At 40.3% G+C, this 144,179-nt stretch overlaps 2 protein-coding genes across 6 annotated transcripts; both read right to left on the minus strand.

The window, feature by feature from the left end:
- Nucleotides 1–373: 373 nt before the first annotated feature.
- rel (v-rel avian reticuloendotheliosis viral oncogene homolog) lies at nucleotides 374–56,610 on the minus strand. Of its 3 annotated transcripts, none has more exons than XM_048535467.1 (11): nucleotides 56,441–56,610; nucleotides 53,485–53,526; nucleotides 53,212–53,348; nucleotides 51,749–51,897; nucleotides 35,981–36,072; nucleotides 20,618–20,758; nucleotides 15,365–15,469; nucleotides 11,190–11,405; nucleotides 8,490–8,564; nucleotides 3,142–3,249; nucleotides 374–2,571 (listed from the first exon to the last, which is right to left on the minus strand). In XM_048535467.1, the coding sequence occupies exons 1-11, from the start codon at nucleotides 56,445–56,447 to the stop codon at nucleotides 1,727–1,729; spliced, it is 1,917 nt and encodes a 638-aa protein (XP_048391424.1). In that variant the 5' UTR covers nucleotides 56,448–56,610; the 3' UTR covers nucleotides 374–1,726. The 3 variants fall into 3 exon arrangements, with proteins under 3 accessions (XP_048391424.1, XP_048391425.1, XP_048391427.1); XM_048535468.1 differs by lacking the exon at nucleotides 56,441–56,610 and adding an exon at nucleotides 55,993–56,061; XM_048535470.2 differs by lacking the exon at nucleotides 56,441–56,610 and adding an exon at nucleotides 55,948–56,027.
- Nucleotides 56,611–100,687: 44,077 nt separating this feature from the next.
- On the minus strand, nucleotides 100,688–143,357 carry LOC125454760 (poly(A) polymerase gamma-like). Of its 3 annotated transcripts, XM_048535924.1 has the most exons (23): nucleotides 143,186–143,357; nucleotides 141,665–141,788; nucleotides 137,332–137,502; nucleotides 137,170–137,236; nucleotides 134,819–134,900; nucleotides 134,593–134,702; nucleotides 132,184–132,237; nucleotides 130,973–131,084; nucleotides 130,305–130,394; nucleotides 130,079–130,217; nucleotides 128,684–128,756; nucleotides 128,487–128,607; nucleotides 127,849–127,933; nucleotides 124,876–124,929; nucleotides 124,275–124,394; nucleotides 117,383–117,492; nucleotides 106,775–106,896; nucleotides 106,508–106,689; nucleotides 106,310–106,428; nucleotides 106,005–106,225; nucleotides 102,830–102,919; nucleotides 101,921–101,977; nucleotides 100,688–101,714 (listed from the first exon to the last, which is right to left on the minus strand). In XM_048535924.1, the coding sequence occupies exons 3-23, from the start codon at nucleotides 137,490–137,492 to the stop codon at nucleotides 101,616–101,618; spliced, it is 2,268 nt and encodes a 755-aa protein (XP_048391881.1). In that variant the 5' UTR covers nucleotides 137,493–137,502; nucleotides 141,665–141,788; nucleotides 143,186–143,357; the 3' UTR covers nucleotides 100,688–101,615. The 3 variants fall into 3 exon arrangements, with proteins under 3 accessions (XP_048391881.1, XP_048391880.1, XP_048391883.1); XM_048535923.1 differs by lacking the exon at nucleotides 141,665–141,788; XM_048535926.1 differs by lacking the exons at nucleotides 132,184–132,237; nucleotides 141,665–141,788.
- Nucleotides 143,358–144,179: the final 822 nt, after the last annotated feature.

A 144,179-nucleotide genomic window follows, 5' to 3' on the forward strand; every position in this document is an offset into this window, starting at 1 on the left:
ACTTCTGGGGAGAGGCTGTCAGCTAATATCCACCATTGACTATGCTTCCTCACAAAGGTCTCTATTCTATTCACCCAGTTTTTCCATCTTTGCCACATCTTTTTTAACCAATGAAAACTTTCAAACCAGCACTTCCAAAATGGCTTGTTCCTCTATCCAGAATTAACCCCCATAACATTCAATTCCCGCACTTTTCCTCTCACCATCCATCCCAGATTTAAGAGTTCCTCATGTGCCAGACCATCATTAATAGAAATACACAAAGTCAGGGGAATATTGAAACTTTTTTTATTTAAAAGATACAAAATTATAAAATTAAACAACATCAACAGTAATTGTAAACATAAAAAAAATCATAATAGCAAGTGCCATTGAGAAAATATCCTGAAAACTATTTATAAAACCCTTCTGGTGGCAATTACTTTGAAAACCATATAACAAAAAATTCAAATTCCACAAAATGACCATACAATATACATTCAATTTCCCTAATAAATCTGATTTATAAATTGAGAACTTATCTTGCAAAGTTTATATGCTAAGTACAGTTAAATTGACACAGTCATTACAAAAATCAAGGGAAGTCCCTTTCTATATAAAAGTAAATTTATAACTTTACAGTGTAAAATGCACCAAGATGAGCTAATTTCCTAATTTAAGACTTTCTCACTTGGTTTGAGAACTTAAATCAAATAGTAAAAATTAAAAATGCATTACCATTAGATAATTAGGAAAATACAGTATTTGCTGCACAGATTATGTTAAAAATCTGAAGATACAAGGAAACAGAGTGAGGAATATTATTGAACATTTCTTTTGAATACTGCTTCCAATTCATTTCTTTTAATGTGTAACACTATTCTGAGCTTCATTTTTAATGTTTCTAACCAACTTCCATCTAAAAGCAACATCTTCCCAAAGTGATCCATAGCAAATGGGTGAACATCTTCCTAGTTCCACAGACATGGACTTCAAGGTTGACTTGTAGCTTTACTGGGAAGAAATTCAAACGTCAAGTAAAAGGTTGCCATGATCCTACCTCCAGGCAGTCTTGATGGAAAAGGGTCATTGCTGGTAATGCTTATCCACCTCGCCAGAGTAGTATTAGTTACCCAGTTGTGGGTTAACTGGGAATGCTATCAGGATCCTCCTGGCAGTGAATGGACTGGGCGTTTGCCAGAGGCCAAAGCCTGGAAGATGCCTCCTGCTGATGGCCACCACCAGAGTAATATGGCTGCCTCAGGGTGCCTAGTCTCTGTGATCAGAATTTGTATCTTTTGAAGTCAAACATTTTAGTATCATGGGATCAGAGTCTCATGACATATTTATTGCCCTCCAGAGCAAATGATGAGCTGCCCTCTTGAATCACTGTAGTCCATGTGGTGTAGATTCATCAAACTGTGAGTAGGGAGGGAGTAACAGGATTTTAATCTGGTGACAATGAAGGATCAGGGAAATATTTTCAAGTCAGAATGAGATGCGAGTTAGATGGGAGCTGTTCAGAGTGTACTTCAAGGCAATAAATCCTCACAGACACCCATGCTGCAGCTTCAGCACTCACCTTAGCTAGTGAGCTGCCATCTTTCCATGGCTGCAGGCCCAACCATAGGCATTGGCCCAGTCCTTAGTTGGGCAGCTGGTTTGGAGATTGCCTCTGGAATATCACCAGAGTTTAGGGCCCTCTTTTGAATGGGGCAAGACATCAAACATATTCACCATCTTTTTACTAACAAAAAGACTGAAATAATTCACTGAAATCACCAGAATCGGTCTGAAATTCATTCATGAAATCTAGGTCTACATGCTTTGAGGCTATTTGATTCCTATAATCATTAGCTTCAATATCACCAACACTGAACACATCACTTGCCATGCCATCTGCCATCTGCATGCCTCCATTAAAAGGTAAGTCGCTGTTCAGGTGTCCAAGGACACCCTCTACACGAATGTCATTGGGTAATTGTGTATTTGCTTGAGCAGTTTTGACAGCAGCAGTGTTTTGAGGCAATTGGATACCTTGAATAGATGGTGTGTGTTGCTGACTCGTTAGCTCCCATAGATCTGAAATGGGTACAGCTTGTTCATGGTTTGTACCTACCAAATGTACATCATTATTCCTGGCAAGTATATGCATATGAGGGTTGTGATTTACCAAAGTATCAGAAGTGCTTAAAACCGCAGGTTGTTGAACGTGTTGAGCTCCAATGCCATTATTGCTGATGTCATGTCGAAACCCTATTGAATCTACTGGACTGTTCCGCGTAGGAGGTTGCAAACATTTCAGCACATCTTCGTTAAGTACTGGCAGTGAATTATGATTTGCAGGAGTATGTAAATGTAAATTCCCTTTTAGAGTATTAAAAGAAGGATTTGGATTCCAGCTTGGAGGGGTACCTGCTGTTGTGGTTGTAGATAGCAATGTTTGTTGGCCAGAAGTGAAAATCTGGTTTGGATTGCTGATAACTGCATTACTAAAGTTATGATTATTCTGGTTCATTGCCACACTTTTGGTATGCTGCTGACTTGACATTACTTGTGCCTGTTGTAGTCCAGTAAAAGCATCCCGAGGCTCTGTGAAACAAGGAGTGAAAACAGTGACTTCACTGACAATAGCATTTTTTTTTTAAATAAACAAGTTAATGCTTAGAATCAACAAATTACAAGAAATAAAAGTTGCACTAATCTCTGATAGTCTGGAGTTTTGCCATAACTATCCAGGAAACATACACTGGTTTTGTAAAATAAAAAAAAAGCAGATTCATCTAAATTGTATGTTAATCTGTGTACAAATGTCTTTAAGCAATTCAATGTAGATTTGAATTTGGAAGATACAATAATATACTAGTTAAAGTTACATAGTGCAAGGGATATTGCAGTTGCGATTTGCATATGACAACACTGCTGTGATGTTCCTTATCATAGACTCTAGCGAAGAATTTCATATTTAATCAGAGAAAATATATTTAATATCTGCAACTTGTTAATCACCAGAATTTATGAAGTTAGATAAAATTGATTTTGCTACACTACAGAAAAAAAGATTTTTAATGTTTACTCATACTAAAATAGTTCTGAAGCTGTTTTAATGCAATCTATAGCGTAGTCAGATCAGTCTGTGTTTGTGATGCCATTCTTTCTTACCTTGCTTAATGGTTTTTGAAACAGCATAGGGTCTTCTTGCAGTGGGCACACCAACTGTGATCTTATCCGGTTGGTTTTGCATACATTGTATATCTGTGGTATCTGAAACTACACATCAAGATCCAGTTGGATTTTTTGAAAAATCTACAAACAAAAGCACCACTGCCACATGTTTGAAAATATTAATCTAAACAGACGCAATATTCTAATATGCATTCAAACATCTTTTCCACAAAAACACACTCATAGCTCAGGAGGATGACATTAAGTAATATCTAAATTATCAGATTAATATCTCCTGCATCACTACATTTATGGACTTTAAATCACATTAATCTATTTTTATAATGCATGGAGACTCCATAGAGAATTCTGTCAAAGACCGAAGTCTAAAATTTATGTTGCGTTAGCTTTCCAGATTGTTCATGCATGTGTACCTCTTATCCAAGACATAATATTGGGAGGCAAGATGCCAAGAAACCATCATATTCAGTTTCATTGGTATGCAGGTCCCTCAAGACATCTCTATCAGCACAGCAGAGAGCCATAACAAATTAACCACCTCTTCTAGCTGGGGAGATTGAAAATAAAAGTGCTAAATGCAAAATAATAGCTCAATGGTGCTTCAGTAGCAAATCATTCTTAGAAAGAATGGCAAAACAAATTTGAAGCAATATTTATTACATCCAATCCCATTTAAAGAAGGAAATAGTGCTAAGAGAAGGGTACTTCATTAACCGTTTATGTATCAGAATCTATATCAGAAGAATAGTATTCGAGACTGTAAGAACTAATGTCATACTTAAGAACCAAAGTGGCACTGCCAACAGACTGGACTGATCTATGTCTGTGTTAGTCCTGCTGGACAGCAAAATGCACTGATTCATATTTAATAGCAAAGTGCTGTAAATATTCAGCAGACAGGGAAATATCTGTAGAGAAACAACATCTATGCATAGGATAATGACCTTCCCCTAGAACTGGGAACAATCTGAATGTACTAGTTTAAAGCAAGTAAGGGTGACAAAAGGACATACGATTCAGAACAGAAGTGAGCTCCCAGCCTCTGGGCATGCTGTGACATTCAATAGGATCATGGGTGATGGGATTACTGCACATTTCTGCCTACCCTCAAACTTACACACCTTTTCTTATGCATCTATCTCTGCCTTAAATAAAATTCAAAGACTACATCCATTGCCCTTTTGATGGCGAGCATTCCAAAGATTCATGAGCTTTTATGAGAAAGGAATGATCTAATCTCTCTCTTTAAAGGCTGTTCTCCTTATTTTTAAACAATGGCCCCTATTCCCAGACTTTCTCTAAGAGGAATCATCCTTCTAACATGCACTCTGTCAACAGCCCTCAGGATCTTTTATTAGTAATCAAACCACCTGGCACTCCTGTAAATTCCAATGAAAACAAACCTAGCCTGTCCAACCGTTCCTCATTGGACAAGGTGCTCATTTTAGGTATTAACCTAGTAAATGTTCTCTGAACTGCTTCAAACACATTTATATTCCTTCCTTAAATAAATGCCCAATACTACACATAGTACTTAAATTGCTTATTAACTGAAGCATAACCTCCCTAATTTGGTATTCAAATCCCCTAACAATAACACCTCATCTTCACTATGGACATCCAATCCCTGTACACTTGCATTCCCCACGCAGTTGGCCTAAAAGCCTTCGGCTTCTTCCTCTCCCACAGCCCAATGAGTCCCCTTCCACCGACACCCTCTTCCGCTTCATCAAATTCTTCCTTACCCTTAAAAACTTCTCCTTTAACTCCTCCCACTTCAGACAGACTAAGGGGGTGGCCATGGGAACCCACTCGGGCTCAAGCTATGCCTGCCTCTTCGTAGGATATGTGGAACAGTCCCTCTTCCGCTGCTACGCTGGCACTATCCCCCACCTCTTTCGCCGCTACATCTCTAAGTGATAACATTGTTAGTTTTCCTACTTGCTGTACCTACGTATCAGTCTTTTGCAATTCAAGCATGGGGATACCCAGATCTCTCTGCATCTCAAAGCTCTGTAATCTCTCACCATTTGGATAAAATGCCTTTTCATGCTTTCCAGCAAAACGGATAATTTCACATTTCCCAACATTGTACTCCATTTGCCAGATCTTTGGCCACCACTTAACCTTTTCAATCACTTTATAAGCCTCGTTATAATCTTCCTCAGGACATTCTTATTTTACTATTTCACTTTGTGTCATCAGCAAACTGAGCAACCATACCTTCAGTCCCTTTGACCAAATTATCTGAATATATTTTAAAACATTGAGCACCCAGCACTGATTCCTGTGGCACATATACTGCCAAACAGAAAGTGAACCATTCACACCAATGCGGTTTCCTGTTAAATGAGAAAAGGGTTGCCGTACAAGGCCAAAGGGAGTGGTAATGGGACAAATGAAGTGTCCGGAAGAAGTGTGAACGCGAGACTAATGTACAGCTGTCATCCAATGGTGAAGCAAGGAGATGATGAGACTGCTGGTTTTTCTGTTTGGAAGCTTCAGTTTCAAAGTGGGAGTACAAATTTATAGCTGGAGATCACTGAACTGAAGGCAGTAAGGTGCTCAATTGAAAGGCGAGCCGCTATTCTTCAAGCTTATATTGAATTTCATTTGAACATTCCAGAAGGCCAAAGTCAGTCAGATCACCATAAAAGCAGAAAGCATAAGAACAAGAAGCAGGAGTAGGCTGTTTGGCCCTTCGAGCCTGTTCCGCCATTCAATAAGATCATAGCTGATCTTTTTGTGGGCTCAGATCCAGTTACCTGCATTCTCACTGTATCCCTTAATTCCTTTTTTGTTCAAAAATAAATCTATCTTAGCTTTAAAACGTTTACTGGGCAAGGAATTCCATAGATTAACAACCCTCTAAGTGAAGAAGTTTCTTCTCAATTCAGTCCTAAATCTGCTCCCTCTAATCTTGAGCCTATGCCCTCTTGTCCTAGCTTCACCTGCCAGCGGGAACATCCTCTCTACTTCTATCTTATCTATTCCCTTCATAATTTTATACATTACTCTAAGATCCCCCTCAATTTAAATGGAAAATTAAAATGACAGTTGATCAGAAGCTAGGGTCATGAACAGAGATGTCTCATAAAGTGGTCACCCAATTGGTATCTGGACTCCCCAGTATAGAGCTGACAAATTTGTGACGATCAAATAGAGTATACTAAATTGAAAGAAGTACACATAACTCATACACAAACAGAAATTGCTACAAAAGCTCAGGTGTGCTAGCATCTGTGAAGAAACATCAGAGTTAACGTTTCGGGTCTGGTGACTGTTCTGAGGAAGGGTCACCAGACCTGAAACGTTAACTCTGATGTTTCTTCACAGATGCTAGCACACCTGCTGAGCTTTCCTAGCAATTTCAACTTACGTTCCTGACTTACAGCGTCCGCAGTTCTTCTGGTTTTTATTTCACCTAAATCATACCTGAATGGAATCATTCAGGCTTTGAATGTTGAGGAGGGAGGTAAAGGGCAGGCTACTCTTGTGCTTAGATACAAAGCTGCCATAGATGGGGACAGACATATTAGGAATGGCTGAAGAATGGATTGGGAGGGAGTGTTCTCTTCAGAATGCTGGAAGTTAAAGAATCTTGCTCACCACTGAATTCTCAAGAACAATGAGGGCTAGGCAACAAATGCTGGAAATTTGTCTGCAAACCATGCTCACATTGTATGAAGGAACAGGAAAAGAAGGACAAGTGAAAATACAGTTTGTAGTGGCATCACGCTGGACGATGTGGAAATGACAGAGCACGGGCTATTGAATAGCGAGGAGTTGAGAGGCAGAGGTGAGGACAAGGGAAACTCTTATGGTTCTGGACAGGAATGGAAGGTATGAGAACAGAAGTGTGGGAAATAATTTGGGCATGTTTGAGGATCCTGTCAAGCATGACTGGAGTAATCTTCAGTTGAAAAAAAAGACATATCAGAAGTGCTGGTATAGATGTTTGCACTATCATAAGATGCAATATTGCCTGAAAAATCAGGAGAATGGAATGGAATTCTTACAGGAAACAGGATGTAAGGAAGTGTAGTCAAGGTGGCTGTGGGTTTATAGTGAATATTTTTCATTGGCCTATCTACTGTGATGAAGACAGTGAAAGTGAGGAAGAATGAGTTGGAAATGGACCACCAGAAACTAACAGCAGGGTGGAAATTAGAAGTAAAATTGATGAAATTTCTCAGTTGAAGGTGACAGCAGAAAATGGCAGTGCAGAGTAGAGTAGGTCTAGAACAAAAAATGTTCTACACATCTCACAAATATCTAGGTCTCACGCAGATGACCATTGCAACACTTTAATTTGGAGGCAGTAAATACAGTTACAGGAACCATTGTTCAACATGAGAAAATATGCAGGATCAAGGAGGGTTTAATTGGACGAAGTCTGATGGTCTTCTTTCAAGGAAGAAAGGAGCAGAAAACTCTCAGACTATCCTGGTGCAGAATGAAGGTGCACAGAGATCAGACACCTATGGCAAAGAGCAGATATTCAGGGCCAAGAAATTAAAAATTGCTAAAATGAAGGAGGTCATCGGATGAGTCATGAACATGGGTGGGAAAACGTTGGACAAGGAGAGGAAACAAAAATCAAGACAGAGGGAAAAAATTGTCAGCAGGAACTGACAATGGATCAATTAGGACAGTCCTATAGGTGGAGTTTGGGAAGGAGAAAGAAACATGCTATATAGAGGTGGGGACGTATGAGCTTGGAGGTTCTGAAGGGATGATCACCAGTGGTGCCCAGTGACAGGCATGTAGACAATGGTTTCATGTTCACTGATGAGGTCACCATCAAGAAGGAAGTAGGATGAGTTGTAGTTGAGTTGGCTGTGATTCAGACATTGGCATTTACACTTTATTTACACTTTATATTTGAAGTCTTCAAAGCTTGAAATCATGATTCTGAACCTATATTTAAGCCTAACATTCAAACAAATTTAACATGTTGTATTTTAGCTGATTTGCAAGTTATTACAAGAAAAATGTATACATCATGCCCACTGATTTATAATTTCAGTCATAATTATCCTACAATAAAAGCTGTAACAAAGTTACCCTGAATTGTCTAGGCTACTGTGGCCTTGTTTCAGAAATTGGTGCTGGAAACCAAAAGATAGAAATAATATGCCCAGAGTTCATGTAAAATGTCCACAGAACTGTTAATGTGTCAGTGAATATTGATTTATAACTGACATGCTAGGAAAGGCTTGTGACCTGCGGTTCTATTATGATGCTGTAGTCTCAAACTGGCAAATGCAATTCTGAAAACAAAAAAAAATACAAGACTCCAGTGTTTTGATTGTATTCCTTACCTGATGGTGCCCAATCTTGCAGCAACTTATGGAAAACATCTGCTGTCCTTTTTCTTTTCTCGTAAAAGCAGTTATCTATACAAGGAGACAGAATACAAAATAATTATTTAAAAATATCATAGTCAAGAGAATGATTGGCAATAAGAAATGATTGGCAATAAGAAATGATTGGCAATAAGAAATGATTGGCAATAAGAAATGATTGGCAATAAGAAATGATTGGCAATAAGCACATTTCCAGCTTTGTTTTCTGGAATCAATGTTAATTTTTTTTAAAATCGCACCTTTAGCAGAAAATGTCTCAAGACTTGCCACAAAGGATTTGACAAGGAGACACACAAGATCATTATAGGAGAGAGAACGAAAAGCTTAGTTAAAGGGGTAAGTTTAAAAGGAGCATCTAAAGCTGAAAGAGATAGAAAGGTAGCAAGGTTGTGAGAGGAAAGCTCTAGTTTAACACCTGAGCAACTCCAATAGGAGGGTGTTATTAAAATAGGAGAGACCACAAGTCTCAGAAGGACTACAGGACATTGCGGAGATAGGAAGGGGCACAGCCAAGGAGAGAATAGAAAATAACGAGTGCACTTTAACAGTTAGTCACTTCTGATCCACAAGCCACTGCAAGTCAGTGTAAGATACAGCGACCAGAATTTTGGATGATCTCAAGGTAACAGAGGAGAGAAACTGGGAGGCTAGCCAGGAAATTGCTGAATTAGTCATCTAGAAGTAACAATGAGGGTCTTTGCAGCAGATGAGCTGAGGGAGGGACAAAATTGGGTGGACCTAATGACAGCACAAATGTTTGACTGAAAGCTCACCTCACAACCCGACACCAAGATTGTGAATGATCTGATTTAGCCAGGCTAAATGACAATGGTTTTAGTCATTTCAATAGTTACTTAAAGGAAAATACTGCTCATTTGGTACCAGAATTCTGATGAGCAGTCTGACAACTTAGCTCAGGGGATTGAGTTGTCATGAGAAGGTAGAGCTGGGAGCCACCCGTACACATTGAGGAGCGTATCAGGTTGCACAAGATATTGAGCATACAAATATCACTTCCTAACTTAAGATTTCTGATGATTAATCTTATATGACCCTCTATGAGCTGATTAACTTGATAGGTAAATTAAAGCCTTGCAGGGGGAAAAAAAGGTGAAAATAACAACTCATCTCAAAACTTTCCATTTAACAATTCTGGAAAACAGTTCAACTAACCTAATTCTAACTTGGTCATGAGAAACTCAATTCCTGAGACCTGGACATTTTGCAGAACTATCCGGTCAACAAGATCAGCCAAACCTTCATTTGTGGCACAAAGCCTTGCTCAAACTTTGCTTTAACTTAGTCACAAGAAGGCATTGTCCAACAGTAATTAATTTAACTTCCATCCAATAAACAGTGTTGAAATGGGTCCAAAAGAAACATCTTAAATTGAACAAATGAGATTTTAATATTTGTCTGCAAATGGAACACCAAAGAATCAATTTCTTTAGGCTTTAGCTCCGCCTTCTGACTGCTTCAACGCAAAAGAAGAATGCAAACTAGTAACATTTATCAAAAGCCCTGTCAACACACTGATGCCACAAGCTCACTGCTCTGACTAGATAGACAAAAGAACTGTGTTACTATAAACTTGTTAACAGTCAAATAATAAGTGGTTATCCAGAAGACTAGGAAAGTCCCAGGTCTTTGCAAAGTTAGTTGATTAGAGACAAAATTGGCCTCAGCAATATAGAGAAGAGATAAAGTAGTCAATACTCCCATATTAATTATTCTTGCTTGACAGTGCAAAACAGACAAGATCAGACTAAGATTCAGCTTCAATGGCAAGTCTAGACTAAAATGAAGAATTTTCATCCGACCCTAAACACAATTCAGATTATTCAGGATCAAGATGCAAAATGTTGACAAATCTAGATATTTTATACAGATACAATTTAATAGGCACACCCAAAATGCAGTGTTATGGAAATCCTACATCGGAGGCAGATGCCCCACCTCCAGTTTAAAAGCCTTCCTGTCTTCCCTTTGCTGAATTCAACCCAAACATCAGATGTGAAGTCCTGCCTCCAAGAGTTGCTGGACAATCATGAGAGCTATAATCACTGCTGGGATTATAGGGACTCCCAAAGAGGAGTCAAGGTGCCAAGTGCCCTTGCGAGATTGGAGTTTGAGGAGATCAAAACTGTCAGGCTTCTGTGAGGAGGTTGCAGAAGTCAGGTTCTACAGGACATATGGTAAAGGACAGTTGCAAGGGGAAGGCTCAGATATCTGTGTTTGGGTATGGGGACATTCACACAAGTTGACAAGGGTGCTAGATACCACATGGCCCAGGCAAGCACCAAGACCTTGGGTGGTTAACTAAGGTTTTAAGTGACCAGTAACTGGTCATAAGGACCCCAACTGTCCAATGGATAAGTGGGCTTGTCTCCAAGTTCTGGTAAAACAGTAACTGTGGGTAGATGATGGGCTCAATGTCATCAACACAGCAGTCGATTTTATGCTTCCCTCATAAGTCACCCACTCCTGGGGAAATTGCAAAATTCTTTACCATAGTTAAAAGCTTTGGGTATGAAACATTGCTTATAAAATCTTAAAAGTTTTCTTAATAAAGAAAACATCACAACTGAATACCACAGAATAAGCCGATTAAATATAAAAGCAATGCTATCCTACACCAATCATTATGAACAATACCTCTGTCATCTGGGAGGTATCTGAATTCCATTGATTCACTGACTTGTTGGTCTGAAGGTCTTCGAAGCTGCATTTTCACAGATACAGGCTCAGTAATGTTTGTATTGCAGTATGCAGGTGTGCGAAAGACAATGGCAACTTGTCGATGGACATCAGCTTGTGAAAACGAACCTTTGGCCTCCCAGTTATGAGTGAAAAAACGAACTTCAATATCATCTAAGGACACAAATATTAAGAATTTGTTCAACACAATGTGTAAAAGGATTCTTAAATCCGTGTTATGTTTAACTGTGGTCTATACTTCATGACTAACGTAGAGTTGACCTCATTTGTTTGTTTTAAAATAGATTTTAAGTTTGGCACCCTGTCTCTACATTTTCCCACTACTGATTTCAGGATAAGCTGGTAATGACCCCATTTGTGACTTTGTCTAAGGGCAAATATAATCCAGGGTAAAAGTACTCATCATACATCAAAAAAAAATGTAGCTTCAAGTAAAATTGAAACAATTAAATATTCTAAAGACGTCAGATAAATTATAAAATCTTTAAAAATATATTTCTTGTGCATCTCAGCATTTAGCAATACACAAACATTTCTAGTAAGGTAGCGGCAGAGTAGGATGCTCTAGCTGCTCTTCTGCTCTGCCCGTTCTTTTTCTTTTCATTTAATTTCCCTCTCCCTCTCTCCTGCTGTTTCTTGGCCTCAGACACCTGGCCTCGGCCTCCAAAGCGAGGTTGGTGGAGACACCAGCTCATCAGCGACCAGCAGCAGGAACATCAGCAGCCTGAAGTGGTAACACCAGTGTACAGCAGCTGGACCAGGATTGCCAGTGGCCCAGTGCGGTGTATGGCAGCAGCGGCTTCGTACAAAGCACGGTAGCAGCTAGACTCAGACGATGTGGAGGCCCCCTGCACTGGTCTGCTGTGGATAGCCTCTGGAGAGAGACCATGATGTTTGTCTTTTTAACTTCACTTCTTATTTTTCTGACTTATGATTATACAGCGTGTAGCTGCAATGCAACTTGTTTTTTCTTTATTTCCCCATTCTGTAAATAAGGATTGTACCTAGGCACCTTTGTACCCAAGATGTCACTAATGTGGTGACATAAACTTTTCATTTCAGTACATGTGACAATAAAGTTAATTTAATAATTCTATTCAATTCAGTTCAGATGTTGTTCCTATTATGGACTCTGCAAGCCATGCAGAAGTGTACAATATCCACACGATCGTGGTCTGAGATGAAAGAACCTCATGATTGCCTGTCTTTTCATCCCCCATTCTACAAATTAACAATTTATTTTCTGTAATATCCTTGAATGGAGGTTGATGGTTGGGATTTCAGTCTCCAGAGAGATCGTTGAAACACAAAATGTCATGAGCATCATCATCACGTGTTTTGCCTGAAGGCAAGTCCTTGGCTTAGAGTCTTCCCTGTATCTTGCTATCCTATTCCAATCTTTTCATGTCCTAGAACTTCAATTAATTTTTACACCAATGTCCATTTCCTCATGATGTTCTTGTGCAAGGTCTATCCTTTCCTAACTAAGTTTAGCAAATTGCAAGGGTCACGTGGCCAGAAACATTAACTCTTACTTCTCTCTCTCTCTCTTTCTCTGAGAGTTTTTCCGGCAGTTCTGTTTTTGTAGCAAATGGCTTTCATTTGTTCACTCTCAACACATCATCATTTGCTACTTTTTTATCCACTTGGCCATTAACCTGGTGAAATCTCCTTTAAACCTACATTTCAAAACTATTTGATAAGTTCCATGAAGTTCAACTCTCCCTGCCATATGAAGCACCAATCCATGTCAAGCTCTTTTTACTAGCTTGAGTTGTTCAAGAGGCGATCATGATAGTCAAAGTAGCCTTTAACAAAATATTAGCCTTGTTTATTATATCAACCAACATTACTATCCGGTACCATCAGTGACATTATTTTCAGCAGGAAGGGACCTTCTTGGACACAAAAATTTCAAGCACCGTTAAGCAGAAGTACTACCTAAAAACACAAGGGATTAAATTCGGTTCATTTCGAAAAGGCAAATACCACTGTAGCCTCCTTTTCTTGTCCCTACACCATAACTAGTGGTCGCAGGCTTGCGTCTTTCCAATTTCTCATCTATATACAATCCCCAGTGACTTCATTTGAAAACACAGCATTTGTATCTACATGTTCACTGTTGGCATCAGGAATTTGGATAGCCAATAGCTTGGCCAATCAGATTTGAACTGTCAACCAATCAGCATCCTTTTCTCCTACAGCAGAAATAACTGAACATTTAAAATTTGGCATTCTTGTGTTTGTCCTGATGAATGAAGGATAAAAAGCATCATCAATATATCTCTTTGTTCAGCAATAATCTTTTCACTCTTAAAAATGGTTTGGACTTTGCAATCACATCAGTACTGACCCTGAAGAATGAACAAGATCTGTGACACTTCCCCTATCACGATATTGATTTAATTTAGTTCTGATGATAGCTATCAGGGATCTCTGGTATGCAGAAAGTGAAGCCATGAACAGGCTGAGCAGCCATGCAGGTAGCAAACCCAGAAATTTAAAATAATCAAATTTTAATCATTTTATAGAGAATGAACTAGGTTGGGATTTACACCAACTTAATGCAGGAGCTAACATATAAACAAAACAACTAAAAATATCCAAGATAACAAGGTGTAGAGCTGGATGAACACAGCATGCCAAGCAGCAGAGGGGCAGGAAAGCTGACGTTTCGGGTCAGGACCCTTTTTCAGAAATGAAAACAAAACTCAAAACATCAGATTTCCTGCTCCTCTGATGCTGCTTGGCTTGCTGTGTTCATCCAGCTCTACACCTTGTTATCTCAGATTCTCCAGCATCAACAGTTCCTATTGTCTCTGAAAATATCCAATTTTAATTGTAATCAGTTATAGAATTTGTTATCATGGAGTGATAGAAATGGCACTCCAGACTTGTGAAATTTGCTTTACAGGATCAGAGAGGCAATTCAGCAGTAATAACGGTTTAGTGCTATTAAAAGCTAAACTGCACCTCATTTAACAAGGTACAGCATTTTTAAACAGTAAGAGTAATGCATAAAAAGTTAAAGTTCATACCAAATGGCTGATTTTACACCGATTGCATCAATTAAAACTGTGCAGAAGGGATATACTTTCAAGCACATTTCACACGTTTTACACTTAGCTTTCAATTTCACAAGTAACAACAGCAATAGTTTTCACTGTGATTACAAATACAAGATCTCAGCCATTAATCAGAACCATGTACATTGTCCTTCTCAATGATCTTTTTACGTTAACTATTTCCAAAACTTTATTACTCCAAGTTTAAAATAAAAATCCCCTAACATTTCTCTAACCCTATGGTAAGTTGTTTGAATGCCAAATGTTTAACATATCCTGATCAGATGTTAAATTCAATTAGGTTGTTCAGGAACTTCCTTTCCAAAATCTTTCTTGGAAACTTCAATCTCTTGACAGTCTACAGGTTTCATTGCACATTTTTTTAGCCTTTTGAATCTACAAACAGCCTCAATCCGAATATCACTGGAAGGATTTGTCTGTATTTATGTTCTCAAGTACCCTGGTGACAGAAATACAGGAAAGGTGTGATGCTAGAATTAAAATTAGTGTGCATTAATGCTCACAGGCATCTAAATGCCAGCACTGAGGTGATGTAGACATGAAAGATAACACATCAACATCCACATCCAAATTTTATTCTTAGTTAATACAATTTCAGATATTCATGGTCCAGAGTTGTGTAAATCTAATGGAACAATCCCTCGAAATTCACTCTGGATCCTAGTAGCACTGCATACCAAAAATGATGGAAGTCCATTTAGTAAGACCAATTTAGTAATATTCTCTATCAAGTTGCACTGAAATCATGTGATACAACAAAAAAAAGTACCATTTCAACTTTCCACAAACATGTGAAATAACCATACAGTTAAAAAAATCTGATCCCAGTCAATATTTCTGATTATGGGCCATTTAACCTCCCAAGAGAAATGAAAAGATATATCAACAACTCAGGGCAACTGGAGAAGGAAGGATGTTAAATATAGTCACCAGTCCTTTTAGATGACTGAATAAATTCACAGTTTTCTTCATCTTCATAATAAATTAAAGCAACACAATTTTAAAAACCTGAAAACGATGGATTACCTTTTTGAACTTTGTCACACAGTAGAAAGATTTCATCTCCTCCCTTAACTGTTCCTGTGTTCTTGTTTACACGACAAATCTTCAGTTCTGCTGTGTTTGGTGCCCCTGCAAACCCAAAATGCATTGAAAATACTGATTGCTCTAAACAAAACTTTACAGAATTCTTAGCTTTCATCTTACTACATCTGTACTATTTGTTTCCTTTCTTACTTCCCTTCCTTCCAAATAAAATGCAAATCACTCACTGGATAGTATATATTTTCAGTTAAATCCTGGTAGCTCAGCTCTGGAAGGCACTGACTCCTTTTGTGAAATGGGGTTCACTGGTGCTCTCTAATAATTTATCTAAACAGCCATTATTCATGTATGGCCATTGACATTCGAAAATGCAGACAGCATTGACATTTAACCTCAATTTTTATTTACTTTACACAAAAATGCTTTTTGACAAGACAACCAGGCTAACACAGTGTCACTACATAATGAAAAGAAGATTAATTTGTATTCTCTAATTCAGTCTACTTGTAGCGCCTGTTAGGCAACCCAGCTGAAGTTTTGCGTTCAATAGCAAATAAACCTTGAGCGTTTTCTCGTCTGTATGGCTCAGAGTTCTTAGAGGATTGTGGCTACAAACTGTGGATATATGGAGATCCTTACTTTCTCCTACTGTGAATTATACCTTTAGACTATAGAATTTAAAGTAATTTTGCAGAAAAAAAATTTTTCTTGTCTTACTAGATTTGTCATTTTCAACATACTCACAATTCAATTAGTCCTATCTTTGTTTATTGAAAGATCAACTAGAGATCATGTAGTCTTTTCCCATTCTATACACCCCACATATCACGGACTACTGCCTCCTTCAGTTTTAATACAGCACTCAGAGTCCCATTTTTGGTTTCATGCTTTTTGGCTTCATAAAGTCTTAATTGCACATGAGGCCAGTTGACCCATCATGTCCAAAAAAAGCACAGGACAACTTCAGTTCCTGTCCATATTCTCAACAGTCATGCAAGATGTCAATGGTGCTATCAGGTTGCACTTATTTAACAATAACTTACTCGCTGGCCATTAGTTTGGGTTCCATCAGGCCCACTTAACACTTCACCCAGAACTCAAAAAGGGGAAACAAGGGTGACTCATTTGACTCATGACACACAATCACCTTCAGAAGCTTCATAGAGTCATTCAGCATGGAAGAACATAGAACATTACAGCACAGTACAGGCCCTTCGGCCCTCGATGTTGTGCCGACCTGTCAGACCGATCTCAAGCCCATCTAACCTACACTATTCCATGTACGTCCATATGCTTATCCAATGATGACTTAAATTTATCTAAAGTTGGCGAATCTACTACCGTTGCAAGCAAAGCATTCCATTCCCTTACTACTCTCTGAGTAAAGAAACTACCTCTGACATCTGTCCTATATCTTTCACGCCTCAATTTAAAGCTATGCCCCCTCGTGCTTGCCGTCACCATCCTAGGAAAAAGGCTCTTCCTATCCACCCTATCTAACCCTCTGATTATTTTATATGTTTCAATTAAGTCACCTCTCAACCTTCTTCTCTCTAATGAAAACAGCCTCAAGTCCCTCAGCCTTTCCTCATAAGACCTTCCCTCTATACCTGGTAACATCCTAGTAAATCTCCTCTGCACCCTTTCCAAAGCTTCCACATCCTTCTTATAATGCGGTGACCAGAACTATACACAATACTCCAAGTGCGGCCGCACCAGAGTTTTGTACAGCTTCACCGTAACTTCCTGGTTCCGGAACTCGATCCCTCTATTAATAAAAGCTCAAACACTCTATGCCTTCTTAACAGCCCTGTCAACCTGGGTGGAAACTTTCAAGGATCTGTGTACATGGACACCAAGATCTCTCTGCTCATCTACACTACTAAGAATCTTACCATTAGCCCTGTACTTTGCCTTCTGGTTACTCGTACCAAAGTGCATCACCTCACACTTGTCTGCATTAAACTCCATTTGCCACCGCTCAGCCCAGCTCTGCAGCTTATCTATGTCTCTCTGCAACCTACAACATCCTTCGTCACTATCCACAACTCCACCGATCTTAGTGTTGTCTGCAAATTTACTAACCCATCCTTCTACGCCCTCATCCAGGTCATTTATAAAAACGACAAACAGCAGTGGACCCAACACCGACCCTTGCGGTACACCACTAGTAACTGGTCTCCAGGATGAACATTTCCCATCAACTACCACCCTCTGTCTTATTTCAGCAAGCCAATTTCCGATCCAAACTGCTATATCTCCCACAATTCCATTCCTCCGCATTTTGTACAATAGCCTATTGTGGGGAACCTTATTGAATGCCTTGCTGAAATCCATATACACCACATCAACCGGTTGACTCTCATCTACCTGTTTGGTCACCTTCACAAAGAACTCAATAAGATTTGTGAGGCACAACCTTCCCTTCACAAAACCGTGCTGACTATCCCTAATCAATTTATTCTTTTCTAGATGATTATAAATCCTATCCGTTATAACCTTTTCCAACACTTTACCAACAACAACCACCAACAACGGAAGCCGACACTTCAGTCCAATCAGTCCGCACCGAACATAAACTAAACTAGTCCCACCTGCATAATCCTAGCCCATATCCCGCCAAACGTTTCCTATTCATTATTCCATCCAAAAGTCTTTTAAACATTGTAATGATATCCACATTCACTACTTCATCAGGAAGTTCAATCCATTGGCACACCACCCTCCATCTAAAAAAAAAGTCTCATATTTCTTAAAACTCTCTCCTCTCACCTTAAAAAAGTGCCCTCTAGTCTTGAAAATCCCCACCTTAGGGAAAACTCACTAACATCAACTCTTTCTATACCTCTTACAGTTGTATAAACTTCTATCAGGTTACCTCTCAGCCTCTTACATTCCAGTGATAAAAGTTCCACCTCATCCAACCGTCCCTTAGAATTCAAACCTTCCACGCCTGGCAACATCCTAGTAAATCTCTTCTGAACCCTCTCCAACTTAATAATATCCTTCCTATAACTGGAAGAACTAGAGACAGTATTCCAGAGGAGGCCTCACCAATGTCCTGTGCAACTTCAAAATAACGTCCCAACTCCTTCATCCAAACGACTGAGCAATGAAGGCAAGTTTGCAAACGTCTTTTTAACCAACCATTTTGCCTACATGTGATGCAAACTTTAAAGAATTACGCACCTGCACCCCTAGGTCCCTCTGTTCTACAACACTACCCAAGGCCCTACCATAAAATGTATAAGCCTTGTTCTTCTCTGTTATACCAAACTGCAACACCTTGCATTTTTCCAAAGTGAACCCATCTGCCAAATTTCAGCCTATTGACCCATTTGATCAAGATCCCTTTGTAATCTTAGAAAGCTTTCTTCATTGTTCACAATACCACCAATCTTGGTGTCATCTGCAACATGCTAACCATGCCTTCTAGATTGTCATCCAAATCATTTAAGTAAATGACAAACAAAACAGGATACAGAACTGATCCCTGTGGAACACCGCTGGTCACTGGCCTCCAGCCTGAAAAGCAACCCACCACCATTTAGACAATAGATGCAGGAGTAGGCCATTCGGCCCTTGATTTGTCTGTCTCCTGCTGTTAAGCCAATTATGTATCCAATTAGCAAGCTCACCTTGAATCCCACATGACATAACTTACTAATTAGTCTACCATGCAGAATCTTGGCAAAGGCTTTACTAATATCCAAATAAACAATGTCTATGGCTTTGCTATCAATGACCTTTTTGGCATCTTCCTGAAAACACTCAATCAAATTTGTGAGACATGATTTTCCTCGCACAAAGCCATGCTGACTATTCCAAATGAATCTTTGCCTCTCTAAATGTCCATAAATCCATACTTTTATAATTACCTCCAACAATTTATCTATATACAAAGTCAGACTCAAGGTCCACAGATCCCCAGTTTCTCCTTACAACCTTTCTGATACAAAAGGTCCAACATTGGCCACACTCCAGTCAGCAGGCACCTCACCCTTAATTATAGATGATGCAAGTATTTCTGCAAGGCCTCTTGTAATTTTCTCCCTTACTTCCCACAACATTCTGGGATACATTAAATTAGATCCTGGAGATTTACCACCTTGATATTCTCTAAGACTTCCTGAACTTCCTCTTCTAAAATGTGAACTGTTTTTAAAACATCAAAGTTTATTTCTCTGCATTCTCTTGGCTCCATTTCTTTCTCCACAGTAAAACCTGATGCAAAATATTCATTTAGTTTCTCTCCTATCTCCAGGGGTTCAACACAGAGATGACATTCTTGAGCTTTAAGAGACCCTACCGTCCTTCTAATCATCCAGTTGCTCTTAATGTATTTGTAGAATTTCTCAGTATTGGCAGATAAGGTCAAGGGTAATCCAATCTCATTTCCCCTCTTTGTCTTCCTGATTTCTCTCTTAAGAATGCCCCTACATTCTTTATATTGATTAAGACAGATTCAATTGAAGCAAACTGTCTGTATCTAAAAAAAAACCCCTTTTATTCTTGACGATAACCTCAATACCTTTATTTATCCATTGTTCTTTAATCTTACCAGCTGTACTCTTCACTCTAACAGGAACAATATGCCTCTGAATTCTTATCATCACACGCTTGAACGTCTCCCAAAAGTGGATATGTTTAGCAACATTAGTGATTTTTCAGCTATCATGTCTGAATGCAGCAAGACCTGGACAAGACTCAGGTTTACGTTGGTAAATGGCAAGTAACACTTGCACCACTCAAATTCCAGGCAATGACCATCTTCTACAAGGCAAAATTCAACCATTATCCCTCAACATTCAATGGCATTACCATTGCTCAACCCTGCACTATCAATATTCTGGCAGTCACAGCTGGTCAGAAAACGAAAAAGTTATATAGAAATCTGTTGCTGCAAAAGCATGTTGTTAGAGGATGGGAATTCTATGACGAACAACTCACCGACTGACATCTCAAAACTTGTCCACCATCTACAAGGCACAAGTCAGGACTGAGGTCAAATATTCACCACTTGCCTCTATAAGTGTAACTTTAACACATACTCAAGAAGCATAACATCATCTAGGTTATCGTATTCCATTTGACTGACACCCTATCTAGCACCTTAAAAATTCACTGCCTCCACCACAGACACAGTGGCAGCAGTGTATAGCATCTACTGCCCATATTTATGATATAGTCAATGCACTAGGATAGGTGATCAGCAATATAGTTTTTGAAACTCACTGTTATCATATATCGGATTTGAGACAACCGGTGGAAGAGCTCTTGAGAAGCTGCCATGCTCATCAGGAAGAAACACCTGGAAACACAATCTCACCACATTCAGGTCAATGTCTTCTATCTGAAGCAACTGCTCCTGTGTAACTGAAATAAAACAAATAGCACTAAAATATATCAAATCAGGAAACAGAAGAATTTTTAGAAAATAGTGGAAAGTTGGCACATTGATATTCTGACACATTATTCCATGGTCTGGTTATGACACGGCTTTACAGCTATTTCTTAGAGAGGATCTGAACTGCATTTCAATGTTCTTCTTTTCACATAAAAATAAGACCTCTTTTCTGCTTGTTAAGGGATGTGTCTTCATTGCAGGCAGCAATAATTGCAACAGGCTAAGATTGGTATATTTTCTGCATACAAAGGTGCCTCCTCTTGCACCATACATGCTGAATCTAAGGATACACTAGAGTATTACTTGCTGTAGGAAAGTGAGAATGGACAGCAGCTGAAACTGTTGTGGTGGGGGTAGAGGGGGGAGAGATGGGTTTCATTGAAATCTTTTAAATGTACAAGGATAGTAAGTACTCCTACCTCAATTTTTGTTTAAAAAAAAGAATAATGCAATTAATTAATTTCATCCAGTTTAATTCTGATTTGAATTAATATTGCAAAATAAATATAGTTTCATCAGTGAAATAAAAGTTAACATTCTGTTCAATGACAAGCTACTTTGGAAGGCCAACAACCCATTTGCAAAGTGTCAAGCATTTACAAACCACTAAGAACAAAAACAATATATAGTCTTTCTTTGTGAGTTTAATCTGAATACATACATTGCAACGTACCACTCAATATATACTACATTTATATAAACCATAACAATATGAATACGTACATTATAATATAGCTAAATAAGCGGCTAATATCAGACAATACTAAGCTACACAACTGAATAATGATCACCACCTCAAGACTGACATATAACAGCACCAAACTCAAACAATCTTCAACTATGCCTCACAACAAAGTCGCAGAGCCTGTTAAGGTCAAACCATAAATGAGGTTACACTTCCTTTTGAATAACGTTGCAGCTAAACGTAAAAATTGTTGTCACAGCCGAGTCATTCCACCTTCAGTTGTGAGTAGGCAATGTTGATACCCACTCAATGTATTTTTTCGTGGCTAATTTCAAACGAATCTACACAAAAAGAGGAACACCTTCTGCTAATGTCAACAGATTTTTTTCAAATCCAAAAAAAGGTCAGCTGCACAGAATTTCACATTCAGGTTTGAAAAGAACATTTTCATAAACTCTGCTTGTATAACCAAAATTTCTCATGCAATGTAGTGAACTATGTTGACATTTACAGGTCTTATTATTTGCATCACCAATTATAAAATACAGATTAATGATGTATTTCTGTGATGTCAATGCAAATAAAATGAACCAGTGCAGGTTTTAAGTTTACAAAGTTCAGCCATTGAACTTCACAACGATTCTTATCAAGCCTACTAAAGAAACAAAACAATACTGTAAGTGATAGGTTACATTCTCGCAACTTTGCACTAACTAAAACATACAGAACATTTTAGGACACCAGTGGAAAAATAAACCAGAGGATTTAACATACAAATTAAAATAAGGAGCAGGCCATTCAGCCCCTTGAGCCTGCTCCATTCAGTAAGATTATGGCTGATTCATTCCTAAATGTGGTAACTCCACATTTTTGCAGGCACCTAATAAGCTTTCAGGCTTTGTTTAATCAAGAATCTACATAACTTTGCCCTAAAAATAAGCAAGTATTTTGTTCCCACCATCTTTCGATGACAAGAATTTCAAGGCTCAAGGTCCTTTGAGACAGAAAAGAAAAAAAATCACTCGTCTTGGGTATGCTTTAAATTTGGAATAGGGATTCCTACTTCTATATTCTTCTACAAGAGGAAATATCCTTCCGACATGGCCCCTTTAAGACCTCTCAGGATCTTGCATGTTTCAATCAAATCCACTGTTGCTCTTCTGAAACTCCAGTAAATACAAGCCTAGCCTGTCCAACCTTTCCTCATCACACAACCTGCCCATTCAATGTTTTAGTTAAGTGAACCTTCACTGAACTGTTTCCAATGCATTTGCATTCTTCCTTAAGACGACTAATACCATACACAGTACTCCAGATAACTGAAGCATACTTTCACCAACATTTGTACTGAATTCCCCTTGCAATGAATGACAACTTTCTATTAACTTTCCTAATTGTTTACTGTATCTGTATGCTAACCTTTTGAAAGTCATGCATTAGGACAATAAGATGCCTCTGCAATCTCTTACAATTTTAGATAATATGCATTACTATCTTTGCTGCCAAAATAGACATTATTATGTTTCCAATATTATACATCATTTGCTAGATCTCTGACTACTCACTTAACACAACTATATTCTTTAATAGCCAGTCATTTCCACAACTTAGTTTCCTATCTACTTTAATACCATTAGCAAATTTAGCAAATATATCTTTGGCCTCTTCATCTAAGCCCTTTTTACAACTTGTAAAAAGTTGAGTCCTGAGCACTGACCCCTCTGACACACCAATCCTTACATCTTGATAACCAGAAAATGAGTCATTTATGCCTACTCTCTTCTTCCTGTTGGCTGATCAAACTTCCATTCATTCCAATGTTACCCATAACGCCATCTGCCTCTGTTTTCCTCAATAACTTTTGGTGTGGAACCTGATCAAATGTCTTCTGGAAGTCTAAGTCCATTGGTTCACCTTTATCCACAACACGTTATTTCATCAAAGATCAATAAAGTTGATTAAACATGATTAAAACGTGTAGAGCTGGATAAACATAGCAGGCCAAGCAGCATCTTAGGAGCAGGAGGGTGACGTTTCGGGTCGGGACCCTTCTTCAAAAAAATGGGGGAGAGGAAGGGGGCTCTGAAATAAATAGGCAGAGAGTGGGAGGTGGATAGAAGATGTATAGAGAAGATAGGTGGAGAGCAGACAGACGGGTCAAAGAGGCGGGGATAGAACCAGTAAAGGTGAGTGTAGGTGTGGAGGCAGGGAAGAGATAGGTCAGTCCAGGGAGGACGGACAGGTCAAGGGGGCGGGATGAGGTTAGTAGGTAGGAGATGGGCGTGGGTTTTGAGGTGGGAGGAGGGAGTAGGTGGGATGAAGGACAGGTTAGGAGGCAGGTGCAAGCTGAGCTGGTTTTGGGATGCGGTAGGGGGAGGGGAGATTTTGAAGCTTGTGAAGTCCACATTGATACCATTGGGCTGCTGGGTTCCCAAACGAAATGAGGTGCTGTTTCTGCAACCTACGGGTGGCAACGTTGTAGCACCTGAGGTGGCCCAGGATGGACATGTCGTCCAAGGTGTGGGAGGGGAGAGTTGAAATGGTTCGTGACTGGGAGGTGCAATTGTTTAGTGCGAACCGAGTGTAGGTGTTCTGCAAAGCGGTCCTCAAGCCTACGCTTGGTTTCCCCAATGCAGAGGTGGCCACAACAGGAACAGCAGATGCAGTATACCAAATTAGCAGATGTGCAGGTGAACATCAGAGTCACAGGCAGCGTGGTCACTCCTGAAAGCAGATAAGGGTGGGGAGGGAAAAAAATGTCTTTGGTGGTGGGGTCGGATTGCAGGTGGCAGAAGTGTCGAAGATTAATGCGTTTGATCCGGATGTTGGTGGGATGGACAAGGGGGATTCTGTTTTGGCTGTTATTGCGGGGAGGGGTTGTGAGGGATGAATTGCGGGAAATGTGGGAGACACGGTCGAGGGCATTCTTGAACACTGAGGGGGTGGGGGGAGGTTCGGTCCTTGAAAAACGAGGACATTGGAGATGTATGAGAGTGAAATGACTCCCTTGTCCGCTCCCACACTCCCCTCCGGCCCCACCACACCTGGCACTTTTTCCGTGCAGCAAGTGCTACAACTGCCCCTTCACCTCCCCCCTCACCCCCATCCCAGGCCCCAAAAAGACTTTCCACATCAAGCAGATGTTCACGTGCAATTCTGCTGATGTGGTATACTGCATCTGCTGTTCCCGTTGTGGCCTCCTCTACATCAGAGAAACCATTCGGAAGCTTGGGGACTGCTTTGCAGAACACCTCCGCTCGGTTCACACTAAACAACTGCACCTTCCAGTCGCGAACCATTTCAACTCCCCCTCCCATTCCTCAGATGACATGTCCATCCTGGGCATTCTGCAATGCCACAACGATGCTAACCGAAGGTTGCAGGAACAGCAACTCATATTCCACTTGGGAACACTGCAGCCCAATAGTATCAATGTGGACTTCACAGGCTTCAAAATCTTCCCTCCCCCTACCGCATCCCAAAACCAATCCAGCTCATCCCCGCCTCCCTAACCTGTCCTTCTTCCCACCTACACCCTCCTCCCACCTCAAGCCCCAACCCCATCTCCTACCTACTAACCTCATCCCATTCCCCCCCCTGGACTGACCAAACTACACTCACCTTTACTGGCTCCATCCCCGCCCCTTGGACTTGTCTGTCTCCTCTCCAACTATCTTCTCCTCTACCCATCTCCTATCCACCTCCCCTTCTCTCCCTATTTATTTCAGAGCCCTCTTCCCCTCCCCCATTTCTGAAGGGTCTCGGCCCAAAACATCTGCCTTCCCGCTCCTAAGATGCTGTTTGGCCTGCTGTGTTCATCCAGCTCTACACCTTGTTATCTCAGATTCTCCAGCATCTGCAGTTCCTACTATCTCTGATTAAACATGATGTTGCTTTCTCACAACCATGCTTATTCTGCCTAATTACTTTGAATATTTCTAAGTGTCCTGATATACCAACATTCATAATAGATTCTAAATTTTTCCTAACAGCAAATGTTAAGCTGACTTTTTCTATTTTTTGACTTCCTTTTTGAATTAAAGAAATTACACTCACTATTTTCCAATCTAATGGAACCTCCTTGTACCTAGGGAATTTCAGAAAAACACATCACCCATTTTGTTAGCCATTAGTTTCCTAGCATGAAGTTCATCAGGACCCTGGAAGCTTGTCAGCCCCCAGCTGGAATCCTTTGTTTAGTATATATCCCAAGTGATTATAATTTTCTTGAGATACTCCCTTCCATTTACTCTTTTGCCACTAATTTTACGTTTTATCTTAATTAATTCTCAGCTACAGTAATATAGCAATTTAGAGACATGAATGCAAGAATATACTTAAATTGGCTTGGTGGCTCAGTGGTTAGCCCTGTTGCCTCACAGCGCCAGGAAACAGGGTTCAATTCCACCCTCTGGCAACTGTCCATGTGGAGTTTGCACATTCTCCGTGTCTGCGTGGGTTTCCTCTGGGTGCTCTGGTGTCCTTCCATAGTCCAAAGATGTGCAGACTAGGTGGATTGACCATGCTGAAGTGCCCAAAATGTTCAGGGATGTGTAGATTAGCGGGGTTATGCAGGATGGGTCTGGGTGGGATGCTTTGAGGTTCAGTGCGGATTTCTTGGGCCAAAGGGCCTGTTTCTACACTGAAGGGATTCTGTGATGTAGATCTAATCAAAAACTGGTATATTGTATAAATGCAAAATGATAGCAATTCATAAAACTCAGTGTAACAAAACATTTGTCCTACGTATTTGCAGCCAAGTATATTTTCTTGGAGGGAAGAACTATTTTAAGAAAGAAACAAACTAATGAATGAATAGGAACTTTTAAAAATATTTCTGCATGCTAAGTGAAAACTGCAAAAGTTTAGTTACGCAATTGTGAATACACAAAATAATGCTTAAAACAGACCGTTAGCACTTTTATTTTCATTAGCCCCTCACCCTTTTATTTCCGAGTCACACAATAATTTGTAGGCAAATGTCACACTGGTAGTGGATGAGCCATGTTTTTGTTTCAATTGCTGCATTTCTCAAATTAGATAACTTATACCAGAAAGCTCATCCTGTCCATGCAAACTCAATATCCCTCTCAGCCCACAGCATCCCTACCCCCTTCCAAGTCTACAACGATTAACTTCAAACTCAAACTTTTGTTACCCCATTGCTTGAAGTTGAAAGAAAGTGGTCAAAGTTAATAATCCTCTGACTGCTTTGAATTTGCTGTGGGGAAAGTACCAAGCCCCTCCATTCAGCATCATCCATAAATGACAAGAGCTGAAAACTGAACATCTGCATAGGAAACAGTGGGGGCAAATTCATGTCCCTGTGTGACAGAGTCATGCATGTCCTGTTTTTATAATGGAGGTCTAAACAAGCTTCCCAGTAATATAATAAGGGAGTTGTGCTGGACTGTCTCATGAAATTGATTCTTAAAAATTAAAATTTAAAATAAATCCTGCAAGGAAGATGTCACTAACGGTTTTGGTCAAAAGGTGAAGTACAGAATCAAGTGACCTATTCCTGAGCTATATCTGGAAATAAATTTTAAAAAAATCCAAAAAATTCTCTAATGTGGACATTAGATTTTCTGAACAGTAACTGATGCAGTCTGGGATTTTAAACTATTGGCATGCAACAGCTAATTGTTCTATATTAAACGCCAACATTAATGAGAGTGTTCTCTATAATGTCCTTACTAAGCACATCATTAAGTACAACTTTCCACTTGTAAGATCTAGCTATTGTTCACACAAATGAGGTGAATAACTTCTGCCTGAAATAGCTGAGGGTTTCATCTGAATGGAACTTTCCAGTGTTCCCACCAAAATTCTCAATTACAAAATGGACTTCTAGGGTCACTGGCTTCCAATTTATGCCAATGAGTGTTTCAGCAGCTGGACCTGAAAATTAAGACCTCAGGTCAATCATTTTTCAATGAAGTTCCTCCTGTTTTCTTCCAATTACTGACTATCTCTGGGCAAGTGCACAATATTTTTTTTTTCTGTACATTTGTATAAACTCACAAAATTAGTGGACTTTTAAAAATGATGGGTTCCTGATTGGAGGTGAGGGGAACATTATCTTTCCCTTGTGCCAATTCCATTCCACAATCCTGATCCGGAACCATTTTTTAAAGAAGCCAGTTTGGGAGCAGCTTTATGACAGCAGTCAATTTCTATTAAGAAGGCTATTAAAGCAATATTCCTACATTAACATGGCGTTTCAGCTGGCAATGCAAATTACCCTTGTTTGTCCAGGCCAACATGGTGAAAGCATGGGATGATTGGCTGAAACTTTACAAATCATGATGCACAGGTCTAGAGCAAATCCTGCGAGATCCAAACTTGAATCTAGCTCATCTGTCTGATTAGCAACCTCTTTTTAAAAGTTCAAACCAATGCGATCGGTGTTTTTTTAAAAAAATAGCAGCATTATATTTTGTAGGAATATTAGGAACTGCAGATGCTGGAGAATCTAAGATAGCAAGGTGTAGAGCTGGATGAACACAGCAGGCCAAGCTGCATCAGAGGAGCAGGAAAGCTGACATTTCAGGCCTAGACCCTTCTTCAGAAATAATATTTTACAGTAGTTCTATTGGTCAATAGCACAAATGCAATCAATTTAGCCTAACAGTAGTCAAGTCTGCAGGATGGATAAGCATGAAGAACAATCTCATTTTCAGAAACTGAGATTCGGGGAGTCATTAAAGTCTGGGCTATGTTTTCGTATGTGGGATTCTAAATGAAGGAAATACAGGACTTTTACAGCAATAAGTGGTTAGAGTATCAATACTCAGTTGTTTGGATAATACTAATCTTCTAGTGGAACGTGCTGAGTAACCAAAAAGAATATACAATAGAACAGCCAGGAAAACATATGCAAGTAAAAGATCCCATTTTCAGACATATACCTTGAGTAGAAAGAAGAAATAGAAGAATGATATTAGTCTCATCTAGAAGTTTCTTAAGACTTGTTTGGTGCGCATTATAGGTTAAGATAATATGTTGGTTGCACCTTAAATCGGGGATGGGACAAAGATATGGTGATTTATTTTATACGACAGCCTTCATATTTAAAGTAGTAAGTTTTTTGGAAATCTGTATCAAAATATTTGCTTTTAATTACATTTTTAAATAATTTTACATTCTTATAGTAAAGTACAAATTAAAATAGTACTCATTGCAGCACTCCCAAAATGTTATATTCAAAGTGATTTTGGAATCTACTGAGCGTGAAATGTCATTCATCAATTCCCCTTCAAAATTTCATGTCAAATGCAAAATATTTATAAACCAACTGCACATCAATTTTTAAAATGCTGAAAACTCGAACTTCCACAAAAGTGGTTTTAATTACAATCTGTGCCATTTTAGGAGGAAACCAGATAGAAGCTACACTTCCTCTTCTATTATTTTTGAGTAATAGATCCTTTATGCCTTTATTAAAATGTCAATTGCAAACAATTTAAAAAGTAAATGCCATAGAATTACAGAGAATTAACCTGCTAACAAACCTAATATGATAATGAAACAGATTCCCTTTAGATCATTACAGTTCACATTTAGTTTTACTATAGACAGTAAAATAAATTTCAGACCTGTGGCTCATTTCCTGTACTCAGTTCCCTTTTAGACACCGCAGTTTCACAGAAATAAGCTTCCGAATATGCACTTGCTGCATAATTACAATCAAAAAGGTTCATGCAGCAAAACCCTCAGTTCATGCAGTTCAAATTCAGGAACTGTTCATTGTGCTGTTCTAGCAACTCCATCCGATTTTCAAAATGCACATATTTTAGAGTAAAACTGATCCCTCCAACTAACATTATAACATTTACCACAAAGTTTAACAGTCATACATGATGTGATAAGAAACTAGATTCTTCTTCACAATATTCACACTGGATGTCTCTTCATATGATTATTTTAAGACATGTTCTTTAGTTGTATGAACAAAGGAACAAGTCATCAGACCACACACAGATACTAATTGATCTACTGTAGCAATGCATATAGTTGGAGAATGAAATGAATTTCATCTCATTGAATGAGCAGTAAATCTGGTGAAATGAATTACCCGCTCATTACAGAACATGACATATCAATATCAGTGAAATGGAAAGTGGTAGGGAGATTAAACTCAGCCAGAATACTGCCTATGTGATAAAGGTGAAAACACATTTCAGACTGTAAACAGAAGTGTCACTTAAAAGCAGGGTAATTGGGTTGACCATTTTTCTTACGCCCCTACTAAATGGTGCAAAATTATGGGTCTGCTACAGGTGTGCCGTAACAAAGCTCTGGAATTCTTCCAAAAGATGTCCAAGGTTTAGTGAAGAAAATTTGACAGTAAAGGAAAAATGACAAACAATGAAGCCTTTCATCGTATATGGCTGAACTGCTTAGAGATAACCCTTTGAAAAATTAGAATAGCACAGACATGCCATGTCCCCCACATGAATATTCAGAGAATGCAAAAATTGATTTCAATATGGAACTGTTTCAGGGAAAATGACAAAGTAGTCAGTACAAATGATAGAAAGGTCAACCTAAAAATTAAGGCTTACAACTTCTGCAATGTAGATTCAGATCTCTTTGGAAAACATGGCAAACAAGTGGCCTATATGGAGGCAAGCCCTGAAATTAGGATCACCATATTTAGAAAATCATCAATGACAAACCCACTGTATCCAATTTACCCACAGGAAGGCCAGAAATAGTGCAGCTGCAGAGGCTATTCCAAACACAACACTGATGGCACTCCTCTACATTGGGAAACGAAGCGTAAACACGGTGTCCACTTCGCAGAACATCTATACTCTGCTCGCAAAAAAGACCAAGCTACCTGTTGCCTGCCACTTTAACACACCACCCTGCTCCCTGGCCAACATCTCAGTCTCTGGCTTGTTGCAGTGTTGCAGCAAAGCTCAATGCAAGCTGGAAGAACACCTCATTTTTCACTTGGGGTCCCTACAGCTCTCGGTCTCAATATCGAGTTCAATAATTTTAGGGCCTAAACTCACCCATGTCCTATGCCCCTACCCCACACACTAGGCCTCGTTATCACACAGCGTGCCATTACAAACTACCTACTGTTAGTCACTAACAGTCCCCATTACCAACTATTCACCCTTCTAGCTAGATTGTTATCAACTCCTTTGTCTATCCAAGTGGCCTTCTCTCTCTTTGGGCTCTATCCTATCATTTACTCTCTACCCCATTCCTCTCCCTATTTCTGTATCTAAACCAACATTTTCCCAGCTACCATCAGTTCTAAGGAAGGGTCACTGGGCCCAAATCCTTAACTCTGATTTTTTTTCTTCAGACGTGCTGCCAGACCTACTGAGCTTTTCCAGCAACTTCTGTTTTTGTTCCCGTGGCTATTTGTGCTAATTCCACATCAGACTCTATTGTCATGCAGGATTTACAGAAGATAACAAACTTGAACAATGAGGAAACTACACATAATCCCAAGAATGTCGGCACTTGGATCAGGCCACATCGACATATTGAGTATCCACTTTATAGTATCTTCTTCAATATGACATTTCCATTTTAAATTCCTGCATCCACATATAAAAAAAGGAGTCTGCCTAATTATATGTATCCTGGGTGAGTGATAATGGGAACTGCAGATGCTGGAGAATCCAAGATAATAAAATGTGAGGCTGGATGAACACAGCAGGCCCAGCAGCATCTCAGGAGCACAAAAGCTGACGTTTCGGGCCTAGACCCTTCATCAGATGAAAGGTCTGGGCCCGAAACATCAGCTTTTGTGCTCCTGAGATGCTGCTGGGCCTGCTGTGTTCATCCAGCCTCACATTTTATTATATGTATCCTGGCGCCATTACATTTGTTCTTCATGCCCATTGTAATTAAACCAGCTCACATGGGTATTTCCTGAATTAAACAAGAAAATTGGAACTTCTAATAGAGAAGAAAAAAAGACATTTCACCAATTTATTAACTGGGTTTCTGAAATCCACACACTCGGAAGTCTGAAGAGGGTGACTGACAAGACTCAGAAATATCTTTTGGGCAATCTGTCACACCCTCTGAATTTAAATCTTCTACAAGTTTCATCTAGGGGGTTAACTTAACCCAAGCTGTCCTAAGCATCTTCACTTTCCAAACTTGTGCAAACAATGTTACTTTGTGAACAGTACAACATTCCTGTTTAGGGAAGGAAATAAATATGTTTCACTTATTGATAGGGCTGTATAGCATGGAAACAGACCCAACTCATCCATGCAGACCAGATTCCCAAATTAATCTAGTCTCATCTTTCAACTTCAATGCCAACTGAGATGGTAAGTAAGAAAGCTGACCTAGATGCATTTGTGGGTGGCAATATTTTTCCGCTAAGTTAAAACAAGGGTGATATTTTGGGCAAGTACCAAGCAACTCTCAACAATGTGGGAGTGTATGAACTCAGCAGATTTCTGTAGGAAACCCATGCAACTGTCGGAGGGAATAAGTAAGAAACTAATAAAAAAAGTAACTGTAGGCTGACTTCGCTCACCTCCGAGTGGAGTATCTCATCGACTTACCCTTTAGTTGGGACACAGCCTGAGGAAAACAGACAAAAAGCAACTTGGGAATGAAAAGGCAGGGGCATGTTGAATATTCCTACTGGGAAAATGTAATTAAAATGTTTATAACTTTTTGAAGACAGTTTGATAATTTTGTCTTGGATTATTCACAAAATAACTATCAAATATAGCAAGTTTCACCAATTTAGTAGGGCGCCATTTGAAAGCCACAGGATGGTTCCAATTATTCCATCATCTTGCTTAGTTTCAAATTGTGCCTTTCTTTGACTTAACCAAAATATGTTTATTTAGTTGTTAGAGTCAATTTCAGTTTGGGTTTCATTGTTGCTTACAGGTGATTTAAACTTGCATTTGCACACTTGCATCTACTGCTGATTTCTAAAAAAAACGATGGGCAGAGTACATGTTTTTCTTTATTCTGGATATCAGATTTGAAAAATTCTTGCATCTGGTGAACCCTTGATACTACCCAAGTTAAATGTCTCACTAGGCATTTGTCCTGAACAAGTTGTTCAGTGGGGTATTTTTTCCCCCAACTCATTCACTGGGTGTGGGTATTGCTGACTAGGCCAGCATTTGTTACCTATCCCAAGTTACCATCAAGAACATGATGGTGAGCTGCCTTCCTAAACCACTGAAGTCTATGTGGTGGAAGTAGACCACAGTGCCATGACAGGGTGGGGGCGGGCAGGATGCTTTTCCAGAATTTTGACCTGGCAGCATTGCAGGAATGATGATAAGTTTTCAGGTCAGGATGGTAAGTAGTTTGGAGGGGCATTTGTGGGTGGCATTCCAGGTATCTGTCACCTTTGTCCTTCTAGAAAGTGGTGGTCATGGGCTTGGAAGGTGCTATCAAAGAATCTTTGGTGAATTTCTGCATTGTAGCTTATGGATGGTTCATACTGCTGCTACTAAACTTTGGTGGTAGAGGGACTAAATATTTGTGGATGATGTGCCAAGCAAACTTTGCCCTGGATAGAAACAAGGTTCTTCAGCGCTGTCGTTGCTGTACTCATCCAGGCAAGTCTGAAGTATTCCTGCACACTCTGATTTCTGCCTTGTAGATGGAGGACAGGTTTTGGGGAGTCAGGAAGTGATTTACCCAGTGCAGAATTTCTAGGCTCATGCCTGCTCTCGCAGCCAAAATATTTGTATTCAAGTTCACTTCAGTTTTTGGTCAATGGTACTCCTAGGATGTTGATAGTGGGCAACGCAGTGATATTAACACCACCAAACGTCAAGAGACGGTGATTATATGCTTTTTTTGTAGGAGACAGTCATTGCATGACACTTCTGTGTTGTGAAGATGGTTCGTCACTTGTGAGGCCAATCTGGACACCGTCCAGGTCTTGCCGCAATTGGACATGAACGTCTTCAGTATCTGAGGCGTTGTGCATGGTGTGGAACATTGTGCAATGAGCAAATATCCGCACTTCTTATAAATGGAGGCGATGTCATTAATGATGCAGCTGAAAATGGTTGGCCCTAGGACACTACTCTGGCAAATGCCTGCAGAAATGTCCTGGAACTGAGATGGCTGATCTCTAATAGGTACATCCATCTTCATTTTTGTCACATATGACTCCAAATCAATGGAAGTTTGCCCCTCCCAATTCCCACTGTTGCATTTTGCTCAGGCACCTTAGCACCACACTCAATGAAATGTGGCCTCGGTGTCAAAGGCAGTAGCTCTCACTTCACCTCTGCAATTCAATTCTTTCATCTATAGTTTGAACCAAAGCTGTAATGAGGTCAGGAGCTGAACGGTATTGGTGGAACCCAAACTAAGCATGAGTGAGCTGGTTATTGCTAAACAAGTACTGCTTGATCGCACTTTGTTGACAACTTCCCTCACTTTGCTGTTGACTGAGAGTAGACTGATGAGACAGTAATTAGCCAGGATGGATTTTTCCTGTTTTGACTCTTCAGGACATATGTGGGCAATTTTCTACATTGTTGCGTATAAGCCCGTGTTATACCTATACTGGAGTAGCTCAGCTAGGGACATGGCAAATTCTGGACCATACGTTGTCAGAACTATTGCCAGAATGTTGTCAGGGAACATGACCCTTGAAGTATCCAGTGCCTCCAATCCTGGTGGATGCCACACAGCGCACACTGAATTGGCTGCAGACTGGCATCAGTGATGCAGGGTTCCTGAACGAAGGTGAAGTAAGTCACTCTGGGTGAAGATTGATGCAAATGCTTCAGCTTTATCTTTTGCACTGATGTGCCCATACGCACCTGGGGATATTTGTGGAGCTTCCTCCTTCAGTGAGTTGTTTAATTGTTTACCACATCTCATGGATGAATGTGGCAGGACTATGGAGTCTAAATCTGTTGATTGTGGAATTACTTAGCTCTATCACTTGCTGCTTATATTGTTCAGCACATAAGTAGTCCTCTTTTATAGTTTCACCGGGTTGACACCCCACTTTTTGGTTGTGCCTTGGGCTGTCCCTAGCATGGTCTCTTGCAATCTTCACTGAACCGGAATTGGTCTCCCTGGCTTGTTGGTTATATTTGAGTGAAAGACATTCTGGGCCATGAGTTTGCAGATTATGTTGAAATACAATTCTGTTGCCGATGACCAACAGCACCTTACGGACTGCCTGTCTTGAGTTGCTATCACTGCTCAATAAGTATCCCATTTTGCGTACTAATAGTGGTACACAACACGATGGAGCATATTCTCAACGTGAAGGCAAAACTTCATTACTACAATGTCTGTGCAGTGGTCACTCTTACTGATATGGTCATGGACAAATGCCTCTGTGACAGGCAGATTGGTGGGATTGAAGTCTATTATGTTTTTCCCACTTCGGCAGACCCAGTCTAGCAAACGGTGCTCTTTAGGGCTTGGTCGGCTTTGTTAGTAGCGGTGCTGCCGAGCCACCCTTGGTGATAGACTTTAAGGTCACCTATTAGTACAGTCAGTGCCCTTGCAATCCTCAGTGCTTCCTCCAAGTCATGGTCAATATGGATGAGTACTGATTCATCTGTTGTCTAGAGGGAGATGGGTAGTTGGGTTGGGTTGCGTCTTTGGTAACCAGCAGGGTGGTTTTCCTTGCCCATGTTTGACCTGATGCAATGATACTTCATGGGTCCAAGAGTCAACATCAAGGTTTTTCAGGGCAACTCCTCCTAGCTATATACCACTGTGCCACCACCTCTTTTGGGTCTACTGGTGTCTGCCTGTGGGACAGGGCATACTCTGGGGTGGTGACACTATTGCCTGAAACATTGTCCATCACATACAATTCCTTGAATAAGACTACATCAGGGTTTTTATTGCTCAAGTAGTCTGCAAGATAGATCTCCCAATTTGGGTACTAGACCCCAGATGTTAATAATGAAAGTTAAAGGGTCTGTGTTTGCTGTTGTCCTTTCTGGTGTCTCAGTTGGTGTAAAATGTCCCATCAGTGACATTCCTTTTTGGAGAGCTTTTAGCACTGACATAAATGAATGATTTGCACGGCCATTTCAGAGGGCAGTTAACAGTCAGCCACATTGTTGTGTGTCTGGATTTATACATAAAAGATGGCAGTTTTCTATTCTAAAGAATATTTGTGAACTAGTTGGACTTTTATAACAATTTAAAATGGCTTCGTGGTCAGACATTTTACTTCAGATTTTTTTGACGATTTAAAACTCTACCATCTGCTGTGGTTCAGCTCGAATCCAAGATTTCAGAACAAACCAATACACCACTGCTTCTTCATATTGATTGAGCATTCAAGGAATGACACAAATGGAGTTTAGGCCAGAGATGATGGGCCATTAACTGACTTCAGCTAGTTGCAAGCGAACAATGTACAATCCTGGAAAATGTCCTGATCTACAAGGACTTGAAACAGCAACAAACTATTTGGAAGTAACGATGCTAACAACTTTGTTGTTTTCCCCCTCAAAATTACATTTGGCTGCAGGGCAGAGAGGAGAAAATTCCTTACCATTAAAGGGGTTCAGGCATCGCTGAATTCTTTGCAGAATTGCCTCTTTTACCTCTTTCTTCTTTGCACACTGAATTCCCAAGTTCTGAAAACTAAAAATTGTGAAGCAATTTAACAAATGCAATGAGAAATAATAAAATTAATTTTTGTTTACACCTAGGAGATAACTTACAAAATAATTTCACTGCATCATTTTTTGGTATATTGCCTGAAATGGTCAGAAGCAAACTTAGCAGAGATCACTGTGGCATATAAATGAGTTTTCAATGGAAACAATAACACTTATTAAAGAAAACGTTTAGCTAAAACAAAACTCCATTTAACTTTCTCTTCTTGAAATATAAATGCTATTTATGCTTCTATATCAAGCAGAGGTACAAGCTGTGGAAAATTGTGCGGGAGTCCATTTCTTGACTGATTTGCATAACACAGTAGTTCAATGTTTGGGACTTCCCCATTACATTTCCCAGATGGAAAAACCATGACATCATCACAGCATAATGGACGACACCTAGGAAGTACATATTTTCAAAATGCTGGGTGGGAATAACAGTTTGTGATAAAGGGAATTAACACTATAGTCTTAATACAGTAATTGTCCATACTATGGCCTGCTTTTTGTTACCAAACCTAAAATAATCTGCTAATCAAAGTATAAACCATTTAAGAATAAACGGTCTCAATTAAACTGCATAGAGAGAATGCTAGAATGTTTTATTTCATTAAAATACGATCACTAATTACATTAACTTTAAATCAACATTACAAAGCACAAGTCTTGGAAAATGAAAAGTCAACATTTTCACACTAAAAGAGAGTGTATTCTAGTCTTCAAGTTGAGCTGTTTCGCTTTCACCATTGTGTTAGTGCTTCCAATAGAGACTACAAGAATTATCAGTCATCTTCACTATTCTAAATTGTATTAGTACACTTTCAAATGATTAATCTAATAACCAAACACTGAATCCTACTGGATTTCTGTACCATATGTAACCTTAAAATATGTAGCTGACATGCAACTTTGAAGTATTGGGAACTATGGAGAGTATAATGTTAGACATCAAGACAACATGGAAAGGCTGTAGAATGGTGGGACAAGTGGCAGATTTAGCTAAATGGATAAAAGGGTAAAGTGTTCCTCTGGTAGGAAGGAAGAGAGGCAATATAAATTAAAGGGTACAATTCTAAAACAGTTAGATGAACAGAAAAATCAAGGGACATTGAAGGTAGCAAGAAAAGGTTAAAAATGTAGCTAAAAGGTATACTGGATTCTGCACTTTATAAAGGGAGACAAAAAGGTACAAAAGAAGTTATGATGATCAGCCTAAATTGGAGTATTATGGCCCCAGATTTCAGGAAGGATAAGGTGGTGCTGGAGATGGTAAAGAAAAAGATTCACAAGATGAGGAACTTTGGTGAAGTTGGGGGTTATTCTCCTTAAAGAAGGTTGAGAGGAAATTTGACAGACTGTTCAAAGTCATGAGGCCTTTAGACAGAATAGCTGAAGAGAAATTGCTCACATTGGTAGAAGCATCAGGAACCAGACAGGACACATTTAAAGCTAAAGAACCAAAACCAATATGAGGAAAAAGTTCCGTTGCAAGTGGGTTAAGATCTGGAACTTACGACTTGAGTGTGTAGTGGAGGCAGTTTTAATCGTGACTTTCAAACAAAAATTGAATAAGCATCTGAAGAAAAAATATTTGCAGGGATACAAAGAATAACCAAGATAACAGCACTAGCTATGTTGCTCTTGTGGAGAGCCAGCACAGATTCACTAGGAATAGGTGGTCTTCTTCTGTGTTATAACCATTTTATGATTCCATGATTTTCACATACTATTATTTAGACAACATGTCCCTAAATGGGTAAAGACTGCAGCAAATGCAAACATGAAACATACAGTGGCAATTCCACATTTGAATCAAGCTAATGAGGAACAGCTCCGTTAACACTGTATCAAGCAATAAAGCTATATATAAAATTCACCATAACTAACCATATTCTGTGTATTGTTCTGTAAGTCTAGGAAAGAATCCATTGGCCTATCATGAGAATGCGTGCTCTTCGGTAGAGCTAACTAACGAATCCCACTCCGTACTTTTTCTTCACAGTCTTTTTTTTGTCTTAAGTACTTATTCTATTCTCTTTTGAAAGTCATTATTGAATCTGTTCCTACTATTCTGTTAGTTACTGCATTCCAGATCACAATGAATGGCTGTGAAGAAAAGATTCCATCTCATGCATTTCATTCTATTCCAAATCAGCTAAATCTATATCCTTTGGAATTTGATCCTTCTACCACTGGAAACAGTTTATTCTTTAAGATTTGTAGCTCAGGTTGTGGGTGAGGTTGTTGACTTGTTTGACGAGCTGGCTTGTTTTTGTACAGGCATTTTGTCACCATGTTAGGTAACAGCATCAGTGAGGACTCCGATGATGCGACGTTGTTCTGCTCAGCTTAGCATTTATACTGTCCGATCTGTTATGGCGAGTACTGTCACTTCCGGTTCTGTTCTGTATAGGTTTGTAGATGGGGTCCAATTCTATATGGTTGCTGATTGCATTACGAGGTGAGAACCATGCCTCTAGGAATTCCTGTGCTTGTACATGTTTGGCTTGGGCTATCTTGGTTATGTTGTCCAAGTGCACTGATATTAGGGAAGGTTTGTCATGTCGTGTTGCTGCTAATTGACGTTCGTGTATTCTGATAGTTAGTTTCCTTCCTGTCTGTCTGATGTAATGCTTGTGGCAGTCATTGTATGGTACTTAGTCTACAAAATACCATGCAACGACTGTCATAAGCATTACATCAGTCAGACAGGAAGGAAATTAGCCATCAGAATACACAGACATCAGCTAGCAGCAACACGACATGACAAACCTTCCCTAATATCAGTACATTAGGACAATGAAGGCCATCGGTTTAACTGGGACAACATACTCACAATAGCCCAAGCCAAACGCAGGAATTCCTAGAGGCATGGCTCTCACTCATCAACAAACATATAGAATTGGACCCCATCTACAAATGCATCCAGAACTGAACTGGAAATGACACTACTCACCATAACAGACCGAACAGTATAAATTCCAAGCAGGGTAGAACAACGTTGCTTCATCGGAGTCCTCACTGATGATGTTACCTAGCATGGTGACGAAACGTCTCAACAAAAACAAGCCAGTTCGCCGAGCAAGTCAACAACCTTACAGTTTATTCTTATTTATACTAACAACCTGTTATGATTTTTAAACACACTCATTAAAATCTCCAAGCCTTCCTGATTAGAGGAAAGCAACCATATCTTATTTGGTGATGTGCTTTTTGAGCTTCAGTTAATTTTGGATTCACACTACTACTACCCCTTTAATTCCACGGATTTTACTTTACTAACATAACTAACCTGTCAAACACATTTTTAGAAGTTCAGCAACACTCCCCATTACTTAAAAGAACTCACTCAGTCAACACAACTTGCCTTTAACAGATCCATTCAGACTTTGATTTAGTAGCCCATATTTTTCCCAATTGCCAATTTATTTTGAACTGGTTTCTCCAAGTTTAGACCTATTTGGTCTGAAAGTGCCTTGTTTATCCCATTCCCCTATCTAAAGTAGGAATGTAACATTTGCAATCTTCCAGTTCTTTGGCACCAGCCCTACTTTCAAGGAGGACTAGAAGATTTTAGTCAGAACTTCAGCAAATTTTCACCAGTTATCACTATTAATAGTCTTGAATGAATCCCATTCATATTAGGTGACATTTTATTTTGAGAATTGCCAATTCATATGTATCCATTTTCGTATGATCCAATATCTCCTATACCACTTCCTCTCCAGTTACATTGGCAGCATTTTTTGCTCTCATGTAGGCAGGCGCACAGTATTAAATTAGTTACTTGGTTATGATTCACCATCTACACAAGGAGGTCTTCCTGTTTTACCCAATCTGCCCTACACTTTACTTGACTACACAATTGGGATTTTTTTTTCCTGTATGCATTGAACAAACACAGCATGGGTCACAAAGTCCTCTACTCATTTATTTGTTCATATTTCAATGCTTTTTCAGACAGAAACACCATCCACAGTGTAGTCGTAATCAAGTCTGCCTCACATGCGAAAGGTCCCCAGCTCGATCCTGGGTGGAAATATTATAGGGGCGGCACAGTGGCTCAGTGATTAGCACTGCTGCCTCACAGCACCAGGGGCTCGAGTTTGATTCCAGCCTCGAGCAACTGTCTGTGTGGAGTTTGCACATTCTCCCTGTGTCTGTGTGGATTTCCTCCAGGTGCTCCCTTCCTCCCACAGTCCAAAGATGTGCAGAGTAGGTGGATTGGCCACGCTAAATTGCCCACTGCGTCCAGGGATCTTTAGATTAAGTGGATTAGCCATGGGAAATGAGTCTGGGTGGGATGCTGTTCGGAGGGGAGGTGTGGACTTGTTGGGCCGAATGGCCTGTTTTCACGCTGTAAGGATTCTACGATTTTATGCACTATTAGGTCTATTCCACTCTCATTTTTAACTGGGACAGGACACATATGCTATATCATTTAGAATCAAGTACCATTAGTCAAAATTATTATTTCTGATTGGACAGTCGATTTTTAAATTACGTGCATGATTATACTTATATAATACTTAAAGTTCAGGTTTGTAAACTGCCCCAACCAATTGTATGAAATTCCTATTTACACAAGTGTAGGAGCTGCAAGTATATTTATCTGTTATACAGAGCAGCTTCAGGTATTTCCACAATTTTATGAAGTAGCAATTTCACATTTGGAAAACAAAAAAGTTTAGAAAAATTTGTCGTGAATTTCAAATACATTTTCCATTAGAAGACATAATATTAATCATTGCAAAAGAGCGGTTATTAATTTCTACAAAGGAAAACAAAAAGAATTCCCTTTGTAACTAACGAGGTATAAATTGGAAATTTAAAAATCTTACATTAAAGAAATCCAACACTGTATTGAGTGGAGCTCTGAATCATTTCAGAAGCAAAATTTATAAAACAGCAATGATTAGTTGTAGTGTAAACAAACCCAGCTGCCTAGTAATATTGAGTGAAAATCTTTTTATTTAAAGAAATAAATTGTTAATATTACTGTGTGTTATTTTTCATGCAATTTCAATTCACTTACACCAAATTTATGCATACACTTTTAATGTCATGAAGAAATAGAACACAAGATTTTGACATGAAGATGTTCACCGATGCACTAAAAAACAACACATGCTCCATAATGACTTTGAAAATAAACAATGTAGCCAGAGACACAACAGAAACAGAAAACGTAAGGAACATACAGCAGGTTAGACAGCATTGCAAATATTAATGTTTAGAACAAAAAGTTATCTCTGCATCCCTCATCCTCAAAAGAAACTAACAAAACATTTAATTATAAAGTAGATATAAACAAATGATAGAACTAGACTGGAAATATATTCAAAAACTAGGCATTAAGAATAAATAGCATGAATCTCAAAGATGGGGGGAGGCAGCGTGGATCTTGAGCTACCCCTGGGATTGTAGGCTTTTTTAAAAGATTTTTTTTGAACAGTTAAAAGATATTTGAATAGATACATGAATAGGAAAGGTTTGGAGAGATATGGACCAGGAGCAGGGCAGGTGGAATTAGTTTAGTTTCAGATTGGACTGGTTGGACTGAAGGGTCTGTTTCAATGCTGTATGATTCCAGGTGTACATACACATATCTTTAAGTTGACAGAAGATTACAGCAAAGAATACAAGAGAAAGGAAAGTCCAGTAAAGCCGTGCATTGTGCATTTATGAAGGGCACTCTCCTTGAAAGCTTCAAGAGGTTATTTCAAAAGAGGACAAAATGAAAAACTGCACGTTTGCAGTATAAGCAAATATTGGACTCTCATTGGGGGTAAAGGTCACACAACATATTTTGCACATGAAGTTGGCAAAATGTGGTCACACAAACAATGAGACTTAACTATACATATGCTAATACAGATTTTCATGTTTTTATACTTTCCATTTTAGGTAGAAAGGGCAAAAGAGACAATTAGCATGGACATAATGCGAACTGCAGATGCTGGAGAATCCAAGATAACAAAGTGTGGGGCTGGATGAACACAGCAGGCCAAGCAGCATCTTAGGAGCACAAAAGCTGACGTTTTGGACCTAGACCCTTCATCAGAAACAGCTGAGGTTCAGTATCCTGCTAACAGTCATGATGCTTTCTTTCTGATGACGGTCTGATTCTGCATTTCAGTGGAGAAACCAAGCTACTGGATGATAAGGATAATCCATTGATCATCCGTCCCAGCGTGTAACACATACACATTTGGGCAGAAGGTTATGTAAATAAAAGCCACGCTGAAATGTGAGCACACAACCAGGATAATGAAATAATACTTCAGCTGCCTGCACTGCTCTACAGGAGTGCTGCAGTACTCAGTACAGCACAAGCCAAAGCTGGCGTGGTCTTGTTGCTGCTTGCTATGTTGACAACTTAAGAAAAGCCCCTTGCCACCAGCTATGTGACAACCAACTGCAAATAGTTGTGGAAGAGGACAAAGAGCCAAACAACTCCCTCCAATGCCATGTTATCCATGATGAAGTTATTCAATTACAATACCAGAAAATGCAACCCAATTCACAATGACCCCACACCTTACCTATAGATCTTCTATTAATGGTCTTCACAGCATTTAAATCCACAATGCTAAAATACGAGCCAACATAAAATAAACATTCCCAACAAAATTTATAAATCAAACCATGCCATTATGCATACAAAGTGTATGTAGACAGTATGTTGTAATTATCATGGATACCTTAAAGAAGGACAGGACTGGCTATTAAGTATTCCTGAATATGGCAGAATTAGAGACCCGATCCAAATATAGAGTCAGATAATATACATGAAAAGGACAGTGAGGGGCAAGACTTGTATTTAGGAATATCTTCTACACTGTATGTCAAGTCCAATGAGAATGGAGGCAGCGCCAGACGTAGTGCTTAGGAATTAGGTGAACCAAGTGGATCAACTGTGAGCAGAGGAACGTTCAACAGGGTAAGAATGGATCATACTCAATAAACTGGAATCAAAGACTGGCAGGCAAAACTGTAGCTAAACAATGGGATACTTTTTAAAAGATGTTTCTGACACAGTCAAGGTCCAAACTGAATATAAATAAAACAAACAAACAGTACTGCGAATGGAAAAACAGATTGAGATTAAGACAAAGAAAATATTTGCTCAACAGGGAATTGATTTATTATGAAAAAGAATGTGCAGAGTTCTGAAGGAGGTGGGAAGTGGGGCTCAGTAAAATTGCTCATTTGGAGAGCTGCCACAAACACATGCTGCTTGACTTCTTTTTCTGCTGTAACCATTCTTGATTCTATAATTATACACGTGCATTCCCTTAGTGCCCAACTTCTGGGTCCCATTCCCTGCTCTCATATTCTTATGCAATACTGTCCAGTGGTTGTAGAATGACTGTTAAAGGCTGTTGATTGTCAATAAGGGAGGCTGCTCATGGTCTTTCAGGATTATCTGAAGTCTATCTCACCCTAAAAAGGCCTAGCTTTGCACTTCAGTGTAGGTGGCAAGAGTCTGGACTGCCAGGTGTGGCACTGGCAGAGTAGCAGTGATGGAATTATGAACATTGCCATCGCAAAAGAGCACAGCAAGTTTGTGCTCCACAGAACCACTATGTGGGCCTGCACAAAAATAGCACTGGGTAACACCTCAGCAATTTGAGCTGTGCATTCACATGGAATGCTCCAATGCCTTGTAGATCCTTTTGAGTACTGGTAGCTATGATATGTAGCATTCTATGATTTCATGGTAGCAATTGAGACAGCATGTCTACGAAGTACAGACATTGATCTTATCATGGTTCACAGTTCCGTCCATGTGTGTTCTCGATTTCCAAACTGTAAAAGGACGACATCCAAGCTCTGCACAAAGCTCCATGCTATGTTTTTGTCAGATTCCTCCATGCTCCTTTATACGTGTATGCAGGAATAGGCCTACCAATGTCTCATGCATCTTAGCAGGTACATCCATTAGCCCCCTTTAGCAGACCAGCCCAAAGTCCTAAGGTGAATCCTCAGTAGCAGAGGTTGTGTGTAGCCCTGGCCTCCAGCATGCTGCATCTGTACTACCCTGACTGCAGTCTAATCTTACTCTGCGCATCAACTTATATAATTCTTGCCTTTAAGCCACCCTTCAAAAGTAGACAAAATATCTGTATCTAGTGTTCTCACCGTCACTACCAGTTTCCCATGCAAGACCTTTTATAAGGCTTGGTGAAGTACACTACATCAAACGCATTGCCCTCAATTACATATCTGGACACTTTTTTAAAAAATTCAAATCATATTGGTCAGACATGACCTTGCCGTAACAAAACCATGCTAACTGTTCTTGATTAGTCCCTGCCTCTCCAGATGCAGATTAATTTTGTCCCTCAGAATTGTTTCCAATAGTTTCTACACCACAGAGGTTAGACTGATTGGCCTGAAGTTTCTTTGTTTATCCTTTGCTGTCCTTGAATAGCGGTGCCACATCAGCTGTCCGCCAGGCCTTCAGCATCTCTCCAGTGGCCAGAGAGGAACTAAAAATTTTTTGCAAGTATCCCTGCTATTTCTTCCTTTGCCTCACTAAGCAACCTGGGATACATTTCATTCAGCCCTGGATATTCATCTACTTTTAAGCCTTCCAGACTACTCAGAACTATTTGTTTTAAAAAAGTGAACTGTGCAGAAACTATGATGGTGAGGAAATTCAAAATAGTTGAAAAGGCCATAGAACATAGGAGCAGAAATTAGGCCATTCAACCCATCATATCTGCTCTGCCATTCAATCTTAGCTGAAAAGCTTCTCAATCCCATTTCCCGCTTTCTCCTCATTACCTTTGGCCCCCTTGACATTCAAGAACCTATCTTTCGCGGTCTTAAGTATAGGCAATGACCCAGCCTCCACAACCTTCTGTGGCAATGAATTCCATAGATTCACCACTCTCTGGCTGTAGAAGTTTCTCCTCCCCTCTGTTCTACAGGGTCTTCCCTTCACTCCAAGGCTGTGCTCTCGGGTTCTAGTCTCTCCTGCTAAAGGAATCATCTTCCCAAATGACTACTCTGTCCGGTATTCTGAAAGTTTCAATTAGATCCCCCTCTCACCCTTCTAAATTCCATCAACTATAGACCCAGAGACTTCAAATGTTCCACATAAGTTAAACCTTTCCAGTCTAAGATTATTTTCGTGAACCTCCTCCAGGGTCAGTATATTTTTCTTGAGGTATGGGGCCCAAAATTGCTCACAATACTCTATATGTGCTCTGACTACAGCTTTATAAAGTCTCACAAGTAAATCCCCGCTTTTATATTCACGTCCTCGCAAAATAAATGCCAACAATGTATTTATCTTCCTTACGACCGACTCAGCTGCAAGTTTGCAGTAAGAAGATCCAGGGCTAGGACTTCCAAGCCCCTTTGCACTTCAGAAAAACATCCGAGACACCTACTTTTCAAAACAGTTAGTATTGAGCCAGGAAAGGGAAGAATTTATAAATAAGCCTATTATAAAAGTTTTGGAGATAGTATTGGCTTGATGTACAAGTTACAATAGCATTTCAAATCTGCAATTGATTGGTTAAAACAAGGCAATACAGAATGGAAGGAAAGTTTCAGCAGTAAGTAATCATAAAGATTAGGAGTAGTTTCAAATAAGATATACTTAGGTATTACATTTGTGTAGAACCTTAGTGAAACACCAAAACCAACATATTCTGCCAGTAACAATTACAAAATAATTAATAGCTTCAAATGTATAAGATAAGACCATAACATACTGGAGCAGAATTAGGCCAATGGACCCAATGAATCTGTTTTGCCATTCAATCATGGCTGATTTGTTTCTCAACCCCATTCCCCTCATAACCCTTGCCCTCCTTACTGTTCAAGGGCCTAAATACATTCAATACATGACTCAGCCTCCACAGCCATAATGTCATTACAAATTAGTATAATGATGCATCAAAGTATTTTTTTTACAACCATGTTTGCAAGGTTAAAAATCGCTGTCTTGTCAATTAGATCAATCATGAAAAGTTAATTTTCGTGATGAAGCCCTTTTCTTCCATAAGACAAACAGCATTTGCAGTTTCAGGAAGAAAAGGCCCTCCAAAATTCTCTCATCTCAACAATGAAAATGATTCTTATTGAAACTAGCACTTTTGAAAGTTTGCCTGCTAGAAAAAACAAGCTCTTGCAGTTTTGGTCTCCTTTTCTGAGGAAGGATGCTCTTGCTCTCAAGAGAGTGCAGCGAAGGTTTACCAGGCTGATTGTAGGGATGGCAGGATCTCAGAGTACTTCATGAGCCATGTGTTAAATTGGGTATTTGGTTCAACTAAGATCTTTGTGCTATGTATTCCTCAAACTGTAATTTAGATTAACAGTTAAGAGCTCAGGATCAGATCTTCAAAAACTCCTACTTGGTCAAGATACTTGTTAACAGAAACAGAGAGCAAACTGTATATCAACTGAAAAAAGTTTCCAGTATAAGTGTTAATTATTGTTAAAGGGAACAACGGGTGATTTAGCAGGTATGGCTTAAGCATATTTCCTATATACACTCTCTACACAAGTAGACAGAGCATAATACTGCGGAGTGATCCAGGATCAGATTGCTTTTTGAATAGAGTCTGAGTGAGAATTTGGTGCATAACAGGAAGGAGGTCCTGCTTTTTGGTAACTTTTTAACCCTGTTCAGATATATCTTGAAACACCTTTGGAGCAGGTGGGACTTGAACTCTGGTCTATTGGCCCAAAAGATAGGGGCACTACCACTGTACCACTTGAACACTTTGCCTTCCCCGCCGTGCATTTTATTCTATTTGTTTTAGCTTTAGCTGACAAGTTTTTTTTGTCTTAAGTTAGGAGAGTGTAACTTGTACCTTAATATTAAGTGAATTAACAAATCAAATAAAGAAGGTTAGACTCTAATGGCAGAACAGGTAATATGTCATTAGTGCAATACGTGGGAGTTTATGGAACATTTTGCCAGGCAACCATACCAGCATTAAATGTGTGGAGTTTCAGCACTTTTGGCTCAGAGTTGCTGAGGTGGCTTCTGATCTGCAGACAGACATTGTGGGCTGTTTGGGTGAGTGCGTTTTGTTCTGGGAGGCACTTAGATCCCTTATGGGGACATGACCTTTAGAAGTGGTCAGTGGTCAAAGATAGGAGATCTTATTAAAAAAAATTCTTACGTGGGATGTGAGCGATGTTGTCCTTAAAAAGTAGCTTACAAAGCCATTTCCTACAGCAATTAAGAGTCAACACTGCTGTTGTGGGTATGGAGTCTCTTACAGGCCAGACTAGGTCCAAAGACAAGCGAGTTAGGTGGATTGACTATGCTAATGTGCCCTGTAGTGTCTAGGGACATGCAAGCAAGGTGCATTAGCATGGAAAACGCAAGGCTATGGTGATAGGGCTGGTGGTGGCCGGCGGGGGTGGTGTTGTAATATGGCTTAGGTGTGGGTGTTGTGCTCTTTTTAGGGTCAGTGCAGACTTGATGAGCTGAATAGGCTCTTTCCACACTGACAGGATTCTATGTGAATTGCTGGGGGGGGGGGGGGGGGGGGGGGGGAGTGTCAATTTTCTTTTCTAAAGGACATTAAAAACCATCTGCTTCACTCTCGACAGTTGACAGCGGTTCATTGGTCACCGTTAGATTCGGTAATAAAACAAAATCTATGAAATTCAAATTTTAACTCTGCTATTATGGGATTCCCCAGGGGAAATGCCAGTCCAGTGACAATACCACACACCACTGACTCCCTGTTGCACATCAGGCAGTTATAGAAATCCAGCATATATAGTGATGGAGGAAAGTTTGCTCTTGACATTTACCAGGAGAAAAAGAACAAGGACTGAATAAGCAAATTGACAATGCCATCATGATGTAGAATATCATTCAACTAAGGCATACATAAAGGAATGTGACAGTGATATGGGACAGTTTGATCGCGATGATAGGTACTGTCCTCAGCTGCCAAAGGACGTGCTGCATGCCTGTTGCCAAGGTGTAGTACATCTCCTTCAGCAGGCACTTTACTTGGATTGGGAGGAGGGGTATCCAGTTGCTTTAACCCATGTGAGACAGATTACATGGGTAGATATAGAATCGAAATGCTGCTTAGTGTGTTTAAGGAATGAGGTTACAAATTCAAATGCAGAACCTGAAAAGGAAATAATCTCTGGATTGTTAGCCGAGGCAGATACCAAGTGCCATATGGTTAAACATCATAGAAATTAAAGCTAAAAGTGGTGGTGGTGAGTAGTTTACAGACCGTAACTGCAGTTATATCACTGGAGACAGAATTAGGCAAAAAATGACCAGAGTTTATTATCAATTCAATATATTACTTTGGGGACTATAATATTCACAGGATCATAATTTAGGGTGGACCAACCAAATTGGAAACGGTTACCTGGATAATGGGTTTACAGAATGTTTTAGTGGTCATTTCCTGGAGCAACATATTGTGGAACCAAGTAGGAACAAAGGTTTTTGCCTAACAAAAGTACAAATAATTAGTAATATCACAGTAAAAGATGCACTAGAAACCAATGATATAATAATGAGTTCCATGCTATATCAACCATGTGATTGTTCAAAGCAACAAACTCCACAAAATTTCTTACAAAGTTTGAAACTAACATAATCAAGTCCCTAAATAAGAATCCTAATATTATGTAGCTATGAGAAGAAAGCTAACTAAATTGGGTCAATTGATTAAAGAGTACTGTGATAAATATACTATGTGAATATTTTACAAAAATATTTCTAAGGATGTTACAGTGTACTCCTGTTCCTATTTCTTATGGCTTTGACCCCCATAATTCCTGTTGTATGGAGTAAGCAAGTTGAGCCTAAATATTCATACTAACAGTGAAAGTAGCTTGTCCCTAGATATGAAATGTCCCAGTAGATTTATTGTTCAATTTTGCCCCTTCATTTGATTGTAACTGTGGTCTAAATCCTTCGTTTTTCTTTCCCCTCAACTTCTTTGACCACATCACCCTTCCTCCATAGCTCAGTAGGATTATGGTTTACCTTTACTGATCTAATTATCAGAATATTTCCATCTCTGCAACACCCTCCCACTTCTTGAACTTACCCAGCCTGATTCTGAACTTACGTGTGTCTCCCTTCATTTTCCCCACCAACGAGTTCTCCTTCTTAAAATAGCTCCATCTCTCTCCTCCTTTAAGAAAGGCATTCCTTAAAGCACTTTGACTGAAGTTTCGGCTACCCTTCCTTCTGTGCTTTAACTTTCAAATTGTCTCACTGCAACTCTTTGAAATGTCTTGGGGCAATTTTACATTCAGCATCTCATATAAATGCAAATATTTGCATTATTTTGTTACAGCGATAAGGGAGTATAAAATTAGAACTAGACTTGACATGGATATTTTCCACAGATCAATGCCCTGTGATATTCATTTCCTAGGTTTCCCTTGAAGAATAGCACTATCGAAAAATCACTGTGTTCTTAAATTTAGTACATCTATTTGAATAAATTGGCCGTATTAAATTTTCCAGAGCTCTCATTCTTAATGGTTATCCATCCAGACATGTACAGGTGATGCTATAAACAGAACTGAAGTCAGCTACGGTAGCTCATGGTCAAGTAGTTCGCTAATGGTTACTTAGTTAGATACCAAAGTGTGCCAAGTTTCCAAGGAATCAAGATAGACAAATAGGAGGCTGGAAGAATACAACAAGCCAGGCAGCATCTGAAGGAAAGAAACAGTTAATGTTTCAGGTAGTACCCTTCTTCCTTTCCTCCAGATGCTGCCTGCTTTGCTGCGCTTTTCCAGCCTCCTGTTTATCTACCTGGATTCCAGCATTTGCAGTTTCTTTTGTCTCCTTCCAAGAAATCATATTTGATGGCATTAGAGAAGTGGGGAAAAAAATTGTTAAGAAAAGGGGGGCAAAGCTCTGAATCAACACTTCACTACAGCATATCACACAACACCACAAAATGCTGCAAGCTCCCATATTAGCCATTTTTATGTCATCTTGTGTCAACTTAAGGAACAGAAATAAAGACAATTTACAGTGCTTTTCACAAACTTAAGATTGTCCCAAAACACTAATCGCCAATGAAGCACACTTGAAAAATTGTGACCATTAGAATGTGGAAAACATGAAAGCCAGTTTGAATATAGAAAATCTTAGAAAAACAGCAATGCAATTAATGAGCAGATTATTTGTTTTAGGTGTGTATTCAAGGATAAATGTTGATTGGGATGCCAAGACAATTCCACTTTTGTAAAAAAATAACATCCATTAACAGGCAAGACTTTCACAATAAGCATTCATCTAAAAGATGACACTATATCACTACAACACACTCCAAATATGATACTGATAACAGTTTAGCATTAAGTGCTGAATTCTTGGAGTGAAGTTTGAACCTAGAACCTACTGACCCAGTAAGGAGCATGCTACTACTAATTCATAGTTTACAAACTGGAACCCATGAATAATGCTGAGAAGTGGGTTGTGATTGCCCGAAATAGTTTTCTAAAAAGAATTCCAAATGTCCAGAAAGAAGCCTTCTAATCAATTAGTTTAGGAGGTTCCAAATCAAGGAACTAGATGCAAAAGGGCAATGTGCTAAACCTCTCCCCTCGAATTATAAAATATAAACATCAATGTTGGTTCTCATTAAGTCTCCAAAGGATAATGTGCAAAGTACTTAAAATTAAATCCAGACAACCCAATCACAGATAGAAATTGCTGAAGTTAACTCACACTCATGTTTCATATTTTAAAATCTCACACTATTTAATTCACACCCATGTTATATTTGCACTCATATTTCAAAAGCTTTGACTATCAAGCTGTAACAAATAATTAGGTTAACTATTCACCATAACCACATTAAGAGTAAAACAATTTGTAAGATTGCAAGTATTGTTAGATTTTGCTTCATTTTATAATAAATACTATTAAATAGATATGGTACATAGATATTTGACAAATATATTAGGTTGACTAATATGTAATCCCATCAATGCCTTTAATATCTTCAGGTTTGGTTTGTGGCCTCTAATTTTCCATTCTCCATCTCCATGAACTTAACAGTCAAAACCGCACTAACCTACATCCCATTCATTTAGACTAACAACTACTTGCTTTTAAAACTCTCACCTTTGAGTTCAAATCCTTCATTGACCTCATTCTTTTTAATTCTGTAACTCCCTCCAGGAACATGAGAAATTTTCATTCTTCAAACTCTGGCCTCTTAATGTATCTCCACTTCGTCCACCCCATTATTGATGGCCATAACTTCAACTGTTTAGATGCTAAGCTCTGGAATACCCTCCCCAAACCTCTGTTTTTTCACCATTAAAACACTCATTAACACCCATCTTTTTCACTGAACTTTTTAATCATCTGTCCAAATTCTCCTTTATTTGGCTTGCTGTTAATTCTTGTTTGGTTACGCATCGTGTTGCATCTAGGAGATTTTACTACATCAAGTGTGCTATCTAAATGCAAGCCATTTTGCTGCTGATGGCAACCTAAAATGTGTGCAAAACTTTTAATGAAAAAAAGCCAAGTTAACTGAACTGGTGCCCCAATTCATCAAGAAGAGTAAACAGCTGTGAAGCAAAATCAAACCAATGTCTTACATTTCACTTATAAAATAGAAAGATACACAGAAGTAAAAAGTATTAGTTTGAACTTGAATACCTACCAAATAATTCTACGATCTGGGCCAAAATCAGCTTCATAGAACCCATCTTTACAGTCTTTCCCAACCAAGTCATGTGGGTGGGGCTTGAAAGGTTCCATTTTTGTAACTAAAGTGACTAAAACTCTCCCTCTTCCAAAATAGTTAGCAATCTGCATGGATAAAAGAACACAGATCAGGACTGAAAAGTTATAAAAAGGAAGGAAACATTAAAAATGCATAAAGGAATTTAATAAGTGTACAGCCTTTTGTTTAAATATTGTTTTCTCGTTACTCAAGTTTGCTAAATCTAATTCAGACCCATTTATACAAATAATACTATATTAGGGTCAACATGGTACAAAGTTAGTCACATAAACATGGGTGATATAATGGAACGCTGTCCGTATTCTCTACTCATAGATTTTGGTCTGATTCTACAGTACTTCTTTCTTCTCTGAATACTGACAGAGCTCCAAAGTAAAAGTCAATATACCCTGCTTCCTTGAAATTCAATGTTAATTTTGATGGATTTGTTGCAAAGTTTAACAGCACGATTTAACAGTAAAATTTTGTAAAGTACAAATGTTTGCATATACATCGCCTTACCGCGAATATAACATTCAGGAGGTCAAGCTCCATGATGATTATGGCTCGTCAAATACAGATCATTTCATTTTTAATATAACAGCAACACATCAGTTATCTACAAATCAACTCATACCCCGTATCGAAGAGATATATTTTTCAAAACCAACCTTGAGGAGAAGCACTCTAAATCAATTACTAAAAACACTGAGAAACTGAGCAAGGCATCAAGAAGAGTGAGAGATTTCAGAGCATACTGAATGTACTGAAAAACACCTGCAAACTTGGTTAAACTCATTGGGAACAAGAACACCAAGTGATGATAATTTTGGCATCTTAGTTGTTTTATTATGCTTTTCTTTAAAATTCATAGTCATAAATGATTTAATAATTATGATAAGCTCATTTATTTCCCCAACATATTAAACAGATGAATTACTGTAAAGGTGGTGTGAATATATAGTACATCATAATTACAATATGTATCATGTGCAAACTGAGTCAACCTGCCTGTATAAGGAGTTCCTAATCCTATTCCCAACTGAATCAGGGAGAAACATTCAGTAAGATGTTGGTTACAAATTATTATGACTTACAGGTTATTCTATGTAAACACAAATTACGCAACAGTAAATTACCATGTTCTGCATCACAGAGTAAAAGATACTTTCTAGAGAGCTACTTTGTTCATTCTTTTTGATGAAAAATTGATTAACACGCAACTGTTCACAACATTTTGAAATCTTGTGACATAGAAACAGGATTTTCTTTTGCATTAAGAGAGCTTTTATTCCCATAGATATTTTTGTTCCGTTTTTGAATCACTTCAAAAAGGATTTTACAAGAAACACAACATACGTTTACAGAAAGCTTAAAGCCTCCATGTATTTATATTATACCTGGATTGAAGGATATGTTCTATTGTTATCTGTGCTGTGTTCCCCAGGAATGCTACCAGCTGATCGTCCTTCACACTTATATCGGAAACGCATACCACGTTGCTTGGGCTGCTCAACAATTTCAACGTAAGGTTCCCCTAAAATTTAAATAAAACAACTAAAGCAACACACAATTGCAGTAAAGTACACAGTAGCACAATCATACAAATTGAAGGTCAACTTAGAGATAAAGTTATCACGTTTTTTAGATGAAAATGTACAGAAATCCCTTACCTTGAAGGGCAAGCCTTGACATAGCGGGCAGGTGACCTCGCACTGCAAAAGTAGGATTCCATTAGTAAGTATTGCTTATTATCTTTTTTTTAAAAAACATCCACCTGCCTACTTAAGAAAAGCAAGAAGTTCCCAATATGCTTCGATTAAGATTAGATTTTCTAAAGGATAAAATTGTTTCTATGCAAGCAAATTAAAATGTGAGGTTAGATGAAAGCATTGAAGACCCAAACTGAGAGTTGGTGTTGCCCTCTGATGATGTCACTAGGAAATCATACATGTTTAAAAGAAAAGGTCACTTGAGTTACACCCACAACTTAATCGTGGGTGTGCACTGAACCACATATGATGCAGGTCCTGCTAACTGCACCCACTAAAAACAAAAGTAATTTTCCTCACGTCCTTTTTTAATGAAAATCATTTTACACAGACCAGAAATATAACTTTGCAGATTTTTTGTTACACTGTATATTATACCTGGATTGAAGGATATGTTCTATTGTTATCTGTGCTGTGTTCCCCAGGAATGCTACCAGCTGATCGTCCTTCACACTTATATCGGAAACGCATACCACGTGTGTGTCAATACATTTACATTCAACCCATTTAACAAGTTCATCATATTGTAGTCATGTAATATATTTCAATATTCAGTAATTGATAAAGTTAGGAAAAATTTACTTCATTAAAATAGCTGGTTGGGTCAGCCATACTTATATCTGGCCTCTACAAAATGTCATCTTTTTAAAAAAAAAATCATATGACTACTTAGTCACAGTTAGAGAACATTAATTTGTGCAGACCAGTCAAGTAAACAGAGTGACTTGCTCTTTTATTCTGGACTGTAGCTGTCCATTCAGATAGATTTGCAACATATCTTAAGGAGTAGAATAGCAAAATGTTAAAAGTTAAGTAGTTGGACCAAATATTAAATTACACAGTGGGATGTAGTATCTTAAAAAGAAGTCAGCAGGTAATGCAAGATTCACTATTGACATGACTCCCTCAGAAGTATATTGTTTTCAGACTACATGAGTTGCTATGAGCATTGTTATAGTAAGCTTTACTTTTAAAAAGTGACGTGCAGATTTGGTTTCACTTGATATGTTTCACAATTTTACTTCAGGAACTACTGATGGAGTCAGATTTACTGGGTATGAGTCACTATCCATTGGTAACTGCACAAATATTTTGAAAATAAATTACCAGTTATCCAATGTCAAATTGTACAAATATTTAACTTAAAGTAAATTACTCTCAATACTGGTTTCCAAAAAAGGACTATTCACTAAATTATTTGTAGAGCTATCAGTAGATTAACCTTGCGATCTGAGGAAAATTTTGTCTGTTTTTATAGATTAGTATTCCATGCCCAGCAAATCTAGGAAACAGACATCAGTTCAAACAACAGAAACAAAACCTAATTGATGTATGATATTAACAGTCAGCAGTCTAGAGCTACGTATCATTTTAACTGCGGGTTGTCTTACTGCGCATATTTCAGATAAGCAGTAACGTTAGAAATCAGTGGGTGTACTGGAATGTCAAATGTAGCGCTTGAGGCACTGCTATCATCACTGTCATCCCACTACTTTGACAGTGGAAAGTAGAACATCAAATCCCCTGTACTTCAGCGCCGACTAATGGTTACCACTGATAAAGCCAGGGAAGTGGCTGGGAAGCCGATCACACTTCCTCATTAGATGTAAACAGACGAGTTCCAATATAGTTAACATCATGAATTGTCAATGGCTATCTTCCGATTTCCACCCTCACTCATGTGGCACTGTCAATATAGTCCGAACAGGCTAGTACGGCCCGCAAACACAGTGGAACGTCTACAAAACTCCATTTGTGGAGCAAACTAAAAAATAATTCCCCTTTACTTTGATGAGACTGTGCAGCAAACAGGTCTTTACTGACCCATCAGCTAGAATTCTGTAACTTTAAAATGTTAGGCACTAGGGATCAATGCCAATTCAACTAATATATTCTGTCACAACATTAACTTCGTTAGCAATGTCCCATTACAGAGAACCAGTCCGTGAATAAATGACACAGATAACCACCGTGTCGACTGGGTAGTCCTTCACGCTTCAGAATGAGGCTACACCCACTTTCCCCAGATTTAAACTGGTGGATTTAAGGGAAGTTTTTTGGTCGTTCTGTTCTCAATACCGCCCACGACAGTTTCACCAAATATCTCATCAATAGTTTCAGACATTTTTATGGTGGCAACATAGGTGTATCTTTCAACACACGTTTTAACTTTCATTCGAAACAATTCGAGTTAGGAAACAATGTAATGACTTGACGACCAATACCACCCAGCTACACGCTTAGTGAACTGCCAAAGAAAAATGGAGTAGGTATCGATTCGTGGGGTCAGAATGATAATTAACGTTCTCAAACAACTCGTTGGTCATTGTAAAATATATCGGAAAACATCAACTTTCTACCTACTGTTTGCAATATTAAAAGGCACCAATGGTATTAATGGCGGCTCACTTTTGAGACAAGACTCCTAAGAGTTGCCTGGCCTCCGGCCGCTTCACAACGTTCACTGAAAGTTTCTACAAAGACTCGCTCCCTCCACCAAAAACAGACGCCAGAGCGGAAGTCAAAACAAGTCAAACGCAATGAATCGGTGTCATCCCGGAAAATGTTTTATTTGAATGACAATTTCAGAATTAAAAATGAATAAATAGTTCATTTTTTAAAAAACTTCACAAGCAACGTAACTCTTGGTTTTTAAAAAATGTTTACAAGCAGGTTCAGTAATAAAATCACTCTCAAATACCGAGACGTGGCTCCGCCACCAATACAAAAACAACATTTTGCGGACGCTGGAAATCCGAAAATAATCTGGATTCATCGCGCCAATAATTAAACGCATTTCAGTTTATTTCCGTCAGTTAAAAAATATATCTGTCTTAATATTTGATTAACAACTCACCATCCATGGCTGTTTACCTCGCTTTCCTTTTATAACCCACAGAATTATTCCGACATATAACTATGATGTCCTCCTCACTCTTAATCGTACTGGTGACAAAACTGGAAAAGTCAGTGTCAGATTGTGATAAATTTTAGCAGGGAATTTCCCCCCACCTCCGCAGAAACTCGCTGACGTTTCTACTGCAATGCAAATCGCAGTTTTTACTGGTTATCAGGTTAGGGCCAATAAAGAATCAGAACGTTTGTTCGGCTCGTGGTTGTGTACAGTTCACAAATAAAGAACTACTAAGTTTCACAAAGAAACACAAAGCTGAAGTATATGTCATTTTCCATTGTAATTGGAATTAAAAGAAAGCGATTCAAATTAAGACAACTCTCAGCTGGACGGAGGACATCATTGTAGGTAAAAATTGAAAGTTCTGGAAATATTCAAAGTGTCAGTTCCATGAACTTTCTGGCTAGCCCACTGGGATTCCCAATAGTATGTAATTTTATTTCAGATTAGCATTCACAGTATTTTGCTCTTGTGGTAATGGTGCATGGAGACTGGTAATAAGAATGATGGCACAGTCCTGCTGAGGAATGGATGTGCATAGTGATTCTGTGTTCATATTGAAAAGAAGACAATTATGACTGTAGAAGTCTGCATTCTCAAAGAGGAAGAAGGCAAGGGGTTCAGAAGTAAGGCCAAGGTAAAAGGAGATAATGGGAACTGCAGATGCTGGAGAATCCAAGATGACAAAGTGTGCAGCTGGATGAACACAGCAGGCCAAGCAGAATCTCAGGAGCACAAAAGCTGATGTTTCGGGCCTAGACCCTTCTTCAGAGAGGGGGGTGGGGTGAGGGTTCTGGGATAAATAGGGAGAGAGGGGGAGGCGGACCGAAGATGGATAGAGGAGAAGATAGGTGGAGAGGAGAGGATAGGTGGGGAGGTGGGATAGGTCAGTCAAGGGAGAACAGACTGATCAAGGAGGCGGGATGAGGTTAGTAGGTGGGAAATGGAGGTGCAACTTGAGGTGGGAGGAGGGGATAGGTGAGAGGAGGAACAGGTTAGGGAGGCGGGGACGAGCTGGGCTGGTTTTGTGATGCAGTGGTGGAGGGTGAGATTTTGATGCTTGTGAAGTTCACATTGATACCATTGGGCTGCAGGGTTGCCAAGTGGAATATGAGTTGCTGTTCCTTCAACTTTTGGGTGGCTTCATTGTGGCACTGCAGGAGGTCCATGATGGACATGTCATCTAAGGAATGGGAGGGGGAGTTAAAATGGTTCATGACTGGGAGGTGCAGTTGTTTATTGCAAACCAGCGGAGGTGTTCTGCAAAGCGATCCCCAAGCCTCCGCTTGGTTTCCCCAATGTGAGGACGCCACACCGGGTACAGGGCAATTTCCCCCCCGCAGTGGTCGAGAACGCCCTTGACCGTGTCTCCCGCATTTCCCGCAACACATTCCTCACACCCCGCCTCCACCATAACCACCCGAAGAGAATCCCCCTCATCCTCACCTACCACTCCACCAACCTCCAGATACAACGCATCATCCTCCGACACTTCCACCATCGACAATCCAACCCCACAACCCAAGACATTTTTCCGTCCCCACCCTTGTCTGCCTTCCGGAGAGACCACTCTCTCCATGACTCCCTTGTCAACTCCACACTCCCCTCCAACCCCACCACACCCGGCACCTTCCCCTGCAATTGCAGGAAGTGCTACACTTGCCCCCACACCTCTTCCCTCACCCCCATCCCAGGCCCCTAGATGACTTTCCATATTAAGCAGATGTTCACCTGCACATCTGCCAATGTAGTATACTGTATCCACTGTACCCGGTGTGGCTTCCTCTACATTGGGGAAACCAAGCGGGGGCTTGGGGACTGCTTTGCAGAACACCTCCGCTCGGTTCGCAATAAACAACTACACCTCCCAGTCGCGAACCTTTTTAACTCCCCCTCCCATTCCTTAGATGACATGTCCATCATGGGCCTCCTGCACTGCCACAATGATGCCACCCAAAGGTTGCAGGAACAGCAACTCATATTCCGCTTGGCAATCCTGCAGCCCAATGGTATCAATGTGGACTTCACAAGCTTCAAAATCTCCCCCTCCCCCACTGCATCCCAAAACCAGCCCAGCTCGTCCCCTCCCCACAATGCATCACAAAACCAGCCCAGCTTGTCCCTGCCTCCCTAACCTGTTCCTCCTCTCACCTATCCCCTCCTTCCACCTCAAGCCGCACCTCCATTTCCCACCTACCAACCTCATCCTGCCTCCTTGACCTGTCCGTCCTCCCCTGACTGACCTATCCCCTCCCCACCTATACTCTCCTCTCCACCTATCTTCTCCTCTATCCATCTTCAGTCCGCCTCCCCCTCTCTCCCTATTTATTTCAGAACCCTCTGCCCATCCCCCTCTCTGATGAAGGGTCTAGGCCCAAAACGTCAGCTTTTGTGCTCCTGAGATGCTGCTTGGCCTGCTGTGTTCATCCAGCTTCACACTTTGTTACCAAGGTAAAAGGAGACCAGTTTATTAAGACAGGACAAGGCTAGTATTCCATGGGGTGGTGGGAGGTAAAGATGTGGCTGAGAAACTTTAGGGTTAAAGACAATGGACAGGTAAAATCTGTGGGAGAGTCAAGATTAGTGACAGGCTAGGAAATAGGATCCTGTTGTTCTATAGTGGTGTGTGTGTATATATAGAGAGAATAGGAGAGTAATCACAGAGTAGCCATTCTGCCTGAGTTAGACATCACTGCCAAATAAAAGACCATCCTTGATCCTCAGATACAATGGTGATTAGTTAGAAACATGAGCAATTGTTAATTTAAATCATTAAACAATTCTAACAGGTCTGTTTGAGCTAATATTCTCTCTTGGACCAAACTGTTAGCATTTTTCTCTCTGTTCTCTTCACGTTACATTGGTGTTTCTGTGTATTGATGATGAGACATGTGGCAATGCAAGAGACAAGGAAATAAATGAAATGAAGAGAAAATTTGTCAGATGAAGTTGTTGACAATTGGAAGTATTCGATTATGAGATACTTGGGGTATTTTGACAAGAAGTAGAAGGATTGTATCAAAAACAGAAATTCTTTGGACGCAGAGAGACTTGACAAATCAAAGACTAAAACAACATAAAATTAAACAGGCCATACAAAATATTGATGCAAAGCAAAACTTATTAAAGTGACTGAGACAAAATATGAAGAAAGAATGGAAGGGAAATAGCAAAGAGGATTCTAAACAAATTAGAAATAAACTGGTGGAAAAGACAAACTTCGTATTTATTCTGGGGTGGAGGAATTTGTGGACGTCGTAAATAAATACTTTGCTTTGGTCCTACAGGAATGTGTCAGTAGGAATGCAAGTCACAAAAGGAGAAAATATAGCAGTTACACAGACTTATTGCCTTGGCAATAGTTAACACAGAAAGAAATGGTGGAACCAAAAGTTAAAAACACATTAAATCTTGGTAGTAGTACATACTGTAGAATACTGGGCTAACATTGGAGAATAAATAACCCAAGAGTTTAATCTTTCAACATCCTGGGGTATTAATGTTGGCACAGGATTGCAAATGTAACATCTCCATTCTAAAATAGAAGGCGGTCAATCAGGTAACTATAGATTAACCTACAATGAGTAGTGATCAAGCTTCTTAAGGATACAAAAAAGAATAACGTTAGTGCTCACATTAAAAAACAGCTTGATTAAGGACAGCCAGCATGGATTTCTAAAAAGCCAAGTTCCTGAGAGGAAAAAACCTCCATTTCACCGGTAAACAAAACATCCCATGGAAAACTAAGGAGAGATGAGTCAGCAAAAAAGTAAAAGAAAGGGCTTGAAAAATGTAAAATACAGATCAGATGAATGGCAAAGATACAAATACCAGTAAACAGCCACAAAGCAGTTTCTAAGCGCTGCTAAAGGGGATTATGAAAGGAAACTTGCCGGGGTTATCAAAATTGCGAAGAAGAAATCTTATAGTTATATAAAGGGAAAACAGGTGGTTAGGAGCAATGCTGGCTCACTAAAGACTGACAATAGGGATAGCGTCAATGACTGTTGGGAAATGAAGTCACGTTGAATAACAGTTGAAAAAGGAATTATCTAATTATATCCATTTATCTATCTATTTCAAAGATACATGTTTGGTTTCCTAATTCCCTGATTATGTATATTGCAGATTACACATGAAAGCTACAAGAAGTATTAATATCAAGTTTTGACTGACCACTAAACATAAAGCAAACATCCCCTCAACCATGGGATCTGACCGATGCATTATGCCAGGACACATCAGATGCACTCTCCCAGCCTTTGAATTTCTTGCTGTCTTTTCAACCAGGCCATTCATCCCTTTGAGCCTCCACCATTAAATCTAACTGTGACCGATCATCCAATCAAGACTGATTTATCCCCATACCTTTATCCTTCTTAAATTTTTACTGCTTTGGCTCTAATTGTTCTCCATGACAGAGAATTCCTTTAGCTCACCACTTTCTGAGTGATAAAATTTCTCCTCATCTCTGTCCTAAATGTCTGACGTCATATCCTTAAACTGTGACCCCTGGTCCTCGACTTCTCAGTTATCGGAAACATCATTCCTACATTTATCCTACTTAGTCGTATTTGAATTTTATAAGTTTCTAGGAGAACCCTATCATTCGTGTAAACCCCAGTGAATACAGTGCTAATCAATCAATCCAGACTCTCTTCATTCATCAGTCCTGCAACCCTGGGTTTTAAAGTTTTTAATAAATCATTGTCATTTTTGACTTTGCTCAAACATGCTATTTGTCCTAAAATCTTTTTAGTAGTTTTTAAAATTCCAAACCTCAAAAAAGAACCAATGCGTGCATACATAACGAGATACTTCTCTTACCTCTTTTTGTCCTTAAAATGATTTGCAAATTTTGAGTTCAAACTTAACGTCTGCCAACTTCAGCTTTACCTGCATGCTTTGGTAATCAAACTTTCACAGTACAGAACTCGTTTTAAGATCAAATTGAAAAGTGAAGTTGGAATGGCTGGATGACTGGGGAAACTTCTTTTTGCCACACTGTTCCAGTAAAGTTCAAGGTCACCTGGCCTCTTTTTTTGAGATAGCAGTCACAACAGCCTACTGTTTGCAAATTTTCGTTTGACTCTTTCTTTTACCCAGCAATCCTATCTATGTTCAGCTAGATGGCAACGGACTCCTGTATTGAACCGTGTCATGATTTGTGGTGGGCTTCTCATTGAGTCAGGACAGAGGCCCTAGATAATAGTAGTGGGGCAGCCAGACTTGACTAGCATTAATTGCTGAAGGCCTCTACTATCAATAGTATGGACTAATGGTCTTCCACAGCCTTTGCATGGACAGGGGTCATTGTCTCTTCATGGGAGGCTGGAAGCAGTCATAACAGACAAGGTTTGTTATCTCACAATTTTGCATCACTGCGACAATGACCACATCCTCATGACCTCTATTGCTACCTCTATTACCTCAAAACATAGATATTATGGGTCAGAAGTATACTGGAGGGGGAGGAGATAGGAAGCAAAACCTATTCTCTTGTCAGGCTCTTTCATCCTGTATGCTATGGCAATCATGGGCATTGCGGCCCAGCTTACTGCAGTGGAAACAGCAAATTTACATTCCCCTTTTTTGTCCATCTTCTGGCTGTGCAAGGGGCTGTAGATGCCTCCTACCTTCTCTTTTCCCGAACACTTGAAAAGACTATTATGGACCTATCTCCAGGCTGTGTTAGCTCGATGGACCAACTCGTCCCAGTCTCGTGTTTTATTATTCTAAATTGCCAATGCACTACTTACTGATGGCTGAAGTCTTTCAGAAAGAGGCTCTCCAAACTTATGGAATCAGAGTATTTATCTCCAATGGGTCATTCTATCCTGTGACCAGATCTTTCAGTTGCAGCCATGATGCCTCTCTGCAAATACACTGGGACTTTCAGTGAGGGACTGTTTGATATTAACTAATACCTGGTGGAAATTAATAGCTACTTCTCCCAGTGCCCTTCTTAGGTCTTTGTCTGTTCCCTGAGCAAACCTTTTGCCAAAATATCCCAGTTCAGTTTTAAGTGTAAGAGGTGGCAGAGAGGAGGATCTGTTTAAAATCATCTCTCAGGGTATGAAATTTTAAACAATTTCCATTTTATCATGAGGAGAAGGATGTCAGAACTCATATCTGTCATAATGCCCAGTTCTTCCCTTGCTTCAGCTGGTGACAGGGAGCTGTGTGCAGTTATGAACTCCTCTTTAACCACAGTAGGATTCCCTTCTCACCTCCCTCTTATTTTCCTTTCACCATAATCCTTGTGAATATACACACTGGCTTTGCTTTGCTGCACAAAAGTAGTAGGGTAGGAAGGGTTCAGGCTTGCTTTCAACTATACTATCCCAACAAACCGCCAAATCACCTCGGAAACTATTCTTGCACTTGCTGTCGCAACATATTCAAGGTTACTCATCCTACTAGAGAGACTGCAGCTATAAATGCTTGTTGTTGGCTAATTTATATGAGGAGTTGTTTAGTTTTTGCTCTACATTAGGTGTATTCAATTTGGGGAATGCAAAGCTTTTTGCAAATTAATTCTCTCGGTGCACCCTTTGCATCCTTTCATTCTCCCCTGATTCTTGCAGGCTGTGCTCATAACTCAGTGTTACTTTCTAATATTTTCTCAATCTGTTTCTCTTTATAACATGCCTTGTTACATGCTTTAGCTCCACTCCTCATTTAGTGTGCAGGCTGTCACTTTCCATTTGTAACATTTGCCTAGACCCCTTGCACTTTATTTACAGCTGTAAGATATGCACATGGGTGCCACAGTTCTGCTTATTTTGGACTTTTTAAAATTCTTTGTCTTACCTTTCTGAACCTCCCTAGAGAATCTATAAAAGAACAGACTCATATTCCCATCACAGTCCTGTACCACTCCTAATACATATTTCCCTCTAGCTCCCACAGCTACCTAGAATACACCTTCTCACACCCACGCCCCTGCAAAAATTCCATCCCCTATTCCCAATTCCTTTGCCTCCGCCACAGCTGCTCCCAGGATGAGGCATTCCACTCCCACACATCCCAGATGGCCACATTCTTCAAGGACCACAACATCCCCCCCGCAGTGGTCGAGAACGCCCTTGACCATGTCTCCCGCATTTCCCGCAACACATCCCTCATTACCCCCCCCCCCCCCCACCACCGCAATAACCGCCCTCAGAGAATCCCCTTTGTCCTCACATACCACTCCACCAACCTCCGGATACAACGCATCATCCTCCGACACTTCCACCATCTACAATCCGACCCCACCACCCAAGACATTTTTCCACCCCCACCCTTGTCTGTCTTCTGGAGAGTCCACTCTCTCCGTGACTCCCTTGTTCACTCCACACTGCCCTCCAACCCCACCATACCCGGCACCTTCCCCTGCAACCACAGGAAATGCTACACTTGTTCCCACACCTCCTCCCTCACCCCTATCCCAGGCCCCAAGATGACTTTCCATATTAAGCAGATGTTCACCTGCACATCTGCCAATGTGGTATACTGTATCCACTGTACCCAGTGTGGCTTCCTCTACATTGGGGAAACCAAACGGAGGCTTGGGGACTGCTTTGCAGAACACCTCCGCTCGGTTCGCAATAAACAACTACACCTCCCAGTCGCGAACCTTTTTAACTCCCCCTCCCATTCCTCAGATGACATGTCCATCATGGGCCTCCTGCAGTGCCGCAATGATGCCACCCGAAGGTTGCAGTAACAGCAACCCATATTCCGCTTGGCAATCCTGCAGCCCAATGGTATCAATGTGGACTTCACAAGCTTCAAGATCTCCCCTCCCCCCACTGCATCCCAAAACCAGCCCAGCTCATCCCCACCTCCCTAACCTGTTCTTCATCTCCAGCTATACCCTCCTTCCACCTCAAGCTGCACCTCCATTTCCCAACTACCAACCTCATCCCACCTCCTTGACCTGTCTGTCCTCCCCTGACTGACCTATCCCCTCCCCACCTATACTCTCCTCTCCACCTATCTTCTCCTCTCTCCATCTTCGGTCCACCTCCCCCCTCTCGCCCTATTTATTCCAGAACCCTCTCCCCATTCCCCTCTCTGATGAAGGGTCTAGGCCGGAAACATCAGCTTTTATGTTCCTGAGGTGTTCATCCAGCTTCGCACTTTGTTATCTTGGATTCTCCAGCATCTGCAGTTCCCATTATCTCTGATCACAACTTTTCCCTCTAGCTGTACCGGTTTTCACCAGTCTCAACTTTCAATGATAGCCCATACCCCTGGATCCGCGCTCTCTTTCTCTCACTTCCGCCACTCCTCGTTGATAAATTCTGATTATATGACCTCTTCAAAGCCATCAGTCACGCAATGAGGCAATACCGGACCAGGCAGGAAAACACACCGACGCTTCATCGGAGGCTGCACTGAGGATGTTACCCAACATGGTACCAAAATGTCTGCGAAACAACAAATCAGCTCGGCGAGCCAACCAACCTCAACACCCACAACCCAAGCTACCGATCTACTCCAAAACCTTAAATACCAGACCAAGTTAGAGGCCCAAACCTATCAAACAGACTCCTGCTGCCTCTGGCAAGGCCATACAAAACGAAGCAGAGCAGGATAGCGGACAAAGACACATCCCTCCCTGATGCACTCAACTCTCGTGGTGCAGTGCCCCCTGCCCTGACAGCCCCAGACACATCTGTTCCCTCCGGCACCACTTCAGACATCAAATTGGTCTTCCTGGAAGCCAACCCAAAGAAAGTGACAGGCCCAGACAGGGTCCCCAGCCGAGCACTCAGATCCTTGCAGATCAACTGGTGGAGGTATTCAGTGATATCTTCAATCTCTTCCCCCCTACAAGCCAAAGTCCCCACCTATTTCAAGGAGACTACCATCATCCTCATACCTAAGAAAGCAGACACAATGTGCCTTAATGACTATTGCACAATGGCCTCAATAATTATGAAGTGCTTTGAGAAGCTGGTCAAGGCCCATATCAAATCCAGTCTCCCAACCTGCCTTTGCCAAACCTATAGTTTGCCTACCGACAAAATGGATCCACAGCAGATGTTATATCCCTAGCCACGTACTTATCCCCGTAACATCTGGACATCAAAGACACCTAAGTCAGACTCCTGCTCGTTGACTAAAGCTCTGCATTCAACATCATTATCCCCTTCAGACTGATCTCAAAACTCCATGACCTGGATCTCGGCTCCACCTTCTGCAACTAGATTCTCAGCTTTCTGACCCATAGGCAGTGAGGATAGGTAACTGCGCCTTCTCACAATAAACTCAACATTGGAGCCCCCCGCCCCTAGCCAGCGAATGCATCCTCAGCCTCCTACTGTACTCCCTGTACACCAACTAATATGTTGCCAAATTCTGAATGAAAGGCATCTACAGGTTCATTGACGACACCAACGTAGAGGGATGCATGTCTAAAAATGACGAGTCAAAATACAGAAGGGAGATAGAGGGGTTGGTGATGTGGTGCAATGAAAACAATCTGTCTCTCAACATCAGCAAAACAAAAGAACTAATCATTGACTTCAGAAATAAAGGAAGAGAACATTGCCCCATCTATATCAAGTTCCTTGGAGTGACAATAACTGACAATCTGTTCTGGACTTCCCACATAAATACGACACTCAAGTAGGCACAACAACACCTCTTCTTCCTCAGGCAGCTCAGGAAATTTGGCATGTCAATAAGGTCCCTCACCAACTTCCACTGATGCACCATTGAAAGCATACTGTCCGGGTGCATAATGGCCTGGTATGGCAACTGCTCTGCCCAGGACCATAAGAAACTACAGAAGGTTGTGTGCCCGCTCAGACCATCAAGACAACCTTCCATCCATGGACTCCATTTATGTGGCTCACAGCCGTGGAAAGACTGCTACCATCATTAATGGCCTATCACACCCCAGTAATCATCTCCTACAACCTCTTCTGTCAGGCAGAAGATACAGAAGCTTGAACACATGCACAAGCAAGTTCAGGAGCAGCTTCTACCTGGCTGTTATCAGACTGATGAATAGACTCTCTAGCCTCAAATAATGATCAATCCAGCTAATGTTGATCTCACTTAGTGCACACCCTGTGCAATGTAGCCTGTATGCCTCTAAGTGTTTGTTGATCTGTACATCCTTTGGAGGTTGTTGACTTGCTTGCTGAGCTGGCTTGTTTTTGTTCAGATGTTTTGTCACCATGCTAGGTGACATCATCAGTGGAGCCTCCAATGAAGTGATGTTATTCTACTCCGCTTGGATCTGGTACAACGATGACACATTTGTCATTATTAAACACAATAAATTAAAAGAGACCCACCACCTCATTGACAGCGTATTCACATTAAATTCAAATGGGAAGAAGAAACCAACAATCAATTTCTGTTTCTGGATGTTAAAGTAGAACAATTGACAAACGGGGAGTTCCAAACCTCAGTGTTCAGAAAAGCAACCCATACAGATCAAATCCTCAACTTCCACAGCAACCATCCCAATGTCCACGAACAAAGCTGCATTAGGACACTATTTAAATGGGCCAGGACACACGGCAACACTCTAGAATTAGGCTGGGAAGAGGAAGAACACTTGGACAAGATCCTCGCCTTGTGAATATCCCTGCACTTCATCCACAAATGCCTACATAACAGACGACAACAGGAAGACACAATAAGCCCTAACGCACTGACCACACTGCCCTATATCAAGAACATATCAAAAGTGACAACAAGATTCCTAAGATCACTAGGAATCATGGTGGCCCAAAGGCCCACAACCACTCAACGACAAACACTTAGAACGATTAGACACCGTTCCCACAACATGCAGAATGAACTGGGACAAAGTAACCATAGTGGCTCAAGCCAAACATAGACACATACAGGAATTCCTAAAGGCATGGTTCTCCACCCGTAATGCAATCAACAAACATACAGAATTGGACTCCATATGTAAACCCATACAGATCACACCTGGAAATGACAGTTCTCACCATAACAGAGCAGGCAGCATAAATTCCAAACACAGTAGCATTACACTGCTTCATCGGAGGCTCCACTGATGATGCCACCTAGCATGAAACAAAAACAAGCCAGCTTGGTGAGCATGTCAACAACCTCATTCACAACCCGAGCTACAGATCTTTGCCAATACTTTGTACATCTTTTGCTTACTATATTCTGCCTGTACCCCTCGTAATCAAAGCTTTTCACTATATCTCGGTACACGTGACAATAAATAAATGAATTAATCAATCATTTTTGGGTGAATCACAGACAACTTACAACCATCAGCAAAACAATCTAAATACATTTGACTTTCCATTATTTATGTCAAGCACCTGTAAGAACCCTCGCAGCTATTGACTGCAGGCAGCTACTCCCAATGCTAGGATGGCCATTGTTCCCTTGTCCACCTCCATTTGAAGGTCAGTTGATACTCCTTCTAACAGCAAAACATCCTATTCTCCCAAAATCTGCAAAGGTATTGTCGTCCAGATAAACCTTTGACATCAGTTCAGTGGAACCTTGTGTACTTGGTGCTAATAGTGACCTTTCCTTTGTTTTCATACATTAGAGATTTGTTACAATTTTGTAGAAGGCTAGTTACCAATGTGTCACAGTTCAATTAAGTCTCATACTACACATGAAATACTACAAATGGAACACTAAAAGAATTTAAAGAGGATCCCAATTTACAAACAAACTAAACAGATCCTTAGACTCAAAAATTCCCCAGTTATCATCTTTGGTTGACTTACTGAACCGGCGTTAAATAACATGCTGAATGTTAGGACAGTGAATTGTGAGGCTGGATGAACACAGCAGGCCCAGCAGCATCTCAGGAGCACAAAAGCTGACGTTTCGGGCCTAGACCCTTCATCAGAGAGGGGGATGGGGTGAGGGTTCTGGAATAAATAGGGAGAGAGAGGGGGGCAGACCGAAGATGGAGGGAAAAGAAGATAAGTGGAGAGGAGAGTATAGGTGGGGAGATAGGGAGGGGATAGGTCAGTCCAGGGAAGATGGACAGGTCAAGGAGGTGGGATGAGGTTAGTAGGTAGGAGATGGAGGTGCGGCTTGGGGTGGGAGGAAGGGATGGGTGAGAGGAAGAACAGGTTAGGGAGGCAGAGACAGGTTGGACTGGTTTTGGGATGCAGTGGGTGGAGGGGAAGAGCTGGGCTGGTTGTGTGGTGCAGTGGGGGGAGGGGACGAACTGGGCTGGTTCGATTGGTTCAGTGTGGAGCGAACAAGGGTGGTCTCTCCGGAAAGCAGACAGGGGTGGGGATGGAAAAATGTATTGGGTGGTGGAGTCAGATTGTAGATGGCGGAAGTGTCGGAGGATGATGCGTTGTATCTGGAGGTTGGTGGGGTGGTGTGTGAGAACGAGGGGGTCCTCTTTAGGTGGTTGTGGCGGGGGCGGGGTGTGAGGGATGTGTTGCGGGAAATACGGGAGATGCGGTCAAGGGCGTTCTCGACCACTGTAGGGGGAAAGTTGCGGTCTCGACCACTGTGGGGGGGAAAGTTGCGGTAAGTGGGAAAGTTCCCACTTCCTACAGACTAAGGGGGTTGCCATGGGCACCCCCATGGGCCCCAGCTATGCCTGCCTCTTTGTAGGTTACGTGGAACAGTCCCTCTTCCGCACCTACACAGGCCCCATACCCCACCTCTTCCTCCGTTACATTGATGACTGTATCGGCGCCACCTCTTGCTCCCCAGAGGAGCTCGAACAGTTCATCCACTTCACCAACACCTTCCACCCCAACCTTCAGTTCACCTGGGCCATCTCCAGCACATCCCTCACCTTCCTGGACCTCTCAGTCTCCATCTCAGGCAACAGCTTGTAACTGATGTCCATTTCAAGCCCACCAACTCCCACAGCTACCTAGAATACACCTCCTCCCACCGACCCTCCTACAAAAATTCCATCTCCTATTCCCAATTCCTCCGCCGCATCTGCTCCTACGATGAGGCACTCCACTCCCACACATCCCAGATGTCCAAATTCTTCAAGGACCGCAACTGCCCCCCCCCCCGCCAAGTGGTTGAGAACGCCCTTGACCACGTCTCCCGCATTTCCCGCAACACATCCCTCACACCCTGCCCCCGCCACAACTGCCCAAAGAGGATCCCCCTCGTTCTCACACACCACCCCACCAACCTCCGGATACAACGCATCATCCTCCGACACTTCCGCCATCTACAATCTGACCCCACCATCCAAGACATTTTTCCATCCCCACCCCTGTCTGCTTTCCGGAGAGACCACTCTCTCCGTGACTCCCTTGTTCGTTCTACACTGCCCTCCAACCCCACCACACCCGGCACCTTCCCCTGCAACCACAGTAAATGCTACACTTGCCCCCACACCTCCTCCCTCACCCCTATCCCAGGCCCCAAGATGACTTTCCACATTAAGCAGAGGTTCACCTGCACATTTGCCAATGTGGTATACTGCATCCACTGTACCCGGTGTGGCTTCCTCTACACTGGGGAAACCAAGCTGAGGCTTGGAGACCGCTTTGCACAACACCTCCGCTCAGTTCGCAATAAACAACTGCACCTCCCAGTCGCAAACCATTTCCACTCCCCCTCCCATTCTTTAGATGACATGTCCATCATGGGCCTCCTGCGGTGCCACAATGATGCCACCCGAAGGTTGCAGGAACAGCAACTCATATTCCACTTGGGAACCCTGTAGCCCAATGGTATCAATGTGGACTTCACCAGCTTCAAAATCTCCCCTTCCCCCACCACAACCCAAAACCAGCCCAGTTCGTCCCCTCCCCCCACTGCACCACACAACCAGCCCAGCTCTTCCCCTCCACCCACTGCATCCCAAAACCAGTCCAACCTGTCTCTGCCTCCCTAACCTGTTCTTCCTCTCACCCATCCCTTCCTCCCACCCCATGCCGCACCTCCATCTCCTACCTACTAGCCTCATCCCACCTCCTTGACCTGTCTGTCTTCCCTGGACTGACCTATCCCCTCCCTACCTCCCCAGCTATACTCTCCTCTCCACCTATCTTCTTTTCTCTCCATCTTCGGTCTGCCTCCCCCTCTCTCCCTATTTATTCCAGAACCCTCACCCCATCCCCCTCTCTGATGAAGGGTCTAGGCCCGAAACGTCAGCTTTTGTGCTCCTGAGATGCTGCTTGGCCTGCTGTGTTCATCCAGCTTCACGCTTTGTTATCTTGGATTCTCCCGCATCTGCAGTTCCCATTATCACGAATGTTAGGACAGAGTTGCTTGTTTATAAACATTGTGTTCTAAGCACCCTGTTTTGTGACTGTGAATCACAGACAACTTACAACCATCAACAATACAATCTAAACACATTTGACTTTCATTATTTATGACACACTCTTGGCATTTTATGAAAGAACAAAATCTCAGGTGCAGCAGCCTCCTCAGAGATAAATCTCCCAGTATGTTGGCACTCCTCAGAGGTGACTGTGCTGGCTATGTCACAACAAGGTGAATCAGCTTCCCTCTGCTTAAAGACATTGGTAAGCTGCAGCCAGTACTTTTTATCCTTTTTAGTATGTAGCTACTGTTCACAATTAAGGAGCCAATTGCAAGATTTTCTTGAGTCAAAATAGAGGAACTTTATTACTTACTGACTCTAAGAAAATTATTAAAACACAACATCAAACACAGGTATAAACTTTTAAAAAAAAGTCTTCCCATTACAAAATAGACGACAGAGAATAAGCAGTTTAAAGAATGACAAAAATAATAGTTACCTTTGACTTCACAGTGAATGAATATTTTTCTGATTTGCCTTCTGCCAGATGTTGTCTTCCAAAACGCTAAAAGAAAATCAGAAATCTATCATTCTTCTCCCTCTTCCACCAAAAAGCTATTGCCTGAATAAAGTTCTTTTGTGTGTTCCCTTGTCTGGTTTCATTGTTGTTTTCTTTCCAGGCTGGAGAATCCACAGACTACTTTCATCCTAATTTGTGAAACTTCAAGAAAAATGTAAACCAAACAGGAATTACAGGTCTGAGTAAAGGAAAATGTCCCAAAAAAAAAAGGAAACATCTGTCGGGTATATGGAGCAAAAATCAAATGATTCCCTAGAAGAGTGTGAAAGCAGAAGGAGTTTACTGAAGAGGAAAATCCGGAGGGCAAAAAGTGGGCATTGCTTTGGCAAACAGGTTAAAGCAAAATCCAAAGGGATTCTACAAATACATTAAGGACAAAAGGGGAACTAGAGAGAGAATAGGGCCCCTTAAAAATCAACAAGGCCACCAATCTGTAGAAGCACAGGAGATGGTGGAGATACTAAATGAGTGTTTTGCATCAGTGTTTACTGTGAAGCAGCACATGGAAGTAGAGAATGTGGGGAAATAAATAGCGATATCTTGAAAAATGTCCATATTACAGAGGAGGATGTGCTGGAAATTTTAAAACACATAAAGATGGGTAAACCCGAGGACCTGATCAGGTGTACCCTAGAACTTTGTGGGAAGCAAGGGAAGTGATTGCTGGGCCCCTTGCTGAGACATTTGTATCATCGATAGCCACAGTTGAGGTGGTAGAAGACTGGCAGTTGGCTAACGTGGTGCCATTATTTAAAGGCCAGGGAACTATAGGCCAGTTAGCCTGACATTGATGATGGGCAAGTTGTTGGAGGGAATTCTGAGGGACAGGATTTACATGTATTTGGAAAGGCAAGGACTGATTAGGAATAGTCAACATCACTTTGTGGGAAATTGAGTCTCACTAACTTGATTGAGTTTTTTGAAGAAGTAACAAAGCAGATTGATGAGGGTAGAGTGGTGGATGTGATCCAAATGGACTTCAGTTAAGGTGTTCAACAAGGTTCTTCATGGTGGACTTGTTAGCAAGGGTAGATCACACGGAATAGAGAGGGAAAACTAGTTATTTGGATATAGAACTGGATCGAAGGTAGAAGACAGAGGTGGAGGGTTGCTTTTCAGACTGGAAGCCTGTGACCAGCTGTGTACCACAAGGATAGGTGCTGAGTCCACTGTTTTTTGTCATTTATATAAATGATTTGGATGTGAATGTGGGTGGTATGGTTAATAAGTTTGCAGATGACACCAAAATAGGTGGTGTATTGGACAGCAAAGAAGGCTAGCTCAGAGTACAATGGGATCTTGATCAGATGGGCCAATGAGCTGAGGAGTGGTGGATGGAGTTTAGTTTAGATAAATGTGAGGTGCTGAATTTTGGAAAGGCAAATCAGGGCAGGACTTATACACCTAATGGTAGGGTCTTGGGGAGTGTTGCTGAACAAAGAGATCTTGGAGTGAAGGTTCATAGTTCCTTGAAAGTGCATTTGCAGATAGAGAGAATAGTGAAAAAAGCATTCGGTTTGCTTGCCTTTATTGGTCAGTGCATTGAGCATAGGAGTTGGGAGGTTATGTTGCGGCTGTACAGGGCATTGGTTAGGTCACTATTGGAATATTGCATGCAATTCTGGTCTCTCTGTTATAGGAAGGATGTTGTGAAACTAGAAAGGGTTCAGAAAAGATTTATAAGGATGTAACCAGGGTTGGAGAGTTTGAGCTATAGGGAGAGGCTGAATAAACGTAAGTCTGATGATTTCAGCCATTAACCAGGTGGCATTTTTAAGTTTTATTGCTGAGAAGTCCCATCTTCACAGTGAGAATACCCCCCATTGTGTTGTGTAGCACAATTACCATGCGAAGTGGGGCAGACTCTGACCATATGTCACATCTCTTGGCTGGGCGTCCAGGAAGCGCTGTGGACCACCAAGTGCAGCAAAATTGTTCTTCAGCACAATCTGCAACCTCATGTTCTGGCATATCCTCCACTCAACCATTACCATCAAGCCATAGGATCAACTCTGGTGTAGTGGAGAGTTCAGGAGGGCAAGGCAGGAACAGCACCAGTCGTACCTAAAAATGAAGTGTCAACCTGGTGAAGTAACCAAACAGGATTCCTTGCATATCAGACAGCAGAAACAGCAAATGATACATAGAGCTAAGTGATCTCACAGCCATTGAATAAGATCTGACCTTAACAGTCTTATCACATTCAATTGTGAATGGACAATTAAACAACTCACTGGAGGAGGGGGCTCCACAAATATCACCATCCTTAAAGATGGAACAGCCCACCTCATCAGGGCAAAAGATAAGGCTGAAGCATTCTCAATGAGTTTCAGCCAGAAGTGCCGAGTGAATGATCTATCTCAACCTCCTCCAGTGGTCCCCAGCAAAACAGATACCAGTTTTTAACCAATTCAATTTATACCATATGATATCGAGAAACAGCTGGAGGCACTGGATACTGCACAGGCTATAGACCCTGACAACATTCCGGCAATTGCTAAGTAAGTTAAAACACTGACATCTACCTGCCAATTTGGACAACTTACCAGGTATGTCCTGTACACAAAAAAGGGGCAAATCCAACCTGGCTAATTACCACCCCATCAGTCTGCTCTCGATTATCAGTAAAGTGAAGAAAGGTGTCATCAACAGTGCTATCAAGCAGCACCTGCTCAGCAATAACCTGCTCAGTGATGCCCAGTTTGGGTTCTGCCAGGGTCACTCAGCTCCTGATCTCATTACAGCTTTGGTTCAAACATGGACAAAAGAGCTGAATTCCAGAGGTGAGGTGAAAGTAACAGCCAAGGCCACATTTGACAGAGTGTGTCACCAGAAACTCCAAGCAAAACTGGAATCAATGGGCTTTGGGGTCAAATTCTCCGGTGGTTTGAGTCACACCTGGTACATAGGAAGATGATTGTGGTTGCTGGAGGTCAGTCATTGCGGCTCTTGGACATCTCTGCAGGAGTTCCTCAGGGTAATGTCCTCGGCCCAACCATTTTCGGATGTTTTGTCGATGATCTTCCTCCATCACAATGTCAGTGGTTGGGATGTTCACTGATGATTGCACAATATTCAGCACTATTCGTGACTCCTCAGATACAGACAGAGTCCGTGTTTAAATGCAACAGGTTCTGGACAATATCCAGGCTTGGGCTGACAAGTGGCAAGTGCCATTTACACCTCACAAATGCCAGGCAATGACCATCTCCAGTAAGATATTACATAACTACTGTCCCATGATTTTCAATGCTATTACCATCCCTGAATACACCACTATCAACATTCTGGGGGCTTACCGCTGACCAGAAACTAAACTGGACTCACCACATAAATACAGTGACTGTAAGATCAGGTCAGAGGCTAGAAGTGTGTAACTCACTGACTCCCCAAAGCCTGTCCACCATCTATAAAGATACAAGGAGCGTGATGGAGCCCTCTCTACTTGCTTGAATAGGTGCAACTCCAACAACACTCAAAAAGCTTGACACCATCCACCAAAACAAAGCAGCCAGCTTGATTGGCACCCCATCCACAAGCATTTACTCTCTCCACCACTGCCACTCAGTAACAGCAGCTTGTACCATGTACAAGATGCACTGGAGAAACTCACCAAAGATTCACAAACAGTACCTTCCAAACCCATAACCACTTCCGTCTAGAAAGACAGATGCAGCAGATACGTGGGAATGTCACTACTTGCAAGTTCCCCTCCAAACCATTCACCATCCTGACTTAGAAATATATCACCATTGCCGGTGGATCAAAATCCTGTAATTCGTCCCCAAGGGAATTGTGGGTTAATTTATAGCACTTGGTTTGCAGAGCTTCAAGGAGATAGCTCACCACCACCTTCTCACGGGAAAAGAGGGACAGGCAATTAATGCTGGCCGGCTACTGACACCCATGTACCATGACTGAATTTTTATAAGATGAGCACTGTACTGTTTTATCATCAGCTGCAGATATTTTAATTTAATAAGAGGAGGTGATGACCCAGTGGCATTATCACTGGACTGTTAATCTTCTGGGGATCTGGGTTTGAATCCCGCCACGGCAGACAGTGTAATTTGGACTCAATAAATATCTGGAATTAAGAGTCTAATGATGACTGTGAATCCATTGTTGATTATTGGAAAACCCTATCTGGTTCACTAATCTCCTTTAGGGAAGGAATCTGCCATCCTTACCTGGTCTGGCCTAAATGTGACTCCAGACCCACAGCAGCGTGGTTGACTCTGAACTTCCCTCTGGGCAATTAGGGATGAACAATAAATGCTGCTTGGTCAGTGACGCCCTCATCTTGTGAATGAATTTTAAAAAAATTATAAGACTTAGCCTGATCTAAAGAGGCGAATCTTTCAGCTGATATTGCAGTGTGGAGCTGGAGGGACACAGCAGGCCAGGCAGCATCAGAAGAGCCGAGAAGTTGACATTTCAGGTTGGGAACCTTCTTCAGAAATGGGGAGGGGGAAGGGAGCTGGGAAGTAAAAAGAGAGAGGAGAGGTGGGGCTGGGGAAGGCAGGTGGGATGGTGATAGGTGAATGCGAGTAGGGAGTGGTTGGGGTTGGTTCTTGAGTTGGGAGGGGCAGATAGCTGGGACAGAAGATGAACAGGTTGTATCAGGTCAAGGAGATAGGGATGAGAGGGAAGGTTGGACATGGGATGACGCTGAGAGTGAAGAGATTTTGAAACAATTACAATCCATGTTTAGGCCATTGGGCTGTAGGCTCCCAAGGTGGAATATGAGATGCTGTTCCTCCAGTTTGTGGGTGATGTCATTGTGACACTGGAGGCAGCCCAGGATGAACATATCATCCACAGAATGGGAGGGGAGCTAAAGTGATTGGTGACCGGAAGGTTTTGTCGTTTGTTGCGAATAGAGTGCAGGTGCTCCAAAAAATGGTCTCTAAGCCTCTGCTTTGTCTCACTGATGTAGCTGATATAGGTTTCTTGCCTGTCTGATAAAAATGGATGCATTTTCTACTTTCAATTATTCCAGTCTCTTTTCAGTTCCTTTGCTCTCAGTCACCACTCACTGAACTAAACGTGGAACAATCCCAAAGAATCTGTTTGTCATTATAACTCATCTATTTTTATTTACAGGTCAGTGATGTTCAGCATATTTATTCTGTTTATTTAGACTGCTGTTGAATCTCTCAGGTTCTTGCTAAGTAGCTTGTCTAGGCACTACTATTGGAAGTTTTCCCTTTGCCTTGTATCCCAAAGACAGATTAACTTTTTGTGAAAGAAACTTTACTGTCCTGCCATGACTTACTGTAACCAGCATCATGCCTCACACACAGAACATTTGCATTTGTATTCTCCAAAGAAGCAACTAAACCAAAAGGAAACTTGTTCCTCTACTGCCATTTTCCTTCTGTGATGAGACAATATAGCAAAGAAAAATCGCATGGAGTGACCTGTGGGTCAATCCTGGAAACTAATAACAAAGTGCCTGAATGTATAAAATGCAGTCTCTCATCTATGTGGCTGGTATTGAGATTCCTTGACCTGTACATCCTTGATTAACATTTAGAACTCTGTTGATTGATTTCTAAGCAATTGATTAAACATCATTTTAAGTTTTCTCAACAATCTTCTGTCTGCAGGAGATTGTTACCTGTCACTGTTCTGTACATAGCTGAATATGCACCCTGCTAAATATTTTTTATTGCAACAAATATAAACTGAACACTTTTCATCATTTTAACAAATTGCCAGGCTCTAAATATATTACTTTCCACTGGCATAACCATGACTTTAGACAAAGAAAACATTTCTGTCCAAGAGCCTCAACAATGGGCAGCGCGGTGGCTCCATGGTTAGGACTGTTGCCTCACAGTGCCAGGAAGTTGGATTTGATTCCATTCTCAGGTAACTGTGTGAAGTTTGCACATTCTCCCCACGACTGCATGGGTTTTTGCCAGATGTTCTAGTTTACTCCCACAGACCAAAGATGTGCAAGTTAGGTGGACTGGCCATACTAAAATGCCCATAGCGTTCAGGGATGTGTAGGTTAAATGGGTTACAGCGAAAAGGTAGGGGGATGGATCTGGTGGGATGCTCTGAGGCTCAGTGTGGAATTGATGGTCTGACGATCATGTCTCCACACTGTAAGGATTCTAATCGAACATTTTACAAAGATATAATGACTTATTCTATCTTTAATTCACATTTACTGCAGTGCTTTATTCAACTGTATGCCAAAACCAGGATTACTACGGCATTTACATAGATGTGTAATTGTAAATGAACCACAAAGAAATCGGAAAACTGATTAACTTGGAAAATGTCCCAGTTCGTCTCACTGCCCTTAAAGAGAAGACTGCATTTATTGAAAATAACAGTACAGAGAGCAGGTCCACTGTGCCCTGCCTAGCTGGATTAGGAAATCGGTCGCCAGCACAATTTGACTATATTTAAAAGTAAAAAACGAAATGAGAAAACTATTAAAAATAGATAACAAAACAATCCCTGACTTAATTCAGATGATCTTGGAGAAAATACATGCAAAGAGGGTTCTCAATTCTACCTCATACTTGCCACTTAAAAATTTTTTAATGATGCACATTATAATGCACATCTTTATGGTATGATTTCAGTGCTTGGAAAGTGGTGATTGCAACTTTATTCTCAACAAGTCTGACACTGAAAATTTCAAGGACAACGTCCCCAAATAGTTGTGTTGTTAAGGTGGGGAGAACTGACTTTCAACCAAAATTTCAAACAAATCAGAAGAAAATTTGACGGTTGAAGTTCCATTTGTACGAACAAAATTGCAGAGTTAAACTGGTCTGAGACCAAAACAGCGTTTATGCATTCACCATCCAACTGTACTGGAGAAGGCATCACATGAGCAAGGCCCCCGACTAGAAGCGTTGGAGAAACTGCATGCACTCTGGTGCCTCTAAGCAGGGGCCTTGCTCATGTGAAGCCTTCTCCAGTGCAAGGCTGGTCAGTGTTAGGAGTCATGGAGGAGTTTGCCAAGGTGTCATGAGCCAAACTTATTTCATTTTGATGCGTCTGCTGGAAGCTGCAAGCTGATTAAGATGGAGAACAACCTCTTGTCCTCTTGTGCAACTCTGCTCCTGTGATTACTTAGAAAATCAAATGCAAAGCGAGGTCAGCTTCCTTGTGACGGCATGTGATAACTCTGGTATTTCTTGGTTGCTGACCTCGCCCTAAAGCTCTGTGCTTCAAGGCTGTGCCAATGTTGGCTGCCATAGGAGGTTAAAGGAAATCCATCTGCCAGAATATATCAGGAACTGATAGCAAAGCACGGCAGGCAATTAGTGGAGCTCATTCCACACTCTTTATTTTAATTTGAAATACTAAAATTATTCTTTTCTTTGAGGGAGGAAAGGAATTGTTCAGATTTTTAATAACAAAATGATTTTCTGCACAGTTCAAAAAAACACCGGCAAGTTGGAAATTTTAGTTTAAATTCTAATTTTTGGAGAATCACAAATGTTAGGATTCTCCAGTTTGTATGCCTGCAAATGTGGGACAACAGTATCAAGTGGCACATGGAGATATCTCACAAGATGCTCAGGACTACCTTCAAAAGGTGCTAGGGAGGTCTGAAGACATCCAAAATTAAATGAGCAGATTGCAATGTGGTAGACAAGTTTAACCTGCAAATGTATTAGACTTTCAACTTGGTTGGCTATTGATTTCCAATCTCTGAGAAGAATTGTCTCCTGCAGTTCTGAATTCTTTGTTCTGATTTGTTTATCCCAATGTACAGGCAATGTTTTCGTATGTACATTGATCTCACCCAGTTTTTCCACTTATGACTTCTCTTGGCCCCAAGTTGTCACACTTCTTTTCCCATGTCCAATACTGAATGAGCAGAGATTTCCTCCAATTAAATATGAGGGAGACCAGTGCTACAAACAATGTTCCCGAGCCAGTGACTACTTCTCCCCCTGTCAACACACTGAGGCTGAACCAGAATGTTGGCAGCCTTGGTGTTGTAATTGAGCTACCAACAATATTACCATGCCATCATTAAATTCACCTATTTCCATCTCTGTAAGATTGCTCAACCCTGCTCCACCTCAGCTGCTGAAACACTCACCATGCCTTTGCAATCATTAGACTAGACTACTCTAATGGACTGGTTGTGGGCCTACTGCATTTTTCCTCTGCAAATTTTGTATCATTCTAAGCTCTGCTGTTTGTGTCCTAATTGGAACTAAATTCCACTCATCCAACATCCCCAGCTGCACTCACTGATCTACCCTGGTTCCCAAACAAGCACAGTCTCAAATTAAGATTCTCATCCTTTTCAAATCAATCCATGTTCTCCTTGCTCTTTATCCATCTCTGTCAGTCTCACAGCTCTCCAAGATATCTGCATCCTCTAAGTCTGAACTTTGGAAGTTTCCCTTTGCCTTCAGCTACCCAGGCTCCTATTGTGTTTTTCCTGAAATTGGTTTGCCTCTATACTGCTTAAAAAAAAACTCTCCTTTAAGTCAAACTCTTCGACTTAGGTTTGGTGTAAGGCATATGTCTTTCTATTTATGTGTTACAAAAAGCTGAGAACTGAATTGAGAAATAACCATTTTAAAAACCAATGCTTGAAATTGTGGCTTCAGTTTTAAAAACAAGTAATCTGGCACTATAGCAGGAATTGTAAACAAATGGTTGAACACACAGTGAAAAAAGTTCAGATTGCAAATAATTTGAAACCAAGGGTGTGTACTGACGCAGCTCTTAATTTCTGGAATAGTAGAAGTTATCAATGATGCAGACCTTTTGCTTATCAACAACTATGTGATTGGTTCTCAGGTGGCTGAGCAACTTGGAGCTGGAAGCAAGCTACTGAGATAAAGAGGGCAAAAAGCAGAGTGCAGATCTTCTGCCAGTGAAGAAGCTGCCTAGCCTCTGCAGTAAAAACTCAGTTTCAACCCAAAGAAAACCAGTTACCTTTCCTGCAGAAGTTGTAGTAATCTGTGACGAACGAATTGACAAATCAGAGACATTTTCCAAGTGAATCAACTACTCTGTCCTTCTTACAAAACAGTGAAAGCAGCCAGAGAAGGTAGCCATGTGAACAACAAGGTGTCTGACCAGCCAAAACATCTCAACATCAGAACCCAGGAAGCAAAGAGCGCTGAACTGACTTTCCAATTTTTCTACCTTAACCTCTTCTCAATTTATGTATCTATACGTAAAGGGGAAACTAATAAGGGGATTCAAGTTTTAGTTAGCAGTGTTGTGCACTGAACGTTTACATCGGTTTACATGGAGCTATATTTAATTACTTGGTTATAAATAACATGTCTTGTTCAGTGCAGAAATCTGGTCTGTGCTTTCTGTTATCTTTAGTCCAAAAATCAGGTAAAATGGGGTGCTGTGTGTACTTTTAAAAAAGCTTTAAAATTTGATACACCTCTGGGAACTGTGGGGCTCAATTTACAGTATATTATCCCAGTAAGTCATGATATTGGTTAACTGATTAATATCTCCTTATGCAGCTCAGCATTATATTTAGTGTTATATGTTACACGGTGGGGGGCGGCATTGGCCTAGCAGTATTACTGCTGGACTGTTAATCCAGAGATCTAGGCAATGTTCTGAGGATCTGGGTTTGAATCTTGCCATGGCAGATGGTGGAATTTCAATTCAATAAATGTTTGCAATTAAGAAAATAATGATGATCATGAATCCACTGGTGATTGTCAGGAAAACCCATCTGGTTGACTAATATCCTTTAGGGAAGGAAACTGTCATCCTTACCTGGTCTGGCCTATATGTGACTCCAGGCCCATAGCAATGTGATTGATCCTCTGGGCAAAAAATGCTGGCCTAGCCAGCAACTCCCTCATCCTGTGAATGAATTTTAAAAATGCATGAAGCAAATTAGGATGCTTTATGATATTAAAGTTACGATACAAGTACAGGTTTATTGTTTTGATTTGAGAAAATTAACATCTGAGAATTCAACAACTAGTTGGTATAACCCTCTGGATTTTTGATTCTATAATTGCCCATTATTCTAGGTAATTTCATTAACATGTCCAAGTGCCCATAAAAACATAAATATCAAAGAGCTGTGGATGCCGGAAATTAGAAACATAAAAAGAAGTTGCTGAAAATACTCAACACATCTGGAGGCATCTGCGGACAGAAAGCCACGGTTAATATTTTGAGTTCAGTCACCCTTCTTCAGAGCTGATAGTAGTCATGAGAGCTTCTCACTTTCTCTGGGTTCCATTTCTACATATCGTTTAGTCCTCTCTCCCTCCCCCAACCCCATCTTCAGCAGATATACCAACCTTTTCCCAGCTACAGTCAGTTCTAAAGAAGGGTCACTGGGCCTGAAACATTAACTCCGGCTTTCTTTCCATCGATGCTGCCAGACCTGTTGAGTTTTTCCAGCAATTTCTGTTTTTGTTGGCCACAAAAGCAATACAGCAATACTTGTATCAGTATTGAGAAGTGTGGTTCAATTCACATTGTTAAGCAGACTATATTATATACTGTTACATTGTGTAACATCATCAGTTTAAAATGATGCACAATAAATTGCAAATTCACTTAAGCTATATGTGCATGTTTCAATCTTTATTTAACAGGCCAATATCTTAATAAGTTCTACATCTTGTGTTTTCAAAAATATATAGCTTAACATTTTGCATGTTCTGTTTCCTGTCTAGAACTTCCTATTGTATAAATAGTATAAAGGTTCAGTGCCATCAACATTCAGGCCAATCAGAGATGTGTCAACAAGAAGTAAGAGCAATAGAGCCTAGCATAGATAATCATCAGGCAAAAGAGAATAATCTACAGCTGCTCAGTTACCAGATGTAGACATAACATAAATTTGTGGTTTAGCTTGACCCTTCTTCAGAGCTGAAAATTGCAAAGGCATCAAAAAATTGGGGATAGGAAGCAAACATGCAAACAACAACTTTTTGGTGAAATTACCTGTGATCTGATTAATAAAAGGGGTAAAGATAAGTCACCGTAGCCCTGCTCTCTCATCAGAGAGAGATACTGGTGGTTTAACCTGAGGCGAGGAGAAAGGTTGAGAAGGAAGGTTTTTCATAGAACCTCAGTGGATGCAGGAACTGAACCCATAGTGGGGCATCAGTCTGTATCACAAACCAGTAAAATGAGCTAATCCACCCACTGTGTTCATGATGGACATCAAATATCCATCTATTCTAATCCCATTTTCTAGCTACTGGCCTGTGGCCTTGTATGCTGTGGAGTTTCAAGCACTCATCTGAATACTTCTTAAATGCCCTGAGGGTTCCCATCTCTATCACGTTTACAGGTAGTGAATTCCAGATACCCAAAACTCTAAGTGAGCTTCTTTTCACCCTCAAATCCCCTCTAAATCTCCTGTTCCCTACTTTAAATCTGTGCCCTCTCATTATTGACCCATCTACTAAGGGGAACATTTTCTCCCTACCTAGCCCGTCTGTACCCCTCAGAACTTTTCACACTTCAAATTCCTGCCTCAATCTTCTGTGAGGAAAGCATCCCCTACCTAGCTAGTCTCTCTTTGTAGCCCTCAATAAACAAGGCCTCAAAAAGTAATTAATCTCCAGGTTACTTCTTGTACTTTAAGACAGTGAGTCATGAAATAGGCCGGTGGAACAGTTGAACTCGTATCTTGATAAATGGTGCAAAAGGGTGGGCATTAGATAGGAATAAAGAAGCAGGGCTGATGTCTTTGTGGGGTGGTTTATCAGTAGCAACTGTGTTCAGGTGGTTTAGCTCACTGGTAGAAATGTTTTTCAAAAATACCTGCAACATTGGATGAATGTGGATTAAATTTGGATTAATTAAGGAAAGCCAGCACGACATTGTCAAAGGCCAACTGTTTTTCCTCAAACCTGATAGTGTTATTTTGATTAAATTCCAGAGGAGTTATTGAGAGTAAATGTAACTGATGTGATATAGATGGGACTTCCGAAAGGAATTTGAAAAGCAATACATTATAAACTTGCCAGAAAAGTTGAAGCCTGTGAAATAATAAAAAAAATTGGCAGTATGGATACCAAGTTGGTAGGGTAACAGGAAATTGAGGTGAGCAGTTGCTTTACCTGACTGGAACAAGGTATACAGTGAAGCTCTGAGGATCAGTGCTGTACCAGGATCCCTGTTTTTCTTGATATACATTGGTGATAGACTTGGCTGTACAGAACATAATTTCAAAATCTTCAGACGAAGTGTTGTGAATTGTGAGGCCAACAGTCTCTTCAAGAAGTCACAGACAAGCTGGTGGAATGAGTGAGCATGGAGCAGTTGAAATTTCAGTGATACATTCTGATAGGAAGAACGAGAGTAAAACTACTAAAAGGGGCACTGGAACTGAGAAAACAGTGTATTTATATGTACAAATAATTGAAGATATCAAGGCAGGTTGAAGAGATTGTTAGAGCATTCTGGGCTTTACAAATATTCCAAAAACGAAACCCTATGAATTTATAATGTAAAGTTACAAAATACTAGATTGGTTTTAACTAGATTATTGTGTGCAGAAAGACTAATGAGACTGGTCTCATGAAATGAGAGGCATCAGTTACATGGATAGATCAAAGAACCTGGGTTCTCGCTCTAAGAATTTTTATAGTGATGTTGAAGGCCATGAGGGGCCTAGATAAAGTTTATGGAAAGATACTATTCCCATTGAAGGAAAGGTCAAGATCCATTGCATCCATTGTACCTGGTGTGGCATCCTCTACATCAGGGAAACCAAGCAGAGGCTTGGGGACAGCTTTGCAGAACACCTCCGCTCGGTTCGTAATAAACAACTGCACCTCCCAGTCGTGAACCATTTTAACTCGCCCTCCCATTCTTTCGACGACATGTCCGTCATGGGCCTCCTGCAGAGCCACAAGGATGCCACCCGAAGGTTGCAGGAACAGCAACTCATATTCCACTTGGGGAACCCTGTAGCCCAATGGTATCAATGTGGACTTCACCAGCTTCAAAATCTCCCCTTCCCCCACCGCATCCCAAAACCAGCCCAGTTCATCCCCTCCCCCCACTGCATCACACAACCAGCCCAGCTCATCCCCTTCCCCCACTGCATCCCAAAACCAGCCCAGCCTGTCTCTGCTTCCCTAACCTGTTCTTCCTCTCACCCATCCCTTCCTCCCACCTCAAGCCGCACGTCCATTTCCTACCTACTAACCTCATCCCACCTCCTTGACCTGTCTGTCTTCCCTGGACAGACCTATCCCCTCCCTACCTATACTCTCCTCTCCACCTATCTTCTTTTCTCTCCATCTTCAGTCTGCCTCCCCCTCTCTCCCTATTTATTCCAGTTCCCTCTCCCCACCCCACTCTCTGATGAAGGGTCTAGGCTCAAAACGTCAGCTTTTGTGCTCCCGAGATGCTGCTTGGCCTGCTGTGTTCATCCAGCTTCACACTTTATTATCTTGGATTCTCCAGCATCTGCAGTTCCCATTATCTCATGAAGAAACCCTCTAAATTGCAACCAGAAGCGAATCTGACGGTCTGAGGCAGTCTGGTCAGAGTGACTGTGAAGGTCAGTGTCCCTGGGCAGCTGAAGAGAACCTGGCTCCGGTGCTGCAAGACGAGGAATGAATTGCTGCGCTTCACCAGGTTATGTACCACCATTTACTCAATGCTTCAATATCCTGTGTGAGCTTGCTTTGCAAAGTGCTACTGACAAAACTAGGCACCAGACATCAATGCTTCATGTGCAATTAATATTTGTCACTTCATTGCAGCTACCAATGAAGCACTGCTGGCACCTCAACAGTACTGCTTTCACACCTGCCAGAGTTCAGACTTAAAACACAAAGGGAATTGCATCATTCAGTAACTCTTACACAATTAGGACATTGACTTTTCATCAGAACTAGAACTATGCAAATCTGATATCTCAGAATAGAAAGGCGCAACCAGAAAAGATGAGTTGAGCCCTCTTTTGAGTTCAGCCCCACTTGCCTGTCCTGGTGAGGTTTGCTGCCATCAGTCAGCGTAGACAGGCTTGTTGGTCCAGTTAAGCTTTACCCAAGTGCTGAGTATTTAACAAAAAGTCAGTTTGCACATGACTGAGTGATCAACATGGATAGGCTTCACTCGTCACACTGTAGGCATTTGTGCAAAGAAATACCTTGGTTATCAAGAAGCCAAGATAGTGGAGATGTTTGTACTCAACAGACCTAGGAGGAAGAGGTCTACTCAACCAGCACATGCCTCCTATTTATAGGAGAGTTTGAAACCTTATCGATTAGGAATGATGATTACCATGTAATTACTTACTGGAAAATCCATGTGAGTGTGGGTTGCAGGAGAGAGCAGGGCTGAACTCATAGATGGATATTACAAAATAATTGCAGCTGGTCTCCTATTATCTTACGAACATGTGTAGAAATCACTATAATGTTCTTTTGCAAAGAGTATCACAGTCACCAATAATAAAGAAGACTAGTGAAAAGGTCAGTTGTGGCAGAGTAGGAGTCTGTGGCCTGAGTATCAAGTCCTACCTGCTCCACAGGTGTGTAGTAATATTCCTAAATGGGTTGAGGAGCAAAATGTCTAAAGGAGATTAGTTCACAGTCACCACCAAAAGTTAAATTAACCACTACAGCTAGTGAAGCAGTGCTTGTGAAACACATTGTCCAATTACAAACTAATATTCAGCACTGAATTGGACAATCACTGAGCATTCTTTTACTTATATATATTTTTAAATCAACTTGCTCAGACATGTTGTAACATACCTTTGGAGCAAGTAGGGCTTGAAACTTACCCTCCTTGGCCAGATGCAGGAATGCTACCAATGCGCCACAATACCTTCTGCCCCCCCAATGTTTTACTTCTATACTCATTGCAGAGAACCGGATTTGTTCTGCTGTGTTTAGGTTTAGATAACTGGTACCTTATTCTCTCTGCAATTAGAACATTATATAAAAACAAATAATTGTGTTGGCATTTTGGTGCATGTGATTTATTTTCTGTTTTAGGTCTTTTAGATTATGAATATTCTTGCATTGCTTACAGTGGTATTGCTCTGTTACATGTTCACTTAGTTGAATAAATCACTCTGATCAGTAGCTACATAGCCAATAGGTGATTTGCACAGATCATAGCAGACCACTGGATGTATACTTCCAACAATGCTAGTGGAGCTCTTTTTTTGTGGTTATGGTGGTTAGTTGATGTTAGGGGGGGCTGGCTACCATTTTGTCGGGCTGAATCTTACTCTATCTGGCTAACAGTTTTGTTGAGTTTCATGGAGAGGTTCTCAATGCAAGGCCTAGCATGAGCTCTTGGAACATCTTACCAAATTTGCCTCATTATTTACCTCACTCTTTTAGCACCCTTCTTGTTTCTAGCTTCATTCTACTGCCCACCGTTGCAGGAAGAACTCATCATTCAATGAAAAGCTGTTGAAAGATCGGCATCTGCACAATCTTTCCAGCTGTTTACACCTGGGCAAATGTTGATCCAATGATGCCCCTCTCCAGCAACATAATAGCACAGCGGCCACAATTCCATGCTGCTCACAGCATATATGTAGCATGGCTGATATTCCCTCCCACATACAGCTCTATTCCGTCACCTCACTCAGTATTTAGCCACCAGGCTATACAGTTTACCTGTCCTTAGCTGAATCTCACCTAATCACCCCCTCTAAGTCTCTGCTACTATGTCTCCAGTATTCACTAGAGACCCATATCTTGTTACTACCCACAGGGTAACATCTTATACAGGCAAGCAATCGGACACATGCAAAGACTCACGATCAGCAAGTGATCACAAAACAAAACGAATAAAGGTTGTAGTTTGTAATTAGGACCAATTCTTACTTTACAGTCAACAAGTTCCTTCTGTACCTTGCTCTCATCCATGGAAACAGGTGTCAATCAGGTCCTGTACAGACTGTAGCACCTGCTGCAGCTGAATTCTCTCATGCACAAGGAAAGCTTTCTCCTAAATAAAAACCGAAAGAACCGTAGATGTTGTAAATCAGGAACAAAAATGATGCCGCTGGAAATGCTCAGCAGGTCTGGCAGCATCTATGAAGGAGAAAACAGAGTTAATGTTTCAGGTCCTCAGTTCTAAGGAAGGATCACCGGACCAGAAACATTAACTCTGTGAAGGAGAAAACAGATGCTGCCAGGCCTGTTGAGCTTTTCCAACAACTTTGTTTTTGAAAGCTTTCTCCTGGCTACTTAAAAAGAGCCCATTGTGTCAGCAGTCGTACATTAGCATGGAAAAGGGACTTGCTAACTAACAGAAGATGAGAGAGTTGGGATAAAGAGAGCATTTTCTGGATGGCAACTTATAGCAAATGGAGTGCCATAGGTATCTGCACTGCAGTCACAATTATTAGCAACATACATAAACGACTGATCAGAAAAGCGAATGTACTACCATCAAGTTTGCGGATGACATAAATAATGGTGGAATATCAAATAGAAAGGATGACAAAGAATCTGCAGAGGGATATAGACAGGATACATGAGTGGATGAAATCTTGGCAGATGGAATATAATGTGAAAAAATGAAAGGTTATGCTTTTTGGCAAGACAAATACAGGAGTTGACACCGAGGAATCAGAGGCTCTGGTCCATAAATTACAAAAAGGGAAGCAGATATGCTCAGTAGATATTCCGGATGACAAATGGAATTTTGACCTTTATTTCAATGGGAATGGAGTACAGAAAAAGGGAAGTCTGCTAAAACTGTATAAAACACTGATCAGATAACACCTAGAATTCTGTGATCAGTTTTGATCTTTTTTAAGCAAAGGTTTACTTGCATGGAAAGCAGTCCTGAGCAGGTTCACGAGATTGATCTGAGAATGGAGGGGTTTTCCTATGATGAGAAATTGAATAGGTTGTGCCTGTACTTACTGGAGTTTAGAAGAACGAAAGGCAAACTTCCTGAACTAGAAGATTGTTGGGGTCTTGATAGGGTAGATATAGTGAAACTGCATCTCTTATGGCACAGTCTAGAACCAAAAGCAATGATCTCAGAATAAGGGGTCACCCATTTAAAGGTAAAGATGAAGAGGATTTCTTCTCTCAGAGGGTAGTGAATTTATGGAATTCTTTACTACTGAAGATTGTTAAGGCTAGGTCAATAGAATATGCAAGGCTGGTACAGGCATTTTTAAAATCAGCAAAGGAATCAAGGGGCTTGAGAAAAAATGGTCAGAAAGTGAAGTTGAGAATAAGCGAGACCAACCACGATCTCACTGAATGGCAGAGCAAATATAATTAACCTTAAGACCTATTTCTGCTTTAATGTCATGGTAATTTACATACATACACTTTAAAACTACCTATGTTCTGCACAGTTCTTTCAATTATGGTACTACTGCCAACTTTGCACCATTCAACATTCTGGCTTATGCATTTAATTTCTTCTATGTCTATATGCTAGTGCCCAGGCTCCCGCTAATTTGGTTTTAACCGTTCCCAACTACATAAGTGAATCCACCCATGCTGGACACCAGCTCTAGTTACATTGTCAAGCAGCCCATTCCTGTTGAATAGCTACCTCCTGGCCCAGACTATTCTCCATGCCCTATGAATCTGAACACCTTCTCCTGCACCACGATTCTGGGCAAGGTCTCACACCTACAATTCAATTTCTGACCCAAGATGTCACCTATTGTATATTCCTATCTCTCTGCCTATTTGACATTTGTAAAGTTAGGCTCATGAAACCCTTAATTATTTTGGAGCCATGACTTGAAACAGATTCTGGAAGTTGCATCTTAAATCAATTGAAAGTAACAGAGTTCTCCATATCCCGCTTCTGCAATTTCTGGAATGCAGGAATGTATGGCAGTCAGCTAGCCATTTTAGGTGCGTTCACTCCACTCACACCAGTTGTAAGATCCTTTGATTTTTCTGCCCATAAACTCTGTATCTGTATACTCTCCTCTCACAATGCACCTGAAGGGGCTGCACTCAGAAAGCTTGTGATTTCAAGTTAACCTGTTGGACTACAACCTGGTGTCGTGATTTTTGACTTCATCCACCCCAGTCCAAACTGGCACCTCCACATCATATCCAGAAAAAAAAATTTCAGCGCTGCCCTAGTTGAAGCCAATTTCTGTTTGTACTTAAAGTATTGCTTGTTGGATTTGGTAGCATTACAATATTAATTGGACGATTCAATAAGTCAGAAATGTAGTCTTGAATTCAAAGGATTGTGTCGATTAGGCTACGTAGCCGCTGAACATCATACAAAGGCAATAAATGTTAATGTAGAGATAGGAAAGAGGCTAATTTCTTCAGAATATTGCCGTGTTATTTGTTTTTATGAAAAATAGATAGTTTATACAAATTGTAAGAAAAATTAAAGAAAAATGGTTCATCTCAATGGCTAGATACAAAAGGATATTCTAATCATAGATTACTGAGGACTTAGTAATTATCATGCTGTATTTTCACCTTCACAGCAAAGTGTGTTTAATTGTAATATATTAGCGCCGACTACTGGCCTGTGAGGCAAACAACGGTAGGGGACTGCATGCTGTGGGCAGGCTGGAGTGGGACTGCATACACACTCAAGGCTGCAGGGGAACCCAATCTGTCCCTCCACTCGGGCTGATTTGGGAAATGTGAAGCCAATTTCCCTATTGTCTAGTGGATTCAACCAAAATGAAAAAACAAACTTCTGGATTACAAAATATTTCTGAAGAAGTCTAAAAAGAACTACTTTCTGATAAACCAACTGACAGTGAAAATCGGAATACCCAACTTCAGTTCTTACACTGGATTGAAAGGTGTAGGATCAAAGAGATTCTTCGCACCTAGGCAGCCATGTGATGTCAAAAGCATCTTACAGATGACCAATATAGCAGGAAAAAAAATACAAGCCCAAGGATTTAAATGCTAAGCATCTCACTTTTAATCAGGTTTCATTACCAGTTGATTATATTTATTTTTGAAAGGTTTAAAACATTCTACTTATTTCATTTTCAAGATACCTCTTAATATTGAGGACCTTAACCGATATACGATTCCCTCTCGCCCTGCCTTTATAACTTCAGGTCCCAGATCACATTCAAAACAGGACGCATAGCTATACTTATTACTGAAGGTGTATGTGAGTTTCCATTGCCAAACTAAGTTTGTTTTATGAGGAAAAGGGTGAGTAGGTTAGGTTTGTTCTCAGTTAAAGTTTATAAGAATGAGACATGAGCTTAAATGAAACGTAGATGAACCTAACAGCCATTACAGGATAGATGCTGACCAAACACTTCCTCTCATGGTAGTATCTAGAACTAGGGGGCATAGTTTCAAAATAGGGGGTTTGGGAGGAGGAAGCATTCAGGCAGCATAAGAAGGAATTTCTTAGGATCATGTGTCTATGGAATTGAATATATTCATAGTTGAGTTACAAAAATGTTTGATCTACAATGGAGATAAATGTTATGAGGCCAGGCTGAAAAGTGGAGTTAAAGCCTCAATGAGATCAGCTATGAAACTGTCTGTCATTAAATTTTTAATTCTTTACTTGGAGATTTAGCAGATTCAGATTTGAAAGATATTCTGTACAATATTAGACATACATCTGTAAAACTGATCCAAGTATTTTCAAACGTAATGTGGTCTGTTGGAATCTATGCAAGGCATAATGGCCTTTTTGTAACTTCTGTCAAGAGAAACATACTCACCACACAGTTCAGTTTTATTAGAACTATTCAACTTCAGACCTCATCCTCAGACTTCACTGCGAGGCCCGAATGCTACTTTTGGCATAAAGGTTGAATTAAATCAAGCATGGCATCAAATGAAGGGAAAACCATTCAGTACAGGAAAATGATAACTTTATCTGAGGAGACTCATCATTGCAATCTCACATCATCAGTAAAAGGAACTTCTTAGGATGATAGCTTTCACCAAGCTCCTTCAGCTCTTTCACCAATGACATGTTTCATCAGGTAACCTATCACACATGCCCAAAAAAGACCAAACAGCCTACCCATGCTGAAGAGGACAATTCATTGCCAAGTATTGCACCACCAATTTGAGCATTAACACAGGTATTCCCTCTTCCCTATCACTTGTTTACTTTTCACATGCTGATGAAAATTCAAAGACTCTAAACACTGACTGCTTCTCTCTCTCTCCACAGATGTACATTTCCAACGTTTTTTTGATTTTATAGAAATCGTAGGAACTGCCGATGCTGGAGAATCTGAAATAACAAGGTGTAGACTGGGTGAACACAGCAGGGCAAGCAGCATCAGAGGAGCAGGAAAACTGACATTTTGGGTCGAAACTCTTCTTCAGACATGGGGGAGGGGAAGGGAATTCTGAAATAAATAGGGAGCTTTCCTACTCCTCTGATGCTGCTTGGCCTGCTGTGTACATCTAACTCTACACCTTTTTTGATTTTATGCCTTCTTATTGCCTTTGAGATAATGTTGTAATGACCGTTGCTTTGTTGAACTGCTGCAGTCTGTGCAGTGAAGACAGTTATTTTTTTAAGAATTTGGATCTGGCAACAAAGGAATAGCGATATACTTCAAAATCAGGAAGGTGTGATGGTTGGAGGTGATGATCTCATGCTGTCCTTTCAGATGGTAGAATGCTCAGGTTTGGGTGGTGCTGGCACAAGACCTGAGAGTTGCTATAATACAACTTCTAGACAGTATACACTGTAATCACTGTGCTCTAGTGGTAGCGGATTTATTCATCAAGCAGTTTGCAGGTGGTGGTGTTTCCTGAATGTTGTTGAAGTTACACATTTGGTGAAATGGAAGGTATTCCAACACAATCCTAATTAGCGTTTTCTGGGTGGTTTGAAGATTCAAGAGAGTCAGGTGAATCACTCACGACAGAATACTTTAACAAGGTAGTTGCAAGAACAGATCCAAGGTTATGTGGCTTGTCCGGTTAAGAGAACACTTCAGCCTTGTCTTTTACACTTATGGACTGTGCTTCATCATTGTCAGGGATCAGCATGCTAATGGAATTTCCTCATTGTTGAAAGATCTACTAACACACACACCCTTTGGATCGGGGAACAGGAAACACTAAGTCACTAAGAGTGCTGCCTCCACTGTTAAACATGCAAACAGTTCTCTGTTGCAGCTTTATTAGGTTAACACTTTCTGTTTATATGTAACTGCTGCTGATACTGCTATATTCTTCTACACTTTTCATTGAACCGGGGTTGCTCCTGTAACTAGATAAGTGGTCAAGTGAGAGGTATGCTCAGCCACAAATTTACAGACTATGGTTGAATACAATTCTGCAGCTGCAGATAGCCCACAACACCTCTCTGATTCGAGCTGCTTGAGCAGAAGAAATGATGCCCTCAGCGCGGAAATAGGTCTTTGTTTCGAGAAGCTTGTGCAACACTCTTACCAACATTATACAGATAGATTGGTGATAACTATTGACAAGACTAGGGCAAAGACTGGGTAACAAGTGACTGATTCCCAAACCTCCAAAGTTTCTCTCACCATGTACAGGTCTATGATGGAATATTCACTTTCCAAGATGGTTGCAGCATCCAGGCCAAAGCAACAGTTGCTCTGGCCACTAGATATAATAACTATTTGTGTAGCATTTCATCGATAGGGTTAATTCAATAACGTTAACAGCACTTTACAACTGAACACCCTCAGTCTGACGACTGGGCCAATTTATTATATAAATCATTTTTGCAATTTGCATACTATTTTAAATTAAAATATAATTTGCTTGTCACAGTTCATGGAATAAATACTGTAATTATGAAACATCAAATCCTATGATTCAGCAGGACATTCATTATTTACTGGTATCAGTTTACAGCAAGAAATTCTCTGGGGGCTGTGTGAATAACTACATCACAAGGCTCACATGAGCCAGAATGAACCTGTGCAATTCCTCGTGTGTGACCTCAGGCAGGGCAGAAGAGGAGTTTAGATTGCCATTAGCACAATTGTTCGAGAAGGCTTTATTGGCAGGAGGGATTGGAATGGAGGTTTGACAATTAGGAACATAAACTAGGGCATATACTGCCTGTCATTATTTGATGACTTTTGCTGGAAAGTAGTGTAGTCATCAATAGGCGAACATATTATAAAGCTTGCCTGTGATTTATCATTGACTATATGGTCATAAAATCAGTATTACGTGGAAACCCAACATGAGTGGGCATATAGCTGAAATGTTATCCAACCAGAAAGGGAAAGTCAATTCAGCTTGGACTTGGCAATTTCGTCTCAAAGTTAAAAGACTGTGAATTTGAATTATAACGCTAATATGGAGATGCTTACTTTAGGGTACATTTTAAATTAAAATTCTGGTTTTATGTTAACCTTGAAGCTAATGGCTGTAGAATGACAGAATTGTGGAAATTCAAATGAACCTTCATTTGAATGTGTGGTTCCATTCAATTTTGACAAGAGGAGTTTGCAAAGGCAGCAGTGATCAAGTAAATCAAATTCAACTATATCATGATCATCAAATGTTATCTTTCAGGATTTGTTTTAATCCATTTGGAATTTTCTTATAAAATTTTATGTATAAAAATGTATTTTTATTTTAAATGTATAAAATTTTATTGCAATATTGTTTTCTCCCATTTACATGTCAGGACAGCAAATGCTATTTAATTTAATCCTGAACTCCAAACTTCTTACTTTACCCTTTATAAGATAACCATCTCTGATCAAGTTTATCCATCCAAACTTTCAAAAGGAAGAAGACTTAAAAAATTGCATTGTGGGAATGTAATTTCCTTCACTATAACAGACACTGTTTATGAACAGCTGTGAATATAGGGACTAAAAAGTCTTAGAAGCTGCTTGAGGGCTCAAATTCCATTTTAGTAATAGAGCATAATCTGCCTTCAAAAGTTACCACACTGTAATTGATGGCACTGTTTCTCATGTTACAGTAAGGCCCCATTTTGTGGATGCTAAATGTTTCTTCCTGCTATTTTAAAGAACAGAAAGTTTACCCAACGTTTTGGAAAATGGTTTTCCTGTAATCACAGTAAGAAAACAGAACTATTTCATCATGACAGGCAATTGTGTATGTAACAGATCTCACCTGCATATCATTCACTGAACTTTAAAAGTAACTTTTAAGCACCTTTGATATCAATTATTTTTTATTTCTAGCCGAACACCTGGAGGCTTAACTTCTAAACTGCAGATCTGGACAAAACATTCAAAGATTCTGTATTTTAGGTTACCGTTTGCCTCTTCCTCACACTTGAGATGCATTATTGTAAAGTAAGCTGTGCAGTACCCAAACAGCCATTTTAAAATGGATTTCCTGTCCAATTTACAGTTTATTCTTGTTTAGTGAGTTTTCTTCATTTTTAATCCAAATTATCACATTTTATATTTCCTAGTCCAATCAAATTTCTGGTGAAAACAGAATTTACCAGATGTGCTTCCCTCACCCCAATTACCGAATAATTCTAAATTTATATGGATATGACATTTTATTGAACAAGACCAAATCCGACTACAGATGCTATGGAAATACATTCAGCTTAAATTTAAAAGCATCAGTATTGGAGGTCATTTATGGAATCTTATGATCTCCTGCGTAGAGATTTGAAGGTAGGGTGGAATCATAAAACATTGTGCATGGTCTACTGCTGCTTATGTGCTGACCACCAAAAAAATGCTGCTCATTGAAATACTGAATTCTCAAAAGCCCACTGGTTCACTAATATCCGGCAATGTGATTGAACCTTAAGTGTCTTGTAAAATCCAGTTATATTCAGGAAAGTAGGTCCCCACCACCATCTCAAAAGGCAATAAACGCTGTTTATACTGGCAACATCCACTTCCCATAAATGACTACTTTCCCCCAAAAATGTATTGTTGCAAAAAGCACAATACAGCATTACGTTGCTGAACGTATGGAGCTCTGACTCTGCAAAATCAAGGAAGCAAACCCAGGATCAGGTTAGAACTGTTCAGCAAATTCAGAAAAAGGGGTTTTTAATTAAAATCTGCAAGTCAGAAACAACCAGTTTAATTGATGACTCTCAAAAGTGACAAAAAAAGGTTCATATGTGGATTGAAAATAAATGCTAAAGAATTCACTAATAATACAATGGTTACCACATGCCCCGCCACTTCTAAGAACAATTTACCAACCATCACATACCGTGGAAACTTCTCTCTTCAGTTCCTTGTCCAATTCTCTTTTGAAGACTTTGAAGCTACCTCCAAAACTCACATAAGTATTCCACTCCAGGTCCTAACCCCTTCTCGTGTAAAGATTTTTTTTTGCTTTTCATCTTCAATCTTCTCAGAATCTTGAGCTTTCTCCCGAAGCGAAACTTTTCTCCATATCTCCTCTTTCCAGACCCCTCAACTGTGTTTACAATTGTATCTCTTAGCCAAAAGGACAATGTCCTCAGTTTCTCTCATCTATGCTATCATGAAGTTATAATGTATGGGTTATTAATCCCATTGATTCATTGAATCTTCAGATTTCAGTTTTGAAAAAAGACAAACATTCAAATGAGTCCAAACAGTTTAACAATGGCAGAGGTCACTCAACTTGTGATGACGCAAATTTCCTAAAATCCCCAACAATGGATTAAGAGATGTGCTTGTTCATCCCCATGTAGAATTGCATTTTTGCCAGTTTCAAATGTCTGGAAAAACCAAGAAATGAGTTCCACCAATTTCAGATCCTTAAGTCCGTTCTCCATTTAGAATCCCTTCCCCACACAGCGTTTACAACCTGTGTTTCATGGTTTTGCTTTCAGTCAAAGGTCATCTCTATTCTGAAACGAGCACCTTCTCTGGATGGCCCACCTTCTCCACTACTATTACCACTCCTTTTGTCCTTTATTCTGACATTTCAGATTTAATTTTGATGTAGTGTACTTGGACTACAGTGAGTCTATTGAGAGGCACCACATAGGAGACTGATAGTCCACACAATTCAAAGTAAATTTGGCAAATTAGATTCACAATTGGCTGAATGATAGAAAGCAGAGCATGTTGGTTGAGGAATGATTTTCCCAGTGGAAGTCAGTGTCCAGTGGGGTCTCACAAAAGATCAGGTTAAGGCCCCTTAAAATGATTTAAGCTTGGATAAAGGATGGTTGATCAGTATGTTCACAGATAATACAAGAATTGGTGAGGATGTAAATAGTGAGCATTGTAGCCTGACGTTAATCGGATGGTAAAGGCAGGCTTGTCAGATGGATTAATGAGTGATAAATGGTACTGAGAATAAATATGGGTTCATGCACTTGGCCAGGACAAACAAAGCAAGGGAATACATTATGCACATTAGGACCTTGGGGAGCACTGAGGAACAAAGGGATCTAAAGGGAGTATACGCCGTGGTCCCTTTATGCGGTGGGACAGGTAGACAACATAGTTACAACAGCACACTTGCTTTTATTAGCCAAGACACAGAACTGAATAGCAGGGAGGCTGTACTGGTATTGTATAAAATGTTGGTTAGCCCAGAGCTGAAGTACTGTGCACAGCTCTAGAATCCACATTACAGGAGGAATGAGATAGCAGGGGACAATTCAAACTGACCGTCCAAACAGCAGCCCCTCCAGATGCACCTCTGCATTTCCCATGGCTAATCCACCTCGGCTGCACGTCCCTGGATACTACGGGCAATATAGTATAGCTAATTCACCTAACCTGTACGTCTTTGGACTGTGGGAGGAAACTGGAGCACCCCCAGGAAACCCACATTGACATGGGGAACACATGCAAACTCCAGAGACAGTTGCCAGAAGTGGAATTAAACCTGGGTCCCTAACACAGAGGCAGTAGTGTTAACTGCTGAGCCACTGGGTTCTTCTTATAGACTTGCACTTTTAATTTTCTCTTTCACTCCCCCCTCCCACAGTAACTTGCTCCGTTTGATTCCATACCAATTCTTAAGTCACAAGAGTCTTGACAGGTTTTACATTTTAATAAATTTTTTTCCTCCCAACAGAATGTGTTTATAATTAGATAAACTCAATTTTGATTGAAGTGAGAGATCTGGCTGGTTTCTCGTTAAAAACTTTATAGATGGTCAATATATACTGAATTTTTAAAAAAAAGCAACTTTAAAACTTCCAAGCTCTATTTATCAACCTCAGGAGTGAAGAGAAAGAAAAATTATTCACCCCTTTTGGTTAAATTACTCCCTTAAGTTACTGAAGCTTGCCATCTCTGGAACCATTGTTTATCATTTTTACCGTCACTAATGCCTTCACTGCTACAAAAACAAATGTAGCACCCAAAATGGACATGATATACTCCAAATCAGTGCTTCATAGAGGGTAAACGTAAGATTCTTGCTTTCAAATATAAAAATAATATGTATTTTGTTTTCATCTTGTCCTGCCACCTACAATAGTATGAAGGCATAACGCTCCCCAGTCCTGCTGCTCTGCACCCCCTCTTGCCCTTTAGTATTATAGCCCTGATTTAATGGTTTCTTCTTTCACTCATACTGACTTCACACTTCGCATTAAATTTCATCTGCTACTGGTTTGCTCATTTCACCAGCATATCTATGTCCTCTTTATGTTGTTCTCAACCACCCCACAGTTCCCGATATAAGAAGTTTTATAATCATTGCTATATTTTTCCCAGGTCTAGATGAGTTGAGTTATATCAAAAAGATAGACCCCTTCTTTCAGTGTAGAACTGTTCAACACTGCCCTATTTCCTATTATTCCTGGCAGCCTGATTCTTCAGATGTATATTGCGCTTAACTTCCATACCATTGGTCCTTTTCCAGTGTTGCCTCCCAATACGATTCAAAATTTACCCGTGTTAGTTCTGTTGTCATGCCATTAAAAGTTGCCATCCCACTTTCAATTTTTTTTAAAAAGTCTGAATTGCTCCTTGACCTGTTCCATTGCTAATCTAAACATGTCCCCTACAAATATCGCACTACTGATGGTTTACCTACCTCATTCCCGAAAGACCCAGCAACGCTTCTTTGTTGCTCTGAAAACTGTTGTAGGAAGCTCTCCTGAAATCTGCAGTCCCCCTCTACCTCTTACACCATGATCTTAATACAGATGGAGATGGTGAAAGTCCGAGATTATAACTGCTGCATAATTCTTGCACTTCTCCATTGACGTTGCAAATCCCAAGCAGAAGCACAAAATTAACAGCCAGATTTCAAACGTTTGACAGTTACCACTAGCAACCAATTACAGATCAAAAGTAGAGAGACAACAAAGGTGTAGAGCTGGATGAACACACCAGGCCAAGCAGCATCAGAGGAGCAGGACAGCTGATGTTGTTTCGGGTCGAGACCCCTCTTCAGAAATAGGGGAGGGGAAGAGGATTCTGAAATAAATAGGGAGAAAAAGGGGGAAGCGGATAGATGATGGATAGAGGAGAAGATAGGTGGAGAGGAGACAAACAGGTCGAACAGGCGGGGTTGGAGCCAGTAAAGGTGAGCGTAGGTGGGGAGGTAGGGATGAGATAGGTCGTTGAGGTGGGATGAGGTTGGTGGGTAGGCGATGGGGGTGGGGCTAGAGGTGGGAGGAATGGTTAGGGGGCGGGGACGAGCTGGGCTGGTTTTGGGATGCAGTCAGGGGAGGGTTGGTTATGAAGCTTGTGGTGAAGTCCACATTGATACCATTCGGCTGCAGGGTTTCCAAGCGAAATAGGAGGAGATGCTGTTCCTGCAGCTTTCGGGTGACATCATTGTGGCAACGTAGGAGGCCCAGGATGAACATGTCGTCAAAGGAGTGGGAGGCGGAGGTGAAACGATTTGCGACTGGGAGATGTAGTTGTTTGATACAAACTGAGCGTAGGTGTTCCGCAAAGTGGTCCCCAAGCCTCTGCTTGGTTTCCCCGTTATGAAGGAGGCCACAACAGGAACAACAGATACAGTATACCACATTAGCTGATGTGTAGGTGAACATCCGTTTGATGTGGAAGGTCTTCTTAGGGTCTGGGGTGGGGGTGAGGTGTAGCACTTGCTCTGGTTGCAGGGCAAAATGCTGGGGTGGTGGGGCTGGAGGGGAGTGTGGAGCGGCCAAGGGAGCCACGCTCGTGTGAGAGAGTGGTCCCTCCAGAAAGCAGATTTGGGGGGTGGGGGGGTGGGGGAGGAATGTTTGATGTTGGGGGTCAGATTGCAGATGGTTAAGTGTCGGAGGATGATGCATTGAATTTGGAGGTTGGTGGGGTGGTACATGAGGACCGGGGGATTCTGTTTTGGTTGCTATTGCGGGTAGGGAGTGTGAGGGATGAGTTGCGGGAAATGCGAGAGACACGGTCAAGGGCATTTTCGACCACTGTGGAGGGGAAGGTGCCGTCCTTGAAAAACGAGGACATCTGGGATGTCCAGGAGTGGAATGACAATAGACAATAGGTGCTGGAGTAGGCCATTCGACCCTTCGAGCCAGCACTACCATTCATTATGATCATCCACAATCAGTATGCCTTATCCCCATAACCCTTGATTCCACGATCTTTAAGAGCTCTATCTATCTCTTTCTTGAAACTATCCAGAGAGTTGGCCTCTGTTGCCTTCTGGGGCAGAGCATTCCATATGCCCACCACTCTCTGGGTGAAGAAGTTTTTCCTCAAGTCTGTTCTAAGTAGCCTACCCCTTATTTTTAAACTGTGTCCTCTGGTTCTGGACTCACCCATCAGCAGAAACATTCTTCTTGACTCCACAGTGTCCAATCCCTTAATAGTCTTAAACGTCTCAATCAGACCCTCTCTCATCCTTCTAAACTGAAGTGTATACAAGCCGAGTTGCTCCAATCTTTCAACATATGATAGTCCTGCCATTCCGGGAACCTAGGCTGCACTCCCTCAATAGCAAGAATGTCCTTCCTCAAATTTGGAGACCATATTTGGAATGCCATATTTCGGGAGCAGATGTGGTGAAGGCGAAGGAATTGGGAATAGGGGATGGCCTTTTTGCAGGAAGGTGGGCGAGAGGTGGTGTATTCCAGCATCAGCAGTTCCTATTATCTCTCACAGATCAAAAGTAGCTCTAATTCCAATTTTGAAAAGGAGCAAGGTTTTACAGATATACACTGTTTTAGTTCACATTCTGAAGTCAAAAGATTAACATTCATGAACCAGCTCTCAGCAAGATATTATTAAATCCGCCTCTTTTGATCACAGTCCAGATTCAAACACAACCTTTCATGAAGGGAAGTGGAGTTGAAATGCCCATCAGCCATGATTAAATGGCGGAGTGGACTCGATGGGTTGAATGGCCTTACTTCCACTCCTATGTCTTATGGTCTTCATTGGTCAAATGAACAGCAACCTTCCAGAATCCTTCCTTCTTTTTGTAATAACTTAAAGGCAGAGTTTTAATGGAGACTGGATTTCAATGATCAAATTAGGAGGGTCAACTCTCAAAGTATATTCAGTTGTGATTAAAAATTTTACAACACAAAACAAAGTTTTTAAAGATATTTTTTACTCTAATTTTTTTTTATACAGTAAATACAAAAATATTCTTCCAAATACATATGGATTTTAGGCCTACAAAACAATCAACTGAATGCACTGGAAAATGTAAATCACAGTGACAATGAAGTTACAGCAGAAAAAGACATTTTAGGCAATTACTAAACTTTTCATTCTGCTTTGTAGACATTTATATGCAGTGATATATACACACACACGCACACGCACACGCACACTAGAAAAATCAGCAGCCTTATCATTGGCCATTAGAAGTAATCAAAAACAATTACCTATAAATGCTTTCCTGAAGTGATGAAATTCTCCAACTGTAAAGATTTTAACCACAAAACCCTATACCAATAACTAAAATGACTTTTTTTGGTTTTTTGTTATATACACAAAACATTGAAAGGGAGGGTTAACATAAAAAATACACAGGACAATTTTTTTGTTATTTTACAATTATTAAAATTATACGTCAGCCTTCTGAAAAGAACTGTCAATGCAATACTGATTGTTTTTCAATAAAAGGCTGCTTACAAGTATTTACACACATACAATGCATAATTGAGGGCAAAGAGACAAATATGTCCAGAGACACCGGTTGATCTTAAGAGGCCAGAAGCTATTCCATCCATTTAAGGCTTGGATTTTCTCCCCCCTCCTTCCTCATTTTCTCTAACAAGGCCTCAGATTTATGGATATTGGTTAATCAGCAGTCAGTCAACAGTACATGCGTTTTGAAGTGTAAACCAAACGTACTTCTGGTACCTCGAGCATCTGGTCTGCAAAAGGTATAGTGGAGTAGATTCGACTAACCCACCTTCTGGCTTCAACACCATGTCAGAATACCAATCGTATAGCAGTGCTCCACTTTCCACGTCTGGGCAAATTTTAACAAAATATAGCTGACATGCTTGAATAGTTTAAGATTAACAAATTACTTTTACCTGACAAGTCAGTGTTGCTACCGATTAAGGGTTAGTCTGATGGAATTTTTTATGACACGTATGCTACTCGTGGGAACTGGAGAAGATGCATCTGGTAGCTCCTTGCTGGGTAGTCTCTGTAAAGAAAATGAGCACCAAAACAAGGACAGAAAGAAGCATGTTAAATTGCACTGGTTAAAAAAAAAGTGAATTCTAGAAGTACAAGAGGTGTTTTAACTTAAGAGTGAAAATTCACTCTTCAGAATCTTCAGAAAGTTTTGAGTGCAGACATTACTCGTAGAATCATCGTTTCCTGTGAAGAAAGAGATTTAATAGGTAGTACCTGTGATCTTGTATCAATTGTTGGAATGGGCATGGATTTCACTTCTCCGTGGCTGTCCTGTTACATACAGACAACAATTTAATCAATTGAAGCAAAACAAGTCTTACAATCAGAAAGGTGAAGTTAAGTGTCACTAAAGCCCCTTCCCCACTACGCAAAAAAAACCTCAATGGGATTATGTTTCCATTCACTTTGATTGTTTTAAAACATCTTCCAACTGTTGCATAACTATTACTTGAAATGGAAATAATTGAACCAGACAGATACTGAGGAAATGGAACATCCTATGCTTGTTGCATTGAAAAGGTGGCCCTCCATCATCTTGACTGGTATCAGCTGTGACAGCAGGTACGAAGTACTGAACCACAACAAACACTTCCCTTCAGGGGAAGAAAGCCAGAGGAAAAACTGCACGTAAATGACAATTTGTGTTGACGGTCTGTATGACTGTAAAAGCCGAGCTGTCAAACAGGCTTCTTCTAAGTCCTTGTACAAGGTATAAAGAAGTCCAGAACACCATGGCACAGACTGTAAAATGCAGCATTTAAAGCAAGAGCACACCTTGCACAAACTGCCTTTCCTGCATAAGAGACAGCATTTGAGTAGCAACTATATATTGTGCAGATACATGAATGCTTCATCTTCAGGAATATTCTACATAGGCAAGATGTTAATTACATCCAAAATATTCTATTTATATTAAAATGTTATCATTCCAAATAATCGATAATGAAGTTGGGAGAGAACTGATTTATAGTACAGGGTTATAGAAAAATGAATATTTACTGACAGGTTCACCACTTTATGGTAAAGCTGTGCAGTCTAATCCTAAAATGCAAGTGTATGCTATGTTTTAACCAGTGAGACACAAGACCCTTACAGTCAACCTTCAGCTGTAGTTACCACTACCTGTCCATCTTTCTGAGATTTCAGTATGTCCTCTTCATTTGATGAGGAAGGTTGTTTGAAAGCACAATCATCTGGCTCAATAGTACACATCTGAAAAGGACAGGAGACATAAAAAATAGTTAAAACAATATTCCAGAGTATTATCGATGCCATAAACATTTAAAATTTAAATATAAAAAGTTAGATCAAAAGATGCTGCATATAAAAATAGTCCACTAAAGCTAACAACAAATGACTCCTAAAAAGGGCATGTGCCCAAATTTGGTTTGAAATGAACACATTGTTCCAGTCTAACTACATCCTAAATATCACTGCAAAAAGAATGTTATCCTTGTAACACGTCCGTTACAAACAAGATGGCTGTAGATATCATAAAGCTTCTTTTCTACTGGAATTCTACCAAATGAAGATTTGTATTTTAGCTATAGGTCAGGAGATGTACAGACTATCAAAGATTTTCCACTATCTACGAAGTTCAAGTTAGGAGTGTGATAGATCCTTAAGACCATAAGACATAGGAGTGGAAGTAAGGCAATTTGGCCCATCGAGTCCACACCGCCTTTTAATCATGGCTGATGGGCATTTCAACTTCCCTGCATTCTCCCCAAAGCCCTTAATTCCTTGTGAGATCAAGAATTTATCAATCTCTGGCTGGAAGACATTTAACGTCCCGGCCTCCACTGCGCTCCGTGGCAATGAATTCCACAGGTCCACCACTCTCTGGCTGAAGAAATGTCTCCTCAGTTCTGTTCTAAATTGACCCCCTCTAATTTTAAGGGTGTGCCCACGGTCCTAATCTCTCCGCCTAATGGAAACAACTTCCCAGCATCCACCCTTTCTAAGCCATGCATTATCTTGTAAGTTTCTATTAGATCTCCCTTCAACCTTCTAAATCTAATGAATACAATCCCAGGATCCTCAGCCGCTCATTGTACGTTAGGCCTACCGTTCCAGGGCTCATCTGTGTGAATCTCTGCTGGACACGCTCTAGTGCCAGTTTGTCCTTCCTGAGGTGTGGGGCCCAAAATTGGACACAGTATTCTAAATGGGGCCTAACTAGAGCTTTATAAAGTCTCAGAAGCACATCACTGCTTTTATATTCCAACCCTCTTGAGATAAGTGACAACATTACATTTGCTTTCGTAATCACGGACTCAACCTGCAAGTTAACCTTTAGAGAATCCTGGACTAGCACTCCCAGATCCCTTTGTACTTCTGCTTTATGAATTTTCTCACCATTTGGCAAGAAAGAGTACAGGCATGGACTCTTTCTTGCCAAAGTGCAAGACCTAGCATTTGCTCACGTTGAATTTCATCAGCCATTTCCTGGACCACTCTCCTAAACTGTCTGAATTGTTCTGCAGCTTCCCCACCTGCTCAGTACTACCTGCCTGTCCACCTACCTTCGCATCGTCAGTAAATGTCATCAGAATGCCCCCAGTCCCTTCATCCAGATCATTAATATATAAAGTGAACAGCTGCAGCCCCAACACTGAACCCTGTGGACACCACCTGTCACCGGTTGCCATTCCAAAAAAGGGCCTTTTATCCCAACTCTCTGCCTTCTGTAAGACAGCCAATCCTCAATCCAAGCCAGTAGCTCACCTCAAACACCACGGGCCCTCACCTTATTCAGCAGCCTCCCGTGAGGCACCTTACCAAAGGCCTTTTGGAAGTCTAGATAGATAACATCCACTGGGTTTCCCTACTTCTTACCTCTTCAAAGAATTCCTACAGGTTTGTCAGCCATGACCTCCCCCTACTAAATCCATGCTGACTTGTTCTAATTCGACCCTGCACTTCCAAGAATTTAGAAATCTCATCCTTAATGATGGATTCTAGAATTTTATCAACAACTGGGGTTAGGCGAATCAGCCTATAATTTTCCATCTTTTGCCTTGATCCTTTCTTAAACATGGGGATTACAACAGTGATTTTCCAATCATCTGGGACTTTCCCTGTCCCCAGTGACTTTTGAAAGATCACAACCAAAGCCTCCGCTATTTCCTCAGCCACCTCCCTCAGAACACTTACCATCTGGATGCAAAAACAACATAGATCAATACCCCCAAGCTTAGTATCTACACTCTCCCCACCACTGGAGCTGCACCAAGGAAAATTTAGAAACACACTGCAGCAACTCAGTGGGTTTACACTGACAACAAAATGACCCTCTTCAATAATGGAGACGGAAAGCTACTATATCTCAGGTACACCATCACCTCAAAAAGAGAGAGGCTTTAACACGGGCATGTCATCTGTTTAGTCAAAATCACTTGTTCAATATCCTAGTGTTCCTTAAATCAACAGTCTTAAGAACATCTGTGCCACAAGAGACGCAACACTTCAAAACAAAGCCGGCCACCAATGAGTCAAGGGAATGGGAAGAGATTATAAATATGGTGTCCATGCCAGAAAAATGTTGAGAAAAATGAATAACAACATACTTAAATATTGCTCGCCAACTGTTTGCGTTGGAGCTCGTATTTATAATCATGATACAATCCAATGATACAAGCAGCCATCTCTAAACTTGGATCATGTGGAAACAATAAACTACAATAAACGCTAAATCTGGATGTTCAACATAAACAGCTTTATTGAAGGACATAACAAGTGTTCTTAAAAAGGTTTACATCAAGTAGTCAAGAGAAATACTTTGTAAAAATCAATCATTCTGGTCTGGTAACCCTGCAGCTAGGAAAGAAAGGGAAGGGAGGGCGTGAACGGTTCTATTTTCTATTTAAACTTGTAAAATAAGGAACTTTCCTCTAATTAGATATTAAAAATTGGGCAGTAAGCTAAATGCAATTTAACCATATTATTTTAATCAAAAAGCAAGTAAGAGATTACAGACTACTGTTAGCTTAACCATACACAATTATCTCCCAATTGGTCTGCAACTGATTTCATATAGCACCACAGCAGATCAAAAAGTACAAACAATAAATTGAAATGGAAAAAGATAGTAAACATAAAAATTATTTCAAGGTCATACTAAAGAAAAGGATAACCAGGTATGTTTTGATAAATACCTATCCCACATTGTGCATAAAATCATTTTCTCCCTCAACTGCTACCTATTAACAAGTATGCAGTGCTTAAACACTGTTCCAATATTGTTTGAAGCATGAATATACCTACATCACATAAATTAAATTTTACTGGTACTTACCAAGGGGAGGTCTTTAAGCCGTTTTGGAGATTCTTCTAATGTAGGTGAATGAGGCCTTTTCGATGAAGAGCTGTTTGGACTAGGAGTTAACTTGGTCCCATTTGGCAGTGGCTGGTTACATGGAGATGTCAAACGAGGAATTATACTGCGCCCAACAACAGTGGGAATAGAACAGAGTGCTTGAGAAGGAGTGGAGTTTGTAGTGGAAATAGGATCATTCTCTGCAACAAAACATTTATTAGTTAATATCTTTGAAATCAAAATGTGAAGGCTTGTTGTACGCCTGTGACAATAAAGTGACATACTTGCACCAATAACAGGCCTCTGCTTCCCTTGGCCTAGTTGTGTTTCTGGAGAATCACACTCATTAGACATTAGTTCTGTTACATCTGAAGCTTGTTTTTTTCCAGGTGACATTTCATATCTAGTAAACAACAAAAAGAATTCTTAAGTGCCATAATATTACAACATGAATATCAATGTGATCAACATGTTCCACATACTTCTGCAAGTCCTCTGTTCCCTGAGTATTTGGTTTGGAAGATTTTTGTAACAATGTAGGAGAACCAAAAGGGGTGCCAACATCAGTATCCCTAGAACTGTCCAAAGGACTTCCTTCTAAAGACGTGCGATTTAGATTTCCAACATTTCCAGAAGAGTTCCGATTAATGTCAGGAATGCTTTGCTGGAAGGCAAAAAACAGAATGAGAGAAAAATGCAATCTAATATAAAAAGTGCTGAATCAGGTCAATGCCACGGTCCATATTTACCTTCTTCTTTTTCTGTAGAATTTCGCCAGGCAAATACTGATGAAGCTGCTTCTTCTTGACATGTGTAGCTTCAATTCTCATTTTCTCCTTCAGCATGTTAATGTTATTTGCTTGTCTATACACTGGAATAAACCAGAATTATTCCCAGAGTAGAACAAAAGCCACAAAGGATAAAAAGAGATGGATTTCTAGAATTTAAATTATGTAATATCTAAACTTTCAAAGAGCATATATTTCAAAGGAAATTCTAGTACTGTACATTTAAGCACACTGTCAAGGGCCTTGTTTTGTTGATGAGGTACTTGACATTATGAAAAATAATTTGATTAATTTCAGGCAACCTTGAGCAAAATTTACATTTCTAGCCATTACAAAGGATTATTAAAATTAACTCTTTTCCTGTTACCATAAAAACACATTTTCCTCTCTGATAAATGCAAAGTTCAAACAGGCAAGACTGGCACGGTGGCTCAGTGGTTAGCACTGCTGCCTCATAGCAGAGGCCCAGGTTAGATTCCACCTGCGGGTGACTGTCTAAGTGAGTTTGCGCATTCTCCCCATGTCTGCGCGGGTTTCCTGCAGGTGTCCGGTTTCCTCCCACCGTCCAAAGATGTGCAGGGTAGGTGAACTGGCCATGCTAAAATTGCCCATAGTGTTCAGGGATGTGTAGATTAGGTGGGTTATAGGGGTCAGGTCTGGATGGGATTCACCGAGGATTGGTATAGGCTTGTTGGGCGAATGGGCCCGTTTCCACATTGTAGGGGTTCTATTGATAGGATGACAAACGTATGTATCAACGGCATGCCTCATGCTGAATGTGGCAGTCCCTTTTTTTTAAAAAGTAGAACACTATGTGATAACACTTAAGTTATGTCTTCCTGAATTCCACACTGATACGCTCTCACTTTGATAGCATAGTGCAATCAGGGTATCTAAACTCAGTAGGCCAGAAATAAAACAAAAATCATCTTGCCACGAACCACTGAATTACAGCAGCAAGGATGAAAAGAACAGATTGGACCACACTTAAATTAGTAAGAAAGCAACTTCATGCACACACAAAAAAAAATTTACAGAAATACAAAAACACAGCATTAGTCACAATTGATAGTTTTCCCTGCTCTAGCCTGTATCAGTTTATCAATGGAATGCCATGGCATCATTTTGCAAAGAAAGCCATCAACTTCTAACGTTACTCCATTCAATGATAAAATGTTAATTAAAGCTATTTCAGGTACTCCTTTGCTAACAGTGAAACATAGCTATATTTGCAAGGAGTGGTGTGACAATTACTACAGGTTAAGGAAAATCTTCATAGCTTTCAGCTCAGCCGGAGAATTACTAGTAGCAGCATTAATTGGGACCAGATTGAAAACATTAACACAAAATGCCACCAGCCAACTGCTACATATCACATCTTCCTGGAGTTACCAGTATTTCTTAAGCATATTCTCCAACTATCTAGAACTTGTATGGCACTATTCAATGCAGAACTAAATCAATGCAAAGCCTCAAGTATGAATTATTAACTTTCAGAAACTTGGTGCAAAGTTTCTTCCATTACATGCTTCCTTCAGTTACAGACATTTCAATAAACAATTCTGCACTTTTGGTCTGCAGCTCTGTCCTGTTCTTAATCTGATTTTATTTCTGATTTAAAATTTGAAAGTGCTGGGATTACAAAAGGTCAGGCAGTATCTATGGAGAATCAAACAAAGTTAAATGTTTGAGGTCAGTGATCTTTCATCAGAACCAGGAATAAAACATATAATTGGTTTTGAAGCAGGACCATACGAAGGTCTCTAACAGGTAGAAGACAGGAAGAGATTGAATGACAGAAGAAATTTGTTTTATGGGGCTAATGGGAACAGCGATGTGAGAAGGAAAAACTAAAATATGCGCTGTTGATTGAAGCAAAAAAGAAGAAAACTGAAACATGCAAAAGAAAAATTTTTTTTGGTGAGGTGGGTGGGGGAGAAAGGGTTGGTCAGATGTGGTGCTGGAACAGAGTTTTCAGTCTGAAATTGTGGAATATTGATTTGTGAAGGCTGTATTTTTTTTAAAAAAGGTCTAACTAAAAGATGAGGTGCAGATGGTCAAACTTGTTTTGAGCTGCACTAGAAAAGTGCAGACTAAGGACAGAATGTCGATCAAAGGGAGAGTCAATTTTGGAGACTACTGGAATATCAAAGTCATGATTATTGACTTTAACAATGCATTCTGCAAAGTGGTCAAATGTACAGTTGGTCTCACCCAATGTACGTCAACTTTCTAGCATTCTCCTCCCACCCCCCCACCCCAGCATATTGCTTTCGAAAATTTAAAGTCAGTTCTGGCTTTACAGCCATTACTCATCAAATGTATTCAGTACTCTGACCACCCAGAAGAGATCCACCCATGAATTCCTTACAATCCCAAAAAAATTCCATGTGACCACTGATCAATTCATTTCCTCCAGGAGTAAACTTTATACAACTTTAAACTAAATCAAAAAGTATGACATAATGCTTACATAGAACATAGGACAATAAAAGCACAGAACAGGCCCTTTGGCCCTAGATGTTGCGCCGACCTGTGAACTAATCTAAGCCCATCCCCCAACACTATCCCATCATCATCCATCTGCTTATCCAAGGACTGTTATAGTGCCCCTAATGTGGCTGAGTTAACTACATTGTTACAGGTCTATTAAGCAAGAAAAATGAATGTGGCTACTGAACCTCTCTATCTTTTGTTGTACTACATAATTGCACTATGGACTGTGAAGAACTGAAGCCTCTTTATACACAGTGCATAGCTTATTTTGCTCTTACACATGATTGCCCCCTACATCTGAAAAATACTGTCAGTCATTCAGTTTCTGAGCAGGTTCATGGGTTTAAATTTATTTCTACAGAAGAAATCACTATGTTTGAAAATCAAGTTCTTTTTTAAACAATGCAATAGTTTGGAGAAAGAAACTTCACTTTACATCTAAATTTGATGTCTGGCTTCGCACTTTACCAGAGACTCTCAAGCTACATCAAGCTGGGAAATAAAAATCTGACAGTACAAAAGGCAACGTTATTTGATTTGAGGTACAAGATAAAGCAAAGTAAATTTTAAGAAAGAGAAATCAAAACCCCAATCTCAAAGCAAGCCAAGCACATTGTTCAGTGAATCACCTGTATCATTATTAAACTTGTAACTTTAGAGAGGTCAGAATGTAATTACTCCAGGCAGTTCACATTATAACACAATAGCATTCAAAATGGAGCTGCTCTGTGATACATAATCCATGATAGTACCACGGTGGCCTAACATCAGAGGTCAAACAAGGTTGACTTGAAATGCATGCTTGTTTCTGTTATATAATGACAGCAGAGTTGTAACTACAAAATCAGGTGGGAGATTAGAAGCATAGTGATAAAAAAGGTGTAAACAACCAACTAATAGGATATCTGTATTTGATGGTAAAAGGATGGTGAACATGATGAATTTGGACAAAGAAATTCCTGAATTTCAGAACTTCATTAATTAGCAGGATGAGAACATTGCTGGCTAGGTAGCAGTTATCCATCTCTAATTGCTCAGAGGGCAGTTCAGAGTCAACCACATTGTTCTGGGTCTGGAGTCACATGCGGGCAGATAAAGTTGGCAGTTCCTTCCCGAAAGGACATTAGTGAACCTGGTGGGTTTATCCGACAATTGACAATGGATTATGGACTTCAGTAAGGCATTTGATAAGGTTCCCCATGGTAGGCTCATTCAGAAGGTCAGGAGGAATGGGATACAGGGGAACTTAGCTGCTTAGATACAGAATTGGCTGGCCAACAGAAGACAGCGAGTGGTAGTAGAAGGAAAATATTCTGCCTGGAAGTCAGTGGTGAGTGGGGTTCCACAGGGCTCTATCCTTGGACCTCTACTGTTTGTAATTTTTATTAATGACTTGGATGAGGGGATTGAAGGATGGGTCAGCAAGTTTGCAGACGACACAAAGGTCGGAGGTGTCGTTGACAGTGTAGAGGGCTGTTGTAGGCTGCAGCGGGACATTGACAGGATGCAGAGATGGGCTGAGAGGTGGCAGATGGAGTTCAACCTGGATAAATGCGAGGTGATGCATTTTGGAAGGTCGGATTTGAAAGCTGAGTACAGGATTAAGGATAGGATTCTTGGCAGCGTGGAGGAACAGAGGGATCTTGGTGTGCAGATACATAGATCCCTTAAAATGGCCACCCAAGTGGACAGGGTTGTTAAGAAAGCATATGGTGTTTTGGCTTTCATTAACAGGGGGATTGAGTTTAAGAGTCGGGAGATCTTGTTGCAGCTCTATAAAACTTTGGTTAGACCGCACTTGGAATACTGCGTCCAGTTCTGGGCGCCCTATTATAGGAAAGATGTGGATGCTTTGGAGAGGGTTCAGAGGAGGTTTACCAGGATGCTGCCTGGACTGGAGGGCTTATCTTATGAAGAGAGGTTGACTGAGCTCGGTCTCTTTTCATTGGAGAAGAGGAGGAGGAGAGGGGACCTAATTGAGGTATACAAGATAATGAGAGGCATAGATAGAGTTGATAGCCAGAGACTATTTCCCAGGGCAGAAATGGCTAGCACGAGGGGTCATAGTTTTAAGCTGGTTGGTGGAAAGTATAGAGGGGATGTCAGAGGCAGGTTCTTTACGCAGAGAGTTGTGAGAGCATGGAATGCGTTGCCAGCAGCAGTTGTGGAAGCAAGGTCATTGGGGTCATTTAAGAGACTGCTGGACATGTATATGGTCACAGAAATTTGAGGGTGCATACATGAGGATCAATGGTCGGCACAACATTGTGGGCTGAAGGGCCTGTTCTGTGCTGTACTGTTCTATGTTCTATGTTCTATGATTCATGGTCATCATTAGAATCTTATTTCCAGATGCTTTACTGAATTCAAACTCCACGATCTGCTGTGGTGGGATTTGAACCTGGGCCCCCAGAATGTTATCTGAGTCTCTGGATGAACAGTCCAGCAATAATACCAGTAGGCCATTGCCTCCTCTGCTATAAACACCTATAAAGCAGGCAGAATACAGAATACCCTCCCCTCCCCCCACTGCACCACACAACCAGCCCAGCTCTTCCCCCCCACCCACTGCATCCCAAAACCAGTCCAACCTGTCTCTGCCTCCCTAACCGGTTCTTTCTCTCACCCATCCCTTCCTCCCACCCCAAGACGCACCCCCAGCTACCTACTAACCTCATCCCACCTCCTTGATCTGTCCGTCTTCCCTGGACTGACCTATCCCCTCCCTACCTCCCCACCTATACACTCTCCACCTATCTTCCTTACTCTCCATCTTCGGTCCACCTCCCCCTCTCTCCCTATTTATTCCAGTTCCCTCTCCCCATCCCCCTCTCTGATGAAGGGTCTAGGCCCGAAACGTCAGCTTTTGTGCTCCTGAAATGCTGCTTGGCCTGCTGTGTTCATCCAGCCTCACATTTTATTATCTTAGAATACTGGCAACGTTGCTGAAAAATGGAGTTTGACAGAAGGCATCCTTTAACGTTCTTTTCCAGAACATTTCACCAAAGGGCCTGAAAAAATAAAAAAGTAGGTTGATACGGAGCTACAACCCACAACCAGAATGCTGCAGAACGATTTAAAAAGTTGCTTAAAAATACAGGGGAGAGAAAAATATAAAATTAGTCACAGCTGTATGTTTGATAACGTAGTGACTGAGGTGTCTGATACCTCGGGAGGGACAGACCTTAATGTTGCGCCATTATCATAGCTCCAAAATCCTGGTGCTACAATGTTAACATTGTTGCCAAGTAAGTCACAGTAGGCAGGAGAAGGACAAGTCAAAAGAACAAAACTGGTGGGCAAAATCGAAAGAAGAATGCTGACTCCAGGGAGTTGGCTTCAAAAATTATGATCCAGTTGATAATCTCAGTAAGCCCACTTGTGGAGTAAATGACAATTTCCCTACCTCCCATCACTAGCCTTCCAGCATCAATTTGGAGCGGCCCAATGTCTACTTTTGCCTATTGTTTGTTTCTTATGTATTGAGAGAAATTTCTATTACAATTTCTAATATTATTGGCTAGCACAATGCTTTCAATACATAAGAAACAAACGAGACGCAAAAGTAGACATTCGGCCACTCCAAATTGATGCTGGAAGGCTAGTGATGGGAGATAGGGAAATAGCTGAAGGACTTAATAAGTATGTTGCCTCAGTCTTCACAGTGGAAGACATGAGTAGTTTCCCAACAATTAAGGGGCGGGGGGCAGAGTGGAGTATGGTAGGCCAGACAAAAGAGGAAGTGCTAGAAAAGCTAAAAAGGTCTAAAAATTGATAAATCTCCTGGCCCCGATGGGCTACATCCTCGAGTTCTGAGGAGGTGGCTGAGGAAATAGCAGAGGCATTGGGTGTGATCTTTCAAAAGTCACTGGGGACAGGGAAAGTCCCAGATGATTGGAAAATCACTGTTGTAATCCCCAAGTTTAAGAAAGGATCAAGGCAAAAAAAATGGAAAAAAATTATAGGTTGATTCGCCTAACCCCAGTTGTTGATAAAATTCCAGAATCCATCATTAAGGATGAGATTTCTAAATTCTTGGAAGTGCAGGGTCGGATTAGAACAAGTCAGCATGGATTTAGTAAGGGGAGGTCGTGGTTGACAAACTTGTTAGAATTCTTTGAAGAGTTAACAAGTAGGTTAGACCAGGGAAACCCAGTGGATGTTATCTATCTAGACTGCCAAAAGGCCTTTGGTAAGGTGCCTCACGGGAGGCTGCTGAATAAGGTGAGGGCCCATGGTGTTTGAGGTGAGCTACTGGCTTGGATTGAGGATTGGCTGTCTTACAGAAGGCAGAGAGTTGGGATAAAAGGCCCTTTTTTGGAATGGCAACCAGTGACAGGTGGTGTCCCACAGTGTTCAGTGTTGGGACTGCAGCTGTTCACTTTGCATGTTTAATGATCTGGATGAAGGGACTGGGGGCATTCTGGCAAAGTTTGCCACCGATACGAAGATAGGTGGACAGGCAGGTCGTACTGAGGAGATGGGGAGGCTGCAGAAAGATTTAGACAGTTTAGGAGAGTGGTCCAGGAAATGGCTGATGAAATTCAACGTGAGCAAATGCTAGGTCTTGCACTTTGGCAAGAAAGAAAAAATAGTCTATGCCTGTATTCTAAATGGTGAGAAAATTCATAAAGCAGAAGTACAAAGGGATCTGGGAGTGCTAGTCCAGGATTCTCTAAAGGTTAACTTGCACGTTGAGTCCGTGATTACGAAAGCAAATGTAACGTTGTCACTTATTCAAGAGGGTTGGAATATAAAAGCAGTGATGTGCTTCTGAGACTTTATAAAACTCTAACTAGGCCCCATTTAGAATACTGTGTCCAATTTTGGGCCCCACACCTCAGGAAGGACATTCTGGCACTGGAGCGTGTCCAGTGGAGATTCACACGGATGATCCCTGGAATGGTAGGTTTAACATACAATGAACGGCTGAGGATCCCGGGATTGTATTCATTAGGGTTTAGAAGGTTGAGGGGAGATCTAGTAGAAACTTGCAAGATAATGGCTTCGAAAGGGTGGACGCTGGGAAGTTGTTTCCGTTAGGCGGGGAGATTAGGACCGTGGGCACAGCCTTAAAATTAGAGGGGGTCAATTCCGAACATAACTGAGGAGACATTTCTTCAGCCAGAGTGGTGGGCCTGCGGAATTCATTGCCACGGAGCAGAGTGGAGACAAGGACGTTAAATGTCTTTCAGCCAGAGATTGATAATTCCTTGTGAGATCAAGAATTTAAGGGCTATGGGGAGATTGCAGGGAAGTGGAGTTGAAATGCCCATTAGCCATGATTAAAAGGCAGAGTGGACTCGATGGACCGAATGGCCTTACCTCCACTCCTGTGTCTTATGTCATCTTGTGACCTGAAGGCTAACAACAACGCAGAAGCATTACACACACCTCAATCCTACAAAGCAACAGAAGAGACCAAAGATAAACTCCACTCCAACTGGGATCAACAGTTTTCTCCTGGCCCAGAGACTGATCCACAATTGTCCTTGAAGGACATAAACTTCTGGAACAATCAATCACAATTAACAAGGAAGGCATTGCGAAAGCACAAAACTATGGATTCATTCAATCGTCTGCTGAAACATCTCAAACATGATCTGGTCATAACACACTCCCTATTTCAGAGACAAATCTTAGGCACCTATTGACCAAGTCATTGAATGAGTGAGGGATCACAAGGATGTCTGCATTAACCATGCCATGTCAACAGCTGACAACTTCTGGATTGAATCTCACCAAATGCCCTCTACTACCTTCACAGCATAGCGCCAAAATAGCAGTCGCAGAAGTTCTAATAATGAATTTTCTATGGCAACGAACCTGAAGGACCTGCAATGAGACCTACTCAGTTAGTACTTTATAGTTATCCTGTTTAGTTTCAATGAGCATAAACCACACTAGGTCTGTAGGTCCAACACTCCCAAAGTAGTAACTTAAAGAACAAGTGACGGTTGGGAAGAGTACAGGAAACCCAGCAACTCTCCAACAGCCAATGAGATGGGCAAGATTCTTCCCTTATCTGGAAGAACAGCATGTATGCTAGGGGACCTCTCAGACACCATAATTGAGATGGCCTTTGATAAAGGAGACAAGACCGATGGTAATAACCACATTGGGGTTTCCCTGTGGCAGACAGCAGGGAGAAAGTCATTGCAAGAATTCTCAATTGCCTTTATCCAGAGTCACAATGTGGACTTTGTATCCATTAGGAGCTTGGCTGATGCCTTATTGTGAAGATCATAAGTCCACAAAAATATGCAGAAAGCAGAAGCAACCTCTATGCATGACCATTTTGACCTCCAACTCTGTCAACCGGGACAGATTGTGGAGCGTCCACCTCCACATTAGTTGCCGCAGAAATTCATCAGCAACTGCTGCCTAGAACTTGATAACACACAAGACAAGACATGATCCTCACTGACAGATCAAACACAGAACCAGTAAGAGCTCAAAGTTGGGTAAAGCAAGGTTGTGTCATTGTACCAATGGTCTTCTATCTTCATTACAACACTTCACCGCAGCTCTATGAAGGTCCCTGATAAATGGAACATTAACAATGACTCCTAGGACTCCCTCGCACAGGATCACTCAAGCTGGAGAAGAAACAGTTTATGGGAAGACATCATCAGTGGAGTTTTGACAAATACAGAAGCAGCTCAAGTGCAAGTAACAGAAGGGGGATGCAAAAATCTGAGAATCAACCTGCTTCACAAACACCCATCTACAGTAATGTGCACAGATCCAGTATTGTACTATTTACCATATCAGGATCCAAAATTCCCAAAGTGGAAAGTCATTCTCGAATCCAAACCGGACAGTTACTAAGGAATCTGAGCTGATAGCATTAAGCAAATTTCATTATCAAACTATAAAAAGCACCGAAAAAAACTTCAGTTAGAAAATGCAACACATCCAAACTCAAGCTACAGTTTTTGAAAGGATGCTAAAATTAGTTCATGCAATCTATTTTTCGCATTGTTCTGTAAACCTGTTATATTGTATAAAATTGTTTATAAAATGAAAAGATTACAAGGCCTCATACCTTGCGAAATAAAAAACCAAAAGAACTGTGGATGCTGTAAATCAAGAACAAAAACAAAGTTGATGGAAAAGCTTAGCAGGTCTGGGAGAATCTGTGAAGGAAAAAACAGAGTTAACGTGTCAGGTCTGGTGACCATTCCTCAGAACTGGAGGAACAATTCTGAGGAAGGGTCACCAGACTGAAACGTTAGCATCTGCGAAGGAAAAAAAAAGTTATCAGACCTGCTGAGCTCTTCCAGCAATTTTGCTTTTGTTCCTCAAACCTTCCTATCTGGGTTGGAGTCAATATTGCCAATTCAGATCAGACAAAAAGTCACTTACCTTCCCATAATTTTTCAGGCTTGATTTCTGAAGGATCAACCCTAACAATCGCATCCCAGAAAACCCACACTGACTACACTGGAATAAATTAATACTCTTAAAAACTAAACCCTTTTTTTATTTCAGCCACTGCCATAATCCAGCAACGGATAAAGTCTTAAAAAAAATCCAAAAGCCTCTTTGCAAGCTGCCAAGGTGGCAAGTGGGTGAGGGAATGGCAGGTGGATCAGCAAGGCCTTTAAAAAAAAGTGTGAAAACAGGGATACCGAGAGGCAGTGATCGGTGTTAGAGAGACCATTTAATGAGGAGTCAGAGTGGGGGTCAGTTTTATTTTGTTATCCAGACATTACAACAGATTTCAATCCCACCCTCACCTTTTCCTGGGTAATTACCCTGGTTGAATCAAAAGCTCTTGGAAGTCTCAGACTCTGCAGAGCTGGAGATATTTTTGCAGGGTTATTGACAGAGAGTAACTGTCTATCAGAAGCTTAAAACCTCCTGTGCAATTAAACTGGGATACCCATGGAATTCCAAACCACACCTCTCAGGGTATGTCCTGTTTCAGGTTATCTGGAGACCAAGATGTGGGCTAAGAATTTTTTTTGTCCAGTGAAATCTAAAGCAATTTATAAAAAGATTAAAAATCAAATACCTTAAAACTGTAAAACCCACCAAGCTCAAATCAAATAGTACATTTTTTTTTACCTGTATCAGTGAATAACTGAATATCTTGTGTCAGATCAATGTTTACACTTTCTGCATTTTCCACCTTCTTAAAAATTATTCCAATAAACCAGATGGTAACATAATCATCCCTAAAAAGAGAAAAAAAAACAGAGCTTTCAGAAGGTATTTACTTGATTGAAATAAAATTGTTAGCAATGTTCTATGGGATTTAGAAAGATTAGCTACATTTGAGGCAGAATTTGTAGTCAGCAAAATGATAGCAATAATTTAAAATTGGGAGAAACCTCTGTAAAAGATTTAGAGCACAAGATATAGGATCAGAATAAAGTTTTTGGCATATCAAGTCTACTCCAGCATGTAATCATGGCTGAAATGTTGATCAATATAATTCTTGTGCCTTTTTATCACAAGCGATCTTTGTGGGCTGAATTTCACCTGTCAAGACATTTAAGTTAATTGTGGCTTTGGCTGAAGATAGCCAGCAGTAGTCACACTATCAAGCTAAGCAGCCAGAGTTCTTTCAAAGAAATAGGAAATTAACAATGCAAGAGGCAGCTATCTGGCCCATCATGTCTGTGCAGATTGCAAGAGCTATTCAACCTAATCCTACTTGCTAGTTTTTTAGTGCCTATTTCTCGCTGAAATCGATCAACCTGTGGTGTGATATTTACCAATGATACTGGTTACACATACTTAAGAGCCAACTTATCTTATTTCTACCTCCAGAAAGGAGAAGTGGAATACTGGAGTATTGTGGAATATGGTCCCGAAATACCTGCAAAGTTCTATGCAATTAAAATTAGAATTTGCTTTACGCAGTCTGGTAAAGCTATGACCCTGCAGAATACTGAATGAGTTGCTGAAAGATTATCTGATACTTGTTTGACAGCTTTGTAAAATCAGCTTAAGTGATCCTACACAAGTGGATGCAAACTCAACTGTTACCCGATTACTCTTCATACGGCTTTTGAGGAAATTGCCTAATTGGGGAAATTAAGAATAACATTTCTCACTATTCTGAGATCTCACAATCCCTACAGTACAGAAGCAGGCCATTTGGACCATCCGATCCACACCAATCTTCTGAAGAGCATCCCAGGCTCATTCCATCTAACCTATCCCTATAACCCTCCATTTCCCATGGCTAATCCCCCTATCCTACATCTCCCTCAACACTGAAATTTAGCATGGCCAATCCACCTAACCTGCACATCTTTGGGCTCTTGGGGGGAAACTGGAGCATCCCCAAGCAGACACAGGAAAAACGTGCAAACTCCACACAGACAGCGCTGGTGGCTGTAATCAAACCCGGGACCCTAGTACTGTGAGGGAGCAGTTCTAACCACTGAACCACCGTACTACCCTATTGTGATTCTAGTGTCATTTTGTAGATCCCAGTGCATTATCTCCTCCTGTTTACTGATATTAATCAGCCATTTTCCTGCCACCTGATCAGTCCACTGATTTCTTCCTGCAATATTTTGGCTTTCTCCTTCACTATCACTCGCATGGCTAACTTCCTTGTGTCCCCAGTTTTGATATGTACCAAGAAAAACAAGGGAACCAGTACGGAGCCTTGCAAAACCCTGCTTGAACCAGACCATGAATCACAAAAAGCCACTATAACCCTTAGATTCTTGCTCCGGCTTCAATTTTGGACCAGCCCATCATGCAGGACCTTTTAAAACCACACATGGTCTACGACACCCTCAGGTGGTCTGCCTTGAATTAAAATCGGACACAACCAAACAAACATTCTTTTAAAAAAAATGCTAATTATCCTTGAGAAATCATTTAGAATGGCACAGATTTATGCCATCTTTTAAATTTGTTTTCTCCTCAAACTGATTGTCTGTCTGTCATATGATGTCTGGTCTGTCACTTAGATGATCCTTTCCTTTCTTTCTAACAGACAGCCAACAAACCATGAAGTAAAATACGTCAATTGCCTTTCACTTCAGTCATTTTACAAAATAGTAAAACAGATTGTAATACACAAATAGTTGAGGCTGATATTAATATTTTACATTTTAAATTTTAAAACTATGGCATTTTTAATCACCAGAAGGAATGATAAATACAAAATGTTCCACGATCAATGGCTGTTCTTCAGAAATTATGAACTCAGGTACAGTTAAATTAATAAAATGTAATTATTTACCCCCAAGGATTTTGTCAGATCAAAACAAAAACAGAATTCATATCAATTTAAGCAAAAACAGCAAGAATAGTACAACACAAAGATAGGTCCTTTGATCCACCAAGACTGTGCCAACACATGCCTTTCTAAACAGTCAACAGCCTGTTCTGCCATTCAATTAGATAATGGATGCCCTGTATTTTAACTCCATTTATTAGCCGTTCACCACATCCCTTGCCTAACAAATAATAATTATTCGAGACTTCCAACAAACCCATTATCCATGGCTTCTCAGAACAATGAATTTGGAATTTTCACTATCCATTGAGAAAACAGCTTTCTGATTTCTCCCCAAAAATAACTAACCTCCAATTTCAAGACTGTGTTCCCTCAATTTGGCTTCACCCACCAAAGGGCAGGATTTCTTGCATTTAGCCTATTGAATACTTAATTATCTTAAACATGTCAACTTAAAACTCTCTTCGATCTTACATGATCTTACTCAAGGAAGAATAAACAAGTTTATATAATTTGCCATCAGGGCTTGAGGGGGCAAATGATAGCACAATTCTGTTGAATTTCCATTCATAAGTCAATATATTCTTCCCAAAGTATAAACGTTGAATATTCAAAGCATTATTCTAGTTAGAATCAGACCAAAGCCCCTTTGCATTCCAACACTCTCTTCTATTGCTATTGCTTTTTGTACCAGTGCGCTAACCTTTAACAACTATAAGGCAATCTTTTGCTCCTCATGTCACACTAAGGAGACTTTCTTTAGTTGTTTGGATCTAAAGTGGATGATGTTATACTTTTCGAAACTGAATTCCAGCTGTCACTTATCCTCAGATTAAGACTTTGTAATTTTCTACTCTAATCTAAAGCAGTTATTGTGCCTCCTAACTTAGCATCTTCTGCAAATTTGGATTTACAACTCAAATTGCTTATGCAAGTCAGCTTTTTTTTTATATATCCAGAGAACGGCAGGCCCTTCGGCCACTGCTGTGCCACCAGCACCAGCCCCAAACAAAAAGTTGCCGATCCTCAGGCACCATCTTTTTGGCACTGGGCCTACTGCACCGGTTGCCTCTGCTGACGTAGCAGCCGCTGATTGCAGGTCCTATGAAATCCTCGGAAAAAGAAATAGGGGCGCACTCTCCTCTGCCCTGAGCATGGCTTGAGACCCACAACTTGAGCTGGCTTGAGGTCTGTGCTGAATTCTTGCTGCCACCAATGCCATCCAAGCTCAGGACAAGCAAGTAATGTTTTAAAAAAGCGTTAAAAACAGAAGAAAAGCAGTTGGAGCAGATGAGCCCTACTCTGCTGCTACCTTGGACCAGACCTATTCTCAAGCACCAACAGCTGGATTTTATGGCCACACTGTAGGGTATTCTCTCAGTGGGGAATGAGCATGTAATATATTGGGTAACTAGCCCAATGTCTTGCCACCGACCCTGCAACCTCGCTCCAATTGCTGGGGTAGGGGGTTAGTCTTATGTGCATTGGCTCCCCAATGCCTCCACACCCAAATTACCCTGGTCTTTTTTATTGGGTCTAGAACACATGGGTCCGCTTGCACTCCCAGCAGTGCCCATTAGATTTCTGAGGCTCAGCTCAAGGATGGGACTTTCTCCATTGAAGCCCAAACTCTCACCACCAAAAAAGTCACTTGAAGCAAGAAAGCCTTTCTCAAACTTGCAGTATGCTTTCTCTTCCCAAGTATTTTGTGGGACTGAATTTTATAATGTCTGAATTAAATGTATTAAAAAAAATCTAGTCATAGAGACAAACTACAGCATTTCAGAAAGCACCTGGCTGTAATAATGCGCGCTCTGCTCATCCTCCAGAAAACAATCAACCTTTCTTCTAAAGGAAGATCTTTTCTTTAGGCACCTAGTTCGTGCTGAACTTTACACATAGCCCTCGAACATCGCTTCACAGCATATTTGGAGAAGAATGATGGACCGACATCAAAAGTCACTGGAATTTTGAAAATGAGGTCAGCTTGCCCTTAGTTAACAGAAATGCAAGATCCACATGTTAATCATGGCAGTAAATGTAATTATGTAGCCTACTCAATAGTCTGTACTTTTCATCTGAATTACTGTGCATCCACAATACAGTTGCTGCTCCAAAAATACTGGTTTCAAAACTTTCAGAGGGTAACATTCCCATTTAGGTCTAAATTGAGATTATTCACAATTTTGACCACAGGTACATATTAGACGTGGTGGTCACTTGCACTCTCAAAGCAACTCCACCATTCAATAAGATGAATGCTGATCAGATTATTCCACATTCCTGCCTATTCACAATAAACATCATCCCCTTGCTTAGTTAAAGAAAAACAAAACCTACCTCTATCCATAAAAATACTCAGAAGTTCGGTTTCTAATGTCTTGAGGAAGTGTTTCAATGACAGGAAGAACCATCACTCCTTCAATGTGACTTACATGTATTAGCAACTTTAGAACTATAAACGTGTTGGTGGTACAGGAGCCAAATCTGAATAATCACGTGGCATTAATAAACTAAGGTTCAGAACCACACCAAAATGAATCACGTAAAGATGCAACATTTCTTTTAGTATAAATCAATGAAAGTAATGATTTTAAAAATTATCTACAAACTCAAAAGTCCTACATTTTAAAAACACTTATATTATGAGCCATTGCTAAAGTCTCTCTTGCCCTCCAAAATAGATTTGTAAGATGTAAACTGAATCAGCCAGTTGAAGGAAAGATCTGCAGATTACCATCTTACTTTAGAGTAGCTAATACTTTTTGAAGAATTCCAATTGGTAGCCATTTCAATCTTATCCCAAGCACATGACTGAAGATCTATGGTTTTAGTCACTGCTGCTCTAGTACACCTGCTAAAAGCTACCGTCTGCAAAAACTATGAATTTTTTAAAAAAAATTGTGTACAAGGGGCTTAGGTGATGATTAGGCCAAAGCAAACTAGAAAAAATAAAAACAGGAAACTAAATGAACTTAAAAACCAATTGAGACTTGTAGAGTAATTTTGTTTTAGTTAGGCATCTCGTGTTGCGAACTTTTCTTCTGTAGAAGTGCTAATAAATGCAACTTTTAAATACGTTTTTGAGGATAAATGCAGCTTAACTAATTACCTAGGTTGATAATGCAAGAACAGCTTCTAGCAGATACTATCTGCAATAAACTAAAATCTACAAAGCAAATCATGCATTTATTAAAAAGACAATGACCTCCTTCACTTTAATGTCAGATATAAAACTTAACACAAATCAATCATTCTCAACTAAATAGCTCCAGATGCCGATATGGTTAGGATGTTAAGAGTAATTTTAAATTAGTACAAGACACAGACAAACATCAACCTTCATTAGCTGTCATAAGGAAGAGTCAATATTGACAATAAAAATTAAGATTAAATTTCAAATTTCAAGTGTTTGTATTAGAATGACGCAAATTACGTCTAGGTCTGCTGTAATTTGTGCTCTAATGTAGATGTATCTAAAACAAAAAAAGATACCAGTTACTTTAGCATCTTGAAGTTGCAGACTTGCTCATTGAGCCAGTGGGTTTGATTACAGACGTTTTTGTCAACCTGCTAGGTAACAGTGAAGCACTGGTGTTCTATCCTGCTTGTTTATATGCCTCAGTTTGCTCGAGTGGTTGGCATCACTTCTGGTTCTGTTTCTCAGTGGCCTGTATATTGGGTCCAGTTCAGTGTGTTTGTTGATGTATTCTAACCGGAACTCCCAGGCCTCCAGGAATTCCCTGGAGTGCCTCTGTTTGGCTTGTGCTACCATGGATGGGTTGTCCCAGTCAAATTCGTGTCCTTCTTTGTCCATGTGTATGGAGACCAGTGAGAATTAGTCATGTCTCTTGGCGGTTAGTTGGTGTTCATGTATCCTTATTGTCAGTTTTCTTCCAGTTCAACCTGTGCAATGTTTCTCAGTCTTTGCATGGTATTTTGTGTATTATGCTAATTTTATTGGCTGTGGATAGAGGATCCTTTATGTTCATTAGTGCTGTAACAGGGTAGTTGTTGGGTTGTGGGTTACTCTGATACCGAGGGGGTCTGAGTAGTCTTGTGGTTGTCTCTGAACGTCTCTAATATGCATTAGGGCAGCAGTGTGTATAACAGTGTTGTGTCTTCTTGCTGTGGTCAATTGAGGAGGTAACGGCAGATTGTGCTTTTTGGATATCCATTCCTTTTAAAAGCTCCAATATAAATATTCCTGCTCTGCTTTGCGTAATTCCTGGTTGCTGGAATGTTTTGTGGCCCGTTTGAGTAATGTCCTGATGCAGTCAGCCTATGGGTGCTGGGGTTACAAGTATCTGATCTGTATGTGTGGTCTTTCTATACATGCTAGACTGGAGTTCTCTGTTGTTTTTATGTTCTACCATTATGTCTAGGAAGGGTAAGTCTGTTATTATTCTCTTCTTTATTCCAATGTAGGGTGATGTAATGTCTACAATCAAACACACCAGCTTGTCGAGCAAGTCTACAACCTCATTCAGAGCCCAAGCTACAAATCTTCTCAAAAATGTAAACTTTAGCATCTTCAAATTAGACTAAGTATTGGAGTGCTGCAACTGGATTAGTGATTAAAAACACTGCCACGAATTTCTACAAAAAAAATTAATATGCAGTATATCAGGGCTGATTAGGTTTTTAGCAAAAGATACAGGTAATTTTAACTAGTTAGTTTCAAACAGTTAAATATCAGCTCTACCTATTAAAGACACAAACGGATTCAAGCCAATGCAAAACCCAACTTACAGATTGTTGTGTTCCTTTAAGCCAGGAAAAGACTGTGGGTTTACATGGGCAAGAGTAATGTAGTCATTTCGCTCAAGGTTACCAACAAGTACACGGATTTTTGATTCAACAAGGCCAACCCTGAAAAGGAACACATTTTTATAGTTCTGAAGTTAACCAAAGCAACACAAATTCTGAAGTAAAATACACATCACGGAAATAAGCCATTTGGTCCACCTAGCCCAAAGTTCCAGCTGCATCCAAACCTCTTTCCACCTAGACTTGCAAAGCTATGCTGATACCTTTCTCCTGCACATCCTATTGTGCTTACCCTTAAATGCTTCTATAACAACATCATCTGCCTCAACCTATGAGACGGTGTTCCAAACTAGCATTACTCTCTCGGGGAAGAAGCTTCTTCTGAACATATCTGACTTCTTAATGACGATCTTTTGATCTCTAGCATTTCCTTTCCCCACAGTCTCTACAAACATCACCAAAATTTAAACTTATTAAACCACATTCAAGAGAAAGACTTGGCTGTGTGATCTTTCATTAGTTGGCAATGATCTTGGCAATACTGTCAGTACCCTAGTAAATCATTTCTTACTGGTGTATTTACCATTCTAAGTGATGATCCTCAGTGGATGCACTTGCTGTTAATACAATGTAGTGCCTGCAAGCAAAGAAAATTGATTTGAATGCCCTTTAGCCAAGGAATTTAAACAATATTTCAAATTTTAAAAAAAACTGTAAAACAACCTCACTATGAAGCATTCTGTTTTTTAAAAGAAGTGCTTAAAGTGACTGTGCAGTGAAATAACTTGAAGGCAGTGTTCACGATCTTACAATTTTGAAAATTGGGCACGAACTCAAACATAAAAGCCGAAAATAACTGCGGATGCTGTAAATCAATAACAAAAAGTTACTGGAAAAGCTCAGCAGGTCTGGCAGCATCTGTGAAGAAAAAAAAAAAAAATCAGTTAACATTTCGGATGTGATGACCCTTCCTCAGAACTGAAGGGTCACCAGACCCTAAACGTTAACTCTGTTTTTTTTTCCCCCTTCACTGATGCTGCCAGACCTGCTGAGCTTTTCCAGCAACTTCGTTTTTAACTAAAAATGCTTCACTCTTACCACGCAAAATGAACAGTAAACATGAGTTAGTTACTGATAATCAGCCCATATTTAGCAGCCTAGTCACAAACAAAAAGATGGCTTCCCAAAATGAAATACAAGCCTCAAGAAAAGCACATGCCTCGTGTGATTTACATAACTCTTACAAGTGAATAGAACCCCATGGCTGTGCGCTGAGACAGAAGCAGCCTCTCTGACACAAACTGCCTATGAATTTGACAGCCAATAGGAAAGGTCTATTTTAAAAGCCTGCATTAGTTCAACTTTAAAAAGATTAAATGAAAATAGTAATCTTCTATTTCAAGAGAAAGAAACTTAAATCGTTATTCTCTTTATAAATATGGAAGAGAGACAGACAGGAAAAACAAACTATTCGCATTAGTGGACAGTAAAAGGAGTAAACAGTCAAGCTTCTGGGCATTAAATAAAGGACAGTTGAGGGAAACAGGTTATGTACCAAAGTGGTGATAACTTGGAACTTACTGTATACAAGAGTAGTGAAAGCAGCTGGGTATCATTTGCAGGAATTAATTTTACTGGGTTACAAGGCTAAAATGGGGAACTGGGACTAAATGAATTGCTCTACAGATACAGCATGGGCTTGATGGCCTCCAAATGTCATTCTTTCTTACATTCTGATTGGAGACTATATTCTATTTCAGTCCTATTAGCAACCATTGTTATTAAATCTTCAAAATGATAGGAACCAATAGCCAAGGTTTGTCTTTAAAGTATTTTGCCATCAAACTCAGAAAAATTAGAAATTATGTAGTAAACAAACACCAATAAGGTTATACTAAGCTAAATTTCAACTGTTTCAGCAACATTTCCAGAATATATGTGGTGCCACCGTATTATCAAGGTCTTTCAAATGCCATCTCTCATACTGGCTCACTAGATTTAGTCTTTGAGCTGCAATCATCACCAATTTTATTTCATCCAAAGTCCTCAGGATGTGTTAACATTAATAAGATACCAGTGGTTGCTCTGTTCTAATGTGAAAGCTTCCCAGAAGTTTATTGACAAACCAACCAACAACACCCCAGTTCTGAGGAAGGGTCACTGGGCATGAAATATTATTTCTGATTTCTCTTCACAGATGTTGCCAGACCTGCTGAGCTTTTCCAGCCATTCCTGTTTTGGTTTCTGCTTTATAGTATCTGAAGTTCTTTCAATTTTTACACCCCATTTCACAGTCTGTTCACCGATAATAGAAACACTTGGCTCTTCAGCATGAACTTTTCTTGTGGCTTTCATGATTCAGTTCTTTTTTGTTGCTTGTTTATTGGCAGTTAAGCAAAAAGGGCTCAGTGAAGCAAACAGAAAACTTACCTTGAAGTTTTGTTGTTTTCTCAAAACGCACGAACAATTTAGTAAACTTGTTCAATTGCAGGAGAAGCTGAATTGAGGCCTCATCCATTAGCCAATTTTTTTCTTTTTTTGGCTAACCAGTTCTCATCCCCAGAGGATGCCAAGTCACAGCTCACTTCTCAAAATGACATTACAGCTAAGAAATCCAATTACAATCTCAAGTGCCACCCCTTGCAAAACCTAGTATTTAATTTCACTCCAGATTAAAACAGATAATTTCACAAAGTGCATAAATCAGCACAATATGCTTTTGATTTATGTAAATAAAATTACCTCACAACCTTTGCTTTGTTTTATTGTCTCAATATAGTGCTTTTTCAGCATCCTTTTCATGACATATTGAATTCATGAGACAACATTCGTTATGCAGTAGTGGGGTTGCTACATGAAGCAGAGATGCTGCATTACGATAAGCAGATGTATTTACATGTTTTGTAGGAAAGAGTGCACTCCAGATTACACGCACACTTTTGGGAATGGCCAATGATCGAGAAAAATCTCTCAAGTAGTTTCACAGTTCAAAATAATCTAACAAATGTGCGAAGAAAAATGAAACAAACACACAACAAAATTCAGGAAGATCTTCAACTTCTGAGAATCCGAACTGAAACAAACTGGTTGGTCAAACAGAAAACATTTTTGGCACCTGTGAATGAACAGCCCGTGGTTCCTATAGAATTGACATATCAGGAGGGTTTGGTAACTCTATGAATTTTGTCAGGAGCCAAGAGAATCATGCACAGGGATAGCCACCCATACTAGCAGTAAATATACTATGTACACTCAATAGTAGTGACCAGGGGACAGCAGGTGCTGAATACAGATGTCAATAGATTCAATAGTCTAGCTTTGACAATGACAAAGCAGAATCCAGTATCACCAGTATACTGGAATACTAAATGCTTGCCAAAATTTTTGGTAGCTGCTGACCGATGTTGCACCATTTTGGGGAAAATAAAACTTAAATTAGTATTGGTTTAAAATCCAAAATTTTTCAGACAGATATTTTTCCAAATCAGGATAGGTTGCTACAGAAATGACCTGATAGAAGACTGAAGGCAACATTGTGAAGCATGCGTATACTTACTTATATTTTTGGAAGAAGCTTGGTGGTTCAAAGAGCTTAGACCAATCTGTCTTGCTTTGCAGTATTTCATCAGTAATGGCAAGACCTGAATATACAAAGCTAAATTAGTATCGAACTGGAATAAAAATCACAACTTAAAATGGTACAAGTAATAGAAAGCATCTAAAATATAACTGTAGGAGTAATTTGTAGAATTTCACTTAAAGGAGACAAATACAAAAGTATTCAGTGTTACTAAACTGGGAAAAAAAAGGCCAACAGTTGATGGGAACTAAGGCAAGCCTTATGCCTGATTGTAAGGAACCAAAAAAAAAGAGATGATAACAGTTGTGTTCACGTGTCCATTATTTAAGAATCTTAGGTTAAGCGTAACACAAATAGACTTGTGTGTTAGGTCAATTTTCCAAAGTAAAGAGGGACATTCCTGTACAAATTAACATTCCTGTCAGAAATTACATATTGTCAAGTCTTTTTTAGAAAAATTAAATTCAGTTACTTAAGATTTCTTCCTATAGACAGTGCTTGGAACACCAAGTAAAAATAGGGAAGACCACAAGAAACTTAAAAGATAACTGTAGTAGTAATTTGTAGAATTTGTAGAAAGTAAATCAATTTTCTGCAATAATTAAAACAAAAACCTTGCTTGAATTCTTCAATCATTATTGTCCGAGTTGACGAAGACACATTGAATGTGGAATTTTGTTGTGGGTAGGCAGGGGTTATTATTGGCATCAAGTGATATCTGTCAGATGGATTTACCTGTGAAACAAATGTCAGATGTGAGAACATATAAAACATCAAATCAGATTAGTTTTTAAATTATGCTCAATCATACCCGTGGGTCCCAAACTGGCAGATTCAAGTTGCTATCCTCTGGTTGCTTAAGCAATACTGGGTTTGGCCACTCCCTGAAAGCAAAACAAAAAAAATATAAATCAAGACAAATAAATGATTATTCAATAGCATTACCTTAAGAATAAAGTGGCAACACCCACTCAGATTCAATTCTAACAGTGCCCTAAAAGTGAAACTTCAAATTCATACACAATGTTAAGTGCTTACTGTTGGAGCCAGGTGATATCTCTTTATATTGTCTGGTTCTCCTACTAAAGACAGCACTTTATGCCAACAGGCCCAGGGTACACACTTGCATGCATAAATTTTAAAAGATTAACATTTAAGATATAGGTGATAGCAATTCCAAGTCAGTTTAAAAAGTGCTTTTAGGAGGTGCAAAGAAAAAAGCCCTCAAAACTACTGGCTAAGGTTAGGCTTGACATTATCTTGGAGTTCTACAGTGATATTAAGGCATGCAGGACAAGCCTGCTTTAGCTAGCACACCTCTCAACTTAGATCAGAATCGACTACACGTTATAGACACACATCAAGTATACATATTAAACAAGAGCTAGCTTGAAATTGGTTTAGTTTTATATTACCTTCTGAGGATTTCAATGTCATGATATTTCAATACTGATTTTCAGACCAAGGTGAAGCACAGTTTATTTGAAATGATTTTAAAAAAAGGATAATACAAATGTCTGCACTGGAGTACTGCCTTCAGGTGTTATTATAGAACATAGAACAATACAGCACAGGATACTGAGGAGTTTTTCCATTTACTTCTTGTGTTACCTGGATGCTCAAATTGAATATGAACATTTTTAGAATATAGCATATTAGCACAGAATGAGCAAATTGCCTTCCATGAATTTTTTTTAGCATCAGTATTACCAGCGGACATCAAAATTCTATGCATCAGTTCAATTATCACTTATTTGAGACAAACGTGCTTATGATTTTAATCTCTTACAGTATCAACTCATTTATGTTACAATTTTTCACTCGTTCAGTCTTCCTGGAGTCCTGGCTTTAGTGTATTCTACATGTAATCTATGCCACTCAGGGAAACTGAACATGGAAGTGCTTATCAGGTCTGGTAGTATCTGTGCAGAGGGGAACAAGTTAACACTGAGTTTAATACACCTGTACTCTTAAGAAGAGTTCATATATACAGCACAAAAACGTTAATTCTGTTCCTCTCTCCACAGACGCTGCCAGACTAGCCGAGTACTTCCAGCACTATTTTTACTTCACATTCTAAACATCATTGGATTTTTCTTTTACATCAAAAAGTTTATACAATTCATCCTGCTAAATAGGACTGGTTAAAACAAGAAACAACTTTCTGCAAAAACTTCTGTGGTAAATTCCCAACAGTTTTACTTACCATTTGGAAAAGACTAGAAAAAACTTGTGGACTAAAGTAGATGCAACTGCATTAGGATACAACTGACAGGTTCTTGCTACCAACATGGCCCATGAAACACCGCCAAGGAATCCAAGCATATTAGAGTAAATTCCACGTCCTGGAATAGATGTTTACAATAGCATTCAGCATTCTTTTAACATCCATGAGCATAATAATCTGTAGATAAACTGCCTGTGCTACTTACTTTTTGCCCACAGTTTAATGGCTCTAAGTGTTAATCTGAAATTCTCTTTATTTGGCACCAAATGAAGAATTTCATCTGTAACTCTGCAACCTGTCAGATGCAAAAATGTTATAAGAGATGTGAAAAGCAACTCTTAGTCAAAATGCAAATGTCTAAATTCAAGTACTGGAGTATCTAAAATTTACACCAAATTAATGTTGCACTCATGTATAACGTTTGAAAATGGTAAAAAAAAATTTTGTAACCAGCTACACTATAATGCTACAAAACCCAAGTAAACTCTTCTTTAAGTCTTCCTGATCGAATTACTGAATAATTTAGTACTATTTTAGTTAGGACAGTTGAGTGGATGGCTGGTTTGCGATGCCGAGAGTGGGTTCAATTTCCACACTTGTTGAGATTACCACAAGTGACTCTCCTTCTCAAACTCTCCCCTTATCCAAGGAGTGGTAACCTTCAGGCAAAACCACCACCGTCAGCTCTTCAAACAGACAGCAGCGCTACGGTCTGAAGGGACTATAATGACTGTTTCTAACACAAACTAGGTGAAGTTAAGTAAAATAATTCATAAATCATTTGTTAGCCTGTTTACTAGGAAACAAGTGTGGAGCAGGAGAGATACACCCATTAGACTGAACACTGAAAAGTAACATACAAGCTCAAGTTACCATTCAAACTGCGGATACATCGAATATCAAGGTTTTTCAGACGAGAATCATCACGGAGGTCCAAATTGTCTGGAATGGTTTGCAAAGCTAGCCTAGCAAATACAAGATCAATCTGAAAGAGAGAGTTAAAAGATGTACATCACAATGGCATTGTAATGCAAGCATATGCTTACAATTGTATCTAAAAGGTTTTGCTGAAGCTTTACAATTCATCTAACCTATACTGTTTGAGAAATATCAAATGATGTTTGGGCAATGATGGGCACAATAATTCAAATTATTTATGTAAAATACCTGCACTTTCAAACTTGCATTTCTACACAAAATTGACTGAGATAAAGGGCCCATACCTAAGTTTTAAAAGCAAAAATAATGTAGACATATTTCCCATGGATTTACCCTTAACTAAATAGCTTGGCGCCTCCCCTATTTGGTTAAATGAACGTATACAAACATCAGTCATAGAGAACATAGAACATAGAACAGTACAGCACAGAACAGGCCCTTCAGCCCACAATGTTGTGCCGACCATTGATCCTCATGTATGCACCCTCAAATTTCTGTGACCATATACATGTCCAGCAGTCTCTTAAATGACCCCAATGACCTTGCTTCCACAACTGCTGCTGGCAACGCATTCCATGCTCTCACAACTCTCTGCGTAAAGAACCTGCCTCTGACATCCCCTCTATACTTTCCACCAACCAGCTTAAAACTATGACCCCTCATGCTAGCCATTTCTGCACTGGGAAATAGTCTCTGGCTATCAACTCTATCTATGCCTCTCATTATCTTGTATACCTCAATTAGGTCCCCTCTCCTCCTCCTTTTCTCCAATGAAAAGAGACCGAGCTCAGTCAACCTCTCTTCATAAGATAAGCCCTCCAGTCCAGGCAGCATCCTGGTAAACCTCCTCTGAACCCTCTCCAAAGCATCCACATCTTTCCTATAATAGGGCGCCCAGAACTGGACGCAGTATTCCAAGTGCGGTCTAACCAAAGTTTTATAGAGCTGCAACAAGATCTCACGACTCATGTTCAAACAATAAAAATATCATTTTGAAACTCAGACTTAGATCAAGTGCAACAACAACTATAACATTTAAATTATACTGGTGTATGAAGCACTGTAATTTTTGTAAATAAAAAGAAAACTATACTGTACTCATTACAATTAGATGCGTGCAACTAGAACAGTAAGGGCAATTTTACCTCAATATTATCCAGTTCAAATTTGATAACTGGAACAAATGCATCTTCGACAGCCTACAAAATCAGAGGACAAAAAATTGATGTGGATCGTGAACTGACTTTTTAAAAAGTTGGCAAAAGAGGAGAATTCTTGGCTAGACCTTTCACATTTTAATCTATTATGCACAGATAAGGATTTTGTTCAAGAAGGTGAAATTCCAGGTAAGGCTGCTCCCTTGCTCACGCAAAAATACAAAATATCTTAAAGAAACATTGGGGGGGGGGGGGGGGGCGGGGGGGAGAGTCTAAGTTGCTGCTTTAAGTCTAATGACTTTTTTTTACAAAGATGGGAAAATCTTGCTATATAGCAAATGTTCATTTTAAAAGTCGAAATTTGTTCTCAAATCGATTTATGAAACACCTTTGTGAAGCAAAAGGAAAATGAAGTTAGATCATGTTCCAATATCTATAGGAAACACGTTTAAAAATCATTGCTAGTTCAGAACTGGAGTACTGATGGAAAAAAAAAGACATTTTTCAAACCTCTCTCTCCCACTGGTCCGGGGATTTGTGAAGAAAACCAATTAAAGGGGGAAAAAAATTATACTGCACAAGACGAGAATGCTGATTAATTGGCAAGTGGACTCTGGCAGAGGCATTCTTATGGAAAATGCACCCTTTTTATACTGATTTATAGGTAGCTGCCAGACTTAATACATGTAATACAACACGTAGCTTCTAATATCTAGAAGTGCACCATGCTGCAAGTCCGACTGAATCATAAACTGCATGTCAGTGCAATTCTTTGCACATGTCGGATCATCTGGCAAATATTGTCTAATTGCAGAAACATATCTAACATAGGACCCTAGGTTCCAGGTTTTGCAGGGGTATGCTAGTTGGGTACATGAGCACCTTGCCTGGCTGCAAATAGCCAAAAGGGATAAGTTGTGCAATAAGGCTCGCCAGTCTTTGGAATGATGGCCACTGTATTGCCTGGTATAATGGCCAATGAAATTATATTGCACATTACTAACTTGTGCAATATGCAGAAATCTTTTTGGCAGCTTCCAGTTAATGACAAACATCGTCTGGGATACTACTGCACAGAAGCAGCATGTTACAGCCAGCTTCAACTGCTATTCAACATTTTGAGATACATTACTCTTCCAGAGTATTCCGAGGTAGACTGGGTGTCTTTCAGGACCAAAAGTCACTGCTTCCAATCTAACACACATTTGCTCAACCAAACAGATTGAAGAATCCTGATTGCAGCACTAAGGCACACCAATTTAGTCTTTAAGACGATGAGTGCTGATAAGCAGCAGGACATGGTATGGGCAGATAATTTTCAGAAGACGGCTTATACAGGGTAAAATGAGAGCTGACAAATAATTAAGGTTAAAAAAGTGTAACTAACGATAGCAACAATTAAGCGGAGGTTGGAAGTGAACAATTTTTCAGGTTTTAATGGGTATTCTTAAAGTTCAGCTCTAGCTCAGAATTCTGAGTTTCTGCTTCGCCCATCCAATCAAACAGCAGCCGAAAATAAGAATGATAAAGTTTACAGTGAAACATGATGACAGACTCAGAAAATGACAAGTTGAGCGGCAAAGAGCAAAGTAAAGGCAAAGCTTCGGCATACATTTAGGTCAGTGACAAGTAGTAGAGATAGTGACCATGCAGAGTGCAGTGGTGGCGGTGATGGAGAAGATGAGATGGGGGATGAGGCGGGGGTCTGGAAATGACTGCAAAGAGCAAGAAATGGAGCTACTGCGCTAGCTGTTTGTTAAGCTTGGACAGGCAGGACTTCTCTTGCATGATGGAATTCCTATGAAAGATGGAGAAAAGTTAATTAGGGAAAGATAAAAGCAAAATACTGCAGACACTGGAAATTGAAAATAAATCAGAAAATGTTGCAGAAACCCAGTAGATCTGGTAGCATCTGTGGGCAGAAAAACAGTTTATGTTTTGTGTCCAAAGAGACTTCTTCAAAACTGGAATAGTAAAAAGGTGGCAATGTTGTGTGTCAAACAGCATGGAGGAACACTGCATAGTATGCATGCTATTTATCAGAATAATCAGAAATTGGTGGAGGTGGGAAGCAAACTTGTGTTTGAAATAGGGGTGTAATAACTGTTGAAGGAAGGAAAAGCTGTCCATGGGAAGAGTCGTTAAATACAAAGATAATCTAGTTTCTAATCTCTATTTCAAACACGAAGCATGCAGAAACTTTTGCAGGAGAAGGACATTAAATAAACTAAACTTTATAACAGTTAGACTGAGCATTTAAACATATAAATTAAGGAGACCGTATCACAATTCAGCAAAAACACTTAACACATTTGTGTGCTCTACATATCAATCTAAGAACCCACAATAACATTATGCAAAAAGTCAACAGAATACAATACTTAGGAAGTAAATTACCCTCAGGTTCTTGATTCCTTCTTGTTGCTTTAGTTTTTCAAAGAATGACTGGAAGAAATCACTCCTTTCTACATGACGTGGAGCAACACATAGTGCATCAATGTCAGCACCTGCAAGTTATGTGGGCACCCAAGAAAGTGCAAACATTTTTTTCAGGTCAGTAAGTTTGACAATTGCATTAAAGAGTTTACTATTTCAGCAACTAGATAAAATAACTGAATTATACCTTTTGTATGAACTCCGAGCCTGTATGAGCCAAATGTAAATATTTTTCCACCAACATTTACGATGACTGATGCTGGTAGATTCTGAGAATGAAAATTTAAACCAGTCAACACAATTTCTATACTCAAAAAGATGATCCAGCATTTTAATCCCCATCCCATTTGGGGAAGGAATTAGGCACATCCAATATCTAAATATTATTTTAGATGTGTTCAAATCTATCTGTACTGCTTATTTTAGCAAAATGCAAGGCTTTTTTCAATTTACAGGTTTACTGTTTTCTGCAATTCTTTTAAAAAGTCTAGCCCATTCAAGGAGATCAGTTCCATTTTCCTGTTTTTTTTAACCCCGATAAATTTGGCAAACCAAGAGTTGTTTATTTCAGCCTCGAATATATTAATGATTCAGCCTCAAGAGCCCTCGGTGGTCAAACAATTCCACAATCTCCTGGCTTAATTTTGCAACCCCTTATTCTGATTATGACCTCCGGTCCTGGACTCTCCCACAAGCGGGCATCAATCTTTCCACTACCCTGTCAAGTCCACGAAGAATTTTGTACATTTCAATCAAGTTAATAAAAAAAACTTTTCGCAGTATTCTACCTGAGGTCCAACTACTGTCTTGTACAGCTTTATCAAAACCTCCTTATCTTTACATTTTCTTACCCTTTGCCTTCCCTATTACCCACCAAATTTGGATGCTAACTTTTTATGACTCGTGAACTCCCAGATCCCTCTGGTTCCATAGTTTATGACAGTTGTTCTTCATTTAAATAACATTCACCTCTTCGATTTTTTCTGCTAAAGTGAATAACCTCATTACTTTCCCCACGTTAAACAGTATCTGCCAAGTTTTGCCTGCTCACTTGTCTATATCCCTCTGGAGACCGTCATCCTCACTGCTTGTGTAATTTTGTAGAACCTAAATTGATGAGTGAAACCATCCCCCCCGCCCATGGAGAAATACAACCTAAAATAAACATCAAATTTTACAAAGTAGTGGAGCATATGACAAAAGAAAACTACTTCAAGATGGAAGAAATTTGAAATGAAAATTATGAAAGATGTCTGATTGATTTTAAATTTTGGTACACAGGGTTGACTACTTTTTTTAAAAAAAAGTGTTTTATGAAAGAAAAATGGGTTAGGTGGTACTTTCTGACCTAAACAGTACGTTAGGGAGCAGGTACCCCAAGAGTTAAAAGGAACTAATTAATAGTATGCTGCTTTATGATAAGGAGTGGAAAGAGAGAACAATCAATATGGTTTTGGTTTACAGTACATCAGGGAAAAGCCAGAAATTAAAAGTTTTTGGAAGCTTTGGTTAAGACTAGGCTGGAGATGGAAGAAATATAGTTTCTCACCTAAACAAAAAAGATGACGAGAGAACAGCTCAAGGAAAAAACAGTTATTTCATTAGTACAGTTTAAATTTGGGCAACTTCCAGACCAGAAGCATCTGATTGGAGCTCATCAGGTGATTAAAAAGTTGAAACTTTCCGACGAGACTATGCACGGAAGATTTCACAAAAAGACAAAGTTACCAGAAGCATGGATAGGATGGATAGTTGGAGCTGATTTTCCAGGGCAGAAATGCCAAATACAAGGGTGCATAGATTTAAGATGAGAGGGGAAAAGTTTAAAAAAAAGGAGATGCAATTGTACAGATTTTTCTTACACAGGGGGTAGGTGGTGGTTGGAACACGCTGCTTTGTCGGGAGGGGGTGGGGTGTAGTAGAAGCAGGTGATAGTAACGTTTAAGAGGCATTCAGATAAGCACATGATCAGGCAGGGAAGAGGCGGATAGAGACCATGTGCAAACAGATGGAATTGGTTTAGAACGGCATCACAGTCTACACAGACAATGATGGGTCAAAGGGCCTGTTGCTGTGCTGTACTGTTCTATGAAAGAATCTAGCTGATTCTCCCTAGTCAGGTAATTTAACTGAATTTCAGTCACAAATATGACAGAGAATGTAATGAAACTTTTGTTTAGCTGGATGTTCTAAATATTTTTTACTAACTATCCTATATCTGGATTGAATGTTGTTTTCTTCTTGTTTTTTTTGTTTTAAAAACAGTGGAAGTTTATGAAAAGGAGAATCTGTTGCATTCAGTGACTATGCTTTGGTGATCGACCACTATATTAACTGAAATATAAATAAATGAGGAATTCTACTTGTACAGAAGTATCATCTGCTAGGATGGTTAGGTACAATAGGATTACGGCAGCACTTCTTTGATAACTTCCTTTACAAGTACTAATACAATTCCCAGTACCTAATTCAGCCACATATCCACTGAAAACTTAAAGTCACAAAATATTTCAGTTGAAACAATAAAAGCATTTTTACCTTAATTTCGCTGATTTCTGCTATCCATTCTTTAACTAAATTGTTCAATTTACCCAAAACAACTAATCTGAAATATTAAAAGAAACCATTAAAATTGTTCAACCAGAATCCAAACCGTAAATTAGTATATGTAAGAAAAAACTACCATTTCAATATTACCACCTGTGGTTTAATTCCTCTTCATCTTCAAATACTCCAAATGGTTTCAAGGCTTCAATCAACCTCTGAGTAGAAATATCATCCACATCTTTGGGATAAGCCAGGCTAATTGGAGAAGTGATCCCATAATGCTTCTGAGCCTGCTGAGGCTGAGGCCCCAGCATAACACTGTTGCTGTAACAGGAAGTAAAATATTGTTACATATTGAACAGTAATCCAGGGAGTTCAAATCAAAATCAGGCTGAGAACAATGGACTTATGTTGAAGTCAATGAGGAAAAGTAGCAACACGTTACTTGTACAGAGAATAATACCCAACAGAGCTTACTTATTTCATTCATTGCTGCTCCACTGACATTGGCAAGAGTTGATATACACTTTAAAATTCACAGTCTCTTTCCAACGATCACAAATCAGCCATTTATTCTTAAGAAAAAAAATAAAACTGTGACTACTGGAAAGACTCTAGATAACTCAAACATAAATATATAGAAGGCTGCTTATTTGGGCCACAACATGAAGAAGAGCACTTCCTGTAGAGGTTGCAACCTCTACAAGTATCACAGTATTTAGCTAACACGAAAAAATGCAACTGTGGATGCTGAAAATCTGAAGTAGAAATTATTGGAAAAACTCACGTGTTGCAGCATCAATGGACAGAAAGAGTGACCCGTCACTGAGCCCTAAACATTAACTCTGCTTTCTCCCAAAAGATGCTGCAAGACTTGAGGTTCCCCAGAAAATTCTATTTTTGTTTCAATGTATTAGCTGCTTGCATTAAAACAAACAAATTGTTGGGCAAACGGCTATCAACAAAATTCAAGTCACCCATCACAGGTCTGTTTAATCCTTAACTGATGTCAAGTTCTTCCATTTATTGTACATTTTGTTTATTAACTGCTTTCTCTATAAAAGATGTTAACAGGTACAAAAACAACTACATAAAACTACAAAATCAACAAATGATAAATTCCAACCTTCAAATAACAGAGAATTGATTGTTAAAGGACTATTTTTGGGAAAATATCAATAAATATTATTTCAATTCCATCTGCCTTACGTTCCACTTTAGGGGCCCTCTTGTGGCACAATGGTAGCATTCCTACCCCTGAACTGAAAGGCCCGAACTAATGTCTCGCCTGCTCTAGAGGTGTGTAATTTAGGTAGTTTAGAAAAATAGGTTCATTAATATTTTCAAATTATTTTTCTTTAAGAAAAACATACCCAGTATGGGATTTAACTACATGCTCCTTAGAGAGTCCTATTGGTTATCAAATGAATAGCCAGAAACTAAACTGTCCACAAAGACAAAACACAAACAAACTGAAACAGTTCGCTTTCAAGGTATGATTATGTGGATCCAACCTGTGGGTGTCCAAGTGATGTAATGGGGCAGGGAAACAGTTGGAGCATAAAGCAAACTCACTGAATCCCCACATTCTGAATGTCAGCCACCGATCAGAAAGGTAACAAAGTGTGGAGCTGGATGAACACAGCAGGCCAAGCAGCATCTCAGGGGCACAAAAGCTGACGTTTTGGGCCTAGACCCTTCATCAGAGGGTCTCTGATGAAGGGTCTAGGCCCGAAACGTCAGCTTTTGTGCCCCTGAGATGCTGCTTGGCCTGCTGTGTTCATCCAGCTCCACACTTTGTTATCTTGGATTCTCCGGCATCTGCAGGTCCCATTATCTCTGATGACCAATCAATCAGAAAGATGTCCGGAAAGTGTCCATGTATTAGTGGCCACAATAGTAGGGGCCGAAGTTACTCTGTACATAGCTAAGATTAGTGAAGTTAAACTTAACATTCTTCACTCTCCACTGTGTGGCTTCTGCAGTCACGTATCCTTAGTATTTCATAATCTGGCAGTGCTTAACGGGCAAGCAGGATTTGCTCCTGCTACTGCCAAAACATTTTGAATTTATCTTGCTGAAGTTTCCTTCTCTCCAATTGGAATTACGTCTTTTGATTAAGATCATTACAATTAACAATATGCTTTGGTAAAAGATTTCTTCCAAGGACCTCAAAACTTCAGTGAGAGGTTTCTCAATGTGTTACATCATTCTAAATTTGTTTTGTGTGTTTTCTGTAACACGAAATTTAGATAATCCTCACATGTATTGTACCCTGGGTGGAAATGAGATAACCCACAGATCCGGCTCACACCAGTGCCATACTATAAAAGTATAGAATACTCATTCTTCATTGATGTTCAAGGACTGAAATTAAAAATCTCCCAACATTTTTTCCCCTCTTTGAAGTCTTCTATGTGGGAATCTCCTTCAAGTACTATAAAAAGGACCATGCTGCCACAGATAGTGGCCAGGTTTTGGGCTAGCTAAGATCAGTAGAAAGACATGTTTAAGCAGAACTTCAAGCTATGCAAAGAGTTATGTTGGCAGTGAGGAAAATCTCTGATTGAGACAGATAGCAAGCAACAGTGCAAAGCATAGTGCAACTGTTGTCTGTGTCAAGAATGTGTCTCTAACACAGACATCCTTGACAAGGTTAGATCTCATGACCCAATTTAAAAATCAAACATTTGAGAAAAAGTATTATTTTGAAAAAAAAATTCAAGAGTATGGTGGGGAATGGGGTGGAACAAGATACACTAAAAGAAACCTTTCTTGCATGAAGAAGGAATTAATGCTGACTAGTCTCCGTCAGATGGAGGAAGACTGGGACAAAAAGCTTCCTGGCACTGCAGTGAGGTTGAGAAGAAAGAATAAAAAGCCAAGGAGGCCAAACAGAACAGTCCATCACCCGAGCTGGAGAAATCGGCTTCATCTGTCCATTTGCCTTCCGGAACCGGTAACGCATCTCCATCTATCGTAGGTCAACTGGCTTTCTTGCTTACTTAGCTGATGCAGCAGATGTCACTGTTGCTTTTTAAACATCTACTTCATAAAGCTACCCTAAAATGACTTAAGACTGAATCTCAAACCTTCCTTTCCTTAAAAGAACTGGGGATCCTAGAGATCTGAAACAAAAACAGAATTGTTCTAGCATCTGTGATAAGAAAAAAAAAGTTAATGTTTCAATTCTAATGATTCTTCACCAGAACTGACGGACTCCTCAAGAAGTCACCAATCTTGAAATGTTGGCTCTTTCTCCTTACAGTTGTTGCCAGCAATTTCTACCTTTGCTTAAATCTTCAAACTTATTTTCTTTCCAAAGAAAATTGAGAACTTCAATACACAAATAAAAGTTCAGTGCCAGTGAGGTTATGCATTAATAATGAATTTAGTGCTCTTAAATCACAGTTATAGCTCATTCAAAAGATGCAGCTATAAGGGTATTCATGCAAGACCAGTACAAAGTTGGATGCCCTCATGAGTTCAGCAATATCTAACTGAGTGAAGTCCAGTGCATTCAAACGAAGAAGTTTAAAGTAATCGTTCTGGGTTTAACCACGCATACGTGCACCCAGATATCACTGTCAGTTTCAGAGGAGCTCTGACAATGAATGCTGGAAATTTTGTTACTGCTACAAAAATCCTAACCAACAGCATCAAGTCAGTGGAGGAGTGCATTTAACAGGACTGCCAAAACTCCAACAGCACAGATAGAATCAGATGCTTGAATGTTTTTACTCTGAGTCATCGCTTAGTCTGAAATTCAGACTTTAAGAATTGCACCTTCAAGTTACTTTACACATCAATTACAGATCCCATAGAATCCTTACATTCGACCCAATGGGTCCACTCTGACCTGCTGAAGAGCAGCCACACAGACCCATACCATCCCCTGTAATCTTGCATTTCCCATATCTAACCCACCTACACCCTTGGACACTATGAGCAATTTAGCATGCAAATTTTTGCACTTTGGGAGGAAACCCTGCAGAAATGGGAAGCATGCAAACTCCACACAGACAGTTTCCCAAGGTTGGAATCGAACCCAGGTCCCTAGCATTGTGAGGCAGCAGTGCTAACCACTGAGCTGCCCTGTAAGGAGAACTCTTAGCAACAGTACATTCTTCCTAGAAACTGTAGACTGCAATATACCAGAAACATCTACCAAAAGCAGCATACCCACAGGAAGACTCTTTCACCCTTTTCCAGCAAGGAATGAAAACTTTTGGCAACATCTCCAACATATTCCACATTAAAAATGTTTGCAACAGCAACAAACTTCAGTAAATGTTATTGAAGCTCAAAAAAAAAACTGAAGTCCTATTTTCTTATGGTTTGGGAGATAAACACAGTCAAGGTGTCACATAATGTGAAATCAAATTGACTTAGTCTACCAGCTGCCAACTTACGCATATTAAAAAAAAGTGACAAATTTTAGTAATAACATCATTAATCCCCAGATTTCTTACAAGGTGCTGCATACCTAGTATTGAGAGCATGCTTTTCAAGCTTTCTGGATTGGCCATGATTCACAAGGAGGATTCCTGCATACCAAAAGATGACGTTCTCCAGCCAACTGAAGTTCCAAACTTTGATACAAAGACATGCTGAAAAATCAATCAATCTCAGAATCTATACACTGGCTCCCATTACATGGAAACAAACAACAAACAGATCCAAATGTACAAGTCTTCACCATCACCCTGCCCATTCTCCCATTTCAAACAAAAAAATCTAATTCTTCTTTACTTCAAAAGTTAAAATGACATGTATGCATTCCTAGTACACACATACTGCAGACTTCACAGTCTAAGCTATTAAAACTAAATAACTGGATAAATTGTTACAGGTCAGGAGAATGCATTTTTACAAAATGCATAATCCTTACAGCCATTTGTCTCATTTGATCTGAATAAAATTCAAATAAAAACCAGAACAATTCTTCTCATTCCCTCCTCCACTAATATGAAAAATAGTCAACATGCCAGTTCAAATGGCTTTAGATTGAGGCATTCAAAAAGTAAGGTACATTATACCACTGACTTTAAACACAGAACGTACAGTACAGGCCAGGCCCTTCGGCCCACGGTTTTGTGCCAAACCTATGGTCTATCTAGCCTCCACCGTTATCTCATACTATCATCCATATACCTATCTAACAGCCGCTTGAATGCCCCTAACGATGCCTTCAGACGTTGTATTTTCTGATGCGGGGTGTGCAAGCAATAAGAGCAAACAAGAATTTCTGGGCGGCGTATTAAATATTTCAGAAGAGCTTCAGAGTTCATCAAAAACCTTCCTCCTCTAAAATGACTGTTCACTGGACGATAAAAGTCTGCAGTTATAAAGTTGTCACATGAAAAAAAAGACAAGATTGGATTTCCCACGTAAATGAAATAAGCGCGTAAGTGGCGCAATTCAAACCTATAAAAAAGTCCCCAGCTAGATATGTTTACCCAGAAAACACGTTGTTTACAAAAAGACACACCGGGATCTCAATAATTTTTGAAGTGCGATCAGACGTTAAATATACTCATCCAAAAATAAGCGATATATTTACAGCCTACAGCATTAAAATGACATTTTAAAAAAGTTACATTAAAAATTGGATTAAAACACTTCACGAGTTTTCTCGTGTTTGTTACGTGGCTGATCATGTTAAAAGGTACCATAGAACAATTTAAACAGGCCGAAATACTGACAACTGGCCATTACAGTCAACAGCGTTTGGTTCATCTTCGGCAGAAAGAAAACAAGGATATGGGAAGAGGCTCCCGCCTAATCAGCTACTCCCCATTCCCGTGAAAGGAAGTAGTCGCGGATGTCCAGGATCCGTGCAGACATGTCAAGTGCTATCATCCGCCGATCAAGGAGTCTGGCTCAAGATATGAGAAGGGGAAAACGCCGGGGCCTCCCCCCACAAGAAGAGCTTTGGCCGCATATAAACCCAAGAGCAACAGCCGGAAATCCCGTCCTACTCACATCCAAGACAACCATCACTTACGCTGACATTTCTTTCATCTCCTCACGGAAAACAGCTAACCCTCCGTCTTTACAGGTTCAGTGTCGTTTCTTTCCAGAATATATCCAGACAGGATGAAAACTATTTTAGGACCTGCCCAGAAATCTCATAAGTACCGACCAACCACCAACATGGCGGCTCAGCTACCCCGGCATGCATCGCTCCCGCTGGCGCGTCATTCCGCACACGACGCAAACGGTCCTACGTCCTATGTCATTCTGCACAGCGCGCATGTTTCAGACTCGAACTTTGTTCGGGAATGGAGGAGTTTTGAGTAATTATAGAGGAGTTTATGGGCCTAACGAGGGTGTAAATGAGGAATTGGAGCTTCTAACTTCAGCAGTGTCAAGATAAATCAAAGTTCTAGACAATTGTCATGACTCAATTGTATTACTGTCGCTTTTGTGTCAGAAAGTTATGCTTTCAAGCTCCATTCGAGAGCTGAGTAAAAAAAGCGTATGCTGACAAATAGTGTTTTGCTGGGGTGTGCTGTCCTTGTTGCATAAAACTTGTCTGTCCTTGGAAACGGGTGAGTTGCCCTCTGAAATGTAACTTTTAAATATAATCTGATCATTTTACTATTGCCGAATGGAGGAAGCGCCTTAGGCTGTTCACGCTAGGTTGGATACCGACGACTCAGCCAGCCCCTGCTTGCAAAATTCAGAACATAATATCGAAAGTTAAATGTAAAATTATGATTGCGCAGTACTTATTTGACAATATTCAGTGTGGTAAGAACTAGAGAATGCTTGTTGACATCCCCAAAATATTCTTAACGATGCATGTGCCTAACGCGCTTGTGCAGTACCCCTGCCAGTGCTGTTCGTGACGTCCTTTGTTCCATTTGCCCATACATAGGGGGATTCTGCTCTAACGAGATAGTTGCGTTCCTGTGCGCTATCGTGTTATGTAAAGCTGCGCTATAGAAAGAATGGGGTCTGTGGGAAAAGCGGGGTCAGCAAGAAAACACTCAAAA

This window comes from Stegostoma tigrinum, chromosome 9 (genome assembly GCF_030684315.1).
Source record: "Stegostoma tigrinum isolate sSteTig4 chromosome 9, sSteTig4.hap1, whole genome shotgun sequence".
Classification (NCBI taxonomy): Eukaryota; Metazoa; Chordata; class Chondrichthyes; order Orectolobiformes; family Stegostomatidae; genus Stegostoma; species Stegostoma tigrinum.

Coding starts and splice junctions, on each gene's coding strand:
- rel (XM_048535467.1), bottom strand. Junction 8,565..11,189: donor ATACCTCCCAGATGACAGAG/GTATTGTTCATA, acceptor CTCCTTGTATAG/ATAACTGCTTTTACGAGAAA. Junction 3,250..8,489: donor GCAAGATTGGGCACCATCAG/GTAAGGAATACA, acceptor CTTGATGTGTAG/TTTCAGATACCACAGATATA.
- LOC125454760 (XM_048535923.1), bottom strand. Junction 117,493..124,274: donor TTAAAGGAACACAACAATCT/GTAAGTTGGGTT, acceptor TTCTCTTTTTAG/GGATGATTATGTTACCATCT. Junction 106,429..106,507: donor GGAACAGAGGACTTGCAGAA/GTATGTGGAACA, acceptor GTTGTTTACTAG/ATATGAAATGTCACCTGGAA.